At 51.9% G+C, this 104234-nt stretch overlaps 5 protein-coding genes across 12 annotated transcripts; 1 reads left to right on the top strand and 4 right to left on the bottom strand.

Moving 5' to 3' along the window:
- Positions 1–3827: 3827 nt before the first annotated feature.
- On the bottom strand, positions 3828–27453 carry EVPL (envoplakin). The gene is made up of 22 exons (XM_051634872.1): positions 27380–27453; positions 21733–21832; positions 21095–21249; positions 20318–20441; positions 19569–19694; positions 19244–19282; positions 18351–18512; positions 17666–17773; positions 16922–17017; positions 16335–16460; positions 15298–15444; positions 14998–15152; positions 13516–13613; positions 12556–12737; positions 11614–11792; positions 11047–11185; positions 10274–10467; positions 9628–9778; positions 9012–9095; positions 8815–8925; positions 8086–8178; positions 3828–7277 (listed from the first exon to the last, which is right to left on the bottom strand). Exons 1-22 carry the CDS (start codon positions 27451–27453, stop codon positions 3828–3830), a joined length of 6093 nt encoding a protein of 2030 aa, XP_051490832.1.
- Positions 27454–36221: 8768 nt separating this feature from the next.
- SRP68 (signal recognition particle 68) lies at positions 36222–52982 on the bottom strand. The gene is made up of 16 exons (XM_051634879.1): positions 52813–52982; positions 50892–50958; positions 49951–50064; positions 48900–49095; positions 47700–47782; positions 47364–47473; positions 46731–46813; positions 46342–46482; positions 42606–42704; positions 42218–42282; positions 41760–41919; positions 40748–40842; positions 40389–40518; positions 39844–39919; positions 38950–39002; positions 36222–38481 (listed from the first exon to the last, which is right to left on the bottom strand). The coding sequence occupies exons 1-16, from the start codon at positions 52967–52969 to the stop codon at positions 38254–38256; spliced, it is 1857 nt and encodes a 618-aa protein (XP_051490839.1). The 5' UTR covers positions 52970–52982; the 3' UTR covers positions 36222–38253.
- Positions 52983–56054: 3072 nt separating this feature from the next.
- On the top strand, positions 56055–58520 carry GALR2 (galanin receptor 2). Its single transcript, XM_051634930.1, has 2 exons — positions 56055–56401; positions 57740–58520. The coding sequence occupies exons 1-2, from the start codon at positions 56061–56063 to the stop codon at positions 58518–58520; spliced, it is 1122 nt and encodes a 373-aa protein (XP_051490890.1). The 5' UTR covers positions 56055–56060.
- A 6965-nt stretch (positions 58521–65485) lies between these two features.
- EXOC7 (exocyst complex component 7) lies at positions 65486–86361 on the bottom strand. 8 transcript variants are annotated; one of them, XM_051634768.1, is made up of 21 exons: positions 86204–86361; positions 85427–85492; positions 84165–84349; positions 83077–83182; positions 82342–82564; positions 80602–80769; positions 74698–74790; positions 73638–73706; positions 72201–72346; positions 71745–71897; positions 70955–71053; positions 70284–70346; positions 69915–69981; positions 69529–69567; positions 68409–68474; positions 67894–68014; positions 67374–67469; positions 67020–67083; positions 66441–66482; positions 66134–66267; positions 65486–65734 (listed from the first exon to the last, which is right to left on the bottom strand). In XM_051634768.1, exons 1-21 carry the CDS (start codon positions 86261–86263, stop codon positions 65632–65634), a joined length of 2163 nt encoding a protein of 720 aa, XP_051490728.1. In that variant the 5' UTR covers positions 86264–86361; the 3' UTR covers positions 65486–65631. The 8 variants fall into 8 exon arrangements, with proteins under 8 accessions (XP_051490728.1, XP_051490729.1, XP_051490730.1 ...); XM_051634769.1 differs by lacking the exon at positions 69529–69567; XM_051634770.1 differs by lacking the exon at positions 73638–73706.
- An 11227-nt stretch (positions 86362–97588) lies between these two features.
- FOXJ1 (forkhead box J1) lies at positions 97589–103481 on the bottom strand. Its single transcript, XM_051634842.1, has 3 exons — positions 103403–103481; positions 101849–102381; positions 97589–98998 (listed from the first exon to the last, which is right to left on the bottom strand). Exons 2-3 carry the CDS (start codon positions 102320–102322, stop codon positions 98204–98206), a joined length of 1269 nt encoding a protein of 422 aa, XP_051490802.1. The 5' UTR covers positions 102323–102381; positions 103403–103481; the 3' UTR covers positions 97589–98203.
- Positions 103482–104234: the final 753 nt, after the last annotated feature.

The following is a 104234-nucleotide window of genomic DNA, read 5'->3' as shown; positions in this document are numbered from 1 at the left end:
CAACCTGCCCTTCAACACTGCCAGGGATGGGGCAGCCACAGCTTCCTCTGGCAACCTGCTTCAAAGTCTCACCACCCTCACAGTGAATAATTCTTCCCTGATGTCTAACCTAAACCTCCAGTTTAAAGCCATGACCCCTCATCCCATCACTCCCTGCCCTTGTAAAAAGTCCCTCCCCAGCTTTTCTGTAGCCCCTTCAGGTACTGGAAGGTGCTCTACATTCTCCCTGGAGCCTTCTCTTCAGGCTGAACAACCCCAGCTTTCTCAGCTCTAACTAGCCAGGTGAACCAGCCAAGTATGGAATACTTCTTCTCAAAGGCCACTATTTGTTCTCAAAGATAAGCCACGCTGAGGGATGTTGAGCTGAGGCACATCCAGCTCATGAGGATGCTGCATGAATGCAGCCACCTTCCAGACCTGAACCTGCCCAGCATTGCCACTGTAAGATCAGGTCAACACTAGTGCTGCATTTGCAAAATAATTACTTTCTGGCAGATCAAACAGAAGTAGAATAAAGCAGCCTGTGCCTTTTATTCTTGAGCATAAACACTCATGTAAAATTCTACAGGAAATTACTATCATTTTTTTAATCCTCTTGCTTTCCAGGTTATTCCCTGGTTTCTTCAGCTTTTTCCCACTAGCAGTTACCTGGGTTTTCTTTGCATCTTCTTCATCTCTCCTCATGTAGGATTCACCCCCCCTGATTCTCTGCACTTTAAACACGTGTCACTTCTCAATAACAACCACCAAACTAAACCACCACCAAGTGCCAGTTTTTCTGCAGGAGGGTACAAGGGAGCAGGCAACAAAATATTAAATGAAGAAAGAAAAAAAAGAAATAAACACAAACAACAATATCAGAAAAAACACATCACTGGGATCAAACACTTGAAATCAAATGGGCACGACATGGGTGACATGAGTGTCAGAGACACTTGTTTGCAAACAAATGTTCCTGTTGTACCAGACAAGCTGTTTTCAGAAGTTGTTTTCTTTTTCAGAAGACCTGCATTAAGAAATCAATCCCAAGCACATTCACCCAGCCCAGAAACATAAATAAAAATACTGCAGCTTGTCTAGCCCAACAAAAACAAAGCAACAAGCTGAATTTCAAACATTTATGACCCAATGCTGCTGCCAACAAAGGGAACCAACAACAACTGTGTCAAAATAGCTGCTCTGGGAAAGCCAGAATCAGGACCTTCATCCTGTACCTGAGAAGGGAGGAAAAGCACCACCTGGCTCCTCCTGAGCAACTCCCAACCTCGTTAGCCAGCTGGAAAGCCCCAGGGCTGCAAGGTGCTTCCTACAGACACATCAGGAGAACATGATCTGAGCTGCTTTCTGCAGATGAGGACCCCCTGATAGCAAAGGATTTTTTGTGTGGAGTTGTTTTGTCAGAAACAAAAGGCAGAGCAGCCTTTGAGGGAGACTGCTCAGCCAGCTCAACTGCTCAGCCACCCAACTGCCTCTGAACACCTTCAGCCAGCCCTGGGTAAACACCTTCCACCACACAGTTAGCGATCGCTTCACCCAGAATGATTAACTGGCTGCCTAATTACCAGAACTCCCAAGACCTTTAGTTAACAGAGCATTGCCCCAAACTATTTAATCAGCTCTTCAGGAAAAAGTCACCATGTGAGCATCATACTGCTTTATAAACAAGCATGGTTTGATCTCATTTGAAAGTGGAACAGCTGCAATGAAGGCAGCCCCAGGGCTCAGCACCCTGCCTGGATAAGGCAGCCCCAGAGCCCAGCACCCTGCCTGGATAAGGCAGCCCCAGAGCCCAGCACCCTGCCCCACAGGCAGACAGCAACTCACCTCTCAGCAGAACCAAGCTGCAGAGAAGGCAATGACCCCGTTGCTGATGGATCCTCCCTGGGTTCAGCCAGCCTAGGGCAGCAGAGCCAAGACACAGCCAGGCTGATCCCAGCAGCTTTGAAGAGCTGGGACCCAAGGACTGTTGGGAACCACACTGGTCCAGGCCTCCTTAATTGCCCTGGAACACGATCCTCACCTGGTTGTGCTCCTGTGCTCTGAGGGCTGTTGGGCTTGCCCTGGCAGGAGGCCAAGCCAGGGTTTCTCTCCTGACATGTCCCCTGGTCCATCCAGCCCTTGCTGCTGGTCCAGAGCAGCCAGGAGGGGGATGCACGGTGCTGCGTGTGCCAGCAGTGCTCTACCCAGACGAAACAGGCTGGGAAAAGGTGTTGTAAGGTGTGTGGAACAGTTTTCCCTGTTGTAAACTGCCCCATTATTGATCATGGCAGCTGAGACAGGCCACAGACACCAGCCACAGGCCTGACAGTAAACACAGACCCTGCAGAGCATGGGACAGAGCCTGGGCAGATCTTGGCATGGAAACTTGGTTTTCCCATAGCTGGATTCAGGAAGGTAATGGGACCCGTGATTGTGCTGAGCTTGCCAGCATGGGAAGAATTTCTTCTTGGAGCCCAGGCTTCAAATCCCAGCTAGGCTGTATGGAAATAGAGGCTATGCTGCTGCTCTCATGGGGGAGAGGGGATGAAAGCCTCTGCCCTTATGGATTATTTTGGAGGTGCTGGATTTCACAAGCAGCAGCAGCTAAAAGAGCCCTTGAGAGAGGGAAAGAGCAGATCATGTCAGTAGAAAGTAATTTTTCTCATCCCACCAAGTCAGGGGACTCTCCAGAATAGGGTAGAGACTAGGGAAGAACATTTTATCTCTTAACAGGGATGTGTGGGACTTAGGACTTGCTCATTTCAACAAGGGCTGAGCAGAGGACACAGAGGAGGGAAAACGTGTCCAAAGAAAGAGCAAGTGCAGAGTTTCCAGTACTGCTGGGTGGATCCTGCAGCCAAGGCCAAGAGCTGTAGAGAGCAGTCTGACATCACCTTTGACTGCAAGCACCATCAACATGCTACTGAAGATCATCCCTTTCCTTGCAATGCAGCTGCCTCTGTACAGGTACAGGACAAGCCTCCAAAACCATCTACTTCAGCAGTTTGGTTTGCTTTTGCTTGGGGCTTGGCTTCCTCTGCCAGCAGTTCAGAGAAGTGACCCAAGTCACTGTACAGCCAACACCACCCCTGGTCTGCAGGCAGGGAGGCACCAGGGACAGGCAGCTGGAGGGGGCAGAGGAGCTGCTCCATATGTGGAGTTTGGACCCCTTTGGACCACTGCATTTGGACTGGATCAAACACAGCCTGGAACTGCACCCTTTGGTGACCCAGTCCCTCTTTCAGAGATGTCCAGATGACCAGGGAGCAAAGTCCTGTAGGTTTTTAGATTTAAAGGCAAATCTAACAAAATCTTTAAAAACAAGAGTCACGTGCAGAAAGACATTTAGGGGGTTGAGTGCTGCTAGATCAGGGGCAGCAACCCTTTGTAGATTGGGCTGCAGGGCCCAGGACTGCATGTGGGGAGGACCAGCCATGCCTTTGGCCACCCCACAACCTCAGCCTGCAGAGACAACCCAGCCACAGACGCACTTTCTAACGTTTATTGCATGCAGAAGAAAGACCCAACTTGGAAAACACTCTGGCTCTCCCCCTTTTCTGGGCATAACCACGTTTTACCTACTGCCAGCAGAGTCGTCCCAATCAACCCCCCTTTGCTGTCACAGCAGCACTGCAGAGACCCCCTGTGTCAGCCCCTTCCACGCTCACAATTTCTTCCTCGCGTGGCCGAGCTGCGCTGGGACGCAGGGATAGCTGAGAGAGAAGAGTTTGCAGCCCTACGTGCTGGATGCTCCTTGCCTGTGATGGCTGCTGCTGCCGCCGTGGGGAGAGGTGTTTTGAAGGGATGAACTTCTGAAGGAACCAGATCCAGTACATGCCTGGACCTGTTCAGTGCCTGAACCGGGAGAGCCTGGGGGAACGGCTCCCCTGGTGGTACCGCTGAAACCCCTCGGAGGTGGCTGGGAGCAGCAGGAGGCTGCTCAGAGAATCCTTCTGGCAGAGAGCCATGGCCTCCTTGTAATTGATCTTCTCTTTAGTGACGGGGTCAATGAGATCTTTTTCGTAGTTGGACTCATCCTGGAGCCTGCTGGCCAGGTCGCCTGTTATCATCCCTGTCTGGGCAGCTTCCTGCACAGGGATGCGACCGGTTTTCTTGGGATCGATGAGCCCTCCAGTTAGATGCTGGACCTCCAAGTAGGGGAAAGCGCTGTCCTTTGTCATCCATCCCTTCTGAACTGCTTCCCCCACCGACAGCCTTCGCTTGGTCACTGGGTCCTCGATCCCTGTGAAAGCTTTCTGGGCATTGAGCAGTCTCTGCATGTAGGTCCTGTCAATCAGCCCCCTCTCAATCGCTTTGTGGACCGAGAGCCGGTCCCGAGAAATCAGGTCTATGATGCCCCCTGTGGCAGCCTGGGCTTCCAGGAGCTTCTGAGCTGTCATGGGATCGAGCAGCTTCTTGGCAACAGCCGTCTTGATGTTGTACTTGGTGTCAGTGGTGGTGTCGTACACCCCGGCGATGGGGGATGTGTCATCACAGAAGCCCTTCTGCGAGGCTGGAGGGAAGAAGCTATGGGTTTGGTGGGTGGTAGGTGAGGAGAGTGGTGATTTGGAGATGATGGAGCCAATAGAGAGGGATGAGGGAGGCTTGGATTCCCCAGCCACCAACAAGGCAAATTCGGAGATGGGAATCTTGCCATCCCGGTACAGCTGGTACTCCTCCTTCGTGATCCTCCTCAGCTTTAGAGCATCATCAATGGAGTACTGCTTCCCACTTTTCTTGTCAAGGAGAAGTGAGACTTCCCCATTTGGACCTAGGGTGGTGATTTCCTCCCAGTCACACTCCAGCTCTTGCAGCTGGATGTACTGGCTTCTGTCTATGATACCTCTCTTATAGGCCTCATAAGGGGACATATCCTTCCCTGTCTCCGGGTCCAGTATAGAAATCTTGGTGGAGAGGTTGGTCTCTCTCATCTGGGTCTCATGATTGATTTCTTCCCGGTTGACCCTTGACTGGAGATCTCGAATGAGCCTCTCCTTGTTGTAGATCTGATCCTTCTCCCTAAGGATGTCTGCCTCCAGCAGGGAAAACTCCTGTTCCAGCTGCTTCTTCTTCTGCCTGTCGTTCTCAGTCCGCTGGTTGAGCAGTTTGGACTCCTCCCGAAGGAAGAGGATCTTCTGCTGCTTCTGCCTCTCCAGCTCTCGCAGTTCACTCTCCAAGTTGGCTCTCTCCTGGATGGCCAGGTTCCTGGCTTTCTGCAGCTCTGTCTCTTCCCGAGCCCACGTCCTCTTCATGCCTTCAGCTCTCTCAATCTTCTCCCTGAGCCACCGTACCTCCTCCTCTGCCTTTTGCTTGGCCCCCCTCTCCCTGCTCAGCAGCTCCCAGACACGCGCACGTTCATTCTCCAGTGCTCTGTCCTTTTCCACTCGAATCACCTCCTTGTAGATGGTCTTCTCCTGGGATTTTGTTTTCTGCAGGACATCAACTTGCACCTGCAGGTTCTTGCATTCTCGTTGCAAGTTGAGCACCTCCATCTTCTCACGGTCCAGCTCCAGGCGCAGGTTGCTGGCAGACTGCTCGAGGACTGGATCCTTCTCCAACTTGACCACTTCTTCCATAATGATCTTTTCTTGCACTGGGGCTGGGCTCTCCTCCAGCTCCTTTATTCTCAGTGTAATTTGTCTCATCTCCTTCTCCAGTGCAAGCCTCTTGCTTCGATCCTCCTGAAAATTGAGCAGCTTCTCTTGCTCTTCCACCAGGGCACGAACCTGTTGCACGTCACGTTCCAGCCGACGCCTGTTGCTCACCTCCTCGTCCAGACTCCGGCTCAGCCTGGTGTGCTCATCTCGGAGCTTTGGATCCTTTTGAGTCAGTATCACCTCTTGGACAACTACCTTCTCCTCTGGCTTCCGCCTCTCCAGCAGCATGTATTTATTCTGCAGGTCATAGATTGCATCCTCTGCTGCTCTCCTCTTCTGAGACATGTTCCGCACCTCTTGACGGAGGCGATCAGCTTCTTTTTCCAAAAGTGGATCATTTTCATATCGGATGACTTCCTTGTTGACCAGCTTGGTTTCCACCTTGGATCTCTCCCTCTTCCATTCATCCCGCTCACCCTGCAGCCTAATCAGCTGCTCTTGGGTCCTGCCATTGGTGTTCACTAGTTCGTTGAGCTGTTGTTTCAACCTGTCGATTTCTCTAAGAATCTCTGGACTCTTCTCATGTTTCACCACCTCCTCTATAACCTCCTTAAGCTCCACCACTGGTTTCTGTGACCTGAGGACATTGAGCTCTGCTAAGGCCTCTTCCACTTCACTGTCAATCTTTGTCCTTTTCAGAGTAACTTCCTGCAGCTCCCTCTTCAGGTGGGCAATTTGCTTCTCCGTTTCAGGATCCACCAGGAAGATCTCATTGACCCTCTCTTTAACCTCTACCCTTGGCTTTTGCTTCTCTACAATACTGTACTGGTTCTGCAGCTCTCCCAGGTCACCTGTAAGCTTCAAGTTCTTGCTTTTCTCTTCTTCGATCAGAGTTTTAAGCTTGGAAGACTCTTTCATTAATTCTGGGTCCTGTTCTACCTGCTTCACCTCCTTAACAATTATTTTGGGTTCTGCTGTTTCAATTAGTCTTTCCACCTCCTCAATCTTGCTCTTCACCTTCACTATTGCTTCTTCTGCAGACTTCCTCTTGAAGGACTCCTCATCAATTTGTAGCTGCAGGGTCCTAACAGACTTCAGCATTTCTGGGTTTTTCTCCAGTTTGATCAGCTCCTTCACCACCACTTTCTCTCGGATATTGGGCTGCTTCCGCTCCAGCATGTGCAGCTCCCTCTTCAGCTGCTCAAGTTCAGAAGCAGCAGTCAAGCTTTCCTCCTGGAGATGTTTGATCTCCTGACGAAGACTGGCTGCTTGGCTATCCAGGCTTGGATCTTTCTCAATTTTTGTGATCTCTTTGGTGAGGAGTTGGGCAGGAGCGACCTTCTTCTCGCTCTCCATCTGGGCAAGCTTCCTGCTCATCACTTCAATGTCTTCTTGTAGGCTCTGCCTCTTTCTTCCTTCCTCTTCAATTTGCTGTGCCATCTTAGACAGGTTGCTCTCCACCTGTGGGTCTCTGTAATACTCTATCAATTCCTTCTCTTCCACTCTTTCAATGGGCTTCTGAGTCTTCAACATGAGCAGCTTGTTTCTGTGTTCCTCTAGGTCCTCTTCGATCTTGGCCACTTTCCTCCTTTCCTCCTCCAGCTGTGATTTCAGCCCCTCAGATTCCCTGCTTCCCATAGCTTTGTTTTCAGATTGCTGGCTTTGCTCATGCACAGCTTCAATGTCCTCATGCACTTCCTTCTGTGAGGGAAAAAAACAACAAAAAAGAAATTAAAAAAAAGAGAAGGGAAACAGAGTCACTCTTTGAATCTGGTGCAGTCAAAGGCCTTTTCCATGACAAGGCACAGGAGGAGACAGAACTGGTACAGAAAACCCAGGGAGCCTCCAAATACAGCTGTTCATAAATGGCAAATGAGGACACATTCCCACCATCTCTCATTGGTGTGTCTTTCCCCTTGTCAGGGAGTTGCTGCAGCTGAGGGAGGGCCATGGCCAGTCCCTGCTGTGCAGATGGTTCATGGTAGCACCACAGAGTGCCCCACTTCAATCTCCTGTCCTTCCTGAGCATGCTGAAAGCCACCTGGACCAGAGACCTTTCCTAGAGGTGAACCAAGCCCTCTATGCCTTTTTATGCCTCTTATGAAAGGCATAAAATTCCTATTGCTTTGAAGTGTTTCCAGAAGATTGTGAGCACTACATTCCAGGCATATCCACAGACAAATCTGGAATTCTCAGCCTGTGAACGTTGATTAGATCCAGCTGAGAGCAGGTTTAAGAGCCCTCATCTTTTTTCGTAGCATAAATTACAGATTCAGTAAACACTTGAGAGCCCACAGAGTGATGAATGTCACAACCTCAGATGTCAGTGAAGCTGTGGTTACTCATGGTCTTTATCTCACAGAGGTTTTCATTCCTGTCCGTCCTCATACCTGGCTGTGGAGATGTGGGGAAGGGCAGGGGGATCCCAGGCTGAGAAGATTTTGACAGCTTTGGAAAGATCATTTTAAAGCCCAATCTAGAGTACCCCAATCTTGCCATGAGCTGGTACCTTCTCAACAATCTTCTTAGCAAACTCCAACCGGCTGAGTTGCTGCCTATTTTCTGCTGCCAGCTCCATGTAGAGCTTGGTTACATCATTCTCCTGAAAAAGAAGCAGTGGTGAGAACCTTGTCCCCCTCACCCTGGCACAGCTCTCTGGAATGGCACACTCTCCCACCCCTCTTTTCACTTGGATGCACTTTTGTGTAACTTCACAATGCCAGGGATTAGTGTCACCACATCTGACTTTCTAGAGAAACAGAGTCTAAGGACTCATGTAGGAGATCCTGCCCCTTTTATTGGAATGCCTGTTAGATGCCTTCTAGCCTACACAGGCTCCAGACTTCCAGATTCACCTTGGGCCACATAAGGATGGCCAGTGGCAAAATAGCCAAAGTGATGCAGGAGAACTGGGTTGTAGTTGGGAAGAACACAACTCTGTTCAGAGGACAGAGCTCTGGCTCTGTCCTGTCCTCACACACCAACCCTGGAAGTTCTATCTTCACAAACAATATGGTAAGGAGGCATCACCAGCAATCTCAACCAAAGGTACCAGACACAGCCCTACTTCTGGATCCCTCACATGATGCTTTGCCCCATAGACAAAGAGATCCCTGATGATATTTTCCTTGGGATTAGGACCATGATCAGCTGTGGATGCCAGAGTGGCCTTGCAGAGAACATGGGGCTTGGGTAAGGAGCTAGACAAAGGTTTCATGCCTTCATCTTAACATTGTACCTGGGCCTGGATGCTTTCTTGCAGGGGGGTCACACGCAGCCTCTTTGCAGCAAAATCAGTCAGGGAAGGGTCCAGAGAAGAGCTGTACTTGCCTGCTTGGAGTTCATAGTCCTGTTCAGAGCAGAAACAGAAGAATCAGTTGGGGTTTCCTTGAGTGAGAGGCTAAGGGAAGGCTATGTGGGAAAAGCCAGCCATACATTGAGGGTGGACTGCACGTTCCGGGAGAGTCTGACCACGGTGTTCTTCTCGGGCTCCTTGCTTTCAATCTCCCCCACCAGCCTCTGCAGGAGAGACACATGTTGTCAAGGACAGCTGCAGGTACAGCAACCCAGTAATACTCCTGCGGGCAAGAGTGGTAGCTCAGCCTGGTACTAACAGAAAGGTGGGAAGAGGAGGACATTTAGGAAAGCCACCTGGGCTTTAGAGGATCTCAGCAGCACTGTCACTGGCCCAGGCCAACACAGAGACCATCACATCTCATCTGAGCTGATCAGCCTAGGATCTGCTCAAGGGGAAAAAGACACAGAGCCCAGATGCAACATCTCAGCCCAAGGTGCAATCTTTCAGGGTCGGGTATGTCCTCTCCTCAGCCTGGGTGTGACTAGCACAGATGAGGACACCAGCACTGCAGATGAACATAGCAGGGCAAGGTACATCATCTGGGGGCTGCAATTTGTTGTCTCCTTGCTCTAGTTCTTTCACTGTGGTGGGTGGAGCACACAACTGGAGCTGGGTGGTACTATTTTACACCATTCACAAGCAAATCCCTCATCCCTGTTAAGTTACAGGTTATGAGCCTGCCCTGGAACTCACCTTCTGTGCCTGCAGCTTGTAATTGATCTGGCTTGGCCCATCGGTGGTCTTCACTTGATGCTTGGGTAGGTTGTTCATCCAGAACATCAGGTTCTCGTTGGAGTTTTGGAACTGCTGGTAGGTGAGGCTGATATTTCTGAGGGTCTTCTCTCTGCACAGCACAAAGGTGAACAGGAACATCAAGGGGAAGAGCAAGAATTCATGTGTAAGTTCCCAAAAAAACACAGTATGGGGAGAATGTCACCACAGCAAAACAAGAGGGTGACAGCTGGTCCCTGGGTGGGGGACACAGCTGTGCACACCAGGTTTGGTACTGCAGCTTGAATGCAACTTGGGAGAGGAGAGAAGGCAAAAGGCAGGCAACCAGCACTAAAGCCTGTGAGAAAATGTTAGCTTCCAGGGTCTCTCTGGGTCAGGCAGAGGCAACAAGGCTACCCAAGGCTGCCTTCTCAGGGCCATCTGGAAGCTGAAAGCCTGCACTGTGTGGAGGAAGGTGACAACTGCCCAGCAGGACAGCCCTAGTCCCCAGTATGACAACAGAGGGGTCAGGATCAGGGTCCTGCCATGAAGAACATACTCCTGGGACTCTGGCTAATGCTGGTCCACGTCAGCTAAGAGGAGCAGAGATGATGCCATGGTTCCTCACCGCTGGTCCAGCTGGTCTGCCACGGCGTGGTAGCGGTCGTTGAGGAGCTGCACCTCCCGCCTCTGCCGGGGCAGGTCAGGGCAGTACTCCTGGAAGTTGTTCTGCACAGCACTGCAGCTGTGCTCAGCATCCTTCAGCCCACGGTTCAGCTTCAGGACACAGTCCTCTTGGGCCACCAGGTCCCGCTTCATCTTCTGCATGGAGGGGGGGGCGGGAAAAACCCAACAACTCAGACAAGACACCTCCAGGTTGGCACCAGCCCAAGCAGAAAGCCCTTCCTTAGCACAGTGACTGGCTGTGCAGCACCTGGGGGTTGGTTGGGCTCTCCAAAGTGGACATATGGGAGAGCCATGAGACCTTGTTCAGTAAAGGTGGGAAGCAAGGGGAGCTGGAGGGGGCATGGGGCAGAAAGGAGAAGCTTTGGGGAAGGCAAAGAAAGGGTCACTGTGAGTCAAGGGTGACAGCTAATGGTGGGGAAGGGAGAATGGGAGCAGGGAAGAGTAGGGAGGGGTCTGTGACAGGGGTTAGATGTTAAGAGGTTCATCATGTATTTCAGGGACTGCAAAGGTCCTGGGAGGGTCAGAGCTTTTTGCTAGTTAGTGAGTGCAAGTCAGTCTGCAACAGCAACGTGAACCTTTGTGGGACAAGTCCTTAGAAAGGCTCAATCTCTGGTGCCTTGGAGTGCTCTAATAAGCAAGGCCCAGCTCTCCCCACCATTGCTACCCAAACTGAGAGATCTCCCTTCCCCACCAAAGAGCCTGATGTTCTCCTACCAGCAGATCGTTGGCCCGATCCTGCAGGGCATTGGGAGATGCAGGAATGATGCTGTCCTGAGCCAGCTTGGCCTCAAACCTGCTGACAATCTTGTCCGTGTTCTCAATCTGAGTCTCCAGGTTCAGGGCAGCCTTAGCCCTGGGGAACGGAGAAATTACAGGACAACTTTAGCTACAGAAGGCCCCATTCTTCTCCTTTTCTCTCTGATTTTGCATGTCTAAGCTTATTTAACATCAGAGTTTCTACAGCATGGCAGAGAACAAGCAATATGGACTCACAACCCTGTCTACTGCAAAGAGGCCAGGTCTATTGCATTTCACCACACCCAGTGTCACTGGGACACAGGTTCATTGTGGTGGATTTCCATGGCTTACATACAGGAATTCCTTTGGAGGTGCCTTTGATGATGGGGGGAAGGTTTCCAACCAGCCCTTGGCTAGATGGACCTCAACCAATTGTCCACGTGGACTGAAGACATTTTCTCTCATGCTTTTGTGTTGACACCTCTGTGCAAGGCTTTCCTCCTCTCTTCCCCATCACACCTTGCCACCACCACCACCACTCACTTCTCGTTGTACAGGCTGGAGAGCATATTGACATCGTTGTATTTGCTCCTGAGGGCATTCAATGTGACAGGGAGCTGGGAAGCTGAGGTGCTGGTGGGTTTCTTGGAAAGGTAGGTCTCACAGTCCTTCTGCAGGGCGTCCTTGGCTGCCCCCAGGTTCTCAAGTTTCTTTGTTGTTTCCTGGCACAAGCAGATGGGAGCAGAGTCACCCAACCCAGCCATAACAGTCTTGTTGAGAAAACATCACCCTCAGGGGCAGGCTTTGCTGTGGGGCAAAGGGTGGGGTGGCCCTCTCCTGAGGAGTTGGCCCTCAGGTACAGCCCCATCCAGACTGTGACTGTCTGGCAACAGCAGGGTGTGGGAAAGAGAGCAAAACAGACACAGATGGGAGAAACCTGAGTCCATCCTTCTGCCAGGGCTGGGTAAATACCCATGGAGGAAGGTGTAACAACCTGAACTACTACCAACCCAGAGCTTATGCCAGAGGGATAAGGATGTGAGGGGCTCCAGGGCTCTTTTTCTGTCCCACTTACATCTGCCAGTCTGTACTTCCCACCAGGTGAGCCAAAGCTGGGCCTTGGCTTAATGCCCTCTATCCTGTTACCTTATGTGCTACAGACTTGAGGGTGAGGTGTGACAGCCTCCCCAGGACAAGGCTGAGGACTCCCCGAGGCTGGAGCCTTGTCCACAGCTCTGAAACCAATGGGCCATCTTGCTACAGAGCTGAGCCAAGGGGAGAGCCTGTGTTTCTCAAGGTTTAGCTCAACCAGTCCCCTCTCCAGGGCACAGCCAGCCTGCCACCCTTGCAACTGCAGCACAGGTTTCTCCTTTGAAGCACCAGCTGTCATCTCCTGTGTGATCCCTATGCCAGTTCTGTTTTGGGCCAAGAACACCTGGCTCCACCAAACTTACCCTGCTCCAATCCTGCCTCAGCAGCACTCACCTGCTGGTGTTGGATCCTCCTGGCAAGGTCATCTGTGGGGTCAGTGTAGCTCACTGGAGATCTCACTCTGTTCAAGACCTCCTTCTCTACCTGGACCAGGTCCTTGCCAACACGATCCAGGCTACTGAGAAGCTGGTCAGCTTGGGGATCATCCTGGACTGCAGGGGGGCTCCTGGACAGAGCTGCAGGAAGACACAGCTTAGGTTAACCACCATTTCTCATCTGCCATCCTAGTCTTGCTGCTCTCCCATACATGGTCCCTAAAGCTCCAGCTCCCTCTCATGACAGCCCCGCTGCAAAGCTCTGCCCTTTGTGTTCTGCAGCTCTGAGGCCCACAGGCTTCTCCTGAGCACAGGGTTCTGATGCAACCATGAACCATTCAGTTCATGTTTCCAGTCAGGCACGTGTGTGGCAAAGGCTTAGGTACATGGTTTTAGCTCTGCCCCAGAGCTCAAGTCCAAAGGAGGGACAGAGACAACCACAGCCATCCCTGCTCAGCTTTGCTGGGCTTTTTCAACTACAGCTGTGGGAGTAACCCAGCTGGCCAGGGGTTGGGATCTAGCCATGGCTCCCTGCTTATTCCACAGCTCCCAGCTAGGGAAGAGACCTGCCAGGAACTCAAATCCCAAAGAAGGCTGAATTGAGGCTTCTGAATAGACACATCCCCCTGCAACCCCGAATACTCTGCAACTGTTGATGGAGCTGGAGGTCAGCCTCAGAGGTTTGAGAAGGGCAACAGAGTTTAAGTGAATTGTCTGGGATCAGGCAGTGACTCCTTGGCAGCACCAGGACTCAGGTTATCCCATCAGCTGCTCTTTCCCATAGAGCAGAAGGCACCCTCATGCCTACCCACCCCTCTGCCTGCCCAGTGGGTGCTCTGCTTCCAGCCAGGTCTGGGGGCTCTGGAAGGGAGGTGGTGGGGCTTGATTTGGAGAGGGCTTGACTGGCCAGTGGACATACCCTGCTGGCTGGGCTGAACCTGCTCCTTGTGGCTGCGTCTCAGGGTGCTCTGAACCGCCGCTCGCTTCTGCTTCACCGTGTTCAGCTCCCCTTCCAGCCTGAGAGCAGAGAGGAGCAGAAGTCAGCAGGACAGGGAGCTGCTGCACTGGGCAAGCCTCGACAGAGCCCTGGCAGCAGCTCCATGCCTGTATCTGTTCCCAAAGGCAGTGGGGGGGGGGAAGGATGTTCCCAAAGGCACCGGTTGGTTTCTCCCACTGTTTCTACCAGAGCTGGAGGTTTATGTCATAGCACTGCAGCACTTCACAGGAAGCCAGCAGAAGTTGCTGCTCTCCTGTGGCTGCAGCCCTGGGAACACCAACCCTCATTTGTAAGGATGATTCCCTTCTAATGAAACCAGAGCTGGGAGCAGCAGAAGTTGGAAGAACCAAAAAAATCTCTGGGTGGGAGAAGACAGATGGAACCAGGAGGTTCCATCAGCCTTTGAGGGACCAGGCTAGATCCCATCCCTGCCGTGGGCTGCTCCAGCTAAACACTGGGCTCTAAAACCAGCAGGTCCTGGCTTGCCTGGCTGCTGTCAGGCAAGGGCTGTCCCCTTGCAGGGCCAGGACATAGCTCCATGCAGAGGGACTGGGTGGTGGAACATGCTGGGAAATGAAACAAAGACAAGTACTTTGCATGCAGGAAGGGAAGCACCCACTGGGAAATTAAACAAAGGGCCAGATGTGACCTGAAAAAGGGGAAGAGTTTTCCAGGTAACCCCTCCAGAGCTGTTATCCAGGAGGCAGCTGCCAACTTTTTCTTTTCTGTTTTAAAACACACATGAAACCCTTAAACCCAAAGGATTCAGTGATGTGGGAGGTGAGGAGGGGTGGGCACGATGAAGCCATCTGGCCCGTGTGCCTGGAGCTCCCATCACAGACATCCCAGGTGACTCTGAACCTGGGCCTTCCACAGCCCTTGGGCAGCAGGGCTTCAGCCAAGCCCCTGGGGACACGATTACAAAGGTAATCCCAAAGCTCCCTGCCCCACCACCCCATCCTGTGGGAAACACAGAGGCTGGCAGAGCCACCAGCAATGAACTTCGTGGTGGTTCAAGGAACATTCTGCAGTCTCCAGCTGGGGCTGGCTGAGAGGAGATACCACAGATAACTCTGTCCTGTTTGGCAAGTCCCAAGCTCCAGACTGATTCTGCAATGAATTTAGGCAAACCTATGCAAGTCACATGTTTGAGTGAAGAAATCAAGCCTGACTGCCAGAAAACTCTTTGACAGCAAGGTCCATGCAGTGTGCCCTGCTGTCGAGGAACAGCAGGAACCTGGGTGAGATGCTTGGGTGCAGGCAACAGTCCCTGTCCAGGAGGGATTTCTTACTAGACACTCAAGAGGTCTGTTCCCAGCTGCTCTTTTCCTGCAGACACATTGGCTATGACTGAAGAGCAAGCCTGAACATCTCTCTGGGTCAAGCTCTCCACTGCAGACTCACCTATTGACCTTGTCTATGGACTCGGGGTCTGGTGGAGGGATGGAGAAGCAAGCAGAAGGTGCCTCCTGGACCACACCAGTGCTGCTCTGCACCACCCACATCTCTGGGTTGCTGTTGTCCTTCAGAGTGTACTTGTCACCTCTTGTCAGCTGCACCTGGGACCAAGGTACAAGACCCAGTGAAAGGTTTAGCTTTCCAACACTAGGCCAGTTCCTCCCACCAGCAGCCCAAGATCTGGAGCAACCAAAGAAGAATCCAGTTGCCTGCCTCTTTTGAGGGTACTGCCAGGCAAGCCCTCACCTCCCCAGCATCCCAGTCACAGAGGGTGTCCAAGGTGAGGGGCTGGGGGGGACGCAGCCTGCGCAGCTTCAGGGGGCTGATCTCTTTGCTCCTTCTCTTCAGGTCAGCAATGCTCTTCTCTGCCTGCTTCACCACCTTCTCCTCATTCTAAACAAAACAGGGAAGACAAGGGTTGTGACCAGGCTCGGATGAGAGGGAATGTTAGGGATACCTACAGTGGGTATTCTAGGACCAGCTGTCCGTCCTTGTATGGCGACAGTTGAGGTGGAGGCAGAAGTGTCTCCATTCTTGACCCCTTCCCATCCCTTCTCCCCCTTCTCATTATCAGCACACTCCTTCACTCACAGCAGACCTGCTCTTGAAGGCACAGCCTGAGTTCACCTTAGGTGATCCCACACACATATTAAATCTCCTGGAGAAGCTTTTCTTCTCAGAAATGGAGACCTGCCAAGAGGTGGCTGCATTCCAGTGTCAGAAGGTACCAAGAACCCAGCAACTCTTGGGAGCAAAAAACATTGCCTGCCTGGGAAGATCCTGCTTTGAACGTGTCCTCTCCTTTTCTCCAGGGCAAATGTTCCTTTCCCATCTGCATCTCACCCCTGAGGTCAGATTTCTTTTTCCCCCTCCCTCAGCTCACGAGAGTGCTGAGGAGGTGGCAGAACCTTCCCCTGCTGCTTGGATCCCAGCAGCTCAACCTCCCAGTGGTCCTTCTAATCCCGTGTTTAGGACAACGTGCGTCTCCTCCCTGCCCTTCTCCTTTGCTCTGGTGGTGACCTGGGGCCTGGCAGTGTGTCACTGATGGGGACAGTGCCTCCCCAGGGGTCAGCGCCCCACAGAGTGAGCAGTGTGGGCCTTCTGAGGCCACAGGGGCTCAGCATGCAGAGCACAGCTTTGCCATGGGCTTCCCCTCCCCAGCACAGAGCTGGCCTGAGCTGGCCTGGTGGGGTTATTCACCCACCTCTCCCCCTTCCCCACTGCTTGTGATGTTTGGTCTGTCCCTTAGGTCTGGCTAGTGCTACCAGCCCTGAAGACCTCACCTCCAGCTGAAGCAGCAGATCTGACACCACCCCAGGACTGTCTTTGTTGAACTTGCTGTATTTGGTGTCCAAGTCAGAGTTCATCTTCTTCAGGGAATGGCTCACAGCCTCAGCATCATCCTGGAACTGGAGGTGTGGGTGGGAAAGCAGTCAGGGATGGGAGGACATCACCATCTCCAAGTTCACTGGGGTCTCTCACTTCCCAGCATCTCCCCCACAACTGGTCTGGGGTTCACAAGACCCTGCAGACCATCCAAGCACGTGCTTGGACAAGGACTCTCCATCACCTGAGCCACAGGAAATAATCCCAACCAACAAAGTCCCAGGTAAGGATGGGGAGCAAACCCTCCCCTGTCCCTCTTCTCCAAGCCAGCACACTAACCCAACAGGGCTGGTGAGACCAACTGGGAGCCTAGTCCTTCATCACAGCCCTGCAGGGCTGTGTTTTGAGGGATGCTGCCCCAAAAGACCCTGACTAAGAGCAAGCAAAGGATCTCCCATCCTTGTCCCTTTGCTGTCTCTCTTCCCACCCTGCCCACTCTGGCCTGGCCCTGCAGCCCCCATGGCCCATACTCTGCTCATTGTACCTTCTTGTAACTCTCCACACTTTTCAGTTGACTCTCCTGGCATATGCAGAGATTCAGGAAATTCTGCCACTCATTCTTCAAGGCTTCCTGGTGAGCCTGTGGTGGGACAGAGCATGACTCCATGGGTTCCAGCTAGTCCTACCTCTCCCACCAGCAGTCTCCTCTCCCCAGAAGTCCCAGAGATCAGAGGAAGGGTGAAGGCCTCTGTTGAGGAGGTGCAGAGCTATGCCCAGCCATTGCCTGATGCTGAGCCTCAACAAGCCTGGGCACCCACCAGGACCTCACTCCCACACAGCAGCCACTCAAGGGGGTCTCAGCTCCAGTGGTGGGGGTGGCTGTGAGCCCACCTCAGCTTGCCACTGCACCTGCAGGCTTGGAAATACAACCCTGGGAGCTGGTACTTCCTGGGAGAGGTCACACTGTGTCACAGCTGGAGTTTCACAGCAGCATGAACGTGGCTGTGTTGGCCACGTGTCTGAGCAGCAGCCCAGGAGCTGGTCCCAGCACACTGATGGTTGCCACTATCTCCTGGACATTTCTGATGGGGTGAAGAGCCTGCACTGCCTCCCCACAGGGCTGGAGCAGACAGAAAGATGCTGCAGTGCAGTTGGTGCAGCGTGGGAGGCAGGAGTAACACAGCAGAAGAGGTGAAGAGATCCCTCCTGACCCGTTTCCTGGCTCTTGATCCACAAGTTATGGACAGCATTCTCATTTTCTCATAGATTTTGGGAGGAGACTCCCTACCTGGATAGGCTTGACAGCTGGATGCTTTAGCTCAATCATCCTGTCCCCATCATCCTGAAGGTTGTTCACTAACTCCTCCTGGCTGAGCAGCTCATTGGACTTGAAATCCTGAAAGGAAAGAGAAAAATCCATGGCAGTGGGAGCACATGGGGAGCTCAGCATGGTCTCCTGGGGCACCAAACCCAGAGGAAAGGCTCCCAAAGCACAGAGATCCTTGTTTGTTTGATAAAAAAAAACCAACAACAAACAGGGGCTAGGGCAAAGCTAAAACAAATGAACCACACTTGGGCCTCAGAGAGCATCAGGGCATTTGTTCAAAGAGCATTTTCCTAAGCAATTATCCCTCTTTCCTTCCTGATCCCAGCACACAGCAGCCCCTGGGTGTTGTACTTTGGACCTTGAGGCTGACATGGCTGGGCCCTTCCCTCCCCTCTGATGTGATTCCCTCCCTGCACTGTGATCCCACACGCCAGCTCAGGGGACGGGAGGGGACACACGGGACGGCTCATCCTGAGCTCCAGTGTGGACCCCGAGTGTCTCTTCTACCTCTGCTTCTGTGCCCAGGGCTGCCAAGCTGCCCTGGGAAAGCAGCAGGCTCAGGGCTGGTGGTGGATGTCTAGGAGGCTGGGATCCACCTTGCAAACCTCCTGTCCTCCAGGGGAAGCTGCCAGCCCCAGGAGCTCACCTCGTACTCCCGGCGCACGCTTTGGACATCCAGCATCTGGTCGCTCCAGTCCCTCTTCAGGATCCTGGTCTGCTGGTCTGTCAGGTAGCCCAGCTCCTTGGTGCAGCCCTGCAGGTGGTGGTACAGGCTGCCCAGGCTCTGCCCTCTCCAGATGGATGATTTCTGCCCGTGCACACAGGAGAGACAGTGTCAGGGCTCATGCTGAAGAGCCCCCTCTCCTTCCTCCTCCCCAGGACCCTGCTCAGGCTGCACATCCAGCAGGAGATTCCCAGAGACCTTGGCAAGGTTGCTCTTATCTGATGGGGCTGCTGTTCCCTTTACCCTCCTTCACAGACAGGATGAGTTTGTCTAACCAGAATCCCAGGTGTGGGCTGGTGCCTCCAGCAGTCTGAGCTGGCCCAGTTCTGCTGGATTTCTCCCAAATGCCATTCCTCAGCAACAACCTTCACGGGCCCAGCTGGCTAAACCCAGGACCTTCTTCCCTGGCCACCTCTTTTTCCCCAGCTGCTCATTTCCTCCCTGGAGCCCTTGTTAAGGATCAGTGCCAACCCCAACATCTGCAGCCCTGATCTGGGACAGCCTGTGGGCTGGGACAGGGATTCCTGCTGCTGCAGCCAGGAGCTCACAGCCACCTAGGGAGCTCCAGATCAGTGACCCATGGAGAGGAGAGACACAGATCTCACCCACAGGATTCCCCTGAGGGTGGTGACTGTGCTCTCAATTTACACCCCTTCCAATGGTGGGGAGGAAGTGGGGAAAGAAAATGAGGACACAGCTTGACTGTGCAAGACCAAAGGTAGCTCCTGCCCCGAGCTGGACATTCCCTGTCCACCAGGGAAGGCTTTACTTTGCTGTTTGACCCCATCTGTTCAGAAAACCACTGAGAAGCTTACCAGCAAGTCCTTGTACTGGGTCTTTAGATCTGCCACATCCTGGGTTACAACAAGGCCAAGACCAAGGGGGGAAAAGAAGAAGAGAGAAAAAAGCTGTTACCAAAACACCATCAGAGGTAGATGCTGATTTATGGAAGATGCTTAAAAAAAAAAACATTCAGGAAACACCTCCCTGGCCCCTGCATGCCTTGATCTGTCCAACCTTAGGTCTCCCTGTGCTAAGCAAGGATGGATATTCACCCTGAGGAGCAGCCAGGCAGCCAGCAGAGCCCACAGGGTCCCGAGGGAAGCCAACAGGATCCAGGAGGGACAGAGGGTTCCTTACCCTGGAGTGGAGGTTCTTGATCTGGAGGCCATAGGCTTCGATCTCCTTCTGGAGGATGTTGTGCTCAGCTATTTGCTTTTCCAGCTCTGACATGCTGGGCCCATATTGCCCCGTGTTGACTTGTTTCTGTGCAAGAGGAGTTAGGCAGAAACTAAAGGAAAAGAGCTGATTGCAGGGAGAAGCCCCACTGGGTGCTGGCAGGGGATGAAAAGACCTGGTATCTGATGCCAGTCCAGGAGGAAGGGACCCTGTTGTTGTTTACTATGATTGCTGTTGGTTGCCATTTCCCCACAGAGGGGCAAAGATAACCAGGCCAGATAACCCTGGGGTACAAACCTAAGCTGAACCAGCCACCCTACCCATGGTGACATGCACTGGATTCACACAGTCACCATCCAGCTTCCACAGGAATCCATGTTGACACCAAACTGGGCAACCCACAGAACTTGCAGCATGAAAGCCAAGGATGTAGGGCTGTAAAGTCCTTGGAGACATCACCTCCTCCATCCTTTCATCCCACAGCACCTCTCCCCAATCCCTCTCCTGTAACTCTTAATCTGAAGGGGTCAATCCAGAGGTTCTTCCAGAGGGTTTTAAGAGGTGGAAGTCCTATCAAGAGTTACTTCCACCACCCCAACATCTCTGCACGATGCTGAGCACACAGGGGCTGGCAGAGCCCTACAGGCCACTGTGGACATTATCTGGCCTTGTAGGAGTTGGGAGATACATCTAAAACCAGCTGCTGTTACCATCTTTTGGTCCAGGATCCTGGCCCAGTCCACCCTGGGCCCCATGTCAGGGATGTTCAGTTGTTCGTAGAGCGCCCGGTACTCGGCACACAGCTGTGTCACCCGCTCGTGGAGCTGCTGGATGCTGCCAAGGGGAAAAGGCACGTGTCTCCGTGTCACTTGGGAAGGGGAAGAACCAAGGTGGGGTTTTGTGGAGCCCAGATTTCACTCAGAAGACCCAGGCTACGTTGCTGTCCCTTTGTGACAACGGCCTCCTTCAGCAACGGAGGGGCTTGTCCTGCTGCTTCCCACCTCCAGGGCTGTCTCAGGAATGACCAGCCCAGGAAGAAGCTGCAGGGAGATCAGGGTTGGCCCTTCCCAGCTAGGAAACAACAATTCCCTCCTGATTTCCACCAAGAAGGGTTGGAGAGGGAAGGGGAGCAAAGCCCCAGAGGAAAACTCGAGCTCTTCTCCCATCTAACCCCCAGCTCTGCTGCCCTGAGCAGAAGACATTCATTCAGTTTAGGCAAGGAAAAGGGGATTTGCCCTGGGAACGGGGACAACTTTTTAGCTCTGCTTTATTTTTTTTCCTGGAACCTTTTACAAGGGCTCCCAAGTAACACCAGGGACTCTTGGGTGGTGGGTCTGGCAGCCACCCTGCACAGCCCCCTACCACGCATTGGCAGAAGCCCTGATTTTAAGGCTAAATCCTGTGGGAAGAAGGGTGAAACGTCACCTCTCACGTTTCCCAGCTGCTCAGTGTCCCCATCACACCAGCCTCCCCCATCCTGTACTCACTCCTTCTCTATCTCCACAGCCTGGGGGTGTTTCAGCCGCTTGGCACGGTCCACATCTAGAAAGAGGTCCTTCAGCAGGGTCTCTGCTTCCTTCAGGTTTCTGGCATTCTCTGGCTGGAACTCAAAAGCCTTGTTCTTCTGGTGATTGCTGGTATCCTGGAGATCAGGGACAACAGAGCAAAAAGCCTGGTTGGACCCTACAGATCTCACAACGCAGAGGACCTGGATGCTCAACACACCAACCACAGAAGCCCTGTGCAAGGGTGCAGCTGGGGAACATCTGCCCAGACAAGGGCTTCAGCATCTCTCCCACCCAGGGGACCAGTATGGGTCAGGCTGGCTGCCTCTGGGCTGGCTGGCAGGCACAGGGCTCTGCTGCTGCAGGTGAGACAGCCTTGGCTGTGGGAAGCATGAGGCACCAAGCAGAAAGCACCCAGGGCAGAATTTGGGAGGCCCTGGAATGCAGCCCCAGGGGCTGGGAGGCTCTTCAGGGTGCTCTGCTCCTCCCCAGCCTCGAGTCAGCCCCCAAACCTGCACAAGGGACCTGATGCACAAAGCAGACACCTGACCTGTTAAGCCCAGACACGGCATTTCTAGGCAAAGCCTTTCACCTTCCCACCACCACCTGCCACGACTCACCTGCTGGAGTCTGGACTGTGTCTCCAGGATGTCCTTCTCCACCTGGTCAGCATTTGCCTGCATGCGGGAGATGAGCACAGCCAGCTCATTTGATGAGGACCTGAGAGAGGGAGAAGCAAAGCAGAGGGGTGGGTGAAGGCAATCTTCCTCCTCATCATCATCACTGCCCAGCACCTGACACAGGCATGGCTCTTCAGGTTCTCCTGGTCTCCAGAGAAAGAGCTTCAGCTGTGGCCAGGTGCATACAAGTGGTTGATGCCTGGCTGTGGCCTTCAGGCAAGTGAAGGTGAGAGGTGAAGTGTTCAGAGTGGGCAGTGGCTCCTGGCACACCACAGAGGTCACACAGCTCCTAGCTAGAGGACACCACAGGTGCTCAAAAGTTCATGTGGATTCAAAAAGCATTGGAGGAAAAACAAATCTAAATTTGCTGTAGGGCTCCCAAATGCACGGACACCACCTTGGGCTGGGAAGACCAGACAGTTGGAGACCAGGAGAGCAGCCTGCAGAGGCAGCACAACGTGCTTGCCCTGCTGGGAGCCACGTCCCTGGGTGCCTGCCCTTGGCTGCTGGTAGAGGTGGGTGAGTGAGAAGTCCCTTCAGCCTGACCCAGAACTGCTGTCCTGTGGTCTCCTTTCAAGCAAAGTGCTCTGCAGCTCAGCTGGCTGAGGTGCAGGAGCTCCCAGTGCCATCCCAGGACCAGGCAGCAGTGGACAAGGACTTGCTGCACAGACCACAAGCCCCTCGGGGCACCAGCTGGGTTGTTGCAGCCACGCTGCTCTCAGGGCTTGGGGTCAAATTTCCCAAGGCCAAAGCACAACCACAGCCCTCCTCACCCCAGTAAAGACTCACTGGAGGTCCCCACCAGACTGTTCCCTATTGCCTGTCCCCTCAGTGCCACCACAGGACCAATGGACACTGTCACAGCCCTTATTCCATCAGCCCTGTAGTGACTGAGCACCCAGAGCCCTGCCAGAACAGCTGGATCCAGAGCCTGCAGCAAGGCAGGGGGTGGTTCCCTGTGGACAAAGAGGCACAAGCCTTGGTGCCACCTTTGTCCCCATGCTCTGTGGCTTCTCACAGCATCTCCCCTGGGGATGGTGCTGAGCAGAGGTGGGGACCAGAGCCCTGAGATGACTGGTGATGGGACAAAGTTCATCAGAGGCTCAGCTCAGTCATGTGCTGGTTCTGGGGTCTGAGACCAGAAGGGAAGAGTTTGAGCAGCCACAATGGGACGTTGCACAAGGCTCAGTTGGTACAACCTGGTGGAGGAAGAAGGCAACAGAAAGATGTCCTGCAGCAGAGCCACCCACATCTGCCCTCCAGCCACGTGGCTTCCTTCCTAGCCCCCAGATCCAGCAAAGGACAGGGGGAAGTGGGTCCCTTAAGGGCTCTGTCCTTGCTCCAGCTCCCCATCAGGGCTCCAGCTACTCCATAGGTCATCCCCAAAACCAGAGCAGACACTGGGATGTTCATTTGATACAGCCCTGGGTGCCTGTGAAGTGCCAGGGAGTGTCACGGTCACCCCAAGCCCAGCACTTGTGTCCACAGACAGAGCTCGTGCTGAAGTCATCTCAGCCACACTGACCCACCCTCAGCCCCACTGCTCTTGCTCACAGCTTCCTCCTGTCCCCTTCCTCCCTCTCCTCCCTTGGTTTTGATCTCCCAAGAGGGCAGGGTGGGCCTGGGGTGCAGCAGCTCCCTTGGGCTGGCAGTGTCTCCTGGCCATGCCTCACCTGCCAGGTCCATGTCAGCAAAGCAAAGGGGGACCTGCTTCTCCCTGGAAGTGCCCTCTTCTACAGGGTCCAATTCCAGGGATTGTGGAGCCAGAGAACCCAAGCAGGGCATTCATCATCATCCTCCTCATCATCAAAGCATCACTGCCTGCTGCAACCTCTTAGATCCCGTTAGACGTTCCCTCCTGACCCCGTGGATTCCTGGGTTAAGCTGCAGTGCTGGGGGAGATGGAGGGTGGTCCCAAGTCCCAGCAGAGGGTGGAGGGGAGCAGTGCAGAGTCAGGACTCAGCTCCCCATGAGCCAGAGTCTGCAGCAAGCTGGAAGCCCTTGGAGGTCCCCCTGCCCCAGGAGGTTACACAATCTCCCACTCATCTCCGACACACCTGGAATGAGGTGGTGTCCCATGAGCAAATACTTGAGCTCCACCCAAATTTCCTGCCTGGGCTCTCTGAGCAGGGAGGAGAGGGTGAGTCACGGGCTGGCTGCCATCCCAGGGGATGGATGGACGCCTCTCCCCAAGCACCAGGGAGAGGACCATCCCATCCCAGAGCTCTGGATGAATTTGGCTCCAGCCTGGGAGGAACAGGGTGTCCAGTTTGAGCCACGTTGCCACGTGACCACAGATACCTCAGTGCAGCTCCAAGAGGATCCCTGCTTCCCAAGGAGGGTAGATTGCCAATAAAGTCCTGCTTAGTCCTGGTGGCCTTCCCTTCCTGGCTGAAGGAAACACTGGGATACCTAATCTCTTGGCTCCTGGGGCTGGATACACCGATCAGCCGAGCCACAACAAAGCTAGAAGCGATGGTCCCTGGAGAGGGGGTGTCCCAGGAGGAGAGGGGGTGTCCCAGGAGAAGAGGGGGTGTCGCAGGAGGAGAGGGGTGTCTGCACACTGTCCTGGGAGCCTGAGGAAGGCCTGATGCACAAATGGAAAATCCACCTCAGCTGACTCTCCCCTTGCCATGCTCCTCAGTCGAGGTGGGAGTGATGCTGAGGAACCTGCTTGGTCTGTGCACACTTGGGAAGGGCCCCAAATACCACAGACCCTCCTATCCCAACAGCTGAGGAGTGTGAGCTGCTCCTCTCCATGCCAGCATCCATCCCCACAGCCCATGGTGACACAGGTGCAGCGTGGATTTCCCTCCTGCCCCATCCCTGCTGCCCCTGGGAGAAGCCCTCACTGCACCAGGGCTGACCACAGCCAGGATCCATGTTTCAGGGTGAAGATACTGACACCCGGGCTGCAGAGAGGCCACCTGGCACGGGTTGGGATCTGAGGAGCCACAGGCTCACTCTGGGCACCCCTTGGCCTCCCGAGCTCCGTGCACAGGGTGTGTGTGGCCAGGATGGCTCAGCAGGGTTCCTCCTGCTCCTGCTCCTCAAGCGCCAGGGCAGACCTCCTCCCTAGGGCTACCTCATGCCTAGAAGAGCCAGAGCACTGTTATTATCCTTATTAATTGGTGCATTTCTCACACCACTTTCTGCCTCCTAGACAGCCCAGCTGCACACAAGGGTCAGTGTCTCTCAGCAGGAGCAGCACCAGGACCATCTCCCACTCCCACCAGAACACATTTGGGCAGGACCACAGCACCCACCCCTCTTCAGTCCTTGACCTGCTCTGGCACCTCCTTCTAAGGGACTTGGTTTTATGGTCAGAAGGCAGAGCCCAGAGCTGGGTCTGTCCTCCCCAACACACAGAAGCCATCCCTCACTGCCCTGCCTGCCCAAGCTGCTCTCTGCAGACCACCAGCCACTGCTGGGCTAGTCCTGTGGTTAGAGGGAGCAGGGAGAAGCAGAGGCAGTGGCAGAAGCAGAAATGCCAGGAGACAATTAAACCAGGAGGTGACTTGCCATCCATCTCTAAAACCACCCACAGCCTTTGCCAAGATGGCACCTGGGCAGCCAGTCCAGCCAGACCTGATTCAGTTCCACCTTCTCCTGAGTTTTCCCTTTCAGCCCCACAACGTGCCTCCTCCTAGAGCAGGGCACAGCAAGGGTGCTCCTTGGGGACCAGCCTGTCCTTGATAGTGCCTCCTTGAGATGCATCCACCAAGCAAAGAGCCCTGCGAGCCGGGATGCTGAACATCATGGTCCCATGGACCAAGATGAGGAACTTCTGCAGGGGTCTGTGCCAGCACCTGCTAACTGGGAACCTCCAGAGGCAGGGAACTTTGCTGCTGATGTTCTGGCCTCAAGGCCACCAGGAGCAGCTGTGGGCCACCAACATTTTCTTGGGGCCATCTGCAGAGCGTGTGCTGGTGGCTGGTCCTGAGACAACTCATTCACCTTCATTTTCTCAGCCAATGTGGGTGCTGACCAAGTCCCAAGCCAAGGCCAAACCAATTAGCCTTTGTCTAATGGTTGGTGCCTCCTGAAACAAGCACAAAGAGCTGGGTAATTGCCACACTTCTGGCTCCAGCCTCCATCCTGCACAGGGGAGAGGTGCAAGGTCTTGCTGGGATGCAACTCCAGTTATCCCAAGAGCCCCATGTTGGGGGAGAACCCAGCCCCAAGCCCCCTGTGGCACAGTGGGGGCTGCAGAGAGCTGCCCCAGGAAGTCCCAGGAGAAATCCCCAGCCCAGGCTTGGAGGCTGGCAGGCAGCACAGGCTGGGGAGCTGGATAGATGGCATTAGCAAGGTGAAGAACAGATGCTGAGACAGCTCCCGGGCTTCTGGGGAGGTGTCTCCCTGCAGCCAGGCCCCAACAAAGGCTTGTTGTGCAGAGAAACCCCAAATCTGATTTTGTGATGAGCTGGTGAGTGCTCTGAGGCAGAAGTTTCCTACGGTGGGGCAAGGGGCCAGCTCCCAACATCCACAGGGGGAAGCCTCAGCCTTTGTGGGAACCTTCTCCTCCCCAGGTCCTGCTGCCCTGCCCAGCAGCCCTGGGCCACCACCCTCCTCAGTGGCTGTTTGCTAACGTTGGGCTTGGCCCCATAAAGGGTGCAGCTGGGTGCCAGCACTCTGCTGTGTCCCCCTGGGTGTCCATACACACACCATCCCAGGCTGCTGCTGCTGCTGGTGGCCCCAAGTGATGGGACCAGCCCTTCCTTCTCCCTGCAGGTCCCCTCCTCTTCAAAAATAAGCCCTTTGTGGTTTCCTCAGCCTCTAGCCCTGGCTGGGAACAGGGATTCCCACAGAACCCACCCACCAACACCAGGAAATGCTAAATTGCTAAGGGAAAAGTGGAAGAGAACTCTGAGGTAGCAACTGCAGCTGAAGGGAGGGATGAGCAAGCTGTCTGTAGGAACATCCCCTCCCAGAGAAGCCTCCTGATCCCACCACACATCCTGCTCCTCAGAGCTTGGGGTTTCTCTTCAGAGGAGGATGTGGCTGTTAGATCCTTTTGGTGCTGCCTCAGAGAGACCTAAAAGAGGCAAACCCAGTTGTTTGACCTGCAGAGACACAGCCTGTCACCAGGATGGGTTAGAGCAGCCACCAGCAGACCTGCTCCTCACCTGAGCAGCACCAAACAGAGCATTCCTCTCCAGGGATCCCAGTTCCCAGGGCAGCATCACACCGACCTCACACAACCAGAGAGCCCAGAGATCCCAAATCCAGGCTGGTATCTGTGTCACCCTCCAGCAGATCTCACTCCACCCAAGCCAAGAGGCCACGCTGAGTCTCCCTACTCCAACCTGCCCAAACAGGGCTCTGCACCTCCTCAGGTCACACAGCCCTGAGCACCTCTTCAGGCACTGCACCTCCCAGGGGCTGCACAAATACCCCTGGGCTGCAGCACAAAACCCACCAAAGACAAGGGCAGCACCTTTTGGCATCAGCTCCTAGCAAGCCCCAACTTCCTGGCTGCTCCACGAAGGAGGGAGTGATCTTAGGAGATCAGGAGACACCAGGTGCTCTTCCCTCACCTTCCCCCAGGGTCCACAGGACAGTTCAGAAAGAGAAGAGTGGCACTTACTTGCTGGGCTTGGCAGGGGAATCTCTGCTGGGGGAACTCCTGCTCGGGGAGCCTTTGCCCACCCCCTTGAACATGTTGGTGAGGTCCCAGTTGGTCTCCTGGAGTCTGAGAAGCAGTCGTGGGTGCTGCTCCGTGCCCTGTAGGATGGAATGACAAGACTCAGCAAGGGGAGGTCGGCGGCAGCTCAAGAGCAGTTTCTGGGAGGCTCCTCCCCAAAGGCAGGTGAGCAGCAGCAGCAGCAGCAGCGATGGAGGCACACATGAAAAAAAAGAAATGACTCGAAAAACCAGTTTGGGGTGGAAAGAGCAGAGCCCCAGAGGGAGAACGGGAGACCCCGCCCTGGCTTGGAGAGTGTTTTGGCACAGACAGCACACACAGCTTTTTGGGCACACCAGCTCTGTTGGGCACACCAGCTCCTCTTTTTGGGCACACCAGCTCCCCTTTTGGGCACACCAGCTCCCCTTTTTGGGCACACCAGCTCCTCTGTTTGGGCACACCAGCTCCCCAGCAGAGGGGCAGGGAGCACGGGCTCTGCAGGGAGCAGGACTCTGCAGAGGTGGCTGGGAGGGAGGGCACTGCCACCACTGCCACCCATTTTAAAGCATCTTCTGGCACTGGCTGCTTGAAATGCTAGAGAAGGAAGGGAAGCCCTGGGGATGAAGCCAACCAAGAGCTGTCCAAGGCGGTGGCAGCAGCAGTTTGGGAACCACCAATTTGCAGAACATGATGTTCTTTTGCAGTTCAGTAAACTTCTGGCCCAGGCTCAGCACAAGTTGGCCCCAGCTCCCAGGAAGCCACAGAGAGCTCATGGCAGAACCACGGGCAGCAGCTCCAGAGGAGCATCACAGGGGCCTCAGATTCAGGCTCTGGGACAAACTTGGCTGCCAAAGCCCCAAAGACCTGGGTCTGGGTCTCTACCTAGACACACAGTCTACCCTGGAGAAGGCTTTGCCTCTGGGCAGCTCTTTCCCCTGTGGAAAGGTTCAGAGTCCCAACTGGCTCCCAGTGCAGCCCAACAACACTCCAGCATCTCCACAGCTCCTGGGGATGCCCAACCAGGCTGGGCTGGAGGGTGGGGCTGCCCAGCCCCACGTCTCTCCTAACCCACAGCAGGGGCTGGTTGCTGTCTACATCCTCTTCGTTTCAGATAAAGCAAAGTTCAAAGTTTCCCACAAACCAGGAACCTGCTGTTTCAGGCTGATCCAGCGTGGATCCCACAGGAATAATGGGACCTTTATCAAGGTCTGAACCAGGAAGGCAGGGCAGGGGGTGGAAGAGGAAAGAGGCAGGAGCAAATGGGCACCACAGCACCCACGTAAGCAGCAACCACCCATGATGCTGTCACAGGTGGCTGTTTTCCTCTTTGCCTTGGCACCAAACAAATCCCTCTTTTCTCAGGAGAGAGGGAGAGAAACAAACACATGGGACAAGGCTCCTTGATGATGGGCTTGCTTTCTGCTGTGGTTTTGCTGTTCTTTGCTGCATAAGCCCTGCCTTTTCGTGCTGGTATCATACCTTGGGCCCTGCTTGTCACACCAAGATCTCAGAAGCATGAAGGCAGGAGATCCCTCCACCTCAAAGTGCTGGGAGGCAGCTGCTATGGACCTTAGAAGTCCAGTACATCACCTGTAGCCCACAGGACCTGCTGCAGTTGCATTTGCAGGCTTAAAGCAAGCTGAGGCCTTGCCAGGGACAAGAGTTGAGAGCCTTTGAGGCCAAGGACTCCTCAGTTTGTACCCACACAGACCAGGAGCCCAGAGGAGCCCACGGTTGCACGGGACAACCTCACCTCTGCAGGGCTGTTTGCACCAGCCAGGAGGGGACCGACCCCTTTTGAATGCAAAGGAAACGGAGTTCAGCAAGGTCCCCTGGAAGAGAGGGTGCTCACACCTGCAGGGAGTTCTCAGGAGCAGAAAAAGCAAAGCAGGCACAGCCCAGCCTGCCGGCCCAGCCACCATCCCTCCCCTGCGCCGGGAGCTCCTCACCTGCCAGCACCTTCCTCCCCTCTGCTAAACTCCGAGGTGTGATCCTCGGCCTCGGCCAAGTCCAGACCTGGCAAGGCTCCCTTGGAAAGGCAGAACCTTTGCGGCTCTTTGATCCGGCCCCTGCGCACACAGGGACGCGTGTCCCGGCCCGACGGGACGGGCGCGCACGGGGCTCGTTCCGGGGCTGGTGTGTGCGGGGGCAGCGTGCCCGGCTCGGGAGCACCCACCGGCCTGAGACACCGGCTGGGCCAGCCCCTGCCTGCCCCGAGCCCTGCTCTGGGAGCTGAGCACCCATCCCGCTGCAGCGCACGGGAGGAACCTGCCCCTTCCCGGGTCGGGCTGGCCCGGTGTGGGGAGAAGGGGGAGCAGTGCCCTGCTGCTTGGGAGGACCTGCCCGGCCCGCGGCACAGCCCCCCGGGGCTCTGTCCCCAGCCCCAGGAAACAAGAGGGGCAGCCTGAAGCTGTAGGCAGAGCCAAGGATGGCTCTGAGGTGACAGGTCTTGCCAGCCCAGAGTCCCTGGCATCACATCCAGCCCAGGAGGAGTTTCTGCTGCAAAGGGGGAGGGTGCTCAGCCTGCCCCACTCTGCCATCACCAGCGGGACCAGTGCAGGTGCAGGGGATGCTGCTGCAGGGATCCTGGGGGCAGCACTTGTGACAGGCACCACTTGCCTCAGCCCAAGTCACTTCCAGATCTGCAGCAGCTTTCGTTCAGACCAACCCGTGCCAGGGCAGAGGATGTTGGTTAACCCAAGCCCTGCAAGAAGCAACAGGCAAGGAGACCAGTTCAACCAGTTCTCCACCACAGCCGCCCACACGGCTGCGCCTGGCACTTGGACCCGAGCCCAAAACCCTGGGCAGGACTGGCCCACCACATCCCTGCTCCTCTGCAGCTGGCAGCCTTAGCACAGGCCTCCAAGAAGAGCCATCCAAAACAGCATCAGCGAGGACCTCCCACCTCCTCCCCACCCCCCCCATCCCGGGCAGGCGCTCCCCACCCACCCAGCTCTTTCCCTCTGACTGCTCAGCCCTGCAAGAGCTGCCTTGCCCAGGTGAGATCACCCACAGGGAGCCACGTCAGGGGTGGGCAGCCTGCCTTTCATTCCAGGTGTACCAGCCTCAAGACACTGGTCTTGACCTATAGACAAAGCCCATCCATGAGGAGGTTGTGTCTTGCCCAGGCAGGTCCCCAGTGAGGCTACAGCTCACTTTGGGGGCTGAGATGTATCTCCTGGGGGTATCGACCTGGGGCTGCTCCAGCCACGGCAGGAGACAGGATGGGAAGTCACATCACTTCATTCCCTTTCCAGAACCAGATCTGGGCATTCGTGCCAGCAGCCTGGAGCTGTGCCAGGCTGCAGATTGCCTGGTTTTCCAGAGCAGTCACACAACCAGATGCTTCTTGCTGCTCACCCAGATGAGTAGGTTGCCTGCAGGGACAGATAGCAGGCACAGCTGCCTAGAGGACCTCGGTGAACAGATCACATTTCAGGAAAGGAAGATTTCAAGAACAATCCTTGACTAATCTTTCACACACATCTGCCCAAGAATGGGCCAGAGGAGGAGCTTGGATGAGGCAAACCTCTCTGTTCAGTTTTTGCAGAGGAGATTATGGCATAAGACAACCCATAAATGATTTGCTATTACCTGGTAAACCCATCTGCCCTTTGGATGACAACACACTTGCCTCCTCCCTGCCTCTCCTCTCCTGACCACCTTCTTCACACCAGTCCTTTAGCTGAGTTTTCTTCTCACTTCACCTCCCTGCTTTGGAATTTCTTCCTTCTTGAAATCACTCTCCTGGGAAGCAACAAGCTGGAATCAAAGCAACTCACAGAGCCCTTACCAGCCTCCCACGTCACCACCACCAGACACCACAGGAAAAACTCCACTCTGAAGGACTTAAATGACCCTGTAGAAGTGGTGGGTGTCTAGACTTGAGCAGTGGAAGGACCTTTACAACAAACTGAGTGGTTGGGCTGTCCTCAGTGAGTGGAGAACCCTCCTAAGGGTCTCCAAAGCAAAGGAGAACAGCAAAGAATGGAGAGTAAAGCATGAAGAGCAGCCACGGGAGTCAGGAGCCACAGGTCCCTGGGTGCTCACCACCTTGGGAAGTATCAGAGCAGGTTCCCACTGTACCAAGTCCTTTTTCCTCACAGGCACCAGGAGCTACACTTTTTCATATCATTTTTTTTCCCCAGTTCTTCTTCCTCCTTGCGAAGCAGCTTTCACACAAGTCAAGGCGAAACTCCAGAGCCTCAGAATAGCCCACCTGTTTTTATAAAATACCATCCCACCCCACCAGGAAAACAGGACACTTCATTTTCTTAACTATAAAATTACTCAGATAATCAAGCCACATTTTGCTTTGTTTTACCTTTACCAATTGACGAGCAGAGGGGAGGTGCAGAGGTCCCTGGTACTTCTCCCTGCCGGTCTGATTCAGCCCCATGAAGAAGCTTCCAGGGGCAGGGTGGGCTCAGCTCCCTGCCAGACCCAGCAGAGTAAGTGGGCTTGGGCTTTGGAGCAGCTCAGCTCCAAGGACCTTTCCCCAGAGGTGCTGAATCCAGCTTCCCTGGCACAAGGTCCTGCTCCTTTGCCTCTCTCTAAACACGAAGCTATTTCCACCACACCACCAGTTAACAGCTCAGTCCCAAGGCTTGCAGGGACTACTTATCCCTGGACCCTTCAAACATCAAAAGGACCTGCCTGCTTCCCACCCCATCTCCTCTCCATGCTCATTACAGGATCCCACAGCTGCTTCTGAGATTAAGCCCTAGAGCTAATGAGCAGGACATCAGGGCAATTCCCTCCAGCAGCTAATGTGTTAGCCTAATTTTCCTCTCCCCAGAGGATTAGCAAGGCTGTAATAGCACTAAATAAATTCACTAATGGCAGATTCTCAAGACACTTTGTCTGGAAAACTTGTTTATAACTTACAGGATGCAGCCTGCAAATTTGGCTTTATTATCCAGTGACACTGCTGAAGGGAACTGCTCCCAAACACAGCGATTGGATCTGAACAAGATGTGTCCTAGATCATTAATCAGGCAATGAGAGGTAATTAAACACCTGCCTGGAAAGGCAACCTTCCCACACAGAGCACTCCGTGGAGCTGGAGAAGCACCCCATGAAATCAGGGTGGGAGATCAAAGCTTTTGGGGTAGTTTTCTTTATTTCTCACCCCACCAAGAAGCTGCTTTGTTCAAATGGCAGTGCCCTGGAGAAGGGACCATCCCCTGCAAACACTGGGCTCAAGCACGAGGTTATTGGCCCACGTTGGGGTGATGGAAAGTTAAGTGTGAGGACAGGTTTGCTCTCCTCTGCACCTGCACATTCAAGTACAAAGCAAAAGCTCTGTAATGTGCAAAACATGATACCAGAGCAGCTCAAAGGTGTACCTGCCTGGGAGAGAAACTCCTGGCCTGGGTTCCCAGAGCTGAATGAAGGAGAAGGCATTTGGAGGAGAGGGGTCCAGGCTGGAGCACCCCATTTGGGAAGACCTTAAGAGCATTAGGAAGGAGGATGCTCCCACACCCCAGCACAGATCATACTTTCAGACTCCCTCCAAACCAAACCAAGCCCATCAAAGGGCTCCATGTGCAGCACTGGACTAGTGAGGAGACAAATCCCTCCTTGGGTGACCAGGTGAACTAGCATTAAATGCCAGGTTGGATGGGGCTTGGAGCAACCTGGTCTAGTAGAAGGTGTCCCAGCCCACCTGGTTGGGGGTTGGAACTGGATGAACTCTAAGTTCCCTTCCAACCCAAACCATTCCATGATCCTATGACCAAGTCAGGGAGCAGTGACAGCCCCTGCAAACCCCCTGGCAGGCAGAGGGCAGCTCAGGGTGCAGCAGCCAGGAGCTGGGGTGGTTCACACCCCAACCACAACCCCCGAGTGCTTTTCAATCAGATGAGAATCTCCTGCAAAGCCCCATTTTTGAGCTGCTCTTGCCTGATGCAGTGGCCTCCGTGCCACGGGCAGGTGAATCTGTCTGCCACAGCTAATCCTGCACGGCCAGACTCGGCCTTCCCTGACTTAATTGGATGCTCTGAGAAAATTAGATGTTCTCCTGCTTCCATGGAAAAAGGCAAACACTGAAGGTAATTCAGAGGCTTTGATGCTTCTCTTTAGTCATTCGGGCTCCACAGCCACGGACTGACCAGGGGCTGGGATTGAGAGTCACTAATCCTCCTGCACAGCGTGTGAGCCTGGGGCAAACCACCCTGTCTGTGCACGGGCACCACGGCCCCTCTGTTCAGCTGGGGAGGGGTGAGGAGACTATTTCCAGAGCCAGGTTTTTAACTTTAATAACCCCAACACCACTGGCAGCAAAGGAGTTTGCCAAAGATCCCAATACAGCAGTGCCTGGAAATGCTGAGTACATGCACGGAACCCCAGGTCCCAGTTTGGATTTGGTGGCACTGGAGAAAATGAAAGCTGTGCCCAAGGCCACGTGCACACAACAGACATGCAAACTATAGCCTTTGAAAGTGGTTTTAAATCTCCTTCTCTGAGACAGGACTGCTTTTTAGGCCAGAGGTGGGAAGGTTTTCACTGCAGGCTGCTGGGAGCAGGGCTGGGGAGGTCACAGCCACCTCCCTCCAGCTCCAGGATTTGCACTTGGGCTTCACTCTGACCCAAACATTGTGATCTGGTGCTCAGCAGAGAGAAGGGCACTGATCACTCACACTCCCCCAGTGCAAAAAGTAAATCCCCAATGCAAACAAAACCAGAATCCAGCCATTTGGGATGGATGCTCCAGAGCAAGGATCCCTGGCTCTGTCCCCTCCGAGATCCACTGCCACAAGAGATGGGGGGTTTGCAGCTCTGGCCTTTCCTCCCCTCCTCAGACACAAACCAGCACACTCAGGCCAAGGAGACCTCCCCCAAAGGAGAGGCTCAGGGAGCAGCTGCATGTCACAAACCTGATCCCCCTTGGCAGGGTTTGGGTGAGCCCAGGGAGCCCGAGCCCGGCAGGAAGCTCTGCTGGAGGCGTGTCCCTCGGAACCGCTGCCTGCTCAGCTCCCGGAGCTGCTGCACCCCGAGCCCCGGGTGCCAGGGCAGGTCCCGGGAAGATGAGGAGCTTGAGCAGTGACCCCGGCTTGGGAGCTGGGCTGGAGAAGCAGCTGCAGCCCGCGGTGCCCAGGGCAGGGCAGGGAGGAGGAGGCAAAGCAGCACTCAGAGCTGCTGCTGCTGCCTCAGCACCCGGAAGGCTCCAGCACCCAGGCTGCTGCTCACCCAGCTCTGCCCAGAGCTCTCAGGATCACTGTCTGCTTCCTATTCCATCGTACCCTTCCTCTTGGAGCTTCACCCACCGTGTATTCCTCCCACCCGGATCAGAAAGGGCTGCTCTTTGGCAGGCAAACTGCCCCCCAAGCTGCTCTTATGCCTGAATGTAGCAATCTTGTCCTGAAGAAAAAGAGGAGCAGCCACACACAATCAAGATCCCATCAAATCACTCCTTGAAGTGAGCAAACTCCCAATTAACATCCCCAGCTGCACACTGTGGGGTGTTTGTGCATGTAGCTCCAGCAGGGCAGTTGACACCAGCAATGCAGGAGCACACACACATCTCTGCAGATCCACCATCTCCCAAGACCTGGATCTCACTCCCCTCGTAGCTGCACCAGGACTTCCCAGACCTCAGTGCCAGGCACAGCTGGCACAGCCTGCCAGCCCAACCTGCAGCCAGCTCAGCAGGGTAAGGCAGCACAAAGGCCCCTGAGAACTCACTGCCAGTGCCCACCTGGGACTCTGTCCAAAGCAGCTTGGATTAGGCAGCATTTTCTCTGGGGTAACTCAGTACCTTCCATTTAAAATACCCTCAATTCCTTGTTTTGAAAGAGGCAGAGACTTACTAGCTCCTACACCAGATTACTTCCATCCCACATGTTACACCTCGTTTCTCTCTTTAAACTGCCCAGTTTCTCATCATTTCTCATGTGCCTATGGAAGATCTACCCACTGTCATGAGACCCCTCAGAGCTCATGACCAAAAGTGAACACTGCCCAGCACAGGTGTCTCACTGATGCTTGGGGCTAAGGACCATGCTGCACATCTCATCCCCATTTTAATTCATGAAATGGTACCAGGCATGGCTAGCTCAGCCTGTAATTAAAATTCCAGAGCTAAGCACAAAGATATTCCATAGGAAAAGCTGACTGAAAGCAATAATCTTGACCATTCTGCTGGAGCTTCTGGTTTGAGGGCCATCATGTGGCCTACTTGCCAATTAATTCATGGAAAGAGAGCAAACACTTGAAAGCAAACAGTGCAGCCTGATGAAAGAACAGAGCAATAAGGACGCAGGTTTCCAAGCACCATAAACCAACATTCCACATCTCGCTGTTCCAGGCACAACTGACACTTCCCAGTCCCAGGGAAATGTGCTTGTTCTTTGTGTCACCTCAGACACTTCACCTGCCTGCCCTGTTCCCTCACAACTGCTGCTTCCAACCTCACCTTTGCCATTCCAAGCTCCACTGTGGGGCTAAAAGCCTCAATGAACTTTGCAAGTCTGGTTTTCATCACCCAGGTTTTTTTTGTTGGGTCTTTTTTACCCTTTTTTTTTTTTTACATTTTTCCTTTTCCCAGTGCCTCCCCCATCACTGAAGTCCCAACACAGCCTACAAACCCCACCCTACTCACATGACATCAACACAAATCAGCCCATTTGCCTCTGGGAGGATGGGTGCACGTCCTTATCTGAGCCTTCAGGCAATAGATCCTCCTCCAGAACTAAGTGGCCATTCCCCAGGGGTTAAGCAGCCCCAGGTGATGGTGAGACCTTGATCCTCTGAAAGCTCCAGAAGGTGTTTCTCCATGCTCCACATAAACTACACCCCTCAGAGGTCAGGAATAAAACTTTATTGTTTTCAGATCTCTTATCTGTGTTCAGCTAATCAGTTCTCTGTCAGAAGGTGTTTAACACAAAGAGGCCAATGGCTCTTGGCTTTTCATAACAGTAACCAATTAGAAAATGACCACAGTACAAGTTTCACTGGAATCAATCCAGGAGAAAAGCAAGGAAGGAGTTTGGTTTGCAAACCAAACAGAACAGTTCTCCAAGTGATTTGATACAAAAGCTGAAAAGGAGAGAGAAGCTGAGATGAAGGCAGAAAGAGGTACCATGAAGCAGATCAACCAGCTGATGCCTCCACAGGTTATCGTGTGACTTTTCCTTTCCTGGAAGGAAACAGGCTTCATGGGGAAGAGAAATCTGCCATTCCTGCTTTCCAGAAATTTGATCTGATAAATAGAGTCTCACACATTTCTTTCAGCTCTGCACTTTCTCTTGTAAAATCCCCCTGGCAACCAGGGGCAAATGGAATTAGCTAGAACACCAGAAACTCCCGTTTTGTTTTCATGTTGCAAAAATGAAACACAAACCAAGAAGTTCCTCCTCCTGCTCTTACCTCTTTCTGAGCACAGAGTCCTCTGGAAAGCTGCTTTGTACTTTGAGAACTCACAAATCAGATCAACTTGGGACAAAGAAGCAAACATTCATATTACAACAGTGGGAACTGTTAATTCATCTGACATGCACCTTGCATGGAACATCCCCATGACAACAACAATCCAATCATTTTAAACAGGTTTTATGTCTCCATCCCTATTAACTCCATGGAGACACAACCCAACTTCAAGACCACCAGTGAAGAGTTAAGGCAGCTAGAACAAACTGCTGTTTCACCTTCCAGCTACAAACTGAGTGAAAATCCAAACACTGCTGGTGAAAGCTTCCAAATACTTTATTTAGGAACAGTTCTGCCCATGTGCTGTGTTATTTTTCCCATTTCAAGGATGATTATGGAATTACCCGCATTCTGAAGTGCCTGTCACCAAGTACCTGGGTGCTTTAGAAAAACAACCAAAAGAAAAAGCTGCATGGCATGACAGAGGTCACCTACTCAAGAACCTACTGATCTCCTGTTGCTTATTCCTCATTTCAGGTCTATCTACTATCCAAGGACGAGTAAAAAGCAACAGATGAAGTCCAGAAAAAAAATGACCTTGTTTTCAGACAAGGTTTAGATCAGAGACAAAAAAAACAAACATCAAGACACCCAACTTCCCATGAAGAGCAAGTAGCTGTTTCTAAAGCTACCCATGAAGCCAGTTTCCCAGGAAAAGCCTTGCAGGAATAGGTTCTATACTGTATTTAGGTATTTAACAAAACACGTATCAACAAAGAAGGATCCTATTGGCCCAGAGTACAAATCCAGGTTCTACTCCACCACAACTGGGTAACCATTAATATTTGGTGTCTGCCATCCTTATTGGTAAGGAAAGAGGCTCTATTTTGTCATTTCTGAATGTTACATTTTTTTTTTTAAATACAGACTTTAAAATGGGAGTGGAAAGGGAAGGAGAAGTTACCCCCCTTGGCTACTGTTTCATAGCCCTCCTGTAGGCAGCTGGTTTAGTTCACCTTGCTGGTTTAATTCTGCATCTACTTTTGCCTCTGTTTCCACATCACAACCAGATTTCTAGACCAAAAGACCAAATTATAGTATCAAATAATGGGGCAGAGGGAGGAACCAAGTTATACCAAGGCTCTGGTCCACGGTAAGTAGATGTGTACCAACCCTGAACAGGCCACTGGTCACAAGCAAGCTCCATCTTCTCCAAAGCAGAATGTGGTTTCTCTGTGCTCCAGATTATTTTCAGCTATTTATAGAGTGCATGTGTATTTCTGAACTGGTTGTTTGTCTTCAAGACACTGGGAGAGAAGACAAGTGCACGGGAATATACACAGAACACAGGGAAGAAGATGGCAAAACTTCCCTCTGTTGGTTTCAGGTGCAGGGATCTGTGTCCTAAAGCCTCTTGGAGCTCTTCTTTCAATACAGAATAAAACCTCTGGCTCCTCAGGGGGTCCTGGTTAACTTTTGAATCCAAAGATGCCCTTTATGTATCCTGTGAGGCCACTCTTGGCCTTCTGCTCCACCTTGTCCTCCAGAGGTGGGAAAGCAACATGGTTAAGGGCCAGGTCAAAGAACAAGGGTTTGCATGGAATGGGCTGGAAGCCAGGAGGGAAGTGCACGAGGCTGACTTGCTTGCTGACAAGAGAAGGATCCAGACAGAAAGTCTCAAACCGTTCTGAGAGTGGCTGAAAGACACCAAGGCAGGAACACAGATTAATCACAGGTCAAATCAGAGCTGACAAGGGTAGAAGGAGCGAAGACGATTAAGCAAAAAAACTGACACAACAGAAGCTGAAACTCCCTTCTGGGGTACGTCTTGAAGGTAAGGTGGACAAATCTCACAGCATCACTGCTGGATGTCTGGAAAAACTCCCCAGGTGCAGGGAGAAAGGTAAATTTTAAAAAAAAAAAAAGAAATGAAGATGCCACACTAGAAGCTGCAAGCAGCTTCTCCCCAAGGAGCCCCACCCTGCCAGCCACCCTCAGGACTTGCAGAAGGAAACCAAGCCTCATGAAAACTCTTTAATAGACCAGTCCTGACCACACTCCAATCAGCATGACATTCCTGGAGTTGTAAGGACAGCCAGCTAACAGGCTGGAGGTAACACTCATTAAGAACACTACTGGAATTTGCTTGAGCTCTCAGCTCTTACCTTGCCATCCTTGACCTGAGATGGAGATTCAGCCTCATGAGTATCATTTGCATCTGAAAAATGGAAGAAGAAGTGCTAAGAGTATCAGTGTAATTTGGGATAAAGTAGGAGTCAGCTGTCCCCTAAGCTGAGCTATGAACCCTGCTTTCTGGGATAGGGAAGACAGTATTTTCAGTAGAATCAACTTGTTTTCTAGACTAAAAGCATCACTCATGCTTATCTCCAGGCCACACACTCTGTCCAGGGGCAGAGAACTTCTCCTTCACACTGTTGTAAGAAGCTCCTGAAAGAAGCCCAGATTCTGAGTTAAGCAGCAGATAATGAGAAGATCCCAGTGGGGTCTGTTAAAGCAACATTTAGGCAATAGGAGATGAGGCAAACCCTTATTTATCTTGGGATTCCAGAAGCAGGCACAACAAAAACAGCAGTCTAAGAAATCCCAAAGTTCATCCATTCCTCCAAAGTTCCCCTATCTGGTCGACACCCACAGAGACCAGAACATCACTGGTTCCCCCTTCTCAGTAGTTCTCCCAGCTAGGCAGAACTGGGATGAGGAAGGCCAACCTGTTTGCAGCAAAGCCATTAAACACTAAGTAGAGTGTTCTGTGCAGGTTACTGAAACAAGGGCACATCCTCATGAAGCATTTCCACATCTCTGGGCAGAGAGCAAGATGTCAAATGTCTAGTCACTGATTACCTAACTGCACTACACACAGCTTGAAGAAGTTAGAACTGGGAGGGGAGGAAGAAAAACAACCACGTTTTCCAGAGTCTACACAGATCAGAGTGAAGTGGAAAAACATTTGGAACTTCAGAAATGAAATAAAAGGAACAAAATAGCTGCAGGGGCATATTCAAGAGAGGTTAGAGCTCTGGTGCAATCGTGCAACTCACCTAATATAGCTGCTGCTTGCATGGAGTATTTCTCTGCATTGACTTGAGTGATCAGATCCTGAACATCAGGCAGCTCCTGGTGATTAAAGAAAATTATTTGAGAGCCTGAAGTGTGCAGGTTTAAGACCTGGGGTCAAGGTAAAACCTTACAAGGTAAGAACTAAGAAACTTAAGCTCTAGTGCTGATAGGCCTTCCTTGAAGAGGAAAAGCCACAGCACAGTCCTTCAGGCACTGCAGAAGTTGTTCAAAGAAAACATGTGAGAAAAACTGGAAAATTGTTATGGAGCAACATGTTACAGCAAGTCTGTGTCTCCTCCGAAGCAAGTGGCCAGCTGAAACACTTCCATATTGCTAGGAAGTGTCTGATATAATGTGTCAGGAAGTCACACTTGTTTTAATCTTCTCCCTTTTTAAGATCAGTCTTGAATTGTAATGGCCTGGCACCTCATTGACAATAAGTACCAGGACAGAGTTTTTTCATAAACTTCAGTTTTCATAAACTTCATAAACTTTGTGCCTCCTACACACAAGACAGGGCTCCTACCTTCAAGCTGTTGGTGTAAGCTCCAGCTCCTGACTGAACTTCACGGGCATATTTCAACACCCTTTCATACAAAACAAGAGCTTCACTCCATTTCTTTACCAGGACATAGGACTGTGCAATGAAGAAACACCTGCAACAGTGAAGAGTGGATCCTTGACATGTTGTTATCCACACCTTTTGTCAACTCAAATGACTGATCACAGGAGATACTACTAAGCAGCACTGGCCAGTTTTCCCTTAGCATCCAGTCTGCACTTCACAGAAGGGCAGAGGAAAATACAGAGCACAAAGAGTTTTGCAATAACAACCTTTGAAGATGCTAATGCTTGCTAAAGAAAACCTGGCTGATCCTCAGTCACCTGTAAGCTTTGTACACAAGTGTCTTCAATCCAATCTCTTTTTGGAAGTTCTTGTCCTCTTCTAGGCCAGGAAGCTGTGTCAGCTCCACGAGGTTCTGTGCAAAAGAAGAGTCAAGAGTAACAAATGCAGGTAGTGTTTTCCTCTGGAATCTGCTGAAGTAAGAGAAAACTGCCCCTTTTAGCAAGTCAACAATACACTCCCATGGGAATAGTTTCCAGTTTTCTAATTATCAGTATGCTAACCTTGTGAAGGACACTCACTGAAACTTTGTGCAAGTTTGCCCTCAGGCCAGATTTCCTGACACAAAAAGGAATGAAGGGCAAAGACTCTTCAGATTTCACATGGAGTAATTATTCCATAAGGCACTTCTCTTTCCTATTCACAACTGCTCCAGCCACAGGCTCCCAGAGTTAATAAGAAAATTATGCAAGAAACTGAGAAACTGCTTATGAAGGGCAAGTACATTGAGTATTCTTGGCTGCTACTTTCTTTGCAGCAGAAACCAGGGCAATTATCAGGGTGCTGCATAAAATAGCCAGAAACAAGTATTTTTAAACTGCATTTGAGTGTACAACCAAGGGCAGCACTTTCTGTTCACAATAGAAAGGACTCTTTATGTTTCATGTAGATGTGGAACATCTTCAAGGGGTAATGGATTAAAAATGGAAGAGGGGAGATTTAGGTTAGACATTAGGAAATTGTTTAGTGGTGAGGGTGGTGAAACACTGGAACAGGGAAGCTGTGGCTGCCCCATCCCTGGAAGTGCTGAAGGGCAGGTTGGATGGGGCTTGGAGCAACCTGGGCTGGTGGGAGGTGTCCCTGGGTTGGAACTGGATGATCTTTAAGGTCCCTTCCAACCCAAACCAAGCCATGACCTTCAACAAGGGAACTGCAGATCCTCAGCTGCTCCTCAGCCTTCACAGGGCAGCTCGCTGCGTTTTCTAGAATCCCTTTTTCGACCCACGTTCTCCCAGGCAGTGTGAAGAACCACAGCCCCCTCCCCAGCAGCACCTGCAGGATGATGTCGTAGAGGCGGATCAGGTCCTGGGGCCGCGGGGCGCGTTTCCCGTCCTCCTCGGGGCGCGGCTGCTGCAGCAGGGCCTTCTGCAGGGACCTGGCCATGCTCTCGTTGCGTCTGATGGCTGTGGACAGCTTGATGTAAGTCAAGTAACTAGGAAGATAAAATCACCGTTAGCAGGCTGTCAGAACTGCTCAGATATTCCTCTTCCTTCAGCCAAACAAAGCCCTCCTCCCCGCCCCAGTCTAAGCTGATAGGGGTGGATAAAAACATCAGAGAGGTCAAGAGGAGAGTGAAGTGAAATGTTTTCCAAGGTGCATAAATGTGCTCCTTATCCATGCAGTCATCCTCTGAGATCTGAAGAGGCCAGAACAGAAAAAGCCCCATAAAACAAAGCCACAAAGAGCATGACTTCTTCACACTAGTACAGGCAAGAATCTTTGCCTATTACCTGTGTAAATACTGGATGTTGGACACCTTCCCAGAATCGTTTTCCAGAGAGTGTTCCCGCTGCTTCTGTGGGAAATGGGGACAACAGACTGTGTGATTCACCTAAGACTGGCAGCAGAGGGAAGGAAACATCAGGAACAACTCAAAGTTTGGGTCAACGAGGATGTTACAACAGACTTCCAGGCAAAAGAATGAAGGCTTCTACACTGCTATTCACCCTCTCCAGTTGGGAAGAGAAGAATAAAATCAAAGGTGACAGACTTTTTTTGCAGCTTTTTATTCAAGAATCTCAGCCACATTTACTGTTAAGCAAGTTTAATGATAAGGAAATCAGTCCCAAGGAAACAAGCGTGTTGTTGGAAGTAGAAAGACTGTTGTTTGCTGCTTACCTGGTCTGGTTTCAGGTCCTCCCGAACAGCCTGAATGGCATCTCTGCACTCACTGAGCAAAGACTCAAACAGACGTTCCTTTGTTTCCTCATCTTCTGCCTAGGAGCAAAGGAAAGACAGATATCCATGAGGAATTTTTTGTATTTTGCACCCCATGATGCCACAATTAACTGAGAAGACTGTTTCAGTTTCTCCCAAGTTATGGCTTTAAGACCCATGAGCAGCTAGGACCCCAATTTGTACCTGACTGCAGGATGTTCTAGAGGACAAACTGCCAGAAATTGTGGGGAATGTGGCCAGGACTCAAAATTTAGCAGCACCGAAGCCCCAGCACACACAGTTCTGACCCTCACCCCTGCAACCACTACCTTCCCAGCAACTTCCCTTCCAGGATGGCACCCACATTGCTCCAGGAACAGCTGAGGTTGGACTGCACTGTGGGAAAGGCCCAGCAACAGAAGAAGAGCTGAGCGTTACTGAACTGGCAAACTACCAAGGTAGACTGCTCTTGTTATGCTGATTTGACTTCTTCTCATGTGGTAAGAACATATAGATGATTATCTTTTCTACCCTCCCACTCTATTAACGCTCACAGAGGCAATAATCTGCTTGTTTGAAGCATTTTTTTAAAGTAACCCTATACTTGACAAGTTGTGTCCGAAAACAAAGCAGCTTTTGCCCTCCTGCCTCAAAGCCAAAAACTGAAAACAAGTTCTAAAAAAACAAGTTGAAGCCTCATCTCTGCCAATGGGCTGGCATATCATGGACCCAACTGAAAAACCCACCCAAAGCCCAACTCGACTCCCACTCAGGTGACTGAGAAGACAACCCAGATGGGGACCACGAGACTCTCCTGATTTGTTAAAACTTCCCCAAAACCAACCTCAGCCTCAGCAATCAAAAGAGAGACTGAAGTGCAGCAGCACTGGGTAATAACACTTCCATGTCATGTAACAGCACAAGATGAACTTTGCTGCAACAAATTTGCAACTGTCCAAATGAATAAACTGTCTAAAAACATGCTTGCTTGTTTCTCTTCTGTAAGAGCTCCACAATCTCTGCCTCTCCTCAGCTTTGCAAACCCATTAAGGAATGTTATTTTTACCCTCTTACAAAGCCACAGGTATCTTGACCTGAGATGAAGGTGGGTTTTTTTGGGTTCTGCTGTTTGTTGTTTGTGGTTGTTTTTTTTTTCTAAGATTTGCTGCAAGAATTTTTAAGGTGGGAGTAACTGCTGAGAATAACCAGAGACTAGTCTGGCAGCATTCTCAACCTCACCCAGAGGAGCACAACAATTTCACTGTATGCACAAAAATGAAAACAGACCTGGCTAGATCATCAGTCAAGCACAAACAGAGAAAGGGCTGGGCTGTGCAATGAAACTTGAGGCTTTCCTTTCTAAGCAAAAACTCCTAGGTTTAAGCCAATTCTATGCATAAATACAGACATGTTCTGCTTTGAGAGATACCAGATCATTTGAGAAGTATCAGAGCAGAAAACTGAGATTCAAATGCTATGGCTGGTGATTTAAGAGTCCTGATAAAACAGCAAAGGTTCATCTTAAAGGGATCAAGGGGAATGATCCCACTGAACCCACTTCTGAAAGCCTAGGAATGCTCACTTCTGATTTATAATTTGTTCTAAAACACTGTGTATGATATCTGAAAGTGATTATCACCCTATTTTGCTACAGTCCTAGTTATCAGAGATGACCACAGAATCCTTGAGGCAATGCCAGAAAGAAGCACACTTCTCACTTCTGCCTGGCTAGTCCTTGAAGTCATGAATTCAGGTCTACAAGAGGCTGACATAAGGAATTTTAAACTTGGATTTATATTTCAGTTTTTTGGCTTATTTGTTCTGTTTCTCCAGTTACCAGAAAGACCCTGAATGCAGGGGTATAACTGCACTGAGAATCTCCAAATTTATTTATTTTTTACACAAAACACACATTTGTGTTTGCTTCTAATCAAACCCCAAAGAGCACTGCTGGGGTTTCAACTTAGCAAAGACTCCCAGAAAGGTGCCAAAGATCCCAGGAACCACAATGTGTTTGGCTGAAGCTGAACTGCCCCTCACAGCTGACACAGCAGCTGCAGAACTGCTTCCAAACAGCCAAGTTTCAGTCCTCTGGGAATGTAAATGCTGCTGTGTATTAGTGTTGGTTATGTGTGTTAGTTATGATCTGGTGCCACCAAACTCCCCTGTTTATTCAGAGCTTCCAAGGAACACAAAGCAAGATGAAAACAAACTCAGATCACTGTTCTGCCACAGCTTGATGGTTACAACTAAACTGAAAAGGTTCAACTGCTATCCTGGCAGGGTGGCAGTTAAAAGAAGGGACACTGAGCTCTAAGCTGCACTTCCACCTGCTGGCCACGCTCCTGTACTGCCTGAAAACACAAATTCAGCAACACACAATTCATGAGTTCACGTTTCCTACCCAGCCACATCCTATTTTATCCCACTCACACTCTTCTTAACACTCCCTCCTGCTCTTGCCCACTTGCCTTGTGGGCTTTTCATTTCATCCTTTCAATTTCTATGTACTGACATGACTCTCCTGGTGATAAATGGTTTTTGATGCTGCAAAAACCCCACTTTCAGTGGCAAGAAGGATCACTGAGGAACCTTTCACTGCCTTTTCAAACAGCAAGGGTGCTGTGTGCAGCCACTGGGAAGGAGAATACACCACCTGGGCAACATTTCCAAGAAAAATGAATGCTCCATGTGGAAAACTTGGCTGCAATGCTGAACACATGCATAGTATGTGCTACTGCAGGTGTTTCAGCACTGTTAACATTTGAAACTGATTTACATCCTGACAGTCAGCAATCCTCTTCCTGCTTCTCAGGATCTGTGTAAGTCAAGAGGAGACCTGGTGAAAATCTCACAGCACCTGCTTCACCTGGCAAACTCTTTTTGTTACTGGAAAGATGTGATTGATGGGTATCTTTTCTTTTGATTGCTCTGAAGTTGAAGCATTGGAGAAAGATACTTAAATAAATTAGAACAGTAATTCAAAACCAGTCACTCTTCAAATTGTAACTTCAATTTTCCAGTGACTTACAAATAATGATGATCACCCTATCACTGAAAGGTGGCACCAGAGTATTAACAAGAGCAGTGATACCCAGAACAGATCTAAGGTTGAGAGACCTGGGGCTTTTTAGTCTTAAGAAAAGAAGACTGAGAGGGGACCTTATTAATGTCTATAAATATCTGAAGGGTGGGTGTCAAGAATGGACCAGTCCCTTTTCAATGATGCTCTGTGACAGGATGAGGGGAAATGGCACCAAGTTGCAACATAGAAGTTCCACCTCAACATGAGGAGAAACTTCTTTATTATGAGGGTGACAAGAGCCCTGGGACAGGTTCCCCAGAGGTTGTGGAGCCTCCTTCTCTGGAGACTTTCCAGACCCATCTGGACACATTCCTGTGTGACCTACCCCAGGTGTTCCTTCTGTATCAGAGGGGTTGGACTTGATGAACTTCAGAGGTCCCTTCCAACCCCTATAATCTCCGAGATTACCACTTGGTAGCTGGTGGAAGCAATCCCCAACTGACACTTCAACTTTGGGTTACAGACAACTTTCCCACTTTTACTTTTACTTTCCAACCTCAAGTTTGGAAAAAAAAATAAAAAGATGATTCAAAAGCTTTAAGTCCAGGTCTTTGCCTTGCAGATTGAAGGAAAAAGGACAGAACACTGGCAGCAGAGATGGCTTCTGGTTACCTGAGCAATGGCTGCTTCATTGTCAGCCAGCCCCAGCAAGAAGATCCTCACTTTGTCTATCTTGACAGGAACAGTTCTTCCTCTCCACTCCACCTCACTCATGGTGGCTGCCTGCTTGGCTCGAGTCTGGGTGATCAGTGCCTGGAGAGAAAGACTGAATTCAGGAGCTTGAACTCCAAGGTATCCAAACCTGAACCTTTCCAATTCACATTAGACTTGACTACTTTGAAATCAAAAGTGTTTTTTAGGAAAGTGTGGTTTCCCCACAGAGCCCAGGCTGGGTTGCTCTCTCCTGATGTGTTTTAGCTCTTAATGGTGTGTTGCAGCAGTTCTTTCTGCTCCACAGAGTGATCATGAATCTTTCAAATTCCAGCATGCAAATAAGTTACCTCCAGTTTTTCTGCCAGAAGACCTTCAGTGCCACCAGACCTCAGTCTCATCTGCATCAACTCATTCATAGCAGACTGGTCACCTGAGAGAATCAGCCCATCAAGATCACCTTTCCAGCTGAGTTCACAAATTATTTTCATACAGAAATGCTGGTCAATAGATTTTACACTGACAATTTGGGGACAAAGGGGATACATTTACAATTTCATTCTGACTGCATAAGCAAACTGGTATTTTGTCTTTTTACACAAAACCACACACACACTGTTGCAAAATGAGTACACTTCTCCACTGCTAAACTTACACAGAATGTGTGCAGAATTTGCCCAAACCAATATTTAACCAGGGAATCATTTCAGTTGGAAAAGACCTTTAAGATCAAGTCCAACCATTACCCCAGCACTGCCAAGCCCACCACTAAACTATGTTCTCCAGCCCCACATTTACATGGCTTTTAAATCCCTTCAGGGATGGTGACTCCATCACTGCCCTGGGCAGCCTGTGCCAGGGCCTAGCAACCCCTTGGGTGAAAAAAAACTGCTCCCAATACCCAATTAACTATCAACTCAAGATTCCTTTCCTGTGAACAAGCCCTGCTCTTTGCTGGAGAGGAGGTGCCCCCCTTTCCTTACCAATATTGTAGGCACAGTAACGAATGTTGGGTGAGATCTCCTCCACACGCTGGTTATACAGCACAGCTTGTTCTTCTGTGAAAGCATTGGCCAGTTTTTCATATATGGTCCTACAGCAAAGAATCAGTATCAACACTGCAGTACATGCTGTTTTGTGAGAGGCTATTTTTTAAGGGAAAAGTGTGTATCTCTACTCTGGAGGATGCTGTTTCTGCAGTAGTACCTCCCAGTTAAGGGCACAATTAAGTAAAGAGCTGCTCTACCTACAGGACATAAACCTACCAGACTGATCCAACACCATTTACTGCATGAAGCTGAGGAGTGGGGGAAACTCACTTGCATTTGTTGAAAGCCTCCATTGCTGCCTTCCACTCCTGGTGTTCAAAACGAAGCATTCCTGTGAGGTAAGCCATGTATGCCTGCCAACAGAGCAGGGGCAAGTTCATTCCCTGGGACCCACAGCCTGGTTTGAACAACCTTTAGCATGAAACCTTCTCCTTTGTCTTCCCACAGCAGACAACTGATTTGGATTAAGGGTCACCTCCATTTTTTATTTGAACTGACATTGCTACATTTCTAAGGAGATTAAAGATTCTTCTGGCTTCCTATGCAATCAAAGTGGCCCATGGATGTCACTAAACTTTTTCCAGCATTGAGCTACAAAATGGCAGTTTGAATCGAGCATCAGTGCAGCCCCTTGTTCAGAGAGGCTGGTGTCACAACACAGCTGCTTTTTGTGTTCCAGGAAGCAAAGCCACAAGTCTTGTGTAGGTGGCTACTTTAGGGTATTAAACTAATTGATAATAGATAAACAGATTCTCAGGATGTGTTGCATCATCTTACTCTCATTCTTTTTACTTTTGCTAAATGTATTCCTCTTCAAAGCAAGGACAATCATTGGATACACTCAATCATCATAATCATAGAATGGTTTGGGTTGGAAGGGACCTTAAAGATCATCCAGTTCCAACCCCCTGCATGGGCAGGGACACCTCCCACCAGCTCAGGTTGCTCCAAGCCCCATCCAACCTGCCCTTGAACACTTCCAGGGATGGGGCAGCCACAGCTTCCCTGGGCAACCTGTTCCAGTGTCTCACCACCCTCACACTTAAGAATTTTCTCCACATGTCTAAACTAAATCTCCCCTCTTCCAGTTTTAATCCATTCCCCCTTCTCCTCTCACTACAAATCCTTCTCAAAAGTCCCTCCCCAGCTTTCCTGGAGCCCCTTCAGGCACTGGAAGGTGCTCTAAGGTCTCCCTGGAGCCTCCTCCAGGCTGAACACCCCAACTTTCAGCCTCTAGTCAACTACTTCTAAACACCAGGCCTTCAGCTTGGCTGGTGCCACTGCTTATTTCTACAATCCCAGCAGCTGCACTAACAACAAACCCAAGCCATTCAAAGGGCGACACCAACCAGTTCGAGAATCAGACCATTTTGATTAACTACTGCTCGACAAGAACAGCATCCTCACCAAACACCCCAACGTTCCCTGTTCAGTTTTTGCTGTGAAACAGGATCAAGTGGCAGTCATTACCTGGGCTTCCAGCTTTGTCTTGGCATCCACCCTGTTACTCTCACAGAGCCGCTCCAGCTCCTCAGCATGTTTCACCGCTTTGCGCAGGCGAGACAGCAAGTGGAACCGCTTGCGAGGCTCCGTGTTTGCCTCCTGCTTCAGCTGCATGGCATAACTCCAGGCCCTCTCTGCATCCATCAGGATCAACAGCAAGTACCTGGGGGGCAGGGCAAGATTGATGACAAAATAACAACACTCCAACAAGCTGGTATTGCACGTGAGCTGTAACAAAAGCTCAGCTTGTTTAATAAAAGGTAGGTGCTTTTATTTCTTAATGTTTTATGCACACCAAGTCATGTTATTCCTGTTCTCTGCTCTGTTTTGCACTACAGAAATGTAATTACCCAACTGAGGAAGAGGATTTGATATCTCTCTATAGCATGGCAGACACTATCAAGAGATTAATGATTTTAGGTCAGACTGGTTCAATAAGGGTGAACGTGTCTGCTACGGAGCATCTGGCTTCTTAACCAAACAGGTGGACACAGCAGACATTCCAAGTGTTTCTAAAAGATGGGAAATGAGCCCAAGATCCTGGCTGTTTTCCACATATTCTATCAGACAAGCATACTGCCAAATTCTGAACATCCAAGTGAAACTGGCAATCCAGTATTTCTGTTCAAAGGGACAGGATGTCTCCAGCCACAACCTGGCTACACCCTTTACGTTCCCAGCACTCACGTGGCTGCCACGCAACAGATCTTAATAAGCATCTCCTCTTTAACATCCAAGTAATGCACTGATTATGACAAGAACCCATGTTAGCAGCTATGAGTGAAGGAACTGGCTGTTGCTGCTCCCTATTCTTGTTCACATGATGGAGCAGGATCTGAGCAGCACCTCTTCCCCCTGCACTGTGGTCTGAATTTTAATCTCTTATTATTATCAACAACACACATCTCTGAAAAGAACTATTTCCTTAGATGTTGTACAGAACAGTTTTCCACCACACCCACATGAAAGAAGCTAACTACTGGTGCACTGCAGGCTCAATCCCATCCAGTAACTGTACCTGTTGTCTGAGAGAATCTCTTCAGTGACTTTCTTCCCAGTGAACTTGTGCCTGTTTCCCATCTTGAAGTTGAGAGTTTTCCGGAGCCTCCTCAGCCTACGGGAGCAATAACCCCTAAAGAAAAGACAAAACCCAACTTTGTTTATTGTTCTCTCCAACCAGCAAAAAAAAAGGACTAAAGGCTGTGACAGGCAACATTTTAACAACTAAGAGCTCCATATATGACACACAGGAAGAGGTAGATCAGAAACTACCTGTAAACCAGTGGTAACAGAATAGAAGCAAGGCAAGGAGACATGAAGTAATTCCTGATGTTGGAATTCACAGACTGGTGAAGGTTGGAAGGGACGCTAAAGATCATCAGGTTCCAACCTCCCTGCCATGAGGAGGGACACCTCCCACCAGACCAGGCTGCACAAGCCCCATCCAACCTGCCCTTGAACACCTCCAGGGATGGGGAAGCCACAACCTCCCTGGGCATCCTGTTCCAGCACCTTCCTGCCCTCCTGGGGAAGAATTTCTTCCTGATGTCTGACCTAAATCTCCCCTCTTTCAGTTTAAAACCTTTACCCTTTGTTCTACCATTGCCCTCTCTGGTGAAAAACCCCTCCCCAGATGAGGATGTTATCCTTACTGTCCTATTGCTTCATGTTTATCAAACACTCAGTTCTGGAGGAGTACAGTGATGACCAGTGAGGTGTTAACAAAGAAGATCTGAAAGGGCAATGGAGAAACAAGAGCCAGGCTGTGTCCTCCTCAGTGGAACAGTCACAGCACATGAGTGGAAAAAAAATAAGCACGTGTTGCTCTACAGGAAGCAACCTGCCAAGGGGGATTTACTCAGCAGACCATTTTTGTTGGCTGTCCCAGAGAGTTTACATGTGAAATGAAGCAAGGGCAGCCCCAGCAGGAACTCCAGGACACCCAGGCTGTTCACTGACCTGTACCTCTGGAAGTCTCCGTGGCGCAACCCGTGCTGCTGCTGGGACTCCTTCACGATCTGCAGGACTGTGACTTGTGTTAAGGCAGGTTGACAGGACAGTCTGCCCCCTCCTGCTGCCCCCAGGTAACGGAAGGGAAGGCCACAGGTGCCATTAAGTCAGCACACTTTGATCACTGAAGCAACCAAAAGCCTCCTAAGAACACACAGCTGAGAGAATGGAGGGTCCTAAAAGACTTCCTGAGCCCACTGCTCCTCCAGAGCTTTATGGCATGAAGGTGCACCATGAGCACCTCTTCTGACAGGCAACAGAGTCTTGCTGTCACCAGAGCTCCTTTCAGGATAACCAGCTACACCAACAGCCACTTCTAGGGTAAGAAAACTGCCTGCCAGTCACACTTGTGACACAGTTTCCTTGGCAGAACTGGAGAGAATTCTCCTGCCCTCCAACATCCCATCTCTCAGGAGAGGGAGAGAAGGACACTGAGCAGTTCTGACACAGCTTCCACAAACCAACTGCTTTCAGAACACACTGAACCTCACAGAAAGAGCTTCTGGGAAGTATTCAGGGCCTTGCTTTCCACTCAGTTTTTCAACACATTCCTGGTCTTACTGCAGGTTCCTGTGACAAGCACTCTGTGACAGAAGGTGACCCACAAGAGCATCACTCCATGATTTCCATCCAGCATATCTGCTGGTTTCTGTGCACCCTGCACTTACTTTGTTCACTTAATTATGCTACCAAAATAGAAAAATCATCCTGCATTCTAGTAATTTGCTGATGTTATCCATCCAGTTTATAATGCAGATTATTTTGTGAAATAAAAATCTCCATCATGCACAAGAAATCTCAGTGCTGTATGTATTTCTAGCCCAAAATTGCCCTTTTAGACTTTACTAAGAAGCCTTAAAAAAACCCCACAAATGACCTCATCCAAAGAAACCCTATGACTATGGCTAGAGAAAAAGACACTGCCAGACTTTCAAAGTTTAAAATGGCAAGTGTCTATCAAGGCATTTTCTTGGAACTGCACCTGAAAGACAGTCTCTTTAGTTCAAGTATTAAAATCTGCACCCATAGTTATTGCACTGAATTCATTTGCATTTGTAGAACAAACAAGTCAAACTGCAATGTCTTAACTGGGCACTCCTCCTCTTTTTTTCAGACTTTTATCCTGTGCAGTTACTCACCAAATCCAGTCTCAGTGATTCCTAACACTGCATGGACAATTACTGTGTCCACATCTTACTCAAGAGTTACTCTACAACACCTGGCACATGCTAAACAGAAAACTGCAACCTTAGTGCACTGGGCTTTTCCTTTTACCCAGAAGATAAAACTCAAGCTCTACCACAGCTGTACAGCTGGACTAGTTTCACATGAAAGTTTCACACACAAAAACGCAACGAACTTTAAGTGTTAAATCTGGAGGAGCCGGTTTGCCACCTCAGGGTCCCCGTGAGGATTTGTTTGATCCACTATCTCCCACTTCAAGCACTAACTTCACCGCCAGGAAATCCCCGACAGCCCCTCCGATCTGTCCTGCCCAGCCCAGGAGCTCTGCCCTGCCCGACAGCTGTCACGCCGTTCGGAAGGAGAAGCTGCAAATGTGAGGAATCAATCCAGTCTAGAGATGCAAAACTGACTCTCCCGGCCCATCCAAACCAAACTCTCCCCCCAGGGACGGGGCAGCTTCGCTCCAGCCCCCGCACCGACCCGCTCAGCCACCCCCGGGGCTCCCAGCATGAGGCACCCGGGCTGGACACAGGGCCAGGGAAGCTCCCGCTGCCCGGCCTGACCCTCTCCCGCGGGGCAGCAGAGCCCCCCGCACCCGCCAAGCCCCGCGCTCCCCACAGCGGCCGCCACGTCCCCCCCCGCCGGGCCGGGCCTGCCACGTCCCCCCGCCCGCAGCGCAGGATGCTCTCCAGGCCCAGGCTGTCGCCGAGGCTGCCGGCCTGCAGCCCCGCCGGCCTCTCGTTCTCCTTGTTCTCCTTGTTCTCCTTGTTCTCCTCGGCGCCTCCTCCTCCTCCCGCCCCGGCCCCGCCGCGGCCGCCGCTGCCCCGCCGCTCCGCCGCCATCTTGCGCCCGGGCCGCCGCCGCCGCGGTGCATCATGGGCCGGAGGAGGAGCCGAGGCCGTGGCCGGCGCGGCCGCCGCGGGGGCAGACGGGATCGGGGAGGACCGGGGGGCGGGGGCGTCCCGGGAGTTGGGTGCAATTCCGGCGGGATCGGGCCCTCCTGGGCGGGACGGGCCCGGCCCGCCCAAGGACTGACGGCGGGGTCAGCCCCCAGATCGGCCCCCAGGGTCAGCCCCCCGCCCTGTCACCCCAGCACTGACACCCCAATCCTGTCCCCTTTATCCACCCCAGCAGTGACACCCCAGACCTGACACCCCAGCCCCCAGGGTCAGCCCCCTGCCCTGTCCCCTTTATCCACCTCAGCAGTGACACCCCAGACCTGCCAGCCCTGACCTCTTCATCCACCCCAGTGACACCGCAGCCCCCAGGGTCAGCCCCCCGCCCTGTCACCCCAGCAGTGACACCCCCATCCTGTCCCCTTTATCCACCCCAGCACTGACACCCCAGCCCCCAGGGTCACACCTGCCAGCCCTGACCTCTTCATCCACCCCAGTGACACCCCAGTCCTCAGGGTCAGCCCCCATCCTGTCCCCTTTATCCGCCCCAGCACTGACACCCCAGCCCCCAGGGTCAGCCCCCCGCCCTGTCACCCCAGCAATGACACCCCAGACCTGACACCCCAGCCCCCAGGGTCACACCTGCCAGCCCTGACCTCTTCATCCACCCCAGTGACACCCCAGCCCCCAGGGTCAGCCCCCCATCCTGTCCCCTTTATCCGCCCCAGCACTGACACCCCAGCCCCCAGGGTCAGCCCCCCGCCCTGTCACCCCAGCCCTGACCCCCCTCGCTCACTTCAGGGCTGAACCCCCAGCCCCCAGGATCAGGACCCCGCGCCCTGTCCCGCTCACCCGCCCACAGCCATAACTCCGGGCATCCCAAGCTGCTCCAGAGCTGCTTCCCACCCCCGCCCGCCTTTGGGGCCAGCAGGGCTGCAGTTTGCTGCTGCCCCCCTCCAGCGAGCAGCAGGGTTTGCTCCTCTCCCCTTCAGAGGGCTCAGCGATGATCTCTTCTTTCCCATTCCAAAGCTCTCCTGTCCCTCCTGTGAACGTGAAAGCCCAAAGGGGAAAGAGAAGAGCCAAGCCCTCCCGCTGCAGCTTTTCATTGCAAATCTTTTGGAGCCGTTTTTTCTGCCTGCCCTGGGTTTCCATCCCATCTCTCAGGGATCCGTTCCCCTGCTAAACCAAACCCTGTTTCAGGATGATGCTGGAGTAGGGGGCTGGGGGTTGCACTGCCATTTGGGAAGAAGCCTGAGTGTTTTCCCTCGTCTTTTTTAAGGCTCTCTGCAGCCTGAAGGGCGGACCTGGCCCCTCTGTGAGCTGGCTGCAGCTGAAGGGACACCTGAGACCCCACCAGTGTCAACAAACCCAAATGCCAGTGGGTGTTTGAGGGCACAGGGAGCTGGGGCAGCCCCCCAAAAAGGGTGAAAGCTCCCTGGGGCTGGGCTTTCCCCCTGAGCCTTGCAAACCCCCAGAGCTGAGGATGTGGCAGAGCTCTCCCTGAGGGCAGGGGGGATTCCCTGAGGGTGTGTGGCCAGTCGGGATGGGGAGAGGAAGGCAGAGCTGCTCTGCTCTGTGTCAGCACCTCCTTGTGCCCTGTGGGACAGCCGGCTTTCCTCTGCACCGGCCAGTCCCAAGACTCCCATCCGTAGAGGCTCTGAAGGAAAAAAAAACAACCAAACACAACACACACACAAAAAACAAACCCAGGCAATATCGCTGGCACGAAAACATGAACAAGATTTGTTCTTGCTGCAGTGAATTCCCCTGACCCCCCCCACCCCTGGGGAGAAATACAGACTATCCTGCAAACCTGAGCTCATCTCTGGGGTGTGTTGGTGCAAGGATCGAGCTGCACCTTCACAGGCTGAGAGGATCCCCGTTCCTAAAAACAAAACCAACCCTGCAGCTCCCGGGCTTGGATGAGCAGTGCCCGCTGCAGGGGGGAGCAATAAGGAAAACCACCCGGACCCCCCATTTTGGGTGTCCCTCTCTCCCTTTGGGGTGCCCAGCCCAGCCATCCCAGCCCCTTCCCAAGGGGTCACAGCACTGAAGGACCTGTCACCCACCCAATTTACCCCTCTCCGAGCTCCTCTGCCTGCCCTGCCGGTGCGGGGGGTGTTTTATCCTGGCGGGTAGCGGGGCTGGGGTCCCTCCCCTGGGCTCAGGGAGCGATGTGCGGGGCAGGGCTGGAGTCACCGCCCCGGCCCCCCCCCCCCGGGAGTCCCCGGCAGGAACGGGAGCTCCGAGCCGAGCCACGGGAGCCGAGCGGCCACGGGAAGCCCGCAGACCCGGAGGAGGTGAAGGTCGCCAGGCTCCCCCGCATCCATCCCCCCTCCGGTACCCCCGGGGCTCCCCCGCATCCATCCCCCCTCCGGTACCCCCGGGGCTCCCCCGCATCCATCCCCCCTCCGGTACCCCCGGGGCTCCCCCGCTGCAAACCCGCTCGTCTCTCCCCGCGCCCCGGGGGGTGCACAGCCCGCGCATCCCGGGGGGCTCTCCCTGCACCCCTTTTCCCGTGCAAACCCTTCCCGGCTGCATCTCTGGGGCTCTCTCATGCACCCCCTGTTCCGGGCATCCCCCCCAGGCTCTCCGTGCCCCCCTTTCCCATAGATTCCCGGTGCTTTTCCTGCTGATCCCTCCCTGTTCCCCCCTTCCCTCCACATCCCCCCAGGCTCTCCGTGCTTTCCCATAGATTCCCGGTACTTTTCCTGCCGATCCCTCCGTGCTCCCCCCTTTCCCGTGCATCCCCCCCCAGGCTCTCCGTGCCCCCCTTTCCCATAGATTCCCGGTACTTTTCCTGCTGATCTTTCCTGCTGATCCCTCCGTGCTCCCCCCTTCCCCCCACATCCCCCCCAGCCTCTCCGTGCCCCCCTTTCCCATAGATTCCCGGTGCTTTTCCTGCTGATCCCTCCGTGTCCCCCCCTTCCCCCCACATCCCCCCCAGACTCTCCGTGCCCCCTCTGCTCGCCCCCGCTGCTTCCCCGGCGCTCGCTCCCGTCTCCCTCCCCTCTGCCCGCTCCGTGCGCTCCCGGCCATGAACGGCTCGGCGGGGGAGCCCGAAGCGGGCTGGCAGCCCGAGGCCCTGCTCATCCCCCTGCTCTACCTCCTCATCTTCCTCCTGGGCACCGTGGGCAACTGCCTGGTCCTGGCCGTGCTGCTGCGCAGCGGGCAGGTGAAGAACACCACCAACCTCTTCATCCTCAACCTGGGGGTGGCTGACCTCTGCTTCATCCTCTTCTGCGTCCCCTTCCAAGCCACCATCTACACCCTGGAGGGGTGGGTGTTTGGGCCCTTCATGTGCAAGGCTGTCCACTTCTTCATCTACCTCACCATGTACGCCAGCAGCTTCACTCTCACTGCCGTCTCCCTCGACAGGTAGGAAAGGGGATGGGGGGGCTCCCTGCACCTGGAGACTCCCCTTTCTCTGGGTTCTACTCCAGGCAGGAGAGGGGACAGGGTCCCCTGAAGCTCAGCCCTGATGGCTGCTGCCTCCCAGAGAGGTCCAGGAGCATTTCACAGTTCATGGGTGCAAGGAAATAAGACCACTGAGGGTGGGGTGCTGCAGAGAGGGTTGGATTGGGACCCCCAGTGCCCAGCTGGAAGAGGCTTTTAGACTCCAAAGCTGTAGGACTGGGGTTTATCTGCAGGCTCTGGCAGCTGAATAGGGGATAGAAAAAACAGAGAGGAACCAAGTTCAGTCCCTGGGCAGCCCTGGCTCTTCCCAGAACACAGAGAGAGAGCCCCTGCCCTCCCAACAGCCCAAGGCAAAGCAGGAGAACCTCGAGGAGAAAACACTGGGATCTATAAGCTGGGACACTGCTTTTCCCACCCTCTCCTTTCATTAGCAAAAAAAGCCAATTTGTGTCCCAGCAGCTTCCCTTGTCCCAGTGACCATCCCAGGGTGGGTTTTAGCTGGGAAGCTCTATAAAAGCAGCCTGTTGCTCCTGCCTGTGCTTGCAAGGGCTGGTGAGGTCCTAACTGCAGTGAGCAAGAGGCAGGGAGCTCCTGGTGCTGCTCTGCTCTGTGCTGGAAACCCATGAGATGTTGGGTTGTGGAAAGCCCAGTGGAATTCCCCTGGGAAGCACAGTGGCAGCACCAGGGCAAGGCTGGATGCCACCTCCCATCCCGGGCTGGCACTGCTCTGGCTGCCAGGACAGCCCCTCCAGCCCCCCAGAGCTAAAACACAGCCAAGGGCTCCTCCTGCATCCCACAGAGCTGGGGGAAAGGGGGCGTAAAGCAAGCAGGGGCTTGCACAACCCCTGGATCAGGGTTTAATTAAGGACCCAGCTAATTGCAGAATTGAAAACGAGTGATGTGCTTTTGCACATGGCAGGGTGAGGAGCACTGTGTCTGGGGGTGCTGGGGACTTGCTCCTGCCTTCATGTTCCCAATTCCACCATCCCTTGTGCCAGATTGACTGATGGTTGAGTGAGGATCTGCTGGAGTAGGGAGAGGGACAGAAGGGGATGGTCCCCATCTTCCCCATGAGCACTGCTAGGAGCCCAGAGGGTGACAGGACAGGGTTGGGGGAGAGGACCCTCCTGCCTCTACTGGGACCCATTGAAACACCAGGGAATCAACTGTGGGACTAATTGCCCTGGAAAGCTCAGATCCATCACTTTTGCCCTTTCTCCAGCCTGCTCCTGGGGTGGCTCTCTGTGCCCTCCCCAGGCCCCAGGTCTGCAGTCGTGTCCCTCTCCGTTCCCTGTGCAGATACTTGGCCATAAGATACCCCCTGCACTCAAGGGAGCTGAGGACCCCCAGGAACGCTCTCGTGGCCATCTGCATCATCTGGGGACTGTCCTTCATCTTCTCGGGCCCCTACCTCAGCTACTACCAGGAGTTCCAGCTGGCCAACCTGACTGTCTGCCACCCCATCTGGGAGATCCCCCAGCGCAAGGTGATGGACACCTGCACCTTCATCTTCAGCTACATCATCCCGGTGCTGATCCTGAGCCTCACTTACGCACGGACCATCCGCTACCTCTGGAGATCCGTGGACCCTCTCCAAGACATGTCGGAGTCCAAGAAGGCCAAGCGGAAGGTCACCAGGATGATCATCATTGTCGCCGTCCTGTTCTGCCTCTGCTGGCTGCCCCATCACCTGGTCATCCTCTTTGTCTGGTTCGGGCACTTCCCCCTCAACCAGCTCACCTACGTGCTCCGCATCCTCTCCCACCTCATCTCCTACGCCAACTCCTGCCTCAACCCCATCGTCTACGCCCTGGTCTCCAAGCATTTCCGCAAGGGTTTCAAGAAGATCTTCATCTGCCTCTTGCGCAAGCAAGCAGCCAACAAGGTGCGCCTGGCCCAAGTGACAAACACCCTCAGCGTGCTGGAGGCAGAGCTCAGCCAGATGACCCACCTCAGTGAAGCTCTGCCCGGCCGCTCCTCCCTGAGCTGCAAGGTCCCAGCCCAGCCCTGGGGGGAGGCAGAGCCCGTGGGACAGCAGCAGAAAGCAGATGGCTCCTTCGTCACCTTCAGGGTCACCTAGTGCGGCTTCTTCCCACCCCCAGGGCTTTTGCAGTCTCCTGCAGTGCGGCAGGCCCGGGGATGAGCTACATTTTGGGTTGAAATGCATCCATTTGGACCCTTTTTCGTTCAAATGTGTAACTCTTAAAGCAGTGCTGCTGGCTGCAGACTCAGCCAAGTGACCCACTGAGGAGCCAAGGGCAGGATTTGCTTCCACCAAGCACCTGCTAAAAGCAGAGAGATCAAAATCCCCAAACCAACTCTCATGTGTCATCACTGCTTCCTCCATCATGGATGAACTTACACTCTGGGTTGCATCTACACCTGGAGTCTACTGGAAGCTCTGGTCCCTCCGGCCACCACAGTGTCTGGCTGGAGTCAGCAGTGTGTGCTTTTAGGGACATTTGGGAAGTCCTGGTCCATTTGTGTCCCAGTTCAGGAGCTGTGTCCCAGGGCACTGCTGGCCACAGCCACACAGGCACAAACCCAGCTCAGATAGGAAAATCCAGGAGAGAAGAGTAGAAATCAGGAGACAAACCTTCCAGGCCAGGCTTCACATCTCCCTGGGGTTTGGGGAAGTTTTCCCTAAGATGGGACACAGCTGGAAGCAGCATCCATGGCCAAAACAAGTGCCATGGCCTAAGGACAGGACTGCTGAGGGCACAGGACGCTGCTCTGTGCTGCTGGCTGTGGCTCATCCCTGCCATGTGGGTGCACGTGAGGCTCTGCAGAGCATCCAGAGGTCACCAAGGACCAGTGGGGAGGGCAGCAGCTTGCCAGGGGAGCTCAGCCATGGCCTGATGGCAGAGGTTGGGACTGCCAGGGGAGGCTGAGCGGGACAGCAGGGGGTCAGTGCAGGGAGAGGACTTTAATGCTTTCAAACAAGTTGGGCTCAGCTCAATCTCAGGCCAGGAAAGGTCCTTGCAGAGAATAACTTAGCAGAGCACTGGCACTGCTTTCCTGTGGCCATGGAGTGATGCCAGGGCTGTGCGAGTGCTGGAGGACCCTGGCAAGATGGAGAAGCCACAGTAAAACCGACCCTTCATCCTGCATTGGTGTGTCCCATTCCCCTGAGAAACCCCACAGCAGAGGAGAGATGGGTACTGGAGGGGTGGTGGGACCTGCTGGCCTGAGGAAAGCCACAGGCAGCAGGGGGAGAAGCACGTGGGTTATGGCCGAGCACGTTCATCAAATGGCACCGTGTTCCCCTCAACTCAGCTGGACCTGAGCAGGACAGGCTGACGAGGCTCATGGGCTCCCCACTCTTAACACTTCCAAGGCTCCACGAGACCCATCATTTTAAAAGGGCATCATGGGAATCGGATCAATTAGCTCTTTTGAAAACCCTGCAGCAGGGCACAGCAGGAGGAGGTGGTGAGAGCACCCGGGCATGGGAATGAGCTGGGCTAAGTATCCCTGCAATGCCCAGGGCTGTGCCCTGACAGCACCAACCACCCGTGAGGATCGGGTCTCTAGAAATTGCCATTGCAGTGAGTATAAACCTGTCTGTGCCCATTTCCCTGCTTGTGCACCCCCTTGGCAGAGCTCCCCAGGACTGGGATGCATTGCAGGAGGCTGTTGCTACCCAGCACCCAACCCACTCCACACCACTCTGCCCTCCACCACTCCCCAGGAAGCTTTTGGTTGTCAAACAGTTTTTTTCCCCTGCTGAGTGTTACTATAACCAGATCTTCCTGTCCTCCCACAGAGGGCCATAAATCGGCCACAGCCTCATATCAATAACCCTTCTATTTAGTCTAGGCCTGCTCATGGCATAAGTCACAGAGAGCAAGTGTATAAACAGCTCAACTCTGTACATCTGGATTTATGTCCCCTTCCCAGCCAGGGAAAACATTGAATCAGCCTCACAAACATAGCTAAAAGCCTTATTTTTCTCCTGCCCTCATCCACCTCTGCTTAGAGAGCCACAGGGTCTGGCTCTGATGGATCCCTCCACACTGAGGGGTTCAACCCTCTCTCCTGGACACAGTTATCACCTCACCCTGGGGATGGAGATGTTGTCCCACTGCCTCTGCAGTGCCCAAGGACAGGGGTCCCTGTGCTAACATGGCTCAGGGTGCACTGTCCCCTGTCCCTTCATCCCATGGCAGAGGGGACACAAACATTGCTCCCCTCCATCTCACCTTCCCCAGACCTGTTCTCCTCTCACACCCAGCTGCACCCACAGACCTCAACCTGAGATGCTGCAGGGCATGATGGTGCCTGTCCCAGGGTCACACCACAGGAAGCCCCACAGAGTCAGCACTTGCTTGCAAGCCCAGCTCATTCCCCTCCACAGAGGGCTGAGTTCCCAGAAAGGACAAGAGTTGCTCCTGAGTTCATCTTTTTATAGCTTTCACAAGAAAATAAAAATAACCAGCTCACAGATGTGCAAGTCAGTCAGCAAATCTCAATCTTTGCATTGTGCCCCAGCAGGAGGCTCGAAATCCACCCAAAAAGAGTCCTGTGGGGGAAAGAAGGAGCTGGGCTGGTGCCCAGGTATCTCACCTCACCTTGGGGTTAGAGCTGGGGTACCAGGGGAAGGACCCAAGAGGAGGAGCAGCCCCCCAGGTCTGCTGCTGCTCACAGAGAGCCAGGGCTCCTGGCCCTGGGAGACCCATGGGGAGCAGGGCCAGGCAGAGGGGCCTGGCTGTCCCCCCAGACTCCTCACCCAGCCCCAAGGAAGCTCCTGGTGCCACCCCTGAGCTGGCCCTGGGAAAACCTAGGGCCACAGCGTGGCCACCAACCTCTCAAGTGCCCAGTACCAAGCTGCCCCCAGGCTAGGGGACAACTCCAAGCAGCAAAGCTGGGTCTCTGGGGACCCACTTCTCACAGCCATGCTGGATCCTCTGGCAGCAGCGTGGCCACCATGGAACAGCCAAAGAAGAGGCAGATGACCCTGCTGGGTGGCTCTGGGTGACAGCACTCTGGCTGTGCAGGCAGGGCACCCCATGGTCCCACCCTGGCAGAAGCAGGCTCACAGCAACCAGCAGGAGACAAGTGTTAAATGAAGTTTATAAACTCAGTTTGTTTCCCCAAGTATTTTGCCATTGCATGGGAAAGGAGGCTCAAAAGAGCATGAGCAGCTTCGAGCAGTGACTACCAGCCAGGGGAGGAAAGGGGACAGGTCTCCTCACCAAAGTAGCTCGTCAGAATCACACACAGCTCAGAACATCCCTGCTCCCCCTCAGCTCAGCTTTGCTGCTCATTTTTGCAGCTTTGGGTCTTGTTGAGGAGCCCCAACATGGCTGTAACACCAGCACAGCAAGCAGAGCCCTGGGACACAGGTGCTCTCACCCCACTGCAAGGCCCTGGCAGAAAGGGGTTTAGAAGTTAATAATAATTAATCAATGGGAAGAAGGATGGGGCTTGCAAATCCCAGAGATGGAGCTGCAGGCTGCTCAGCTTTGTGAACAAGCTGCCAACTGCTTCAAGTACAAAACAGCTGGAGCATCCCATGGCCTGTGTCACCTGCATCCAACAGCAGCAGCCCAGAGGCTGGGGGAAGGTACAAAGGACAAATAACTCTGCAAGAATAAATCAGCACCAATGCAACAGGCTCCCAGCCTTGTCCCTGCTGTGTGCAGCCCTGGGTGGCTGCAGGGACCCTAGAGCTGGTCCCCATCCCAAAATAACGGTCAGTGCTGAGGAAGCCATAAGAGCAGGTAGCACAGCCAGACCCTGGCACATTCCCCCAGCCTGGGTCACTGCAGGAAAACAAACAAACAAACAACAACAACAAAACCCAAGAACAATCCAGAGAAATGGGGCTGCAGCCCCAAACCCCAGGGAAACAGAGACACATCCCCCCAACCTGTCCCTGCGTGTGTCAGGGGATTGACCAACAGCTGGAGCAGAACGGGAGGGTGTCAAACCCTGCAGGAGCCTTGGAGGAGGCACAGAGGGAGGCAGAGAGGGCTCTTCTCCAGCCCTGGGAAAGTGCCAGGCCAGGTCCATGGCCTCTTCCCATGGTCTGAGCTCACAGCTCCACGCTGGGCTCATAGCAGGGGGTGTGAAGTGCTGGGCTGTGAGGGTGTCAGCCGGTGCTTGGCTGCCATCATCGCTCTTAATTAACATGTTGCAAAGACATTCCTTACCATAAAAAGCCAAGGAGCACAAGAAGCTCTTCCCTAGCTGTGCAGCCTGGACGTGACTTGGACACTGGAGGACAGCCCTGAGGGGGCAAGTGGCTCCCCCTGCTCCCCCCCTCAGGAGGGGTGGCTCTGGCTGAAGGGTGCTGCTGCTCCCAAAGCAGGGAGCTGCTGCAGCAGCTGCTCAGCCGGGCCAGTAGCCTCACCACCTCCCTACATTCATTCCCCGTGCAAGGAAGGGGCAGGTGATCTGGGAAGAGTTAGAATCAGGGTAAGTAGGAGGCTGGATTTAGGAAACTGGGACCAAGTGGCTCCACTTGCCCTTTAGTTCAGGGAAGACAAGGATTTTGGACTCCCATATAAGAGCCATACAGCCAGAAGCCAGCTCTTCCCCCAGGTACTCACCACTTCCAGTTTCTCCTTACTGCATGGCTGCCACTGAACCAGGTCCTCAGCCCCCAGCAGCCTCTCACCCCCTTTATTCCTCCAGATGTGGCCAGGGCATCCTTGGGATAGAAAACAACCCAGCCAACTGCTGTTGTTGGTAATGGAGGGACCAGAAGGGAGCAGGACATTTTGCATCCCCTTCTCTGACTACATCTCTCCACCTCTGAGCTGAGCTGGACCAGCTCCACCAGCCCCACAGTGGTAGAGCCTTCCTGGGTGGGACAGGCTGACAGCAAAGGCCAGAAATGCCCCTTTCAGTGTAGGCCATGCAAAGGTGTTCCCAAAGTCTCCAGAAGAAGTTATGTGGACCCATCCCACCCCCTAAGGGATCTCACACACTTTCTTTTGGCCTCTGGTTAGCACAAGAGCATCAGCACAAGGAGGATACCAGCTCCCACAGCAAAGCCCAGATGCTCCAGAAAGGCTGTGAGCAAAGTTCATCCCTTCCCTCCCCTGGCTTTGCCTGCAGCTGCTCCAGGTGAATCTCTTCACCCTGGGATCAGCTGCAATAAAACAAGTTTTGCAGCCTCAGCCTAAGTACAACTAATTCCACACACTCTCCTAGAGAAAGAAATTCGGATCAGAGCACTGCTGTGGCAGAAACAGGTCCAGAAAGATGGAATCCAGCTCCTTCTGGTGAATGTCAGCTTATCCACCAGGCTTGACACTACACACAATGCAAGCCAGCAGAACTTTGCTTATGCTTAAAAGCACTCTGTGCAGCGCCTGGCTGTCTCCAGAGGCTCTTGGAGCTGGCAGAGGGAAAACCAGCTGGCACTGAAGTCTCAGGTTTCCTCAGGCATTTGAGATCTCAGAGCAGGAGAGAAGGTTCCTGCTGAGGAGGGCCCTCGGGTCTGTGCTGTGAGCCTGCGTGGCCAGACCTGGCCATGAGCTGCCAGGTGTGATGAAGGTTTGAACCCACATAGTGTCCAGTTCTGGGCTGGACAAGCCCGTTAAATCTGCAGTTTTTCAGGCCTTTGCTACACCAGTAAGAGCAGGTTGTGTTTCCAACCATGCTCAGGTCCACATTGAGGAGAAAGAGGAGGCCAGGGGTTCAGAAAGACCAGAAGCTACCTGAGAAACAGCCCTGTGGAGGGAGCACCCAGGCAAGCAGCTGGGGCTGCCACAGCATTCTCAGCTCCCGTGTGACACGGGTTGTCACCTCTCTGTCCTTTGCCACGTGGCCTCTCTTATCCATGGACACCATAACCACCTAGGGCAGCCTCTTCCGAGGATGTGCAACTCTTGACTTCCCCAGGGAAACAGTGCAGGAAGTAGCCGAGACGCTGCACAGAGCAGCCTCCCCCTGCTGGGAAAGAAAAGGCAGGGTGGGTGGATGCAGAGCAGCGAGGGTTAAAATGCAGCTCTGCACCTTCCTGCCATCTGCCGTCACTCCCTGTCTGTGCTGAGGGCTGCCTGCCCCCCCCCACCTCCCCGTGCTCTGCCTGCAGTGCCCCAGACAGTGACACAAGAGCTCACCCACTGCTGGGCTGATCAGGCCCAGCACACGTTGCCTCCTGTCAGCACAGGCTCAGGTGGAGAAGGGATTTGCTCCAAATTGCAAAGCAGCAGCTGTCGTGAGCACCCCTAGCTCTGTGGAAACCCTCTACTTCAAGTGTTACCACAAAAAATCATGGAGAAGATCCCACAACAGAGCAAGCAGAAGTGAGTGAGGTGGGAGCAGGAGGTGCCTGGCCAGAGATCACAGAGGCCTTGGTGTGAAGATGGCAGAGTCCAGCTCCAGAATCAAATCCCACCAGTGTCACTCCAAGGCACACAGGAGAGTGGGCACTTGATTCTCATGTGATGCCCAGGAGTTAAAAGGAGGGAGTGGACGTGGCTGCTTGCAGGAAAGAGCTGCAGGGAACAAATACAAATGGGGATGGGAAGGAGGTGCTCTGCAGAAATCAGTATGGGAACACTTCTACACGTGCTCTGCCCCAGGTCAATGAGGTGCAGCAACCAGCCAGGACACGATGGAGCTCCCTCTGGTTCTCACTGCTCTGTCATGACTCCAGCCTGCCACCACTGCCTCAACACAGGACAGAACTGCTGCTGGGACAGCTGGTGAAACTCTGGGGTGAAACATCCCCTGTAGGTAACTAGAGGGCAGACCTGCCTGGCACCACCACACATCAGAACCAGCATCCTGCCCCAGCACTGAACCAAGTGCCAGAGTAACAATGTGAAAATCCTTTGGGATCCTACAGAACTGAAATTCCCAAAACCCCTCAGGGAAGCAGGCAGCACCATTTGGAGCTTACAGCCTCCTGCCCTTAACAGAAGGCCTACACTCAGCAGGGTTTAGTTTTTGTTGTTTTTTCCCACACATTCCCCTGGACATCAAAGCACCAACACTTCTGCCCAAGCCTGAAGATGTGCAAACACAAGAGCCCACACAGCAGCCTTTGCTCCAGACTCATAGAAGGAGGCAAAAACAACCAGGAGGTAGTGTTTCCACAGGTTTATAAATCTGATAAATACAAGTATAATACCCTGTCCACCACAATGGGGCAGTGGAGAAGGGAAGGGAGTCTCAAAGGCTGCTGAGAGAGTCCTGACTTGGCAGCTGGAGAGCACATGACAGCCAGAGATCTATGCTGATGTGTCAAACAGCTTCTCGATCATCTCTCCCACCTGGTCAACCTGGTATTTGATGTACTTCTCAGGGTTCTTGGTGAAGGGCACGTTGCCATATCTGTAAAAGGAGACAACCTTCAGGTGACAAATGAATGGAACAAAAGAGACCCACTGGCCCCTCCTCTGTCAAAAATCAGCTCCACTCCAGCACATCCCATTTGAATCTGATGGGGCATTTTGTAGGGAGCAAGTGACCTGGTTACAATCTGGTCTCCTGAGTTTGCCATGAACAGCCCAGGGTGGCTCAGAGCTTTGAGCTAGCTAGAACATCTGCACACACCCCGACCAAGGAACCAGGGTGACAGCAGATGTTTGCAACTACTGGAGTTCAGCTTGGGGATGTTTCAGCGTGCAAGGTGGAGAAGCTATGACAGCACAACAGCAAAGTGCCTCAGCTCAGGTTCCTCCAGCCCCCAAAGTCCAAAGAAGAGAGCACAATGTTGCAAGAAGTTGTCACCTGTTCAAGAAGGCACCATAGGTCTCTTTCACAATGGTTTTCTGAGCCTGGCGGATTTTGTCCCGTTGCTCCATGTCTGGGATTGCCCAGGCCTTCTGGATCTTACATAGCTCCTCCAGTCCATCATTAAAACCCTGTCCAAAGTAAAACTCAATGAGTGTCCTGTCTGCAAACATGTCTCTGTACTGAGTCTGATGTTCTTTCCCTCTACTGCCCATCACCGACAGAAGGACCTGCTCCTTAGGCAGATCTTTGGTCTGTCCCAATCAACCAGGGGATGTTCTCATGCCATTTAACACCTCCCTACCTTAAAACGTTCCTTTATCATCTGCCTCTCCTTATCCTTGAGCTGCAACAAAGAGGGGAAGGATTTTATTTAATCACCAGAAATAAGTCTTCTAACATCAGTGTTTGCCCACAACTCCCCATCCAACCTAAGTAATATCCTGCCTACTTGGCTTGAATTCTCTCTCCTAAAGCAGAGAGGGGAGAAAGCTACAGGGAGCAGCACACCCAACATTGAGCAATTGGCTTTCATCTGAGGTAGGTTTAATGAGGGTAATTTTCAGCCAGAACAGACATAAAAATAGACTTCTTTATGCTTCCAGCCCTTTCTAAGGGAAGGTCTCAGGGTTTAACAAGTCCAAAATAGAAGCGTCTGCTCAGGTGAAAATAAAAGAACCAAGGCAGAGATTGTATGAATCTGGGGCAGGGGATATTAGAAGGCAGTGCTGCTCTTCATCCTGTCCCAGACACAGTATTCACTTCGCAGAGCAACACTCGCATGAGATATTAAGAAGCTTTCTGGAATTTTTTAATATGACAAAGGAAAATAAGTTTCTGGCATCTTCTATCATCTCAGAACCATTCTTGTCCGTCCTCTCACCTTCACTCCTGGTTGAAAGACAGGCAGGTTTCTCTCCAAGATGTAATCTGTCACCTTCAACCAGCTGCATGTGAAATGAGATTGGAAAGAGGCAAAGTGGAGTTACTTGTGCCTCACCAGAACATGTCTTCATCCATGACCCAAAGGCCACCCCAGATAACACACATCCCAAAACTTTCCAGTGACACCCTCCCCACCCCACTGAGACAAATCACTTGGAAACCAAAATGCTTGGCTTTGGTTTTAGACAAATTTCTGTTTCAGGCTAACTTCTCCCAGTGCTCCAGCAGCACTGGCTCCTGAGGAGCTCTCCAACTGACAAAAGTAAGGGAAGAGGGGAGAATGTCACCCGACCTGCGCTGGTAGGTCTGGATCTGCTGCTCAATGAGCTCCCGGTAAGATCTCTCTGCTGTCTTCTGTGTCACAGCCACCAGCTGGATCAGCTCAGACCTGAAAGAACAGAAAACCTGAGGAAGCATGTGAGCCAGCTGCTCTCGGGGCTGCAGCAGGATGGCAACATTTCAAGCCTCTATCAACACGTTCTTTTCTGCCCTTTACAATACAAAGGGACCTTGAAATGCACAAACTGGGAGACAAAAGCTACTCCAAGTTCTTTCCCAAAGCCACGTCTTCAGTCCTCCCAAGACCAAAGGGCTCACTACAACCTAAGGCATCTCTGATGCTTTTATCTTCCACTCTCGTGTAACAGGGTTTATAATGGTGCCAAACTTTCGAAAGGGCAGTTTCAAGGATGGAGGGAAGAGCAGAGATGAGACAGGCCAGCAAGTAAATGCACTTAATGCAGAGCTCTGCTCCAAAACCATGCTTGGAACCAGCTGGGACTTCAGGGAGATTTACCCAGATGCACACTTACTTTTCCAGAGATTTCAGAATGTAGTTGTAGTTGTTGTGCAGGAAAATGGCACTCAAAGCTGGGTCTTCATAAACCTTGGATTTACTAAGAAGGTTAAGCTGCAAGTTGCCCAGCACTTTGCCTTGAAGAAGGAAAAACAGAACAAAAGGTTTTGCACTGAAAACTCTCATTACTGGTGATCCAAACTGAGTGCTCTGTATTGTCACAGCAAAGTGACCAGCACAGCCCCAAGTGCATGTGTAGGTGAGGTACAATCACATGTACTTAACAATACTACTAATGGTTTGAGGCAACTGATGACAAAAGCTCTGCAGCCCAGCAAGCTGCTGCACAGTGCTTTGTCCTGTCCAACTGTAACAATCTGAAACTCCCAGTCTGACCCTTTTTTCCATCCCTCCCATCCAACTCCAGCTCAAACATGGAAAGATCATGTGGAATAAGAGATAGTCTGTGCTCTTCACCCAAGGGTGAGTTAAGTGAAGGGGCAGAAGTGGGAAGCTGTGCAGAGTACTCACAGATATAGGTGCTCAGCAGCCGCCTGCTGAACTCTGAACTGTAAATACTAGCTGAAGAGCTGGTCTCTGAAAAGAAAAGAGTCTCAGGCCAGTTAACATGCCACAGGGAAAGGAGTATGTGTGGTCAGCCTGCCTCTATTCAAACAAGCCTCATCCCTGTTGCTATGGAATTAACACAGAGCTCCCATCGGCAGTGAAATTAGCTCCCTGCTTCAGTGCCAACTGCCAGGGACTTATCCAGGGTGAGGGTGGGAGAGCTCAGCACCCCTCAGTCCTGGTATCTGCACCAAGTGCTGAGCAGCCCAGCAGAAATCTCTCCTTTCCTTCCTACTGTTTAGAAAAGATCCTCTTGATCAGTAATATTGAGTCATTAAACGCATCCTCCCCATCCTTCCCCACCACCTGAAAAGGGTTTGTAAGGACTAAAAATTGGCAATCAGAGAACAAAAGAGCTGGCGCTGTGAACAGCAGGCACACAACAAGAATTGAACAAGCAGAAGGGCTCTGGAAAGTTTCAGCCATCCCCATGGTTGCTAACAAGGCCTGCCTGGCCCTGCGTGAGGGACTGAACCAGCACAGGAGCCTGCCCTTACAAGCAATGACTCTGGGCTGGCACATGCTCCTCTCTCTGTGCATGGATGGATTTCTGCCCTCAAGGGCTTGTGGGCATGGGTCCCACTGGAGGACACGTGGGGTAGCTATCTCCTCCTCCCCCCACCAGAAAGCTTGGCAGCTGGGCCTAGCTCGGGTGGTCTGGGTTCATAAGCACCCCATGGGAAAGGTCTCAAGGCTCCTGTTGCTGGGAGTTGGACAATGAGAAGCCAAGAGCACGTGGGATAAAGCACGATACCAGCTGGGCCAGTTTGCTACCTGTGCCAAAGAGAGTCAGTGCCATGAGGGCGTCTTTAGCCTGCTTCAGCTCATGTGCCATCCCCCATTGTCTGCTGGTGACAAGACCTCCCTATTCTCTCCAGCCCACTGGCAAGAGTTACTTACCCTCCCCTTTTTCCCTTTTCAATTACGTGTTAATTTATTTACCACTTCTGGAGGATAAAGAATTAACATACGTCACCAGAGTCCGAGGCAATATGAACAGGTAGGTGTGGGTAAGTCTGCTTACCTCTGGGATCTAAAGGAATATTGTATGTGTCCCCAAGGACTACAAAGATTAGGCAGAGCAGAGAGAAAAGGGGAGGGAAGAGAGAAAAAGAAACGCAAAGTGCAAAAAGACAGGTTAGAGACCACCATCCCTTTGAGAACAAAGCAGATATTAACACAGAGCAGCCACACAGGAGAGCAGGCAGGAGAACTGTCTGCATCCCTTGGAGTTCTCCAGGTAACCAACTAGGTAGTCATGGCAGATCAGAGGACAAGACAAACCACAGGGTGAGGACAGGAACAGAACAAGCTCACCGTGCATGATGAGGTTTGATCTTTCTAGGGAAGATGGCCAGACAATTTGGGGAAGGAACTGCATGCCTGAACAAAGCCCATGCATGTATGTACCTTGTGATGCCAGCATGGCACCTGCCGTCTCCTGGAAATCCAACAACTGCTGTAGGAAAAGGATGGCCTGAAAGCAAGGAAGGGAAGTTGTGAGCAACTGACACTGCCTACTCTATGCTCTGCCATTAAGGATCATGAAGGACCACTCGTTGTGGCACACTTAAAAGCCTTCAAGAAACAAATCACTCATTTGAGCTGCTGGGTTTTACCCACACAGTCACATCATGCCTTAGAAAGGGTAATTAGCTAATCTCTCCATGGAAGCAAGTTAATTGCCCTTCCAATACCCAGACAACTTAACTTCTATTATTTTAAAAACCTTTTCAGAGACTGTTTCTCACAAAGATGGTTCAAATTATCATCACCTACATTGCTGGTGAGCTCGTGGACTGTTCCATCTTTTGGCATGTTATATTCTTTGTCTGGATCATTCTAAGAAGCAAAGAGAGAGACACAAGGTTAGTGCATAAGGAAACTGAAGGCACCTGCAATACAACTGCTGCTCCAAGCGAGCTGTAGGCTTGTTCATCCAGCCTCTCTTAACATCCTCAGACCTGGCTCTTGCAGTGCCATCTCCTGGTGTTCAGAAACGACAGCTCCTGTTGCACCAGCAGCTGAGAACCATAGGGGGTCGTTCAGCATGTGACCATCAAATGTTCAGCTCACCAGTACTGGGCAGTGCCACCTTACACAGCGAGGGTTTAACACGAGTCCTTCAAAACTTTTCAAGTCAGCAATTTTCCTTTACTTTTAAATAGGACTAAGTTCTGAGCTTGACTTGGTATCTGCAGAAGCCTGCAAGATCATGTCAAATTATTATGCCTGTCAGGGTCTTAGGCAGAGGTCTCCTCTATCTGAAATCAGCACCAAGCATTTGGTATTTGCAGCTAACTGTCCAAAGCAATCCAGCAAGCTCTGGATTAGAGTCAGAAACTACAGGTCTCATAGAAACCTGAAAGCCAAACTAGGAGTTCTGCTCAGAAAACCCCTCTTCCAAGCCTGCTGGTCTTGCCAGAGAGAAAACTGAGGGAGAATTTTACCTTAATGTTGTCTGCAAACTCTTCCAATGCCTTCGCACCAGTGGTCTCCATGGAAGTGATCAGCCCTGGCAGTTTGTTCTTAGTGCCTGCAGCAGTTCCCTGAAATTGTTCCATAACAGATCAGAGAAGGAAAACAAAGAGGATCTGAAATTTCATCCAGAACCTACCCTCCCTGATCCACCACCCCAGCATCTCATTCCCAGTTCCTCACGTGCCAGGAGAACCATTGGGACCATTAGAGGACCATCAACAACACAGGAAATCCTGCATTCTTCTACCAGCCAAAAAGGGAAGATGTTTTGACCCTAGTGGTGACCAAGATTTGATACTTCTCATCTTTCCTCTTACATAGTACTTGAGTCACCAGCTGGAAGCAGATGGAAAGGAGCCTTGCTAAACCTGGATGCCATACTTGATACCTGGAGAACCTTGTGAAACAGTCCCAGCAGGCTCCCCTCAGAGCAGCCCATCTTCCAGACATCAGTGAGCAGAGTCTAAGCTAAGTTCAACAGTACCAGAGATGAAACACCTCAGAGGCCATGCATACAGCAGAATAATGTAGATGGTCCATCACCAGGTCATGACTTGAACCAAAAAGAACTGCTGTTGAGAGACACCAAGATGCTGGTTCACCATCACAGAAAGAAGCAAGCTGTATTTATGTCACTTCCAGTCCATGCTGGAGGACAGAAGGAGCATGGCTTTGTTCAAAGTCACTGTGATCGTCCCTTTCAAAAAGTTCTGCAGACAACCCAAGCCCCAGGATCCACTCCAGTCACATCACATTTACCTGCAAGACCTGGTCAAATTCTGGCTTCATTTGTTTAAGATGCTTAAGGATGGGGAAAATGGTGAGCACAGCTGAATAGTCGTGTCGGATGATGGCTTTCCGGGCAGCTGAGACAATGTTGTCCCCCTCCATGATCAAGTTATCTAATGATTCCTGCAACAAAGCCAAAGGCTCAGAAGGAAGCAGCACATCTTTTGCCCAGGCAGCACAAGGGGCTCAATGCAGGATACTCATTAAGGATGCCAATGTAGCTGATGGGCCACTTGTGGTACCCAGCGAGCAACTCTAAGCACATGTTCTCCAGGGTCTGTGCAGACCTCAGTTCCCTAAACAGGTCCTGGAGGACAACCCTAGAAAGTGGTGGCGGAATCCATATCCTCTCAATGAAGAGCAAGGGAAAAAAAACCTTGGTGTGTATCCTTTCCAAGAGAAGCCAAGCAGGGAGGCTCAACTGACCTGGATGAGGGAATCAAAGGTCTTCTTCTGGTGGTGCTCTGGGACGATTTCTGTCAGGAGCTGGTACTCGCTCTGGGCCAGTTTGACGAAGGCGCTAACGCAGTGAATGTACGCGTCGATCTCGATGTCGAAGACGTCGTCCCTCCCTGTAAGGGCAAGATGGCTTTGAGAGAGAACAGAATGCACACCGAGCTTCCAGCAGCTCTGCTCACTCCAAGGCCTTGGTTTTACACCAGGTTCTTCTGGAAAAGGAGGTTCTGGCTTTGCACCCATCCTTTCATGAGAACAAGAGTCATCTTCTCACCAAACCTGCCCCCTGGGCTTGTGTCCCCTGCGGGAGGGATGCAGAGTCCTCTGCAGCTCAAGAAACAGGAGCATCAGTACACCAGTTCTTTCCAGCCTCATGACAGAAGGCAAGTTTGGAGCTCTTCTGGGATACAGACTAAATTTAATCAAGGGCTCGAACAGAGAGTACTAAACTCAGGAAGGTCTGAGGTGAATTATTCAACATCTCTGCTTGTATTTTTAGAATTCCTTATCTCCATCCGTCATGCAGATGAAGAACTGCCATTCTGCATCAACATTTCTGGGAAATCCAGGCTGTCCTGGAAAGCAGCCTCTTCCCACAGGCAGAAACAGAAGATAAGAAACAGGCAGATGAACATTTAAATCCTATAAAGCAGGAATATCAGCATGGCTAGGTGAGCTATCTGCCACACAAGGCTGCATACAAACAAAGATTTTTCAAAGAACCTACGTTTGAAGGCATGAGAAGTGCTGGCATGATACAAGGGCCCTCATCAACTCATGCCAACCACTAGCTGGATATGTCAGCAGGACAGGCACAAAAGGACTCACACCATCCTGCACAACTCAGACCCCTGTAGAAACCACTACCAGTCAGTAAGGTTACACAGAGAGGCCTTGATCTCAAAGCTACAGGCTGCCGCCTCTCTCCTCCCAGCAACATCTGCAACTTTGGATGGAGAAAGAACCAATTCTTCCCTACACTGACAGGCCCCTCAGGTTGATCTTTCAAAAGTTATGGTCAGCAGTGGACACACAAATGTGATGTGGCTTCACAGACTGCCTCTGGTGGGGAGTGCCCCACTGTATTGCATGCTGCGTGTGATCCCTTTCCTGTCTGCTTCACTTCAGCACCAAACAAGACAGTAGCTACCTCTAGGAAAGTGCCCTTCAGCATGGTGGCCAGTCTTTGGTTGGACAAAGTTGGGGTTCCCTGTTTGAGGGCTTGGGGTGTGTAGGATTAGTAGGAGCGAATTCTACCAAGAAGAGCCAGAGCTTCTTAGCCAGAGAAGGCCCATGCTCCAGGACTGCCCACGGAGATAACAGCCACTGGCTACAAAACTACAGTCAAACATGCTGAAAAGAAGGGGTGTTAGCCAGCTCGTGACCAAGTGGCAGGGTGGTACTTACCAGCAGCCGGCCCATGCTTGTCGCTCAGGGTATCGCAAAGGTGTTTAACTCGTAAATCATGCTCATGACCTAGTGAGATGTCAGCCGGCACAAACAGAAGGCGCAATTTATCCAGGGTGGTTACAGCATGGATGCTCACACTGGCTGGAAGCTGCTTCAAGCTTGGCTTATTTGATCTGATGGACACTTTTTTTTCCCCTACATAGTCCCAGGAACGTTACCTGACCCTTTGTTGGGCTATGCAGCAGCAGCAACCCTTTGAAACCTGATGAGAAGTGTGAGTTAAGTCATTTATTGGGCCACAGGAGTCCCTGGAACCTCCTGCCCTAAGTTCTAGATGGGGTTGCAGGCACCAGAAGTCCAATTTGTACTTACAGCCATTACGAATCCAAACTCAAAGCCCATCTCTTGCTCAGCACGAGAATTTTTTTTCCCCAAATTGAGTGATTTTAGTCATCATCTGGGATTTAGAAGACTACAGTGTAGGTGCTGAAGAGACCTACTTTGGATGCAACCACAGCAGGAGACAGAAAGGTCTTACAGAGGCTTTGAATCAAGTGATCTCCCTTATCTGGTGCAACCTCTTTAAACAGAGGAGATCAGAATACAGAAGATGACCATTTAGGTATGCCTCCACAGAGAAGATGTACAGTCACACTGCACTGAGCTAGTTGTGGTCCAACACTTCAACAACAGGTTTGAAAAGGTCACCAGGAAATGGAATGTCTCAAAGTCCAGGCAAAAAGGAAAAAGAACAGAAACACCACAAGCTGATGTCATCAGAGCAGAGCGCTTCCATTAGCCAGGTAGCTATGGTGGGTCAACTGCTTTAAGGTAACACTCCTCTCCTTCACCTCAACTTGTGTTTACAGGGACTTCTAAATTCAGATATTAAACTCAGAAAAATAATTTGGTGCTCCAGCATCTCCTTGGTTCCTGAAGGACAGCTGTACCTATGCAATGCTGCCCACCAAGCACTGGGCTAATGGAAGTCCCACCTGGAAAAGCAAGGCTGATACACAGAGAAAGTAAAGGGTGAAGTAGCTAGAGCTGTGATTACCTTCCATAGGAATGAGGTTAGAGGCCCCCTTTTTCCCATCTAGACCATGCTGAGAGTACTGTTTCAGAAGGTTCTGAGCCTTACGGATCGTGCCTGTTACCAGAGCCAAAGAGAAGAGACAAGAAGACCTAGAAAATGAGTGAAAGAAAACAAACCCAGAATACCAGCCCTCCACCAGCAAGTCACCTGGGCCCAGCAAGAGGATGCTGGGCACCAATGAGCATGCTCAGTACAGGAATGTGAACCCCAAACTCATGTCCAAGTGTGCAGATACAATGGCATTTCCAGACTGCTTCCCTGCTTGGAGGGTGGGGGCATGAATTCCAGCCAGGATTACAGAACCAGGGAGTGCCCAAATCAGTTTGGTGAGGTGGTGAGGCTGGGTGAGAAAGCACTAGCAGAGAAGAGAAACAACGAGGCACCCTTCTCTGTAATGAGTTGATGTAAGCAGGTATTCTGCATCCAAGTACCCACGGTTTGCTGCTTTTCCTCAGCTGTGGGAGCAGGGCTTTGCAGTACAGACCATTTCTGTCCTGCTCCCCAGAGCCACAACTGCAGCTGCTTGGTTAGAGCTACAGAAAGAGGTGCCTTTCCAATGGGGTATTTTCTGAGCATGCTCAATACAGACCCACAAGGTGCCCCACAGCCAAGACAAGGAACAACCTCTGGCATTCCAGGAAGAGATAAAAGGGTGACAACCCCTGGGCTAGAGAGAGCAATTGCAGCAGCAATTCCCATCACAGCTATCCTAGAATAATGGATGCTGCCCACCCATGTCTAACTTGCATTCAGTCACCCTAATCCCCAAGACACTTCTCTTCTAAGGGACTGCAAATCAATTAAAACCATGGAAAAAAAATAACACTGGGTTAAAAGATTTATACTTAACACACACAAAAAAACAGACAGAGCTGAACAAAAGCCAATGCTGGGTATACAGCTAGAAAGCACAAAACAAAGCATTAATGTGACAAGTGAAGACTAAGCACTGTTTCCACATTAAAAGGTTAGTTGTCATGCAACAAGCTACAATTATCACAAGCACATGGACACCCTCTCACAGCAGAGCTTTGCTGTTGCCTGCACAACAGGGAACAGAAAGTTTTGGGAAGGTAGAGGGAGTTTCTATAGGAGACCCAGATGAAACAGAAGCAGGCTGAGTAAATGAAGGATCTAAGAACTAAAAATGCTGCTGCCAAAATTAAGAATTGTTCTTCCACTTAAAGTAACAAATACTTCAGACACGCAGAAAATCCCAACTTCCACCTATAACTGCAACCCACAGTGCAGCCTGGAAATGAGTGTTGGCTGAGGGCTGCTATCCTGACGGGAAGCCCAAGGACACACTGGTGCAGAAGAGCATCCTGGGGTGCAGGACAGCTTCATCCCATAAACAGGTATACAAAAGGAAGCTTCAGGTCCCCCAGGCAGGACATCTCTAATGGCAGAGAACAGGAGAGAGAAGTTTCCATAATGACAAATCTGCCTTAACCTGGTGCACTTACTAAGCATGGCTTCTAAAGTGTTGACTGGTGCCAGTGTTTCACTGGCAACATTTTTCTTCTACCAGTTCAGAGTGTTCTTAACTACTTAGGAAAGAAAAAAAATAATTCATATCCATAAAACACATTTTTCTAGCAGGAAACTTCTCCCCTCTAGACCCACAGCAGGGAGATGAGAAGACTTACACCCTTGCTGTGCTGATGCATTCTCTCCTAGCTTCTGCCATATGATCAAATGAGAGGACTATGCCTCTTCTTCCAAGCTTCTCCCTGCTCTTCACTGCCACTTTATTCTTAGCTACTTTCAGAAACCTTAAGAGCTTGGGCACAACAGCAAGTTCCTCTAAGCAAGTAGGGCTGTAACAAGCCCTGGAGATGTGCACGAAGCTTCTTCTTACTGTTACTATGGCCCAGCTGATGCAGAGCAGCTCAACCCAGGTACTGTTCTTCTACCAATTCTTTCATCTTTCCCACTTTCAAGCATCCAGGGGAAAAAAAAAGAACAATAAAAAAGGAAAATAAATTGGTGTGAAAACCAAGCAGACAATACAACCGCTGCTGCTGTCACTAGGATATCACTTCACAGGTATGCAGTGCACATCTCCACAGCCCACCCCTGACAGCTTCTTCTCAGATGAGAGCTGAAACTCCTCTGGTACATTTTATTTGCATAAGCACAATTACCTGTGTTTACACTGTTCAGTGTTCAGGGGCATCACTTCAGTGCTGCTGCATCCCTCTTACTTAGCATTGTAATGAGGCTTTAATGAATTCTAGTGGAAGCCAAATGCTTTTGTTTCATGACTGTTTTCCCCTATTAGGCAGCTCACAAACCAAATAGGACTGTGTTCCAGCTGCTAATGAAAACATCCCATTTCAGCTAGGCAGGGGGAAGTGGGAAGCAGGAACAGGCTCTTTATTCTGCCACACAAAGACTCCACAGCCTGCCTGCAGGTAACATCTCCCCACCAGGTAAACTGGAACATTAAGTGAACTGGAAGAGGGCTCCCTATGGCTTGCAAAGAGCATCAAACCCCTCCAAAAGTGAAAAAAAATCCCCAGAACCCTGAAACTTTTGCTCCTGTGACCCAATTGTTAAAAAAAGTGGCTTTTGGACATATATGAAGCAGTTTTCCAATTGTTTCTCTCTTCCATTAGGCAGTTTTCTAAACAAGCAGAAGGACAACACATCCTCTTTTCAGCTGCAAGGAGTCTGTACAAAACTGGCTAAAGCCCTTTGGATTTCTTTGTAGAGAGCCAGGCTGGGAGCTGCTACCAGCACCTTTGTCCCTGTCCTTCCCTGGTGATGCAGAGTTTCTGAGATACCTGCTGCTCTCAAGCAAACAAAAGAGAACTGGGTCCACAGGCATCACAAAGAAAGTGGCATTATGTGTTTGCAGCAGGATGATTTGGGAATCTGAATACTCTTGCTCTCTGAGGCAGACTGCTGACATTTCTAACTGCAAACTAAAAAAAAGAAAAAAGCCCACAGATGGCTTCATCAGCTCAACTTGGCTTGGGAAGTTTCGTTTAAGAGGAGACAACTCTGCTTTCAAACCATCTCCAGCAGTCAGATTTTCAACTGCAGGCTTTAACAACAGGAGACAGTACAGGGTACACAACAAATAAAACAGCAACAGAGAGATGAAGACCCTCTGCAACAACATATGGATGTGGAGCATGTTGTCCAGAATCCAACACAGCATCTTGGGGAGAGGGGAGGGTCTCTGCCTCGTTACTCTGTCCCTAATACACCTCACCTTCCCTTTAGCTGTAGCCTCTCTTGCACTTTGCTTTGTGGGTGAACAAGCTAGCACATCAGATATAGTTTGTTATTTATCCCTTGCAACAGGTTAAAGTGTGCATTGGGGTGTGCACTGGGATATTCTTCCTTAAGGACTAAAGGAAATGAACTCACTTGTTGGAACAATGAGAAAACTCCTTTGTCTGAAACCCAAATTGACAGAACTTGATATTACTTACTGAAGCAACAGCACAGAAAACAAAAAAAATTCTTTATCCATAATTGAACAAAGGCTAAAACCAGGGGAATTAAACACCACCAGATGAATATTGCTCTGAACAGTGCCACTGTGCCTGTGTGAAGAGGCTATAAGACCTCCACCTCAGAGCAGTCCTTGAAAGCTGATGGAACTGCAAAAAAAATGGTAAATCTTGGCTCAAAGACTATTTTTTTTTCTCCATTTTTAATTTCAGTACAATTTAGTAGCCATAAGAGATGGCTGGTGTATGAGGTTTAACCACCTCTGTCCTTCAAGAACTACAGTCTCATTCTTTGTCCTTGTTCATGGAAGACTGGAGACAAATTAGCCACTATTTTTTCTTGAGATTAACAATACCCAAGTGGATCATTTGAAATGCTCTTTCCCTCATACACTGTCAGCTTTGCAAGTGCATTCAGACCATGCTCTGTAACTTCTACCTGGCCCTTCTCACAAACTCCAATTAAACTCCCAGTTTGTGGGGAACAAATGCTTTTGATCTCAAACACGTGGACTCCTTTTACTCTCTGAGCATCCAAGATCTGAGACTCATTAAAAGAATCCTAGTGATTTTTATTTTTTTTTAACTGCCCATGAAAAAAAAAAAAAGTCTCCTCCATCTCTGTTTACCTAAAGCACAGGGGAGATGTTATCACCTGGCAAGCTGCTCAGAAATACTTGCTGAGCATGCTGCAATCAAAACCCAGGGATCTTTTCAGTATCAGATGATAACTGAGAACTGTGGACCAAATCTAAAGCATCCACAACCTGAGTTCCCCAGGGCTCAACTCTAGATCCGTATCTGGCATCTTCCCAGTAGAGAGCTACTGAACCACACAGAAGTATTTTTTACCTATTGCAATGATGCTGTTGGGCAGGAGCCACTGTCTGGGAGCTGAACACAAATGACTGCCATCATGCTCAGGAGCAATTTGAAACACTGTTTTCCTGCCATCTGCAGCACGGCTGGTTCTCCTTAGCAGAAGGATTTTGTCCTCTGCAGGTCTCCCAGCACTGGGGGCAAATTCTTACACAATTAACTACCTGCCAAACTCCAGAGGAAAGTCAAGTGTGGGGTGAGCCATCCCCTTGTCAGGTGGTTCTCTGCTTATAGGGGAAAATCCACTGAAATCTGCAGACTGACTGCATCTACCAACTGCAACTGGCACATCAGCTTTCAGGAACAGCTCCAGGACACAGCAGCAACGGCACACACTGATTTTAAAAGACCAGAGGGGTAATCTCTGGATGTCACAGCCTTCCCTTTCCAAATATCCCAGGCACACCCTCTGCTTTAGCAAGAAGAGGCCCAGCAAAGCCTCTCCTCACACAGAAGTGAAGAGAGAGAGCACCAGGGCCAGCACACGCACACATAGATGCACATTACCTGGGATGAGGATTGCATTCCCATCAGGATTATAAAAATAAACACAACACAATTAAAATGGATACTTCTTCTCCTCCCTTTCCCCATCCCATTAATTCCCAGTCCCTACCCACATTTACTCTTATTTTCCTGAACTCAGGAAGTATTTGGTAACACCAGAATATTATTAGGGTGGGAGAGTATTGGCCAGGTAAAGCCACAGAAACATGAACTCTTCTGACTTTCAGCACTTTCACAGAGGAGACAACAGGGTGCTGTGACACACAGAGGGACACTGCACTGCTGCAGGAGGCACGTGCCAGCTTTTGCTGTCCCTCCTTCTGGCCATGCTCCCACTAGATGGCACATTTCAGGGAAGGGTACTCCAGCTCAGCACTGGGTACACTGGAGTGCTCAGCCTCACCCACTGCAGGAAACAGCAGCAAAACTCCATTCTAAGGAGAGGTGGAAAGACCCCCCCAGTCACGCTCACACCTCTTCCAAAGACAGGTCGAGTAAAGTCTTTAACAGCCCTTCCAAAATTCAGACAACTTTGGATCTCATTCCTGCAGGCCCCTACCTAGTCCCCATCTCAACTCCTGACGGGTTCTTGCTTTCCCAGCACAATAATAATTTATTCACAACTAATGACTAAAGTGATGTGTTCTATCAGATCCGAGTTCCCTGCTTTGCTGCAGCACAGGCTGTACTCTGCACTGCAAGGCTGAGGACAGGTGTTCTCAGATCATATCATAGCCCTCTCGGGTCTCCTTTTACTTATCTCCTTTGTTAAGGCAACAGCCTTTTCTCTCCCTGTCTACAGGACCCCTCTTCTCCTTTTACATTGCCCAGAGAACAGACTCAATGACTCGACAGAGACAGAAAATGCCTGTAACCTCAACGCAGGGCAGAGAAGAGGCACTTATCTCTGAGTTCCCCTGCTCCTCTCCTAAAAGCACCACCTCAGCAGTGACCTGTCTGATACCCCGTCAAGAGGATACACAGTCCAGTGGCACCTCCTTCAGGGACTCACCCGGTCTCTTGATGGGCTTTTTGGTGGGGGTGTCCTTCCTTTTGTTCTGAATGGCAGGGGAATAGGGCACCCCCGTGGAAGAGCTGTTCTTCCGGAAATGGTCTTTCAGCCCCTTGATGGAGCGGTCGAGCTGGACAGAGCGGATTTGGAAGTAAACAGTCATGAAATCTAAGGAGACAAGGTGGAAAGAAGATGATTAGGAAATCAGGGAACACTAGATGGTAAAACTCAGCTTTCCTCAAACACCTTGTGCCCCCAGGGGACTTACAAGCATTGATGTGGGACCCCAAAGTGTTTTTTTTCCCTCCCAGACCCTCTCATATTTTCTTCAAGAACTTCTCCTCTCTTCCCTGCAGTTTTCATTCCAGCCCTCCCACCACACACAACATTTAGTCTGTGCACCATTACCACGAGTACATGACTTGTGGAACTGATGGGAGAAGTGAGAAGGCTGAGGGGAGACCTTATTCATGCCTATCAGTATCTAAAGGGTGGGTGCATGGAAGAGGAAGCCAGACTCGTCAGTAGTTCCCAGGGACAAGGGGCAACAGGCACAAGCTGGAACATGGGAAGTTCCAGTTAAATATGAGGAAAAACCTCTTTACAGTGAGGGTGACAGAGGACTGAGACAGGCTGCCCAGGATTTTGTGGAGTCTCCTTCTCTGGAGATATTCCAAGCTCCCCTGGATGCAGTCCTGAGCAACATTTTCCAGGTGATCCTGCTTTAACAGGGGATTTGGACTAGATGATCTCTAGAGGTCCCTTCCAACCCTGACAATTCCATGATTTGTGCAAAACAATCAATGTCAATTGAAGTGCTCTGTTTCCAGTAGGAGAGATTTTACACACTTGAGTATTCAGAGCACTCAAGAAATAAATGACAGTTCATTATTTGAAAGAAGAACACAAACTGACAAACAAAATATGCTCTATATGCTTGAACTGCCTTTGATGATGGAATAAAAATCTTAAGAAGCTTTTAAAGACAGTAATCTCCACTCAGGAGAGAATCACTGAGGTGGAGGTTGAATCTAGTAGTTGCATGTATGTGAAAGCACAGGTTCCTGTAACAAGGCCACAAAGTCATTCACTCCCAAAGGAAAAGTTAATAAAAGTGTATAAAGCTGTAGGTAGATTTTGATGCTGCAGAACAAGAAGAGACTGACTGCAGGAATTCTCCTCTGCTGCTTTTCCCCTGCCATTGGTAACATTTAATACAAAAATGCTGTTCATAAATAGTTCCCAAGTGGGAAAAAGTGACCAGTCTCTTGCACATTTATAATTCCTAGATCCCTGCAGCTCCATCAGAAGGCATTACAGATGCAAGTTAAATGAGTTTCTGCTACAGGACAGACAATGAATTAAGATAATTTATCCTTTATTTACACAGCTCCTTCTCTCACCAACCAGATCATTCTGTTCAACCAACTAGCCATCACTTCAGTCTCACTACAAACAGCAGCATCTTAAGGGGACTGAAAGGAGACTGAATGACTCACCTAAAAGGTGCCACTAAAGCAGTCACTAGTCCGAGTAGCCACCAACACAGCAGGGTGACTCATGGCTTGTTAGCCACAGCAGAGGCTCCAGGCCTGAACAAATGTGATCTCCAAGCCAAGCTGTGCAGTGCCACACACAGTCCCCAACACCCTGCTTTTGGTCTCAGCCCCACGTGGTAAGTAGCTGGAGAGTGCCCACCTGGTACAGAACTACAAGGGAACAAGAGGCAGCACCACCAACCTTGGTTCCTGCCGTTCTTCACCAGCCAGCCAGAAATGCGGATGATGTCGTGCAGGACGCTCTCCGGGAGGTGCTCCAGAGACATCTCCTCCTGTGTCTCCATCTCATCATCCCCACTGATCAGGTCCAGGATGAGGATGGGTGGGACAGGCTTGGTGTGTCGTGTCATCAAGCTGCGGAACTCGGACTCTAGGGACTCCTTGCCCCTCTCAAAGAGGGATTTCTGGCACAGGACAGAAGGACAGAAGCAGCACAGGGCTCCTGTAACCACTCATGAGTATTTCTGCATAAGAACATCCTTTCTGCAGTGTTTCTAACCACTGACAAATACTGCATGCTTCAAACACCTACCCCTGTAGCTAAGAGACTTTTAAAGTGAATTAAATAAAAAAAATGCCTGGGAGTTGCTCAGTCTTCAAGTGGGATTTCATTGGATCTCCCATTCTGCTCCAGCACTTGAAGGACTGACAAGAGCTCCTCAGGAGGAGGTGCAGCCACCTCCACCACACGTGCAAGGCAGACTTTCAGAAGCCCTGCTGATGCATAAAGAGCAAAACACCACCAGAAGAAATGCTGCTGAGTGCAGACTCAAGAGAAGCCAAAGCAACTGCTTCTTCAGATGGGCCCCAATACCTTCACCAAGCAGTAAGCCCAGCAGCCTCTCCCAGCATGAGCAAGCAGCAGGGCTTCATCATCCCTCTCTCACCCATGCCAGGTTCCAGGCCTACAACCTACCACACGATTCAGCTCTGGGCTGTCTGGATTGTTGTCCTGGAAATATTCAACTGCCTTCTGGATTTTGTCCATGCAGCTCAAGTATTCCTCCAGCCTCCCAGTGGGCCTGAAAATAAAACCAAAAATAAAAAGCAATGACTCAAGAAGCAAAGAAAGAAGGTAAGAAAGCACCAGAGCAACTCAGGATAAAAATAACAAGGAAAATGCCAATTTCCTTTTCTTCAACTAGGAGGAGATTAAGGGATTCCCTTTTGCCTCCACCCAATGCCCCAGCAGAACACTCAACCCATGCAGCAAGTGCAGATGTGCTGATGATTGAGCAGCACACAACTCTCAGCCTTGCCTTCCTCTCCCTGTCAGGCCCTGAAGGGAAGGTAGAGGAAGCTGCACATCCCACCCCAGTTCTCCAGTCACCACACCCTCCAGAGACTGAAAGCTGGCTCCAGAAGAGCTCTGATTCATCCTGGATGCAGTGACAACATCAAAAGGGCAGGAAGAACCTTTGGGAAAAGAACAGAGGGAAAAAGAGAAGCCACCAATGCTTCTAAGATTAGTATGGCAGCATGTCTGCAAAACCTGGAAGAGATATTGGAGCAGAATCTGAGCAGACTCTGTCCTCTGGGGATTGCTGCAGGTCAGGCCAGCCAGCTTTGCTGTGGACTGATGGTGGGGAAAGAGTGTGGGGGGGGAAAGAAAGCTGCCATCTCCCCATGGGCTGCAGGGAAACTTCTGCTTGGGCACCTTCTTCTCCACCAACCTCGGGATCTTCACCCCAGCACTGCTCTCACCTCTCCAGCTCAGCTCTTCTCCCCTTGCTCTCTGCTCAGGTCTTACTTCAGTTGGTTCATATGTTAATCACAGAGGCACATCCATTGTCTCTCTAATGGCTCTGGCCTTGGCCACCTGAGCTGGGGGAGCTTTTAGTAGCTTCCTACAGGAGCCACCCCTGGGGTCCTTCCCCATCACCTAAACCATGCCAGAACCAAACCAGCACAGGAACATTATGACCTGTGTGTCAACTCCACTACCTCTATCCCAAAGGTTCAATAGGACGAAGCTTCCCAGCAAGATCTAGCTGCTTAACTCACCCTTCCTTTATGATCTTCTCTGTGTCCTTAGCCACATGGTAGTAACTGATGACATGATCCAAGCAGGACAGGGTCTTCTCCACGTTCTCCTGCAAGCGCTGCAGGTTCTCTGTCTGCTTATGGACAGGGATGATGGAGTTCTCCAGCTTCATCAAACGACTCTCAAAGGAGGACAGGATAGAAACCTACATGCCAAGAGAGAATCAAAGAGCTGAGGACATCCTTCCACCTGGATGCATACAGCAGGGTACTAGTTAGAGCACAGCAATCAGGGAAACTTGGTCCCAGCTTCTCTTTTTGGGCTGTGCTACTAATTTGCCATGGCTCCTCAGGCAGACTGTTTCATCCCCCTATGTCCTAATTTCTATTAATCTAATCACAAAACAGATCACCTGTCATACAGAGATGGGTCCATCTTGAATTAAATGTTTGTAAAGCATGAAAATAATGTTCCAAAACAGTACTAAGGAGGAGCAAGGAACAAATCCACAAGAACTGCCTGGAGCTGCCATAGTCAAAAAGAGCAAGAAAAGCATCAATCAGCAGCTACTTTGCTCCCTACTACTAAGGACCAAACAGGAGATGCACAGCATGAAGGCAAAGGACCTGTATTGAATGAACCTTTTTTTCCATCATAGACAGCTGTTTTTTAAAAGGGACTGTGATATTGCTTCTGAAGGGTTGAAGAACTTGGTAAGCTCATAAAAGGTGTCTTCATGTCATCTTTTCTAGGCCAAAATGTAATTTTTTTCAAAATTTGCTTCTATGTGATATTTTCCATGCTTCTCTGATGGTGCCTCTATGACTTTCTTCAAGCACTGAGCCCAAAACTGGATATGGTGTATTAGCTGGGAGCTTATGAGCAATTAGAGCACAACAATGACTTTCCAATTCTTAAACAGGACACTCCCAAAATAAACTCCAAATGAGACCTGACTTTATGAAGAAATAACATGATGCTGTTGCACAAACTAGTCTAGGGGTCCATTAGTATCTCTTCCCAAGAGAGAGGGCAGGCTGTAAAGAGAAGAGGCCAACAGCTCATTTGGGCTCTCATCTCCGCAGGAGGGAGGCTTAGGATTGAAACATTCATCCGTTTTCTCCTCTGCCCAGCCACTGAAGTGTAAAACACAAATGCAGAGCAAGTGGTTTATAACTCTGCATTCCTCAGAGAGGCACAATGACAGCCCTGAAAACAGATTCTCCTGACAAAAAGTAAACCCAGTCCCAACAACAGGGATAAACTTCAAGGTCTTCCTTACCATGTTCTTTGTAAGCTGGTCACTCTTCTCAAGGCTCTCTTTGATAAAGGACAGGTTTTCTTCTTCCTGCCAGTAGGATGAAAAAATAGTTTTCAATCCCAAACACCAAGCATTTAAGTCACTAAAAATGCAGGTTTTCACCAGTCCTGCTAAAAGCTACATCAAGCTGTGCTTGGTCTGATGCAGAGGCCACGTTTCAATACACCACCCCTTAACAGAAATGAGGGCATTTGACCCGAAGTGAGAGACATAAAAACTTCACTCATACATTATGAACTACTCGTTTCCATCCAATACCATGAGCCTTAACACACTACAGTCACAGCACGATATAAAGTACCATCTTTACCAGAGAGGTAGCCTGGCTCAGACTGCAGGTTTCCCTGCCAGAGCCCAGCACAGGTGTGGCACAGTCACCACCAAACCTCATGCACAGCCACGAACCCAAGAGGCCAACATAAAGCTGTTTTCACATCACTGAAGACCAGAGATGGGGGGGAAACAGCAGCGTGCAAGGGCTGGCACTGCAGGCTGGACCTAAAAACCTGAAGGGAGAACCCCCAGAAGCTACCAGGCTCTAGAAGCAGGGTCCCAGGCCTGAAGTGGGGGGCAGAGACACCTCTTGACCATGAAAACAAGGGGGCTAAGCCCTGAAGGAGACCTAGGGATGCACGCAGGCCCGGAGCAGGGTGGCCAGGCCCTCTGGGGGGCCCCAGGGCGCTCCCCACCAGCCTAGGCCGCGGCACCACCCGCAGCAGCTCTCTCGCCCAGCCCCACCTGCTTCAGCTTCTCCTCAATCTCCCTCCTGCGAGCGGACAACTCCTCGGTGGCAAACATCCTGCCGGGAGGGCGCCGGGGCCGCGCTCCTCCCTTCAGCCCCACCGCGGAGAAGCCTCTTCCCCCCGCCCCGTCACGGCCGCGCCGCCATCTTGGGAGCGGCGGGGCGCGCCGCGCATGCGCGAGGGAGGCCGGGCTGGGAGCGGCGGGAAAGAGGCGCCGCCATCTTGGGAGCGGCGGGAAAGAGGAGCCGCCATCTTGGGAGCGGCGGGAAGGAGGAGCCGCCATCTTGGGAGCGGCGGGTCCCAGCCTGTCCCCCGCGTCCTGGCAGGGCCGGGCTGGCCTATCCCTTCCAGCCCCGGCATCAGCGGCATCCTCACACCGCGCGGGGTCCCGATGTTTTCAGATCGCCCCTTCCAGGGAGCGTTTCAACGCTAAGGGGCTATTTTTGGGAAGGAGACGGTTTGCACGAAGCTGGGGGGGGCTTGGCGCCTTCCCGCACGTCAAGCGCGCCAAAAGAGATTTTTCGTAACGTGTTTATACACAAAACTGTAGAGTTAGCAAGTTTCCATGTACATCCTCCTTACAGTGATTGGTTAGTGATTAACATCGAGTTATAACGTGGTTACATCACTATCTGTACTATCACACATGCTCAAGGAAAGCCTCTTCCCCTGGGCAGGGGTCTTATTGTCCTGGTGGGGTATGATTTTTACTATTATAAAGACATAACGAGCTAAGTTCACCCAAAGGACACAATATCACAACTCCTACATCTTCAGCTGCTCAAGACTAGCCATCAATCTTCTTGATTTTGGTTCTTTATCACCCCCTGCATTCCTTAGGTCCAATTATCCATATAGACTTAAAGTCTTCTGTAATCTACATGAGACACTCTCTAAACCTCAATTAATTGGCTTCTTCAAGGTCTAGTTATTGCAGATCCTTGCTCAGTGCTCGCTGTGGTACTGTTTGTCTCTTTGATTAAAATTTTAACTTGTATATAGGGTCCACTGTGCTGCACACCTGAGGGGAGAAATAAGGCATGGGGGAAGATTACAGGGGTTTTGGCCCCGGAAAATGAAAGTGCAGAAATTTGAATGTGAATTATGGAAATGTAGGCATTTGCAGGACTGTGGGGCACTCCGGAAGAAGAAGAAACGGCCTGAAGGTGCAGCTGAGTCACCACGTAGATGTGGTGCCTGGGGACACAGTTCACTGGTGGACTTGGCAGTTCTGGGTTGGACTTGACAAGCATCAAGGTCTTTTCCAACCAAAACAATTCTATGATTCTTCCCCTGTCCCGTATCCATTTTCCACTAGCTGGATTTATTACACACTGAAGAAATTACAGGGCTCTCCATCCTCATAAACTATGTCCAGCCCGGAGCTGGGAGCTGGTTTTATCAGTACAGACAGTCCCAGCCTCCCACCACCTCCTGCTGCTCTGAGGCAAAGCTCCTGCCGTGCGAAGGGACCGGCACATTCCCATCCATCTTGCCCTTGTCAAACCACTCCAGGCTCTGGAAACAAACTGAAAAAAAGCCCAACATGTCTGTTTTGTTCAACAGTTTCGATGCGTTTCATAACCCACCTTATCACGCTGCACACAGCTGCGCCCAGGCCCGCTGGGCCCGATGTCTGTGACATTGCCTGGCCGTGACTGCCTGCCCGTGTTTTATGGGGACACCTGCTAGAGGGGAATCTTGTCCTGGTCCCCATCCAGGATCAGCACCCAGCACCTCTTGTGCTTTTCACCTCTGGGCTAACATGATTGAGCTTCCCCAAGCCATCTCTTTTTACAGCAAGCCATGCTCTTGCTGCCAACACTCAGCCCCTCATTCAAAGGGCAGCCAAAGCTCAAAAGGAAACCTTCCTAAACCAAGCACGGGGAGCAGTTGTGTGTTCTCCTCTGAATTGTGCTGTGTATCTCCTGAAAAGCCTCCCTTACCCCCTCCTCATGGAGTGACTGAGCCCTCAGAGCAAAGAGCTGGGGTAGAGGCACCCGGCTTACATCCCAGCTGGGGTGTAAAGGGTGAATAAACATACCAAAAGTCAGTCTGCCAATAAATCACATAAAAACTGCTGGAGTCTGTGCAAAACCACCACATCCAAGGGGAAGCAGCAGGGGGGAAAAAAAAAAAAAAATCAACCTGGCTTGCTGGTCAAGAATCAAAGCAGCAGGGGCTGTTTCTGGTAAAGCGAACAAGAAAGGGTAGAAATGCCACAGCCTGAACGTGTGTTATGATCCTGTGCAAAAGGGCACCAAGCACAGCCGGGATCTTCAGGATGTAACTACACCCCTCCTCCCAGCTTGTCTGGCTCTTTCTCCAGCCTTGGGTGCAGCTGGCAGAGCAGCAGCTTGGAGACAATCCCCATCCCGCCGCCTTCCCGCCGGAACGCCGCGGCCCCGCCGCTCTTCCCGCCCTGCGAACCGCCAGCCCGCGGGGTCCCCGGAGGAATCCCTCGCTGCTCCAAAGCTGCCCCGGCATGAAAGGCAAACGTGGTGACTCAGCAGCGGCCGCAGAGGAATGCCGAGTTGCCCTTTGCTTCCCCCCCCGCCCCTCCATGAGACTGAATAAAGAGAAGAATTCCCCTCAGATGCAGGGTTTTCATCCAAGTGGATGCGTTCACTATCGGCGTGGGCGCAGGAGGTGGGAAACGCAGCCAGCGTGGATGAGTGAGGATTGCATCCCCAGTGCCGTGGTCACTTGGAGCTCCTGTACACTAACAAGTCCTAATGAGGCCCCTCTGCAGTATTTGCCAAGCAAAGGTGGATCAAGTGACACAGGATCAGACCAGAGCCTCACACCTTTGGGGTGTTGGAGGCTGCGGGGTTTGAATCATGGCCCTGTTGTTCAGCAACAGGAATTTTCACCACCACAGGCATGAGGAAGTGGCTCCCGCTCGCAGGGACGTGACAGTCGCTTCTCTCTGAGGACAAGGTGTTCAGGGCGTTGGTCACCTAAAATGCTGCAGGAAAGAGAATTGACCCGATTTACGGGAAGGGGGGAAACTGATGCAGAGAGGGGCTTTGCTTTTCCTGCTCAGGGCTTGACTCCAAGCCACTGGAAAGACCCAGATATTCTCCAAATTCTTTGGGCTGCCCTTAGGGTGGTAAAGGTCATTGCACAAAGGTGTAATATTGACAAAATTGAGAGAAGTGAAATTAATAGTAACTCTCAAAGCAGGGACTTTCTGTCCCCTGGGTTATGGCTCAGAACTGCTCACCTCAGGATCAGTTCCTGCTTAAAAAGAAGAAAAAAAGACATTTTATCACCAAAAAAAAACAAACCCCAAGAATAATGCTTGACCTTCCCTCCCACTGGTGGGGTTAATCCCTCTCCTGCACTGAGGGGGCAGCAGGGACATGATGGGGCAGCAGTACTCCCCCAGCCACAGGAGCCTCCTGCAAGGGCACACAGCAGCAGGGGCAAAACAAGAGTAATACAGCCAGAGAGCTTTGCATTTGATGTGGGAGAGGAGAGAGATCAGAATACGGAGGAGCTGGGATTAACATCAAATTACAAAACTTTCATTATGGGCTGGGTGCCCCCATGGTGTGGCCCGTGGGTGCCCTGGGGTGCAAGAACACATGAGACCGTTGCCGGTGGCACTGCCCTCACCTCCTCCCCAGACACAGCCTGTTCTGTCTTCCCTTGAGTCGCTCCAAATGAAAAGTGATTAATCTTTAGCCAGATTAACCTTCAGCCAGAAAAAACAGGAGCTCTGAGCTGGCTGAGAAGTCCCCAGCTTTCCCTTCCAAGTGGGGCTAGGAGGGGAGTGCCCCCAAAAGAGGCAGTCAGCAGGCACAGACAGGGCACAGGATGCACCCAGGCCCCTGCCCTGGCTGTTACCTTCATGAACTTAAAGGGACGAGACAGGAAACAAATCCACCAAGAAACTTTGCTTCTCTGGTAACTTCTCCAGGCCCCACTGGCTTCTCTTTGATCCTGACCCAGGTCCAGAGCACTGCAATGTGCCATAGGGATATGCAATGCTCCTGGAAAACCAGGTCCATGTGGGACAAGGGTTGATGTTTGGGCTCCTGCAGCTTCCCAGTCCTTTCCGTGTGGCACTGGGTGCTCCAGGGAAGGGATGTGGCACAGCAGGAATTGCACTGAAACAGCACCTAAGCAATTGCCTAACAGAATCCTTTAACAACCTTCCACTCCTTGCAGGAAGGGGGTTCATGGGGATCCATCCCTTGAAGTCTGGCCCAACAGTCCCCCCCAGAGCCTGCATCCATTGTAGACATAAGCTGTGCTGTCCCTCCCTCTGGCTTTATTTGCAGAGGGAATTAAGGTCCTGCTGGGAAAACCTCCCCTGTACTCTGATAACTGCTTGCATAGCCAGCTCTAAATGGCTTTTTGTAAATGAATGACCAGGATTAACGAGGTTCCCCCTCGTCAGTGTTTACTTGGCACTCTGCCAGAGTGGGGCGGACTAGGGCAGAGACCCCCTCCTCTAGCTGAGCCCCTCAGATCATCAAGGAGCTGGCACATAGCAGGGACCAACACTGTGCCACCCAGCACATGGCCAAGCCCTCCCTCTCCTCCCTAGAGCAGGACCTGAGGTTCCCAGCTAGGATGAGTCCCAGGGACAGAGTAACTCCAGAGCACCATGTTTGGTGAGCTGGGGGTCTGGCTGAGCACAATGCTTACTCTTCTATCTATGCCAAATTGCTGGGGAAGGAAGGGGGTGTGGGTGTTTGCTATGTTTGTCCATGTCACACATGTCTCCCCCATGCAATGGGGACAGGGAGGCCACACAAGGCTGCAGCTGGGCCGCCAGCAGGAATGTGTGCACTCAGTGACTCCAGAGCCAGAGAGGAGCTGCCCAAGGCCATGGGGTCTGCTAGGGGTGCGAGTCCAACAAGTCCTGTGCAGAGGGAACCCTGCTCTGCCATCCCTCTCTGCCCACAGCAGGGCACAGAGATCCTGCCTTTGCCTGCTGTGCTCCCAGGGGCTGAAGCCACCACGGCTGCCTTGCCACTGCACAGCTCCAGCCTTTGGATGTTTGCACGTTCCTGCCTGTTAATGTGTCTCAGAAGGAAAAGCCGCTGGGATGAAGCTTTACTCCCCTCAGCACCTGAAGGTGTTCCCCAGCCAGAAATCAGCACCATCCCCACACCGGGTGGGAGCACACGCTCCGCAGGGGTGCAGAACCTAAACCCCCAGCTCACACTCAGCCATCAGTGCTGCTGCTGGGAGTGATGGGCAATCCCACCCCCTTGGCACCAGTGACCCAAACCGCTCAGCGAGCTCCCAGCACGGACGGCAAGGGGGGAAGGAGCGCTGTTTGGGAGCAGAGCCCTGCTTCCCTGGGCTGCCAGGCTGGAACTCCTCCCACCAGCACAATGCCAGGCCGAATTCTTTGCCATTTCTAGGTCAACACCCCCCCCCCGGCTCGTAATGCCCCCCCATGGCCCGGCCTCCAGCCCACAGCTCCTGTGCCGGGGATGGGATCATCCCAGGGGATCCACACCTGCTACGGCCATCCCACCCAGCCTCCTCCATAGCTCCCAGATATTTGGAGGTTATGCCCACGTTGCCCCGAATTGGGCTGCTTCCCAAATGCACCTGCTCACCCTCATCCTGCCCTTGCTGCCAGGCTGTGCCCACAGCAGCACCCACGGGTCAGCCAGGTCCCACTGGGAGCAGAGCCCAGATCTTCTCCCCTCCTTGCACCTTCTTTGGCGAGTTTCAGGCCCATCCTCTGGAGTCGAGACACCAAACGGTGGTGTTTGCTTTGTACTTCTCAAGCGAGTTTCTCACCTTCCTGCTGACGGTGAAAAAATCTTAAAACAAATAAACCAAACAGGACACAGGGTGACCCTAACGCTCCAAACCTAGAAATAAATCACCTGGAAAAAAAAAACAACAAAAAAAAACAACAAAACAACACAACAGCCTTTGTAAAGAAATCCCCGTGGGCCTGGGTGCTTGTTTGCAAACCCGGCCAAGTTTCGACCTCAGAGTGACACGGTTTCCCAAAGCCCGAGGTGACATTGTCCCTGCTCAGCCCCTCAGCTGTGGGGCTGGATGCATCCCCCCTACCCCCTTCCTGAGGCATGGGAGAGGCTGGGGTCTCCTGCCATCGGGGGGGGGGGGGGGGGGGGGGGGAGGTGATGGGGATGAGGAGGAAAGGGCAACACGTCTCCTCGTGATGGCATTTACGTAGGGGCTGTTTTTCCACCCGAGCTCCCCCTCCCCGGCTGCAGGGCAAGCCCTGACCTGCCGGCTCATTGTGCTGGTCCTGCCGCTGGGAACGGCCGCTGGCACCGGCCCCCTGACCCATCCCGGGGCTGCCTGGGGCGCTGAGGGAGGCAGGAAGCTTTTCCTGGTGGGATTGCTGGTGCTAGAGGGTGCACACCCCCCACGTCCACCCCACCCCGGCCCAAAAACATGGTCAAAAACTTCAAGGGTGTACACGTGCTGCTCCAGCATTGCTCTGGGCTGGATAAGGCCCCAGCAGTGCTACAGCACCTCCATCCCCTGGGATATAAAACTCCCAAAAATCTGTGTCAGGAAGCAGGGGGTCCCTGAGTCATCCCTCAAGTTCTGCCCCTCATCACAGAGCTGGGGGGCTAGGCTGCCCCACCCTCTCCCTGCCCAAGGACCTATTGGAACTGGGACCAGAGCTCCCTGCCCAACCACAGTTCCCATGGGATTTCTTACCCACATAAACTCCTGCATGCACATTTGGGAACCTGTTGTGTTTTTTTTTTCCCCAAACTTTGGAGGTTCATTCATTGCTATGCAAGGCAAGTCCATTCCCTACCCTCTTCCACCCTATCTCCCCCCTTCTCTCTCCCCACTGCTCAGGCCTTCCCAGCCTGGGATGTTAAAACAGGCTGAATTTTTCACTACGAGAGGGGGAGGGAAAAATAATTTTTAAAAAGAGAAAAATCTGAGGGTGGAGGGAGAAAACCCTTGAGCTGTGACCTCCTCCAAACCACTGCACCGAATCCATACAAGGAAGACAAAAGGCAGCCAAATTAGCATTTCCAAACAGAGCAGAGATGGCCCCAATCTTTGAGCTGTTTATTCTAGACGTTGATTTTCAATATTTAGGATGATTAGCAAGTGAAAGCGGCTGTTGCCAGAGTGGCACCGTGCCAGCCCTGCTCTCAATGGAGGGGAAAGAAAGACAGGGCAAGAAAAGGAGAGAAAAGAAGGGCTTATGTGCATATTTCTCCCCCCCCACACCCGTGAATAGGAGATTGGTTTGAGGTGTCAATGTTTGCCCATCAGGGAGGGATGATGGATGAAGGGACAGCTCGGGGGGAAATAGCAGAAATAAATAATAAAGGAATAATTGCCATGTGCTTAATAACTGGGAAGGACTGGGCTGGGGAAGGCTGAACTTGCAAGTTTCTGGACCTTCCCAGCCCTGCTTTAGTGGGATGCTCCAAAACACAGCCAGCTCTGGGCTTTAGTGCTCTAGGCTTCCATCGCATGATGCTTTGCCCACACGGAGAGCAGGGGGATGCCACCAGCTTGGGGGTCCCCACCCCACCACCACCCTGTGCCAGGTGAGCCCGCAGGGTTGGACCAGCCCCAGGCACAGGCTGGAACCCCACTGCCATGGACATGCCCAGGCAGGCCAAGCACTGCCAGGTCCTGACCTCCCTCCTGGCACTGTGCTTTGTCCTGAGCACACACAGGCTTTGTGTGGGCAGCAGCCTGGTGTCCTGCCTGCCTCCACACCCACAAGAAGCCATGCTCCCACCCCACATCACCTCCACTCGTGCACCTCCTGGCTGCTGCTTAAAAACAAAAAATAACTCCCCCACCAAACCACCACTGAGAGGAAAAAAAATTCACATCCAAGTTGGTTTTGTTGCTTTCAGAAGCTGAACAAAACAGGGTTTTTTTCAAGGCCTTGCCTGGTGCCTCCTTTATATTCACCCTTTCTCACTTTAAAACCTTCAACTAGCTCCAGCAGGCTGGAATATTTTTTCCTGGCAAGGTTGTTTTTTTCAGTCCCCTGGCAGAGCAGGGGTGCTGGGGGCTCCTCTTTTTCCTAGGGGCTTTAAAAGCAGAAACCACACGGTTGTGCCTGGCAAAACAACCAAGCAAACCAAGGGCCGAGGGGGCTGCCAGCTTTTTGCAGTTCTGCTACTGGGGAGAAGCAGAGAGAAGCCAGGATAGGGACTCCCTGTTGCCTTTTGGAATTCGTGGTCCCCAAGCTGAAAGGAGAGCCCGGATAGGCCTCCAGAAGCCCCCCCAAACCATCAAACATAACCCTACCTCATCCCGATGGCCACATCCTGCTCTCACAGCACAAGACACAAACAAACCAAAGCCAGGCCCTGCAGTGAGCCCAGCTCTTATTTTGGGTTGAGATTGGCTGGATTGGGAGCAGCTGTGACCACTGCAGAGCAAATGGGCAGCTTTGGGGCCAGCTGCTGCAGAGCCTGGTGCTGATGGGATCCAGTAGAGCAACACAGGGGGAGGACAGGGTGCTCCTCACATGCTGGGGATACGGGAAGGGCAGTGTCCCCTGTGCAATAGGACCTCCTGGAGTGAGTCCACCCAGTGCACCACACTGGTCAAGCCCCAGGCAGGGTCCAGACAGGGATCTCTGTCCCTGGAGGTGCTCAGACATGATGTGGGAATCCACAGGGCTACCTGAACTTCTCGCCCCCAGACCCACTGTCCCCCACCCTGCCTGCACCAGCAGCTGAGTCTACACTGCTTTTCTGCCCTGCCTTGGGGGAACCCAACTGCTCCTGGCATAATTGGCCTCGTGAGGGCTCGGTATTCCTGTGGCTTATGTGCAGCTCCTCTCACCACCCTGCACCCAGGAGGGCTCCAAAACCACTTGTGTTTTTCAGGGCATCTACAGGGACAGGAGGAAACATGGCACAAGCAGAGTGACAGTGCCAGGCACTCACACTGCAGGGGCAGGGAAGGGTGCTCCAGGGGTTGGGGCTCCCAGGACTCAGGGCATGAAACACCCTTATGCCAAAGATGGTGTGTAACCATTGCCACACAGGTGGTGGTCTGTGCCTCAGTTTCCCTGCAGGGAATTGCTGTCTTGTGGCAGAGGGGGGTGGTAGCCCCCACGTGCCAGGGCTGGGCTGGTGAGATGTCCCCTGCCTCCAGGACAGAGGGCCAGACAGAGTCAGGCAATGCTGGAGGGAAACAAGGAGGCAAAAGGGTAGTTTTTTTCTCATTTTTTGTTTTTAATATGTGAATAACTTTCCGTGAAAAAGGTTAAATTGCACATGTTTCTCTGCAGTTCTTTAGCATCAGTACAGAGGCCCCAAAATAGGAAAAACAGAACAAAAACAAGGAAAAAGAAACATCACCAATACAGATAGGCCAAAGCTTCAGTCCTTGTCATTCCTGGTGGCTCTCCTGGCTGACAAGCAGCTCCCAGCCAGATGGTGACAAGGTTGCAGAAATGCTGGAGCTCTATTTCTGTTGCCTTCCCCACAAGCTCACAGAGATGCTAACAGACCTGGGGAATTCATCTTCACTGCTGTCCTAGGAGCCTGTTGTGTGCAGAGTCTTTGGCTTGAGGTTCCTGGATGGAGCCTGGATGTGGATTTTTCTCCCCTCCTTGGTCTCACCTGGGAGCATTCAATGCAGAGTGACCCAATCACCATGAGGTTTTCTTTACAGCTCCCATAAAAGCACATCCTTAAGCAGGGTCTTGCATTGCCCTGGCAGCCACTTGGAGCCTGGTGGGAGGGCAAAAGAAGTGGAGAGCAGCAGTCCTGGACTAAAAACGTGGAGAGGGGCTCTGCCAGCTGCTGGAAGACAGAGAAGGGTTTAAGGTGATCTAGACCCATCAGCAACCACAGCAAGGATTGTGGTGGCTTAGACCCAACTGGTACCAACCAGGGTGCTGCTCACTCACCCCCAGCCCTCACTGTGGGATAGGGAATGGAAAATCCAACTAAAAGCTCCTAGATCAAGACAAGGACAGGGAGGTTTTCACTCCTCAGTTATTGGCAAAACAGACTCAATTTGGGGAGGGGAAAAAAAAAATCTATCAGAAGAGGAGAAACAGAACAAGACTAGATCTTAAACACCTTCCACTGCCCACCACCCCCTTCTTCTCAAGCCCAAATTACTTCACTCTGTCCTCTCCCTCAGCAGCACTGGAGCATGGGGGAGTGGGGGCTTAGGATCAGTTCCTCACACCTTGTCTCTGCCTCTCCTTCCTCCTCAGGAGGAGGACTCCTCACAGCCTTCCCCAGCTCCACCACAGGGTCTCTCCCACTGGACAAGAGTCCTTCACCAACCCTTCTAACATCCTCCCCACCAGGTGCAGTCCCTCAGGAACAGACTGCTCCAGCACAGGCTGCCCCACAGAGCCGTCAGCTACTCCAAGAACCTCCCAGGGCATGGGGTCCTCTGTGGCTGCAGGCCCACATCTGCCCCACTGCAGTCCTCCATGGCTGCAGATCCATGTCTGCCCCAGCAGGAGCCTTCACAGGCTGCAGATCCACATCTCCACCATACTCCTTCACAGGCTGCTCCACTGTGCTCCTCCATGGATTGCATGGGGACAGCTGCACCTCCCCACAGGCTGCAGGGAAACCTCTGCTCAGGCACCTCCTCCCCCTCCTTCCTCACTGCCCTCGGGGACCCCTGCTCCCACCACCCCACCTCCCCTACCCTGCAAGTCTTTTTGCAGTTTCCTTTTCCCCTTCTGGAATATGTCACTCCCAGAGGTGCCTCCAACTTCCCTAATTGGCTCAGCCTTGGCCAGAGGTGAAGCTGGAATTGGAGCTTCCAGCAGCTTCTCACAGGAACCAGCCTTGTGGGCCACCCCCCTGCCCCAAACCCTGCCACACTAACCCAAACCAAGGATTTTGGGGTACAAGAAACACAAATGCCAGTTCACTTCTGGGAGCACCCCAGTTTCCTCTGCTTCTCTCCTGCAAAGCCCATTTCTGGATCCTTAACCTATTCCTGCTGCTTCAGGAATCCTCCCTCCCATAGTCCTGGTTTAGAGAACAACAGACACAGTGAAAACAGTGTCAGTAGAAAACATTTAACCAATTCAACAGTGATATCATTAAAACAGTGTAAATATAAAACATTTCAACAATTAAACAGTGAAACAAACAATTAAACAGTGTAAATATAAAACGTCTCAACAATTGGACAGCGAAACAGTTGGAACAATTAGTGTCAATATAAAACATGTAAAACAATTAAACAGTGAAATGGTGAAACAATTAAACATTGAAAATATAAAACATTTCAACAATTAAACAGCGAAACAGTCAAACAATTAAACAGTGAAAATATAAAACAACTCCAAAACTGCATTTCCCCTATCCCCCTACTATTAAGAAATTCTAAGGCTAAAAATATAGGTTTCTTTGAATATATAATATATAATAGATTATATTAAAACATCTAAAGAGGCAGACTTGCTGAATTTATAGACCTTTGCTTTTTCCTTAGGCAGAAGTCAGGAGGGAGGTTGAACTCAGAGAATCCAGAAGGGACTTCTATTTACCTACCAGCTCATTATCACACTCTACCTACCAGCTACTCTAGACAAAAAAAGGAAAGAGAAATGGAGAGACAAAGGGATGAGGAAATTGCACTTAGTCTATAGAGTCCTAAACCACCAGGAATCTCATCTCTTGGGTGGGATTTAACAGGTGCTGTCCTTTAGCCCTGAAGGAACATTTGCCATGTCCATTTGCATGGGGGGAAAAAACAAAAAAAAGAAAATTCACATTTCTTCCTTTAAAATTAAAAAAATAAGTAGTGCTGTATTTCTGCTCTTGAGGAAACTCATGGAGTAGAGACTTCTGATGTGTCCTTTGAAGAGATATTCAGCAGTCCCTGTAGTGGTGTTTCTTTCTCCCTCTGGTGTTCCTGTGAATGGTCTCACGATGAAGCTGGCAAAAGTTACTGTGGATGTCTCTGTCTCAAGAAACTCTTGTCCCTTTTAAGTCCCAGCATCATGGGGGAGTATCCTACTGAAGCCTGTGTGGGCTTGGAATGGGTGACAGGTCTCTTACAAGAGAGATGCTAAACTGCTCCAGTCCTTCATGTCCTCTGGCAAAGGGGCATCATTGAATTCAAACACCTGCTCCATGTTGACAGTGTTGGTGAGGCCATCGTTTGTCCCTTCATCCCAAGGATTCTGCAGAAAAGCAGTGGCCATGAAGGTTTCATCAAAGCCTAGGGTGTTCTGGTTGGCTTCAGTGAGGACCTGCTCCTGGAGACCCTCACTGTGCTGCCCGTGGACCGTCAGCTCCAGGTCGTGCGTGATGGGGCTGATTGGAGGCAGAAGGTCCAGATCCCCAAAAGTCGACAAGTCTGCATCCAGGTTGGTGTCAAAGATGGCTTCCCAGTCCAAGTCACCTTTCAAGGATCCCAGCTCCTTTTGCACTTCCTGGCTCAGCAAGGCAGAGTTGGAAAGCCGAGCCACCTTGGCCGGACGGTGGGGTGAGAACTGCTGGCGCTTCTGCCCTGCTTTGCCATCAGCTGGATTCCAGGTCTGGCTGCCAGTGATTTCTTCAAACTCCTTCAGCAGCTGCTGGGACTCTGTGTTGACATTGAAGATGTTGGTGGGGGTGCAAACTGGAGCAGCTGGGCTGGCATCACAGCGTGGTTCTTGCTGGGCTCTTCTTGTGAAGGCCGGGTGGATCTGCGCCGGGGACAACCTCCGCTTTTTGAAGGCACCTTTCTTGAGCTGGTCAGCATAGAGGGGATCAATCTTCCAAAAGCCTCCTTTCCCAGGCTCATCCTTCTCCCGGGGCACCTTGATGAAGCACTTGTTCAAGGAAAGGTTGTGCCTGATGGAGTTCTAGACACAAGAGAGGAAAAAAAAACCACAAGGTTGAACGCTTGTCTGCTGCCCCAGCATCACCCCCTGCGTGTGGGTGCTGGTGGAGAGGCACCTGTTCAGCCAGGACCTTTGGGAAAAGAAGAAAGCAGAAATGGCAGCATCAAGATTGGAGCCACACTCTTTCCAGTCGTTCCCAGTGACAGGATGAGGGGCAACAGGCACAAACTGGAACATGGGAAGTTCCATTTCGATATGAGGAAAAACTTATGGTGAGGGTGACGGAGCCCTGGGACAGGCTGCCCAGGCAGGTTGTGGAGGCCTCTTCTCTGGAGACATTCCAAACCTGCCTGGATGCAGCCCTGCCTACACCTCTTCCTTCTGTTGGGGGGAAAATATCTGGCCAAAAATGTGGCAGCATCCTTCCCTGCAGCCAGGCTGACACAAACCAGATGGGCAAAACCAGAGAGACACGTGGGCTGTCCCTCTGCAGCCCCGTGTGTCCCCAGAGGTGCCTCCTGGGCTGGGGAAGATCGGTGTGAAATTACTGCATCTTCATCAGCCTCTGCTCAAATGAGCAGAGGGGGGGGGGAAAGGAATTTCTGCTCCCGTTGTGCTGTTCTGAAACCCTGAATGTGCCTGGAGTGATGTGAGGAAACTCAGTTATTGGGTAAATAACCCAGTGTTGGATTCCACAAAGCCAAGACTGGATGAAGAGATTGGATATGGTAGAGGGTTGGGTTTTTTTGATGTTGCCTGGATATCTTTATGCTTATTCATCCATAATCCGGAGTGCCGAGTAGGAAAAACAAGGCTTGAATGCTTAGAGCTGTTGAAAAACACACACACACACACAGAGACACAACAAAACCCTCCTCTGGGCTGAAGCTCCTCGGGTGTGTTGGCTCCTCTCCAAAGCACTCAGCTCCCACAGGAATATATCCATCTCCCCCCGGAGGATGGGTGGCATGACCTTTCCAGGCTGTCTTCATGTACGGGAATCGGGACAAGGGATGAGAACAGAGACTCCAGAAGAAAGAAAGAGAAAGAAAAGAAAAAGAAAGGGGGGGGAAAAGGAAGGGAAAAAATAGAAAAAGAAAGGGGGAGAAGAAAGGGAGAGAGAGAGAAAGAGAGAAGAAGAAAGAGAAAGAGAAGAGAAGAAAGAGAGAATTAAGAGAGAGAAAAAGAGAGAGAGGAAGAGAGGAAGAAAGGAAGAAAGAGAGAAAGAAAAAGAAAGAAAAAAGAAAAAGAAAGAAAAAGAAAGAAAGAAAGAAAGAAAGAAAGAAAGAAAGAAAGAAAGAAAGAAAGAAAGAAAGAAAGAAAGAAAGAAAGAAAGAAAGAAAGAAAGAAAGAAAGAAAGAAAGAAAGAAAGAAAGAAAGAAAGAAAGAAAGAAAGAAAGGAAAAGCAGAAATAAGGCAAGAAGGCAGGAACACAGATATCACTGCAAACAGTCTGGGCTATAGTAACTCCAGCTTTACAGTTTAATGCAATTTTGCAAGGGTCAGAGACTTGCAAGCTGAATTCTCTGCTTCCCATCCCAAACTTCATTCAGCCTGGGCTGCCCTCTGGTATTACCTGGCTGGTTAACATATTTATCATTCCAGCCTGCAACAATCCCGTGAACCCCCTACATCTCTCTAGAGAGGGATTGGAAACTTGCTTTCTTTTTTTTAATAATCACATTTAATTAAAAATGTGGTGATTATCCAGCCATGACTTTGCAGGAGAAAGTCAACGTGCTGGCACACACCTCCTCCCCCCAAATCTCTCCCTGAGGTCCCCCCAGCACAGGGCAGGCTGGGGGACCTCGGTGATCCTGGAGAAGGACCAGGGGGTTCCCTTCCCTGTGATAAGTTTCAAAGAGCTGCTGGGCACCCATCTGCCCAGGGAGAAGGTGGGCAAGGGGTTTGCAGCAGTTTTGCCCAGCCCTGCCTGGGTGAGCTCTGCTCTCAGGATCACTGTCATACTGCGGATTTGGGCAGGGAATAACCCCAGCAGAGGGATGAGCCACCCAGGTCCCTCCTGCCCTGCCACATCCTAGAAAGCCTCACATCCCGGAAGCCCCCTTGTGTGACAGAGGAGGGCAGCAAGCTGGGGAAAAGCCCCTGTGCTTCAGGCTGTCCCCAAAGCCAGGGAGCCTGGGGCTGTCACCTACCCCGTGGAGACATGCAGCCCTATTTGCTGTCTCTTGGGCATCCCTCTGAGGCTTCACCAGCTCATCACGGTGATGGAGCCTCCTTTGTATGTCCAAGGGGACAAGAGACCTGCCCTCTGTCCTGCTTAGAAAGCAGCAGCATTTCTGCTCTGAACCTCTCCAGTGAGGGATTTGCCCAACAAGTAGCATCTTCCCAAGGAGATCCCTCTCCATCCCTCTTCTATGCCTGTTCCTCAGCACCCAGAGATCCTCGATCAAGAGATCCCAGAGATCCTGGCAATTTTAGGTGTGCTCAGCTCCAAGGGACTTGGGACCCCATGAGATGGCAAACAGTTGGACTTCATGATTTTAAAGGTCTTTTCCAACCAAAACAATTCTATGATTCTATGAGAGCTCCAGAAAAGTGGAGCTGGGAACAGTGATGCCTTTGCCCCAGAACCTAGAGGACCTGCAGGGAGCAGCAGCCCAAGAGGTACCTCCCTGCTCCCAAAAGGGCCCTGGACTCTCCCCCATAATGGCTCCTGCTCTCCAGGCTGCAGCATTTCTGCACACCCAACCTCTTTCCCATTACTGGCCTTCCCTGCCAGCTGCTGGTGCTGCTCTCCTCCGGGTGGGATCCAGCATCCCCCACAGGACCTTGCCTGATGAGGTGAGGGCTGTGGAAAACCCTCCCCAGCCCTGCAGGGAGAGAGCACAAGCTCTCCAAATCTCCTACCTGCCAGGTGGGATCGGCGTGTCGGAAGTAGCAGAAGTTGTCTGTAATCCACTTGTAGATGGCTGAGAGGGTGATTTTGGGCTTCCCACTGGCTTCCATTGCCATGCAGATGAGGGTGGCATAGGAGTACGGTGGCTTGACGTGCGGGTTGGTCTTGTAGTCCACGTCCTCTGGCAGCTGAGGGCAGGTGGGCACGGTGTGCTGCACCACCCTCGGGGTGGAAGAGGAGATGGGGTTGCAGGGAGTGTGGGGCACCCCCATGCACGCCGGGTCAGCAGCCAGGGGGGAGCAGGGGGCAGCAAAGCTGGGGGTCCTGTGACGCTCGAGGGGGTCCGGGATCCACGGGGGCCTGGCCATGTTGGTGTCCTTGACAGAGAAGTTCGTCAGCCACGTGAGGCTGGTCAGGCTGTTGTCCAGCCCAGCCGAGTGACTCTTCCTGCCCTTCCCGCTGTTGTCGGGCCACCCCTCAGCCATGCCGCGGCTCCTGCCTTCCAGGGCTGCACGGGAAGGGGAAGGAGGTGACAGGGCAGAGCCTGCAAGAACCACAGGGAGAGGGTTGAAGCTCCCCAAGGCACAGCCGCTCTCCTTCACCCACGCAGGGCTGGGGTGCTGCAGTTCCTGGGTGCTCCAGGTGCCGCTGGGTGAGCCCCATCCCCTGGATCCTGTGCACCACATCCCCCCGGCAGGCTGGAGCTGCCCAGCAAGCCTCCGGCTGGAGCGAGAAAGAAAACAGAAACACCAAACCCAAAAAACCCCCTCAAACAGCTGTTGTCCCACCAAGGGAGGATGTTTCTCACACCCGCCAGTAGCAGGACAAAATAATCGGATCCAGCACCTCGACAAAATCTCTTCAAGTCCCCCCTGCTGCCCACTCCCCTCGGGTTCAGGCGGTTCCTGTTCCTCCCTTCACCCGGTGCCCCTAAAACAAGCCGGGGGCGGGGGGGGGGAAGCACGGGCACACCCCAAGCACACCCTATCTCTGAGTGGATTCAGTCCTCGGCTCTCCTCGGGCTGGGGATGCGGCTTTGGGATGAGAACCCGAAATCCGGTGGGTTTGGGGAGAGGAGTGAGCGGTCAGAGCCCGGGCCGTGGTGAGGAGCTGAGCGTGCCCGGGCGCGGGGGGCTCCGCTGGAACCATGGGGGGCTCCAACCGGCATGGGGGGAAGGCAGGCACGCAGGGTGTGCGGGAAGGGGCGGAACCAGCAGCCCCACTCCCTCAAAACAGGCTTTTATGTCCCAAAAAAGAAGGCTCGGGAGGCAGCGACAGGTTGTGCAGGTGTCTGAAGCCCAGTGTCAGCGCTCGCCCCCTGCAAACTCCCGCCCCCGCGGGGAGGGAGATCCCGGAAACGCTGGCTGCGGTGGGCGGAGGGGCGGGCAGGGGGGTTCTAAATAAAAATGAACATAAAAATAACCCCTGCCCTGTGCAAACCTACCGCCTCTGACGGCTGGCTTTGCCCGAGCAGCCCAGCTGAGCCCTCAGTAGGCCTGTCCCACAACTCTCCCCTGCGAACCCACCGCTCCCCGCTGCTGCCGGCGACCGCCGCAACCCCTTACCTCGTCCCGGCGGCGTCCCCCAACTTTCACAAAGTCTCCCCCAAAAGCTCACCAGACAGCAAGAAGCTTCTGGAAAAAAAAAAAACACAACAAACCAAACAGAACAGGGGGGAAAAAAAAAAATAAAAAGGGGACGAAAGGGGGAAAAAAAAAAAAAAAAAGTCAAAAGGCCTAAAACCGCGTCGGTGGGGAGGGCTGGGGGGGTGCGATGCCCCGGGGCTGGGGGTGTCTCCGCCGTGCCAGGCCCTGCCGAGCCGCCGTGATTTGCGGCCGCCGGGGGCTGCCCGGGAGTGCAGCTGCTCCGGACGGCTTCGCGCGTTGCCCTGGCAACGCTCCGCCCCGTACACAGCTTCCCGCCCTGCCATTGGTCCGCGCGTTGCCCTGGCGACGCTCCGCCCCGTACACAGCTTCCCGGCCCTCCATTGGTCCGCGCGTCGCTATGGTGACCGGGAGCGTCCCCGCCGGTGGCGGCTGGGCCCGGGCCGCGTGGGGCGGGAGGTTGTGCGGGGGCACCGAGCGCTCGGGATCCACTGACCCGTGTTCTGCTGCTGTTCACGGGGAGCCCTGCTCCGCTCCGGCCTTGGAAGCTCTCGTTTGAATGTTTGCTGCTACTGCCCAGACCTGCATCCGCTCCCAAGCACCGGTTTTCTTCCCCAGCACTGGAGAGATTTCTCCCAGGTCCTTATTGCTCTTCTTCTTCTTCTTGAGAAGGCCTCCAAGATGGGTCCCATCTGGGTGTTCTCATCTGTCCCAGGGGCCACAGAGCCTGTGCCATCTGCCTGGGGAGATGCCACTACACCAGGCCAGGCTCTTCCTGCATAAGCTTTGTTTG

This window comes from Apus apus, chromosome 17 (genome assembly GCF_020740795.1).
Source record: "Apus apus isolate bApuApu2 chromosome 17, bApuApu2.pri.cur, whole genome shotgun sequence".
Classification (NCBI taxonomy): Eukaryota; Metazoa; Chordata; class Aves; order Apodiformes; family Apodidae; genus Apus; species Apus apus.
The sequence above is the reverse complement of the archived record's forward strand: the minus strand, read 5'-3'. Positions and strand labels throughout refer to the sequence as shown.

Bases quoted from the DNA above. Each gene is read 5' to 3' on its own strand.
- FOXJ1 (XM_051634842.1), bottom strand. From the start codon at position 102,322: ATGGCTGAGGGGTGGCCCGACAACAGCGGGAAGGGCAGGAAGAGTCAC. The intron at 98,999-101,848 runs GTAGGAGATTTG...TCTTGTGTCTAG, and splicing joins ACGCCGATCCCACCTGGCAG to AACTCCATCAGGCACAACCT.
- SRP68 (XM_051634879.1), bottom strand. From the start codon at position 52,969: ATGGCGGCGGAGCGGCGGGGCAGCGGCGGCCGCGGCGGGGCCGGGGCG. The intron at 50,959-52,812 runs GCATCCTGCGCT...CACAAGTCACAG, and splicing joins CGACAGCCTGGGCCTGGAGA to TCCTGCAGATCGTGAAGGAG. The intron at 47,474-47,699 runs GTGAGTTTCCCC...TCTTTGCTGTAG, and splicing joins GAGGCTTTCAACAAATGCAA to GACCATATATGAAAAACTGG.
- EXOC7 (XM_051634768.1), bottom strand. From the start codon at position 86,263: ATGTTTGCCACCGAGGAGTTGTCCGCTCGCAGGAGGGAGATTGAGGAG. The intron at 84,350-85,426 runs GTAAGGAAGACC...CTTGGCATGTAG, and splicing joins ACCAGCTTACAAAGAACATG to GTTTCTATCCTGTCCTCCTT. The intron at 67,470-67,893 runs GTAAGTGTGCAT...CTGTTCTTTCAG, and splicing joins ATTCTGAAATCTCTGGAAAA to GTCTGAGCTGATCCAGCTGG.
- GALR2 (XM_051634930.1), top strand. From the start codon at position 56,061: ATGAACGGCTCGGCGGGGGAGCCCGAAGCGGGCTGGCAGCCCGAGGCC. The intron at 56,402-57,739 runs GTAGGAAAGGGG...TTCCCTGTGCAG, and splicing joins ACTGCCGTCTCCCTCGACAG to ATACTTGGCCATAAGATACC.
- EVPL (XM_051634872.1), bottom strand. From the start codon at position 27,453: ATGTTCAAGGGGGTGGGCAAAGGCTCCCCGAGCAGGAGTTCCCCCAGC. The intron at 9,779-10,273 runs GTGAGGAACCAT...TGTGCTGTGCAG, and splicing joins GCAGACCAGCTGGACCAGCG to AGAGAAGACCCTCAGAAATA. The intron at 8,179-8,814 runs GTACAATGTTAA...CTTCTTTTTCAG, and splicing joins AAGAAAGCATCCAGGCCCAG to GAGAATGATGTAACCAAGCT.